This window comes from Leptodactylus fuscus, chromosome 1 (assembly GCF_031893055.1).
Source record: "Leptodactylus fuscus isolate aLepFus1 chromosome 1, aLepFus1.hap2, whole genome shotgun sequence".
In the NCBI taxonomy this organism is placed as follows: Eukaryota; Metazoa; Chordata; class Amphibia; order Anura; family Leptodactylidae; genus Leptodactylus; species Leptodactylus fuscus.
In genome coordinates, this window is record NC_134265.1 from 345494591 (window position 1) to 345618176 (window position 123586).

Here is a 123586-nt window from a genome sequence, read left to right on the forward strand (position 1 = left end):
TCCAAGATGGCGGGAACAACCTCCCTGCCGAGGTCCTTCAAAAACTGCCTTCAAGCACCGAGAAGAATTGATGGAAGGAAAAAGATGGTCACACCAAATAATGATGGGATTTAGATTTCTCTTTTATTCATTCACTTCATTTTGACAAAAATAAATTAGTAACACTTTTATTTTTGAAAGGAGTTTTACTCTGCAAAATCATTTCACACCTGCCTCAAATATTTGCACAGTACTGTGTCCTAATGGGTTGTCTTTCTGAATATGATACACTATGGGATATCAGTGCTGCGGGGTTTCATTTCAGTTTTGTAATATAAATAGCTTTTTATGTAAATGTATATGTACTTAGGTAGCCAGGGGATTTTTTAATCACTACACAGCGTGGGTTCTAATAATTAAAGCTTTCAATTGTTAGATTCCATGCTGTGTAGTGAATAGGATAGTTTTTAAAATCCGATCTCCGATTAGTAAAAAAATCCCATTGACTTGCATTGGGATCGAGATCGGGTTCGAATGAAAAATGATCGGAAATCAGATTTCAAAATCGATCCTGAAAAGTCAAGATCGTCTCAACCCTAATAACAACCAAAGTACAGGTCAATACATTTCTGTGTATGACCCACATGGTCTTGAAGCTGTGTCTGGGTGAGAGAGACATTTGGAGAGCAGATTCCCCTCTACTTACAGTGTGTAGTACATGTTAGCTAGTTTCCTCTGTCAGGAATCTCAGTTCAGCTACTATTGCTTTAGGGTTACCATGCTAACCTGAGAAGCTTCTGCAGTGTCAGAGTTCACTTGGGCTTATCCAGTTAGCAGCTGAGGAGGCATACTTAAACTCCCTTCCTTCTCAGCCAGGTGCCTGCAATTGGTTGTATCTTGTCTGTCTTTCATAGTTACTTGCTTTTGCTACACAACTTCATACTGACCTCTAGGAACCGACAATTGACATGATACCGGAAAACCACTAATCTCCTGATTCTGACATGATCTCTTAAGAACTTACCCTTGGCTTGATAATGTAAAGCCCCTTTCCTCCTGATCTGATGTGATCTCTAGGAACTGGCTCTTAGCAGGAAACCTCTGAACTGACTATTGGCCTGGACATTCGCTTTCCTGGTTTGTCCTTCTGATCTTGATCATCCTTGTAAGTTTATTGGACGTTATGGTTTGATTTCTGGAGTGTTTATTTCTAGTACGGTTTCTGGGGTGAAAATTTGGACCACAAATTTATCAAAGTCCATTTGGCCTTGCGCCTGACGCTCTTACAGGTACAAGACCTATCTCTCAGCACTGTATAGGATTTAAACATATAGTTCTGCTGCTCTGTTATCAGCGAGATTCTTCTATTTTCTGATATTTGCTCCAGGAGCTCTACCATAACATCCATCCAACAGGCAGAACAGAGAGAACTGCTAACTACGGATGAAGCAAGCAGAGGGCTACTAAAAATGCAAAATCTCAGTCATGTAATGGCTGTTACTCTCTAGGTAGCTTATCCTGACAAGTCACCTGGTATAGGTACACTTCAGGAATCATATACACTAAATGAAGTCTTGTTTTTCTACTCTATTACATGTACAGATCTCAACCCTCCCATGTATCTGTATTAGGATCCATCAGGTCCTGGATACCCCTGCCCTGAATAGAACATAACTCTATCATTAGTCTGCTGTGGCATCTTAGTTGCCTTAAAGGGGCTCTATCACTAGGAAAAGTCATTTTTAACTAATCACATCCTTGCACAGCTTTAGAAAGTCTATTCCACACCTACCTATAATATGTAGATTGCCTCAGTGGTTTCTGAATAGGTCCGTTATTATTCATATGCTAATTAGACTGGTGCACGATACATCGTGCACCCCTTTGCTACTGTTTCCTATGCACAGGCTGATGATGATGACTCAGCTTCCTGTTTGCACACACATAGGAGATAATAGCAGGGACGAGTGCTGCTGGGAACTTCCTGTGCTGGCTGGAAGCTCATTAGCATATGAATAAAAACAGACTTATTCACAAACCACTGAGGCAATCTACATACTAAATATAGGCGTGGAATAGACTTTCTAAAGCCTATGCAAGGATGTGATTAGTTAAAAATGACTTTTCCCAGTGATAGAGCCCCTTTAATGTAGAAGTGCATGTCAAGAGACAGACACTTCTCAGGAATCCGAAAATTACGTGAACTAGTGATCTTAATAGGCCAATTACCGTGCAGGGCAGGTCTACCTGTTATTAACACAGGATGTGTCATGCTAAAACCTGCTTTATAGGGGAAAGTAAAGGAAACATTCAGACTTTTACTCAGAAGTACAATCTTAACATGCACTAAATTATTGCAATGCTTGATTCACAATATTTGGATTATAAGTATATACATAGTCTACTGACATCTACCTCTCCAGAATTTTCGTTGCGTGATACTTCTGTATTTGGAGTAGTATAATGTATGTGATATTATATAATCCAATGAATGGGTGCTCATGAGTGGAAAAATACTACAAAGTAAGAATGCTTTCAGACATAAAAGTGTTAATAAGATGAAGAGAATGAAGAAGAAGAGAAATCTAAATCCTACTAATAATCATGTCCTCACTCTATCTGAAACTAAATCTCTCCAAGACTGAACTACTACTGTTTCCACCATCTAATAGATCTGTCCCTGATGTATTCATTGCAGTCTCAGGCCTTACTATAACTCCTAGGCAGTATGCCCGCTGCCTCAGGGTCATATTTGACACAGACCTTTCCTTCACCCCTCATATTGAATCACTCGCACATTCATGTCACCTCCACCTCAAAAACATCTCCAGAATACGTCCTTTCCTCACCAGAGATACACTAAAGACACTTATTGTCTCTCTGATTCATTCTCGCCTTGACTACTGTAACTCCTTACTAATCGGTCTTCCCTTCACTAAACTCTCCCCTCTACAATCTATTCTGAATACAGCGGCCAGGCTCATCTATCAGGCTAGACGCTACAGCGATGCCTCTGGTCTGTGCCAGTCGTTACATTGGCTGCCTATTCAATATAGAATAAAATATAAAGTTATCACTCTCATCCACAAGGCTCTCCATAATGCCGCACCTCCCTACATTTCCTCCCTCATCTCTGTCTACCGCCCAACCCGTGCTCTCCGCTCACTCAATGACCTAACACTTACATCCTCTATTATCAGAACCTCCCACGCTCGTATACAAGACTTCTCCCGAGCTGCACCACTTCTCTGGAATGCTCTACCCCGGACAATCAGATTAACTCCCAATTTCTACAGTTTCAAACGCAAACTAAAGACACATCTTTTCAGACTGGCCAATCCCAATGTCTAATGTAAACCCTTAACCCTCCTCTGTCCCCGCTCCCACATTTCCCCACATGATATGATGTCATCTCAGGATAACTTTATAGGTCCAAGCTCCATCCACATGTTACAGGACACGACTGGTGACGGCTCATAAAGTCTTATGTTTGTGTAATGACAGTAACCTCTATTACAAAAGCGTCTGACCTCTGCATAAGCAATGCCGCCCCTGCTACCTCTTGTGTCACCCCCTCTACCTCATAGATTGTAAGCTCTTGCGAGCAGGGCCCTCAGTCCCATTGTGTGAAATGACTTTCTTTGTAATGTATCTTTCTGTCTGTATTTGAACCCTACAAATTGTACAGCGCTGCGGAATATGTTGGCGCTATATAAATAAAATGTATTATATTATTATTATTAATAATAATAATTGGTGTAGCCGCCCTTTGGAGGAGAAGTCCTGGAAGTGATGATATGTCCCTCACAGACCCCTTGTCTCAACGTCATCCAGTCTGTCTGGGAAACTGTAGAAACTAGAAGGATTGAAGCAAGCTGACAAAAATGAACTCTGAACACTCCTATTTTTGAAAGCATTCTTACTTTGCAGCATTTTTCCACATCTGCCTAAAATATTTGCACAGTACTGTGTCCTAATAGGGAATATGGAGATTGGTTGCATTTTTGAATATGATAGACTATGGGATATCAGTGCTGCTTCCATACCACATGGCTGAGTTTTGTAATATAAATAGCTTTTTATGTAAATGTATATGTACTTTATCAATTATTCGTATATATAAATGTACCACGACGCTTTGGAAAAGTCTATGTTCTTCATTGCAGCGCTCTGTTCAGCGTATCTGCTGCTTAAATGTCAGAATATTTAACTCTGCATTTAAATTACCTGTTCAACAAATGGAAATCCTAGTGCAGATCCAGCTCTTAACCCTGCCCGAGCCCAGGGCCGAGTAATAAATCATTAGAATAGGAGCAGCACTACCCCCCGCTGGTCACAGCAAGCATCACTAGCCGTCATTGACACTTTCAGGGCACTGGACAGCGATTAAAGGCTATGGCCACTTACATTGCAAGTTTTTCTCCACAGTGTGCAGAAGGGATTCAGTTCACTGCAATTGGAACTCACAGCAGGTTAGCTGCCGGCAATATCGCACAAGTTGCACAGAGGCTAATATGCTGCAAACTTGCCACATGTCCCTAGCTTTATACAGAGTCCAGAACCTGGTTTATAATTCTTATTCTAAATCTTATTCCGATGCAACGGACTTTCTATGATATTTGCATTGAAATCAAGGTGCAGGTCCTGCAGTGTCTGAAGCAGGGACCCGGGTGTGCACTCACTAATGCCAGGGATTTAAAAATGGGAATCCGGGAAAGTTAACCTTTTAGATGCTGCAGTCAAAAGTAACCATAGCATTTATGGTTAACCTGTAAGAACGATTTTGCCACTCACTACATCTGTCACCAGCATTTAACAGGGCATCTCACCTGCTCCATCTTTAGAAAAAAAAACACTTTAATGTGTAAATTAGGGTTTTAAAGGCATGGGGCGGAGAGCTAGCAATCTCTTCATGGTCCATAACCTCCCGTACCCTGTGACTGCTGAAATCCTGTGCCTGTTACATGGAAGTGAAGCTCAGCACTGGAGCTGGGTGTACGTCCCGCAGCTCATCACTGTTCAGGGACATACAGTAAGTATGAATTCGGGCCATTCCGTTCCCCTCTCCGCATGAAATATGCGGAGTGAAAAGAACCTGCAAGGAGCACTTTTCTCTCCGTATTTTTCATGTGGAAACCCATACCTCCCAACCGTCCCGATTTCCGCGGGACTTTCACGATTTCGGAGAACGCAGATCTGAGTTGAATACATACGCGAGTCGAATACATCCACTAGCCGCTGTGCTCCGGTGTGATGACCTCACGCCTACAACTCTGTTACTGAAACTGCGGAGAGAGTGGCGAGGGAGCAAGGAAATGGTGAGTATAAGTGGGTTTTTTTGTGTTAAATATTGAGGTGGATCATAATGAAGGGGGCCCATGAAACTGGTGGCAGATGAGGGGGGGGGGGGGACGGCATGAAACTGTGCAGAGATGGGGGGGCATGAAACTGAGGGCAGAGATGGGGGGACATGAATCTGGGGCAGAGATGGGACATGAATCTGGGGGCAGAGATGTGGGGACATGAATCTGGGGGCAGAGATGGGGGGACATGAATCTGGGGGCAGAGATGGAGGGACATGAATCTGGGGGCAGAGATGGAGGGACATGAATCTGGGGGCAGAGATGGGGGACATGATTCTGGGGGCAGAGATGGAGGGACATGAATATGGGGGTAGAGATGGGGGGGCATGAATCTGGGGGCAGAGATGGAGGGACATGAATCTGGGGCAGAGATGGGACATGAATCTGGGGGCAGAGATGTGGGGACATGAATCTGGGGGCAGAGATGGAGGGGACATGAATCTGGGGGCAGAGATGGAGAGGACATGAATCTGGGGGCAGAGATGGAGGGACATGAATCTGGGGGCAGAAATGGAGGGACATGAATCTGGGGGCAGAGATGGAAGGGACATGAATCTGGGGGCAGAGATGGAGGGACATGAATCTGGGGGCAGATGGAGGGGACATGAATCTGGGGGCAGAGATGGAGAGGACATGAATCTGGGGGCAGAGATGGAGGGGACATGAATCTGGGGGCAGAGATGGGGGTACATGAATCTGGGGGCAGAGATGGAGGGGACATGAATCTGGGGGCAGAGAAGGTTGGACATGAATCTGGGGGCAGAGATGGAGAGGACATGATTCTGGGGACAGAGATGGGGGACATGAATCTGGGGGAAGAGATGGGGGACATGATTCTGGGGACAGTGGTGGGGGACATGAATCTGGGGGCAGAGATGGGGGCACATGAAACTGTGCAGAGATAGGGGGACATGAATCTGGGGCAGAGATGGGGGGACATGAAACTGGGGGCAGAGATGGAGGAGGCACTTGAATCTGGGGGCAGAGATGGAGGAGGGACATGAATCTGGGGGAGAGATGGAGGGGGGACATGAAACTGGGGGCAGATGAAGAGTGTATATGAAACTGGGGGAGAGATGGAGGGGGGGCATATCATTTACGGATGACTGTAGGAGGATTATACTGTGTGGAAGCTCATGAAAAATTAATGGGAATGTGCAGAGTCAACATAAAAGTGGGTGGAGCTAAATTTGCTGCAGCGATTTTGTCCCTCTTTCGGTTCTTCAAAAGTTGGGAGGTATGCGGAAACCACATGGACCCCATTACAGTCTATGGGGGCTGCAGATTTCCTTAGGTAACCGCTTTTCTATGCAGATTAAGTTTCTGCTCAGGCTGTCTCCAAGCAGACTCCCCGAATGGAAACCCATGCATGGATGTTAACCGAGCCTCAGTGTTGAACTTCACTTCCATGGAACAGGTTTCATTGGGTGGCATCAGTGATGTCACAGGGTTAGGGGATAATAATATTTTACTACATAGGTGTGGAGTGTTATGCAAGTGATCAGAAGTCAAATCCCCTAGGGTGACTAAATAGTAGTGTCAAAAAAGTTATTTAAGTTTTGGGTTTTTTTGTTTGTTTTTTTAAAGTTCAAAAATAATAAAACATTAACTCACATCCCAAAATATTCTCTAAATAAAAAAGTATAAACATGCACATATTAGGTTTTATTGCATCTGTAATGTCCCAACCATTACAACTGGAATGTTATTTTCCCCACACAGTGTACGGAGAAAAAAAACAATCTGTGAAAATTGTCAGAATTATTATTATTTTGTCTCCCTGGCACCAATAGAAGTTCCAAAAAAAAAAGATCACAAAGTGTAATGTACCTCAAAAATGTCAGGTTAGCTCCATCGGTAATGCTGGATACAATATGGTGTTGGCCCACCCTTAGCCTTGATAACGCTTCCACTCTCGCAGGCAGACGGTCAATCAGGTGCTGGAAGGTTTCTTGGGGAATGGCAGCCCATTCTTCACGGAGTGCTGCACTGAGGAGAGGTATCGCTGTAGGTCGGTGAGTCCTGGCACCAAGTCGGCATTCCAAAACATCCCAAAGGTGTTCTATAGGATACAAGTCAGGACTGTGTGCAGGCCAGTCCATTACAGAGATGTTATTGTGGTGTAACCACTCCGCCACAGGCCGTGCAGTATGTACAGGTGCTCCATCGTGGTGTAAGATGCAATCGCCATCCCCGAATTGCTCTTCAACAGTGGGAAGCAAGAAGGTGTTTAATACATCAATGTAGGCCTGTGCTGTGATAGTGCCACGCAAAACAACAAGGGGTGCAAGAAGCCCCCTCCATGAGAAACACCAACACACCATAACACCACCGCCTCCGAATTTTCCTGTTGTCACTACACACACTGGCAGATGACGTTCACCGGGCATTCGCCATACCCACACCCTGCCATCGGATCGCCACATTGTGTACCGTGATTCGTCACTCCACACAACGTTTTTCCACTGTACAATCGTCCAATGTTTACGCTCCTTACACCAAGCGAGGCGTCGTATGGCATTGACCTGTGTGATGTGTGGCACCCAATCACCTGACCACGATCTAAGTCTGTGAGTTCTGCGGAGCGCCCCCTTCTGCTCTCTCACCATGTCTAATGTCTACTGAGGTCGCTGATATGGAGGACCTGGCAGTAGGGGGCAGCACAATACGTATGTTTTTGGGGGTGTCTGGATACATTAGATCATATAGTGTATGATAATATTGCTGTCTTACAGCTTGGAGTCACTTTATACTCATACTATGGATCGGTAAGCTTGTTTTGATGAGATTTAGTTTGTTTGATATGTCATTGCTTTTGTCATTATTGAAAATTTACCTAAAGATGTGAAATTGTCCATCTATAATCCCTTGTAAGACCGTCCTTATCCTGGTAGTTTAGCTTTGTTTGGGTGGGGATAGACGATTACTTGACAGCCAGCTCAATGGGTGGAGTGGGTCAAGTCATACATTCTATCCGGACTTGTACTGTGTGTCATTTCTACGGATACATGCGGATACCATGTACATATTCATTATAAAGCTGTCAACTATACATGAAAATATACAGTCTAAACAAGGTATAGCAGGAAACGACGGAGCTTCAACATGACTTTCTGCCATTGTCAGTGATGTAACGTGGGCATGGTGCGGTGCTGACACGCCGAATACTACGTCATTCTGATTCCATGGAAAACTTGTTTGGATTTCGAACTAGTAACCATAGCAAGAGTGGAATGACTTCAGACTTCAGTGCATTGACTCAATTGTAGATGGCCCAACTTTATGCTGGTGACGTGTACGTGGTTATCAGCTTTTTAGAATCTTGTCACAAGGAATGTATCAAGAAATGAACACTGGTATTAAATAAACATGTTCTAGAATGGTAATTATTAGAGATGAGCGAACAATATTCGAAACAGCCATTTCGAATAGCACGCTCCCATAGAAATGAATGGAAGCGGCCGACACGCAGACTTTGCCGGCAGCTTAATCCCCCGCATGCTGGCAACTTTTTGTTTTGCCAGAACATCTTGTAACTAGCGGTATGGAGAATTTACTCAATCGGCCCTTCCTCTTTGTAATCCTGGCTCTGCTGGGTCATGTGATCAACATACTGCGGTGCCAATTTGCAGTCCACTGGGTGGACAAGAAGTCTTAATTTGAGTATAATAGACTTTAATTGAAAAAAAATGACATCCGCTCCACATAGCAGACACTGTATCAGTCACCTATGTCAGTCTGCTCATCACATGACCCCGTGGAGGACCCAAATGTAGCATCATGCCCAACTACCACTCCATTCAATACAGGGGACTAAAGTATCCTGTATTCCTGATCAGTGCTTCGAGTTGCTTAGATGTGCGGACTCCTCTTATCTCTGCAGTATATGCCCAACATGCATGGTACATATAAGGACATACAATATGTGTCAGCCTTTGTGTCTTAACGTGGCACTGCTTTTGCCAGACAAGTGGTATACCTTGTCCAGAACTATGGTGTCCTGTCAACGAGTTGACCATGACTGTCATTTCCATAGGTTCAAGCCCTAGAGCAGTATGTGTTATCCGATCTCCAGTAATTCAGTTTTGGCGAGTTTCCTAGTGTTTTACCTTGTTTCTTCTATAGATTTTCTGTCCTTGATCGACTTTCTTGTTGTTTCTTTGATCTGAATACTCATGCACCGACCCTAACCTGACCTTCTTAATCTGTGTTCTGCTATTGGTTTTGGACCTCAGGCTTTCTTCTACTTACTGATGCACATTCATTTTGGCCCCATCTCTGTTCCAGCCCCACTACTTGTCCTTTTTGAGACCATCCTGGGAATAGCAAACTAGCCATTCCCCTAGTGGTTAGGGGTCCACACTGGGAGGATATATTTAAAGGGGTTGTCCCATCACAAGGATCCTATCTATACTGCTTGTTAATGTGGATGTAAGACTTTTCCTAAATACATTGCTTCAGCAAAACTGCTTTGTTTGTCCACTATCTTACTTTATTCAATTCTTTGTGGCCACAGCCCTGACTTATCTGCTCAAAAGTCAAGTGATGTATCTGCCTGCTCTCAGGGGGAGGGAGGAGGGGCTAAGTGCACGGGAGCGAGCCTGTGTATCTAGCTATTCCTGTGTCTGCACCACGTGACCTAGCTTCCTGCTCTCAGATAGGGGAGAGGAGCTGCTTTCATTTCTGAACTCGTCTTCTGTTCTCCCAGTTATCAGGCTAGCTAATTCAATTGTGTTCATTATGGCAGAGACAGGCAGTCTCTGTATGTAACACAGAATGGAGTTGTCCTGCCTGTTCTTCATAGTCCAATATTGAGGACCTTTGATGACATCACAGGCCCTTCAGCCACCCCATAGGATCACGCTATGTGGTGGGGCGGAGCTACATGCTAATTTGGGGGGCAGAGCTAAACGGCAGGTTGCATGTGAAACCCCGCCCACCAAATGATGCAAGAAACCAGAAAGAAAGAAGATTTTACAGCAGTGAAGACTGGTGAGTATGCAACGTGGGAATACCCCTTTAATAATACTCTGAACCACGGATTAGCCAACAAGACTCTATATTGATGCTTCTTCTATACTTGCACATCCAACTTCTTTGCATTTCTATCAACTGGTTTGGAGGCTTTTAGACGAGGTTTGATAAAAGTTGTTATAACACGGGGGCACTTTGCTAAAAAAAAATAATGAACAACATAAAATATTGTGCGATTTATTCAAGCACCAGGGACTGTCACCCATGTCAGCAGCTAACTCGATGACACCTTATAGGATCAGTCAAAGATCTCTGTATCGCCTTGTAGCACCTGCACTAATCCAAGTGAATGGGGTTACATCTGTGGGTACATGGCGGGAGTCTTGACCAAAATGATGATGTCGCCTCAGCCTTAATTCTTTAATGTGTGTTCTCCAGGGTTAGGTGACATTTTCAATGCATTAATAAAATGTAAGTGATTTTATGAGAATGACTTACCACTCCTTCCCACATTGCTAAATACAAATCTCCTAGGAAATAGAATGATTTTTACATGATTGACTTTATGACTCCAACACACAGTTACATATTGTGAGATGCTGTAATATCAGCTATTAGCAAAATTACAATGTTGAACTTTAAAGCAAGACTTTAATAGCGCCCTTTGTAATATTAGGCTTACAGATTTAGGATCCATTAGCCCTGCATTATACAGCATGTGTGTAACCTACCTTTAGTAAATCTCAAAATCTCATGATTATTTTGGTACCCGCTCAGGGCCATGTGTATCTTTCTACTGCACAGGGATAATGTATTCAGTGATAGTAATGCAATGCTCAAGTCACATAGTAACGCACAGTAGTGGGATAGTGAAATAATGCATACAGGGATACACGCAGCATATGGGATACATACTGTATATATATATATATATATATATATATATATATATATATATATAAGAATATCCACTAAAGACTCCATTGCAGATGTAAACCCAACCTGATGTACAGTACAGTGTTAATACAAACAGTGACGTCACAGTACAAGAATAAAGTACACAGTGATGTCACAGTTCAGGGAAAACACGCAAAGGTATGTCACAGTATAGGAAGAAAGGTACACAGTGATGTCACAGTACAGGGATAATACACACAAGTGATGTCACAGTACAGGGATAATACACACAGTGATGTCACAGTACAGGATAATACACACAGTGATGTCACAGTACAGAGATAATACACACAGTGATGTCACAGTACAGGATAATACACACAGTGATGTCACAGTACAGGATAATACACACAGTGATGTCACAGTACAGAGATAATACACACAGTGATGTCACAGTACAGAGATAATACACACAGTGATGTCACAGTACAGGATAATACAGACAGTGATGTCACAGTACAGGATAATACACACAGTGATGTCACAGTACAGAGATAATACACACAGTGATGTCACAGTACAGGATAATACACACAGTGATGTCACAGTACAGGATAATACACACAGTGATGTCACAGTACAGGATAATACACACAGTGATGTCACAGTACAGGGATAATACACATAGTGATGATGAAGGCCGAATAGGCCGAAAACGTTTATAATTTCAGTTTTTCACCAAGCATTGCAGAATTCTTTGAAAATAAATAAGCATTCAAACGAAAGAATCTTTGTTTCGTGGTGGGATCCTTTACAATATATGACAAGGATTGGGACCCTATCTCACCATCCACCCAGCTACATCCATCACACTACTCCATATATATTCTTCCCTTTGTGATGGAAGGCGGAGGCGCATCACGTTTCACGTTATCGTACAACCCAGAGGAAACGGCTAACATCTTGGCTCAGGTGACGATATCCAGGGACTTCTTGGCATCCGCCCCTGCAGAACTTCGACAGCGAGACCTGGAAAAGGACTCAAAAAAGCTCATAAATTTAGAGTTACATTGTGCCACCTTGGCGGAATATGTCAAGGTCCAAAGAATACCACGAGGACTACGAATGTCCACTTTCCCTACAATTTTTAGGGATGATAGCTCATATACACAACAGTTTGAGATGATACTCAACAAATGCTCTTATGATTTAATGCTTCTAACAATATCTTTTCTCCAAAAGGCGATTACTTCCCTTAGGACCCAGATCGAAGCGACTGAACAACAACTGAGGAGCACATGCTCACAGACGGAGTTTGAGTCCACGAAGGAAGCACTACGTACTACTTTATCCGAACACCGTAAGGATATAGAGGCCCAAAAGAGGAAAAAATTTCAACGTGACTTGGATGATTACAACAACAATAGAGTATACAAATGGCAGGATGGATTTCGTAGGGATGGTCCTCCTAACCATCCCAGATCTACGTCTCCAACAACGTACGATTCAGATTCAACCACATCCTTTTCCCGAGATCGGGGTCCAGTGTCCACTAATCCAACAAGGAGGGGCAACTCGAGACAGCGTGGCACGAACAGAGGCAGAGCCCCCATCCCTACTCAATCACAGGTAGGTCAAGAGTCATTAGTAATTAACATCAGTTCTAAAACCCTTGACCCAGGGCTCATTGATCTACTACAGAAAGGCCTTTTGTTTTGCCCCTCCTATAAATTTAATTTATTTCAGACTGACATGGACCTTCAAAGGTTCTTCAGATCTTTACGTCTGAAGGCCTATTTTTCGACCCAACCGATTAATACTGTGACAAACATCACAGATAACTCGGGGTTAATCACATCTAAGTCACTTGGACTTTGGAACAAAAGCACCTTCCAACCACCTAAGAATAATCCAGCAATAGAGGCCACGATCAATCTAATCCAGAGGGACGTCAACGCATTACGTAGAGAAGTAGAGGGCAATAGACTCTCGTGTGTCTCGAATTTAACCCCAACATAGAGACAAACTCTACGGTCCATTACCGAGGATAAATCCCTCATTATCAAACCGGCCGATAAGGGGGGCGCTACGGTCATTATGGATAGGACAGACTATGTGGAAGAAATCTTAGGCCAATTAAACAACAGGGATGTCTATGAGCCCCTGAGACAAAATCCTCTGAATAGCATCAGGGAAAGAATAAATAACACATTACAGCTGCATAGACAATTAGGAACAATAGATGACGATACAGTACAGTTCCTTGTCAATCCTTCCCCTGTTACACCGGTTTTTTTACACTCTCCCAAAAATTCACAAAAGGCTACAAAAACCCCCGGGCAGGCCGATAGTAGCTTCCACCGACTCAGTGCTTTCACCTCTGGCTATTTTCCTAGAGAAAATATTAACCCCACTCACAAAAACCACAGCTTCATTTCTACTTGACACCTCCAATTTTCTTAACCACATACGTGCAAACAGTCCAGTACCCGTTGACACCATTTTAGTCACGTTCGATGTGGTAAGTCTTTATACCTCAGTTACACATAACAAAGGCATTCAGGTCACCAGGAGGTTGTTGGAGAAATCTACATTGAATCAACAGGTCATATCGTTGGCAGTGGACCTCCTCAAGATCGTACTGGAGGAGAATTATTTTCTCTTCCAGGATACATATTATAAACAGAGACAGGACACCGCCATGGGGTCCAATGTGGCCCCCCCGTATGCTAATGCATACATGGCTGACTTCGAGGAGACCTGGGTATACCCATTCCCTCAATCCAGGCACATTGTCTATTATGGAGACGATTTATAGACGATATTTTTTGTCTATGGACAGGTGGACTAGATTCTCTAATAGTTTTCAGGGACTATATTAACAGCATATACCCTGAACTTCAGTTTACATTAACACACAGCAAAGAATTTATCAGTTTCTTAGATACGCTTGTGAGCAAAGACGAATCAGGACACCTGTCCACAGATCTGTTTGTGAAAGACACAGACAGGAATAGTTTGCTCCATTACTCGAGTTTTCACCCAATGGCAACGAAGAAGTCCCTGCCTAGATCCCAGTACACTAGAGTGAATCGCATAGTTGAGGACCCGTTAAAACGCAATTCCAGATTAGAGGAGATGCGCCTTAAATTCAGTGAGCGTGGCTATCCTCAATCCATCTTGGGGGATTTTCCAACTACCAATACACAAGTGGCCAACAGGGTAAAACCTAAGCGGATACCTTTTATCCATACGTACCACCCCTTCAATTACAAAATCCATCATATCATTCGTAAACACTGGGGCACCCTGAAGAGATCATTTCCCAGCATAGAGGAATTTCAAAACGGGTTCATGCCCTGTTATAAACGCCCTAAAAACTTACGTGACACCGTAGTAAAGGCTGACCTTGGTTCCAATCAGCGATTACCCAGACAAACATTCCTGGACACACCCAGAAAAGGCACTTTTCCTTGCCTAGGTTGCCTTCAATGCTCTAATATACTTAAGGGTGATAAAACTTACCATCCCCTGTCAGGACGGGTTTTCCCGTCACCAGGATACTACACATGTGAGTCAACATATGTGGTCTACTTGATTAAGTGCCTGTGCGGTCTCGCATACGTTGGGGAAACCACCCAGCGTGTGCGAGACCGCATACGCCAACATAAATCTAACATTCGTTGCCAATTGTTACATCTCCCTATACCAGCTCACTTTGTCAGTCAGAACCACAATATCGCTCAATTACGGTTTCAAGTATTGGAACAAGTAGAGGCACCAAGGAGGGGGGGCGACAGAATACGCCTCCTAAAACGCAGAGAGGCGTTTTGGATCTATACACTTCAGACTATGGAACCCCAGGGATTAAATAGGGAATATGACATATCTGCTTTTCTTTAGATTTGGACTCTTGGCATTAATATGTATTTCATGTATTTTTTCAGAATCGCCGCTAGACGACTTTTGTGACGCCGCAGAGTGAGGTATCCTTGGTCCATTGACATTTGGCATTGCTAATTTTAGCAATGCTGGATCTTTCATCTATCATTCACTCTTTATTTTCTGCACCATTCCTTACTTCACTCTAATGTTTATTGCAGACATTTTTCAATCTTTTTCCCTTGCTTATTCACTGTTTAAAGGTATCTCTTCACCTTCATGACCGGGATATCCCTACGTCCCTCAGGACACCAGGATGTTACCCCTGCCCACCCCCCCTCCCCAGATTGAATACCCTGACACTTAACCTAAAATAACTCAGGCGGACACCAAATTCCGATGGATTAGAACGGCCACAACAGCCAATTTATTAATAATTAGTATAACAAATTAAAGTAAACAACTTATTAAATGGAAGATCTGGCAGGGCCCACCAAAAGGACAGCAGTAAATAACTCCCAGCCGCAACACGCCGACTCGAGAGCAGACAATAGTCCAGAATACTGCTTGTGCAAAACAACTCATTAATAATTATTTAACGTACTTTCTCCCATAGTGCATCACTGAACAGTGGGGGGGTACCCTACACCTTGGGCCCCCAATATTCTCCCCAAAATGACCTCAAAGCGTGCCCTGACAGACCTTCCAACCGCCGGCTGTCGTGACAGAGAGGACGGTAACCTGAAAAACAAAAGAGAAAAAACAAAAAGACACAACCAAATATCAAGACAATAAAAAATTAGGGCGGGAGGGAGGGAAAGATCTTGCTTCAGGGCAGGCACAGGGAAGATAGGGAGAGAGAGGGGATATATATATATCCCCAGGGGGGTCATGGCCCGGTCACCACCTGGAGACCAGGCCATGAACTGTAAACAACTAATCAGGAGTTAACCCCTAACATGCTGCAGAGAAGGCTCATGCACAACTCAGGAATCCCAGTCATGACGGCCTGCGCTTATTTCATTCAGCTACGGCCCTCCCTTGACCGGGATATCCCTACGTCCCTCAGGACACCAGGATGTTACCCCTGCCCACCCCCTCTCCAAACCCCACCCCCCCTCCCCAGATTGAATACCCTGACACTTAACCTAAAATAACTCAGGCGGACACCAAATTCCGATGGATTAGAACGGCCACAACAGCCAATTTATTAATAATTAGTATAACAAATTAAAGTAAACAACTTATTAAATGGAAGATCTGGCAGGGCCCACCAAAAGGACAGCAGTAAATAACTCCCAGCCGCAACACGCCGACTCGAGAGCAGACAATAGTCCAGAATACTGCTTGTGCAAAACAACTCATTAATAATTATTTAACGTACTTTCTCCCATAGTGCATCACTGAACAGTGGGGGGGTACCCTACACCTTGGGCCCCCAATATTCTCCCCAAAATGACCTCAAAGCGTGCCCTGACAGACCTTCCAACCGCCGGCTGTCGTGACAGAGAGGACGGTAACCTGAAAAACAAAAGAGAAAAAACAAAAAGACACAACCAAATATCAAGACAATAAAAAATTAGGGCGGGAGGGAGGGAAAGATCTTGCTTCAGGGCAGGCACAGGGAAGATAGGGAGAGAGAGGGGATATATATATATCCCCAGGGGGGTCATGGCCCGGTCACCACCTGGAGACCAGGCCATGAACTGTAAACAACTAATCAGGAGTTAACCCCTAACATGCTGCAGAGAAGGCTCATGCACAACTCAGGAATCCCAGTCATGACGGCCTGCGCTTATTTCATTCAGCTACGGCCCTCCCTTGACCGGGATATCCCTACGTCCCTCAGGACACCAGGATGTTACCCCTGCCCACCCCCTCTCCAAACCCCACCCCCCCTCCCCAGATTGAATACCCTGACACTTAACCTAAAATAACTCAGGCGGACACCAAATTCCGATGGATTAGAACGGCCACAACAGCCAATTTATTAATAATTAGTATAACAAATTAAAGTAAACAACTTATTAAATGGAAGATCTGGCAGGGCCCACCAAAAGGACAGCAGTAATTAACTCCCAGCCGCAACACGCCGACTCGAGAGCAGACAATAGTCCAGAATACTGCTTGTGCAAAACAACTCATTAATAATTATTTAACGTACTTTCTCCCATAGTGCATCACTGAACAGTGGGGGGGTACCCTACACCTTGGGCCCCCAATATTCTCCCCAAAATGACCTCAAAGCGTGCCCTGACAGACCTTCCAACCGCCATAACTCTATTGCATGACCCCTTATGCAATAGAGTCCGCCCACACCCGCAGGGCTCGCTCAATACCATCCTGAAGAGCTAAAGACCATAAATCATACCCAACGTCATTAAGGTGTACCCCATCCTTGCTCATGTGGCCGTTCTGAGGAAGCTCCAGGTCATGATGGCGCACCACCACACCGCCATTACGAGCTACAAAAGCGGAGACAGCCCTATTAACCTTCTTCCTAGCTTTGTTTAATTTATCAACGGAACGGGCACCGCGCCAGGACATCCTGGCCACAATGTCTGACCAAACTATAACTAAACCCGGATACAATGACCACAACCTGAGCATGTCATACTTGATGTCACGAATCAGCTCACGGGAGGTACGCACACCCATGTCATTGCCTCCTGCATGAACTACAAGCACATCTGGTGGACGGTCCAGACGGACATAAAAATGCAAAGTGGGCAACAGACCACCCCAAACAAGACCCTGAACCCCAATCCATCTAACCACAACCTGCTCACGGGGGAAACCCAACTGCCTACCGTCGGGACGGACAGAAGCACGGACGGCACCCCAATGCACATAAGAATGTCCAAGGATCCAGACAAGGCAAAGCGCAGTACCTGCAAGAAAAACAAAGATACAAGGAAAAACAGCTAACCAACCAGACAATCAAAAGAAAATTCAGCAACATTACACCAAGTGAGGGCGAACATAGAGCTGATAACGACGCGAGCCCCAACGACCCACTCTCATAACCACCGGCTCGGGTAAACCGCAGCGAGCGGCCTCCGTTGCCGCCCCTATACGAAAGGAATGAGAGCTGTAAGAATCAGACGTGTAACCCAACACCCCTAAAACCTTACGAAAAACAGCAGTAAATTGATAACGGGACAGAGCCCGTCCAGACTCGTGTATCAAAAAGGCCTTCCCACCGGAAGGACGCACCACAAGAAAATCACGCACTGCAGCAACAGGGCACGAGGCGGCACCCGGAACCGGAAACAAACGAACAGCAACACCCTTTCCATCCGGATCAACCTTACTGCGCCGCAACTGGCAGACCACCGAAGTCTCACAAAACTGCACATGCTGCAGCCACAAACCGTCATGAGCCAGGCCAGAAGAACTAACCAACTCCCCCACCCGGAAAGCCCCATAAAAGGCCAACGAAAAAGCCACCAAGAACAACCTAGTCTCATATGAGCTCCAGCAAACGGACCGCAGCCGGCAACAAATGGATTCTAGCATAGCAAAAGTTGCAGGTCGCCTCCCGTCAGGGGGAGGGGCAGAACGACTAAACCCCCGAAGAGACTGGCGAACCAAAAAATGCTTAGTAAGATCAGTGAGATTGAACAACTTAAACCAAAAGGTTAAAGCGGCTAAGCTCCGTCCAGCTCCGGACTTAGACATACCAGCAGAAAAACAACCCCCCAGCCATGACAGTAGCATAGACACAGAGGCACCTGTATAAGCATCCTGACCATGCTGGTGACAGAACATGGACCATTCTCGCCAAGACCGGATATACGCCTTCCAAGTGGAGTCACACAACGATCTTCCTAATAACATCAAGGCCGTCCGGACGCCAGATTCCAAAGGTGCACAGGACAGGGGGTTCCATGGACTTCCGCCTCTGGAGCCAAGGCCCGAAATTGATCCCACTGAAAGCGAGAGAGGGCGTCAGCAATAGAATTGAGAACCCCAGGGACATGGCGCGCAGAGAGCCACACATTCCAAGACAAACAGGAAAGAACTAAATGTCGGACCAGACGCACAACAGGAGGAGAAGAGGCAGACAAGCTGGTAAGGACATCCACCACAGACAAATTATCACACAAAAAACGGACTCTCTTATTGGCCAACAAAGGACCCCAAACCTCCACAGCTGCAACAATCGGAAACAACTCTAGTAAAGTCATATTGCGTGTCCAACCTAAATCTCGCCATTCAGGCGGCCACTCACCAACCATCCACCTTCCCTGAAAATAGGCACCAAAACCGCAACTACCAGACGCATCTGTGGACAAAGAGAGATCTGAGCTGTCCATCCAAGCATCTTGCCAAACAGACTTGACATTATACTGGGAAAAAAAGGAGGACCAAACCTGCAGATCCGCTCTATGCTCTGCCGTAAGCCGAATAAAGTGAGCAGGGTTAATAACCCCCGCAGTGGCCTGAGCTAGACGGCGGCAAAAAATTCTCCCCATAGGGATGACTCTGCAGGCAAAATTCAATTTGCCCAACACAGACTGCAGTTGGCGCAACCTAACTTTCCGGTAAAGGAGCAAATGACCTATTTCTTTCTCCAAATCCCGCACCTTGTCAATGGGCAAACGGCATTCCATAGCCACGGAATCAATTTCGATTCCCAAAAACTTCAGAGTCGTGGTCGGGCCCTCCGTCTTATCCGCAGCAAGGGGGATACCAAAGCGCTGTGCCACCTGCTGCAAAGTGGACAAAAGGACCGAACAGACCCGTGAACCTGCTGGACCAATACATAAAAAATCGTCTAGATAGTGCAAAATAGTCCTCAATCCAGACTCCTCTCTGACAACACACTCAACAAAAGTAGCAAAACACTCAAAGAACGCACAAGAAATAGCACAACCCATAGGGAGACACCGATCTACGTAATAAGCACCCTCCCAACGAAAACCCAGGAGATACAAACTATTCGGATGGATAGGGAGCAAGCGAAAGGCCGCCTCCACGTCCGCTTTAGCCATAAGGGCTCCAGGACCGCAGAGGCGAACCATGTCCACAGCTCGATCAAAGGACACATAGGACACCGAACATAAATCAACATCAATGCCGTCATTAACAGACAGCCCCCTTGGGAACGAGAGGTGGTGGATAAGACGAAATTTATTAGGCTCCTTTTTGGGCACAACCCCCAAGGGAGACACGTGCAGATTGGGCAACGGGGGAGTAGAAAAAGGACCAGCAATACGGCCTAAAGCCAACTCGTTTGACAACTTATCGGACACCACCTCAGGCCGCAAGCGGGCTGACTTCAAATTCTGGTGACAGGAAGAAGACACTGGAATAACAGAAGGAATCACAAAACCATCCCTGAAACCATTCAACAAAAACTGAGCAGCACGCTGATCTGTATACCTATTTAGGTACGGCAGCATCGGATCTAACAGAACTGGAGTCCTCCCTTTTTGCAGCGGACTCAGCCTGCTTAGCTCGCTGCTTCTTAAAGCAGTGAGAGGCTGCATGAGTGCCCCCACAGTGGGAGCACTCATGCTTGAAGCGACAGGTGCCGGCAAACCGGCACTGTCCCTCATTGTACTGCCAGCAACAACCGGGACGGACCACAGAGGAGGATGCTTGTCCCGAAGAGGCAACCTCAGCACTGGCACGAAAAGGCTGAGGAGGCAGACGAGCTGCCACCATAAGGCGCATCCACAAACTGATGTCCTTATGATCCCACCGGATCGATGGCTGGACTGCCCTCCTCTGGCGAAACTGTTCGTCATAACGAAGCCAGGCAGTCCCTCCATAAACCCTATAGGCCTCACTGATAGAATCAAGATAACAAAACAAACCTGTGGAATGCTGGGGCGCTCTTTCACAAATAGTACATGCCAAAATGTTAAAGGCCTGAAGCCAATTCGCAAAAGTGCGAGGTATCAGGCGATACCTGCGCCTTTCTTCCTCCTCTTTTTTAGACTCAGTGAGTTTAACCCTATCCAAATTAAACTTTTCTAAAGGCAACAATGCAAAAATTTCAACATATTCATCCTTCCAAATTTTCTCACGGACTTCCTGCTTGAGATGAACCCCTAACGGGCCATCAAAACAGACATAAACCTCACCCCGCGCTGCATCATCCAGGCGAACCGGATCAACAGGTGCCTCAGCCAGCGGCGACACACCAGACCCATCCCCAGTAACTGGCAAAGAAGGCAGGGTTGAGAGTGGCGCCGCAGGCGGAGGAACCGTCCCAGGATCAACCCACGCAGCGGCAGGTGAAGGGGAAACAACCCTAGGAGGAAAACGATCTAGCAATTCCTGTACACTGGAAACCAGAGTAGCTATAGGATCAGGGGGATGGGGGATATTAGCTGCATGGCCTGAAGGGTTCAGGGATGGGAGGGTCCCTAACCGCACAGATGAACTAACAGAAGGAAGGGAAAGAGTTAACTCACCAGGCTGGCTCCGGCAAAGCACCGGGGCAGCCGCCGTGGCAGGTCCCTCCGTGACGACTTCATCATCCCCGGAGCTGAAGGCCGTAGCAGGATCAGCAGCAGACAGAGTGGCGACGTCCCTGACCCTGCCACGACAAGCAGGGCGGCCGCAGCGGATAGGTCCTGGAGAAGATCCTGGAGCTTCTTCCTGAAGCAAGGCCGGCTGGAGGGAGGCAGGGGCAGATCTCTTGGAACGCCGTGTCCTGGATACACCCTGGAGACTGGAAGCCTTGGAGGTCGCCATCAGGGGAGGAGCAACACTGCAGGAGGGATGGGGGGCAAGAACAGGCCCCCTAACACTGGAAACAGGGCTCCGGGCGCTGGCAGATGGTTGGGGCCTGGATCTCCGGTGGCGGCGGCCATCTTGGACACCAGATGATGACGTCAGAGATGACACGCCAGAAGTGGGCGGAGCCGGGCCGGAAGTGGGCGGAGCCGAGTCGGAAGGCCTGTTCCCAGGCTGTTCAGCAGAGCGTCCAGCAGATGGAGTGTGCGAGCTCTGCACACCATGCAAGGACAGGGGCACCGCAGCAGAGGTGGATGCAGTACCTGGAGGGTCCCGAGGAGGGCTCCGGCGGCGTCGTCGCTTGGGAGAAGCTGAAGGGCTTAAGCGCTGTGGAGGCCGGGAAGGCCGGGCCCTAACCCTGGGCGCAGCAGGCACAACTCCGGCATCAGAAGGAGCTGCAGGGGACGGAGGAGGCTGCTGAACATCTTGGGGATCTTCATCCAGAGAGGAAAGAGCTGCTAGAAAATTGTCCCGGAGCCATGCAGCACCGTGAATGGAGGCAAGCCGCCGGATAGAGTCCTGAAGAACCGCATCATCAGAGGAGCTGGCCATTTTCAGGTAAGGCAGACAGAGTTTTGTGTGAAAGATCTTGCTTCAGGGCAGGCACAGGGAAGATAGGGAGAGAGAGGGGATATATATATATCCCCAGGGGGGTCATGGCCCGGTCACCACCTGGAGACCAGGCCATGAACTGTAAACAACTAATCAGGAGTTAACCCCTAACATGCTGCAGAGAAGGCTCATGCACGACTCAGGAATCCCAGTCATGACGGCCTGCGCTTATTTCATTCAGCTACGGCCCTCCCTTTCTATGTAATAAGTATTCATTCCTTCCTCCCAGAGACGTACATAACATGACAATCTTCCCCATGGTCAATCAGCAATCATTCATAGTCAACACTATCACCGTCCCCTAGTTGTTACAAAGGTAACAGGTCATGTGGGGACGCTTCCCCACGTGACCGCTCCACATAGTGGCCGGCCGCACTGCCATCTATGTGTATGGTACGTGCGCCGGGCGGGATGTCATAACGCGCATGCGTTGTGACGTCACAGCGGGTCGGTTCAGCGCGCGATAAAGCGCTGAACGCCCGCAGTACCTACCACACCACCAATGAAAGAGGACGGACCTCACGTTTCCTTCTAAGGTAAGGAGGACTATTATATTATATCACACCATGCTGCTAGCCCTCCTTTCCCCATATGGGACAGGTAGTAAGACCCTCATTTGTGTACCCTTCACTCTATAGGGCACACTGCACCACCACTGCTTCAGCCACCGCTAGGAGGAGAGAGAGGTAAACTCTTTGCCAATACTTCTGACTGCAATATTATAGGATGAGGTATTTAATGTCACTTATGTTCTGCTTACAGCTATCTTCATATTGCTATAGCATCTCTGTCTGCTCAATAGAATCAGCCGTACAATCTCGCCATAGGGTAAGCTATTTCTTTTAACCCATTATACTCCATAGTAATTTGAGGTACACCTCTGTCTAATTATTAATATACATATGTACCCACAGTACCATTAGAACGGCATTCTACCGTGCTGGTGACCACTCTTTTACCCCAACTTATTGAGGGTAAGATATCATTTCACTTGACACATGTACTGTCTCTATCAGAACTTGCCATGACAACATACATTTATCTACAGGTCTTTAGAATCATCTTGAGGTTTTCTACCTATCCTCAACTCTACCATTAATCTGACACGGTACGTTCTATTGGTTATTCTTCTTTAATTTGTTTCCTTCTTTCAATAGGGGTGTCTGTACAATCGGGAGATTGTTATACTCTTTCTTGGTGCAACTATCTATAAATCCTAATCTATGTTTTATCTTCGTGTGACCAAGGACCTATACGACAGAAAGGCGATCTAAAAACTTCATGTAAATCTATGTTTACTAACATGCTTAGGCATGACTCCCTGTGATATCGACTTGATCCTTCATTCCTCTTCAAAATGTAGCGTATTAGTGATGTATTTGTATATTTTGTACATTATGTATAATAGTATGTTAGTCACTAGAAATTACTGTACATGTTCACATGTAATGCGATGGTGTAATGCTCACTTTGTTTTTTATTTTTCATTTTAATTTTTGTAGAGTCTGATGAAGGCCGAATAGGCCGAAAACGTTTATAATTTCAGTTTTTCACCAAGCATTGCAGAATTCTTTGAAAATAAATAAGCATTCAAACGAAAGAATCTTTGTTTCGTGGTGGGATCCTTTACAATACAGTGATGTCACAGTACAGAGATAATACACACAGTGATGTCACAGTACAGAGATAATACACACAGTGATGTCACAGTACAGGGATAATACACACAGTGATGTCACAGTACAGGGATAATACACACAGTGATGTCACAGTACAGGGATAATACACACAGTGATGTCACAGTACACAATAATACACACAGTGATGTCACAGTACAGGGATAATACACACAGTGATGTCACAGTACACAATAATACACACAGTGATGTCACAGTACAGAGATAATACACACAGTGATGTCACAGTACAGAGATAATACACACAGTGATGTCACAGTACAGGGATAATACACACAGTGATGTCACAGTACAGGGATAATACACACAGTGATGTCACAGTACAGGATAATACACAGTGATGTCACAGTACAGGATAATACACACAGTGATGTCACAGTACAGGGATAATACACACAGTGATGTCACAGTACAGAGATAATGCACACAGTGATGTCACAGTACAGAGATAATACACACAGTGATGTCACAGTACAGGATAATACACACAGTGACGTCACAGTACAGGGATAATACACACAGTGATGTCACAGTACAGGGATAATACACACAGTGATGTCACAGTACAGAGATAATACACACAGTGATGTCACAGTACAGGGATAATACACACAGTGATGTCACAGTACAGAGATAATACACACAATGATGTCACAGTACAGAGATAATACACACAGTGATGTTACAGTACAGGATAATACACACAGTGATGTCACAGTACAGGGATAATACACACAGTGATGTCACAGTACAGGGATAATACACACAGTGATGTCACAGTACAGAGATAATACACACAGTGATGTCACAGTACAGGGATAATACACACAGTGATGTCACAGTACAGAGATAATACACACAGTGATGTCACAGTACAGGGATAATACACACAGTGATGTCACAGTACAGGGATAATACACACAGTGATGTCACAGTACAGGGATAATACACACAGTGATGTCACAGTACAGAGATAATACACACAGTGATGTCACAGTACAGAGATAATACACACAGTGATGTCACAGTACAGGATAATACACACAGTGATGTCACAGTACAGGGATAATACACACAGTGATGTCACAGTACAGGGATAATACACACAGTGATGTCACAGTACAGAGATAATACACACAGTGATGTCACAGTACAGAGATAATACACACAGTGATGTCACAGTACAGTATAATACACACAGTGATGTCACAGTACAGGGATAATACACACAGTGATGTCACAGTACAGGGATAATACACACAGTGATGTCACAGTACAGAGATAATACACAGTGATGTCACAGTACAAGGACAATACACACAGTGATGTCACAGTACAGGGATAATACACACAGTGATGTCACAGTACAGGGATAATACACTCAGTGATGTCACAGTACAGGATAATACACACAGTGATGTCACAGTACAGGGATAATACACACAGTGATGTCACAGTACAGGATAATACACACAGTGATGTCACAGTACAGAGATAATACACACAGTGATGTCACAGTACAGGGATAATACACACAGTGATGTCACAGTACAGGGATAATACACACAGTGATGTCACAGTACAGGATAATACACACAGTGATGTCACAGTACAGAGATAATACACACAGTGATGTCACAGTACAGGGATAATACACACAGTGATGTCACAGTACAGAGATAATACACACAGTGATGTCACAGTACAGAGATAATACACACAGTGATGTCACAGTACAGGATAATACACACAGTGATGTCACAGTACAGGGATAATACACACAGTGATGTCACAGTACAGGATAATACACACAGTGATGTCACAGTACAGAGATAATACACACAGTGATGTCACAGTACAGAGATAATACACACAGTGATGTCACAGTACAGGATAATACACACAGTGATGTCACAGTACAGGGATAATACACACAGTGATGTCACAGTACAGGATAATACACACAGTGATGTCACAGTACAGAGATAATACACACATTGATGTCACAGTACAGAGATAATACACACAGTGATGTCACAGTACAGAGATAATACACACAGTGATGTCACAGTACAGAGATAATACACACAGTGATGTCACAGTACAGGGATAATACACACAGTGATGTCACAGTACAGAGATAATACACACAGTGATGTCACAGTACAGGATAATACACACAGTGATGTCACAGTACAGGGATAATACACACAGTGATGTCACAGTACAGGGATAATACACACAGTGATGTCACAGTACAGGATAATACACACAGTGATGTCACAGTACAGGGATAATACACACAGTGATGTCACAGTACAGGGATAATACACTCAGTGATGTCACAGTACAGGATAATACACACAGTGATGTCACAGTACAGGATAATACACACAGTGATGTCACAGTACAGAGATAATACACACAGTGATGTCACAGTACAGAGATAATACACACAGTGTTGTCACAGTACAGAGATAATGCACACAGTGATGTCACAGTACAGAGATAATACACACAGTGATGTCACAGTACAGGATAATACACACAGTGATGTCACAGTACAGGATAATACACACAGTGATGTCACAGTACAGAGATAATACACACAGTGATGTCACAGTACAGAGATAATACACACAGTGATGTCACAGTACAGGATAATACACACAGTGATGTCACAGTACAGGGATAATACACACAGTGATGTCACAGTACAGGATAATACACACAGTGATGTCACAGTACAGAGATAATACACACAGTGATGTCACAGTACAGGGATAATACACACAGTGATGTCACAGTACAGAGATAATACACAGTGATGTCACAGTACAAGGACAATACACACAGTGATGTCACAGTACAGGGATAATACACACAGTGATGTCACAGTACAGGGATAATACACTCAGTGATGTCACAGTACAGGATAATACACACAGTGATGTCACAGTACAGGATAATACACACAGTGATGTCACAGTACAGGATAATACACACAGTGATGTCACAGTACAGGGATAATACACACAGTGATGTCACAGTACAGGGATAATACACTCAGTGATGTCACAGTACAGGATAATACACACAGTGATGTCACAGTACAGGATAATACACACAGTGATGTCACAGTACAGAGATAATACACACAGTGATGTCACAGTACAGAGATAATACACACAGTGATGTCACAGTACAGGGATAATACACACAGTGATGTCACAGTACAGGGATAATACACACAGTGATGTCACAGTACAGGGATAATACACACAGTGATGTCACAGTTTAGAGAAAATATACACAGTGATGTCACAGTACAGGGATAATACACACAGTGATGTCACAGTTTAGAGAAAATATACACAGTGATGTCACAGTTTAGAGAAAATATACACAGTGATGTCACAGTACAGGGATAATACACACAGTGATGTCACAGTTTAGAGAAAATACACACAGTGATGTCACAGTACAGGATAATACACACAGTAATGTCACAGTACAGAGATAATACACACAGTGATGTCACAGTACAGGGATAATACACACAGTGATGTCACAGTACAGGGATAATACACACAGTGATGTCACAGTTTAGAGAAAATATAGTTTTCTAATACGAGAGCAAAAAAAATACATGTATACAGTTAACATGTTCATATTGACAGGACCTGACAAGCCATCACTATTGAAGTCATATCCGTATGCACAGTGAAGAATAGTCTTATTCCCCTCTCCCTACTAATATAAACATGTACACCTGCCCAATTTGAAGATATATGTACCAGGGTAGAGGGTTGGATAATGTAAAATGTTCAGTCTTTAAAAGTCTCCCTATATACATAGTAGAAATATATGTTAGATCAAAAGGAAGGTTGCTAAGTGCCAAATACAACATGTCATATCACATAAACAGACATTACCTGAACCTTGTTCTATTTCTAAGAATATGCATGAAAGGGGTTTACCAGGTATACCGGAAATCCTGAGTGAGGTTTGGTGGTGGTTTAATCCTACTAATATTATAGTGGATTTGGATGTTTGGATGTTTGTTCCTCAATCACGGCCACACGCCCGCACGGATTTGCCTGCAATTTTCTACAAACATACATTGGTAGCGGGATTGAAACATAGCCTACTTACTTTTCGCCTACACTCTCAGGCTGCCCGACCGTGACCGGAAAAGTTCCATTCCTGTGAAATACAAGGACCTAAAATGATGTCATTGCCACCCGACTGGCTGCTGTGTGGGCGGAGCCATCGCGCCCGGGTGAAAAATGAAGAACATGGCGGTGCTCGCACGCTTGCGAGAGCCACCGACATGCAACCTTTACTTAGGACATCAGCGGACAAGCAGCCGCGCCAGGACACAATCGGTTGCACATGTTCAGGAAGCTCTGCTGTCCGGCTCACTCTGGCCCGTATATGTTGCTGCCTCCATAGACCGGTGGACACTTCACTGAAGCAGTGTCGCGACATTATGTGGCAGAGCAAGGATTATGTGGGGCCACGGATGAGGAGCACCCGGGGGAGGGGGGGGGGGGGTTTGGTCATGTGGACGAGAGGAGACCGGGGGCCTGCAGGGCGGCAGGCCGTGCGGGGAAGGAAGAAGTGCGCAGGAGGGGGTTCCAGGGGGGTGGAGGGCCGCGGGGGTCAGGGGGGGCACCGCGGGAGGGATGTGTGCAGTGGGGCCGCAGGAGCAGGGGTCAAAGGGGAGATTCCACGTAAAGAGGGGTCCTGGGGAGGGAAGCGGGTGGGGGGCCGAGGTAGAGGGTGCAGGGGGAGCTGCAGGAGTTGGGGATGGGGGCCGTGGTTGCGGCAGGAGAGGATGGCACGGAAAAGAAACACACACGGCGGATCACAACCAACATCAATTGAATAATTGTACGTGTCTCAATGCCAACCCGCGGACGAAGTCGCAGGCAGATGCTAGTACATATATATATATATATATATATATATATATATATATATATATTTATATGTAAAAATTTCTCCAGACCGGCACTGCACCAAATAGAACAGGGGGATCCGATGTCAAAATGGAGGAGAGGGGGTAGCTGAGTACCTCTTCTTTTTTTAATTTCACACCCCTCCAGACGGTTCATGTACTTTAGCTGAGTCTCAAAGCCACAACAAAAAATCTGGCAATAGTGAAGTTTCTTATTTCTTACACCATTGTCTAATAGTCAACAATTAGCGGATTTGCACATGGGAAATCCGCAGCCAGTCAGATGTAGTGACATGGAGTGATAATTTATATATTATATTGTGGAAGCATTACCACGGTAGGCAAGTATATTGGCAAATGGTAGAGGAATAGCGACCTCCTCTGCAATGGGAAAGGCACTTCAACTGCTGTTGTGCAGCATTTCCAGTACAACTTCAATTATGACACTTGTGGGTGGTTTGGGGTATAACAGTCCGTGGAGTCTCATCTTCCTCTTAGTTGGTGACCGCTATATGGGGGGGTGGGGGGGTAATTTGGGGTATAGCAGTCCGTGGGGTCTCATCTTCCTCTTGTTTGGTGACAGCTGGACACGTATTGGGCAGCGATCTCCACGGTGGCCTCTTCTTCTCCCAGTAGGATGTAGAGTTTCCTCTTCTTGTCTGCAGATATGAAGTCTGGGATGTGGGCAGAGAGTCTTTGGTAGTAGACGGCCCTCACAGCTGAGTATTTGGTGCAGTGTAGCAGGAAGTGGGTCTCGTCTTCTAGGGCCCCCTGGTCACAGTGCTGGCACAGTCTGTTCTCCCGTGGCTTGTACGTCTGCCTGTGTCGCCCCGTCTCCATCTCCAGGTTGTGGGCGCTCAGTCTGTACCGGCTCAGGGTCTGTCGGTTTTTGGGGTGGCATATTCTCTCCAGGTAGGTGGACATGATGTAGTCTCTTTGCAATGACTGGTACATGGTGAGTTTGTTGGAGTTATTTATTGCGCTTCTCCATTCCTCGATGTACCGCTCTTTGTCTCTCTCAATGACTCCTTTTATTTGAGCCTTGTTCAGGGCATGTTTGGGGTTTTGGCTTGGCAGATGGCTGATGCTTGGTTGGGGGATATCAGTTTTTCTCTGATCTCTGTGGCTCAGCCAGGCTTGGTGGTGGTAAGAACCAGGACTGCTGTCTTGTATGTGAGTCCAGAATGATAGCGCCCTCTTCTGCATGGTGGGCCATAGGGGGAGTCTGCCTAGCTCTGCCCTGCAGGCCATGTTGGTGGTGTTGCGATGGACATGGAGCAGGTATTTGCAGAACTCCAGGTGCAAGGTCTCTGTTGGGCTGGAATCCCACTTTGACTGGTCTGGGTAGGTGGCTGGGCCCCAAACCTCGCTGCCATAGAGAAGGATCGGGGAGATGACTGCGTCAAATATCTTCAGCCAGACCCTCACCGGTGGTTTGAGGTGGTACAGTTGTCTTCTGATGGCGTAGAAGGTTCTGCAGGCTTTTGCTTTCAGGGTTTCTATTGCTGCTTTGAAGCTTCCTGATTGGCTGAGCTCCAGCCCCAGGTAGGTGTAGCTGTTGGTTTTCTCCAGTGTGGAGCCGTTCAGTGCGAATTGTGGGGTGGAGGCTTTGTTGTGGCCCTTCTTCTGGAATACCATGACTTTGGTCTTCTTCTGGTTGATGGGTAGGGCCCATGTGGTGCTGAATTTTTCCAGCACTGACAGGCTTTCTTGGAGGTCTTTCTCGGTGGGGGCCAGGAGTAGGAGGTCGTCGGCGTATAGCAGGAACTTCACCTCCCGGTCGTTCAGGGTGAGGCTTGGGGTTGGTGAGGTCTCCAGGGCTGTAGCCAGTTCATTGATATAGATGTTGAAGAGCGTTGGGCTCAGGCTACAGCCTTGTCTGACCCCCTCGGGCCTGTTGGAAGTATGCTGTCCTTTTCCCATTCACCTTCACACTGCACTGGTTTCCGGTGTAGGAGCTCTTGATGACGTCGTACGTTCTTCCTCCTATTCCACTCTCTAGGAGTTTTAGAAGTAGGCCTGGGTGCCATACTGAATCAAACGCCTTCTTAAAGTCTACGAAGCAGGCGAATATCTTGCCTCTTCTGGTGTTGTGGACGTGCGTCTTGATGAGGCTGTGCAGGGTGTAGATATGGTCTGTGGTGCGGTGGTTTGGCATGAACCCTGCTTGGCTCTTGCTGAGGACCCCGTGTTGTGTGAGGAAGGTGAGGATTCTGTTATTGATGATGCTGTTGAACAGTTTCCCCAGCGTGCTGCTGACGCAGATCCCTCTGTAGTTGTTGGGGTCATATTGGTCCCCATTCTTGTAGATGGGGGTTATGAGCCCTTTGTTCCAGTCTTCGGGGAAGTGTCCAGCATTGAGCACGAGGGTGAATAGCTTTGCCAGTGCCGCGTGTATTGCTTGAGGGCTGTATTTGATCATCTCTGGTAGGATGCCGTCAGGGCCACTGGCCTTTTTGCCTTTCAGCAGGACAATTCTTTCCTGTATATCTTTTATGGTGATTGGCGAGTCCAGAGGGTTCTGGAAGTCTTTGATGACTTTCTCCATGTCCCTCAGTTTGGTGATTATCTGTTGCTGTTCTGGGGTTAGGTCTTCTTCTGGGATGTTTTTGTAGAGACCTCTGAAGTAGTTGAGCCAGATATTGCCATTTTGGATGTGGAGAGAGTTTTTCTTGGGCTTTGTGCCCATGTGGTGCCAGGTCTCCCAGAATGAGCTGTCCTGGAGGGAGTCCTCTAGTTGCTCTATTTTGTGGGAGAGGTACCTCTGTTTCTTCTCTCTGAGGGTTCCCTTGTATTGCTTGCATAGATTGTTGTAGGCTTCCCTCGACTCTCTGTTGTTGGGGTCTCTGTGTTTCTGGTTGGAGGCTGCCCTTAGAGAATGGCGTAGTGCTCTGCAGTCGCTGTCGAACCATTTGTGAGACTGTTTGTTAGTCGGTCTCTTGGGCTTTGTCTGTTTCAGGCCTGCTAGTTCTGCCGTGGTGTACAGGATGTTACTGAAGTCCTTCACTGCTCGGGTGACCCCTTGTTGGTCTGGCTGGTAGGAACTCATATAGAAGTTTGTGAGCAGTTCCTTGATTTCGGGTCGGTTAGCCGCGTTGGTGTATTCGGTGGCCCGGTGACTGGCCCATTTAAAGAATGGTGGCAGGTTGTAGAGACCAATCTGGTGGGGCTGGTGTGTGAGTGGCTTGTCAGTGGATCTCATGTACAGCAGGATCTGGTTGTGGTCTGACAGGTGTGTCTCAGGGGTGACTATGAGAGCATCTATGTCTGACCGGTCTGCGTCTGTGATGACATAGTCCACCACGCTGTTGCCCACGTGGGAGTTTAGTGTGAAGTGTCCCTGAGAGTCCCCTCTGGTACGCCCGTTCATTATGTACAGTCCCAGACTCCGGCACAGGTTCAGCAGCTGTCTCCCGCTCTTGTTGACGACTATGTCATAGCTATTTCTTCTTCTCTGTGCAGACTCCAGGTGGTGGACCTCACCTACCGGGATGTGCAGGTTTCCATCAGAGGACAGGAAGTCTTTCTCTGTTCCAGTCCTGGCGTTTAGGTCGCCGCAGATCAGCACTCTGCCTTGGGACTGGAACTGTGCAGATTCCCTTTGTAGGACCTCATAGATGTCTGGGTTGTGGTAGGGGGACTCTGATGGGGGGATGTATACTGCACAGAGATAGATGTCCTGTTGGCCATTGAGGATGGAGTTGCTTATTTTTATCCACATGTGCTTGTCACCGCGTTTGATGGCTTTCACATGTTCTTTAAGCTCCTCCTTGAACCATATTAGTATGCCTCCTGAGTGGCGGCCTAGTTTGGTGGTCTTGCTTTTCCGGGCAGCGACAGAGAATTCCTTGTAGCCCATGGGTGTCAGGGATTCATCTTCTGCCCGGGTCCATGTCTCTAGGAGGATTTGGATGTCGATATTTTTTTAGTCTGTCTATAAAGTCTGGATCGTTTGGTTTGGATCCAAAGGCTGAGGCGTTCAGCCCTTGGATATTCCAGCTACTGATAGTCAGTGGTGTCATCTTTGGTGGGTATACCTTGTAATGAGCTGTCCTGCAGAGGACGGGCTGGGTTCCTGATTGGTGGCCATGTTGTGGATCCCAGTCTGGATCAGTGTGTTGCACAGGGAGCTGAACATGGTTCTTATCTCCTCCATGTCTGTGCTCTGCCTTGTTCTGTATGGCACAGGTGGCTTCCGCCCTGGCTTATAGTAGTCCCCATTTCCAGTTTTTTGGGGGAGACGTTGTGTTTGAGATATTTATGGCAAATTCTCCAGCCAGGGGTAACAGTACAGATTACTAGGTATCATTTATTTCCTCCTTTTCTTACCATACAAGTAACAATGTTAGTTAAGGATACATATGTGTGCAAGCAAATCTCCCTCCCCAGAGGTCATGGGTCTTCCAGCAGGACAATGACCCAAAACACACTTCAGGTCAGCACTAGAAAATGGTGGTGAGAGAAAGCCCTGGAGACTTGTAAAGTGGCAGCAATGAGTCCAGACCTGAATCCCATAGAACACCTGTGGGGGAGGGGGAGAGATCTCTTGTGGCAGTTTGGAGAAGACCCCCTTCACATCTCAGGGGGGACCTGGAGCAGTTTGCCGAAGAAGAATGGTCTAAGATTCCAGCAGAGCCTTGTAAGAAACTCATTGCTGGTTACCGGCAGTGGTTGTGCGCAGTTATTGTGTCTAAAGGTTGTGCTACCAAGTATTAGGCTGAGGGGGCAAATACTTCTGTCCGGCCCATTTTTGGAGATTTGTGTAAAATGATCAATGATTTGACTTTTTTTTCATTCTCCTTTGGGTTTTTTCATTGCAAGCAAAATAAATGAAGATATTACCAAAGAGTTTGTGCTTACAATCATTTTCTGGAAGAACATGAGTATTATCTGACAGATTTGCAGGGGGGCCAATACTTTTGGCGAACACTGTAGGCTGCCACAGAAGTTAAATGAAAAATCTCTTGGCTCACTAACATTGCTGGAATATCAATACAATACTACATATCACACCAGTGCTGAGGATTTCAAGAATTGATACCAGTTATCAACAATTTATATCTCATGCCATCTAGTGGACTAACACAATATTGCAACAATATTGTACAGAATGAACCTCCAGCACCCTCTTCTGGTGAAACTATTTAATACAACTTTTTCAAGGCAGAAGCAAAATGATTATTATTGATACTTTTATTACTCCTGCAACAGTGATGTTATACTAGTTCATTAATCACAAATATTATATAAGATATTTTCAACCTTGACACAAATCCTGATGCAATCTGTACATACTATCTTAAATGACAGAAAATGTCCCGTGTCACAAACTGATGTGAGTTATAGACAGAATTAGGAAGAACCGAATATCAATTGTACAAGCAATGTCTTTCCTTTATAGATAAGATGCGCAGGATGTATCTGTATCGCTGTATACAGAAGGGAATCATGATTCTCTGAGGTCAATCTGGGCTGCTGATCCTTATTAACCAAATATTCCTTAAAGTACCTTGGGGGGGCCAAAGCATGGAACAAAGCAGGCAAGGATTCTTATTTCTTTAATAGTGAGTTAGAGGGATTGTCTGGCTTCCACTGGTGTTTTTTATTCTGTTGACATAGACCATTGGTATCTCATCTGTGCGGGTCCAACACCCAGACCATGCACTAGTGAGCCTATTACTCTGCCAGAAGCCAAAGTGATGAACAGAGACTGAAGCGGATCTGCTCCATTTCAAGTAGCAGAAAATCTGCAGCACCCCGTCTATAAGTGGAGGGGCTATTCCCTAGTATTTGCACTGTTTGCAAGCAGCGATATCAGGGTTCTCAGCACATTGAAGAGCTTGAACTGGCCTGTTGGTTAAAAAAAAGTAGAATTTTAGCATTAAAAGCATACCTAGGCTCTCAATAAAACTCAGTAAAATCTACAGTTGTCCCTGGTATAGGAGATTTTCCTCCCTACCTCTCCTTACTCAGCTGCAGCACTATACAGAGCATTATATAGAAGTATGGATGCAAATAAAGTACTTGCAGTAAGATGGAACACTTACTATTAGCTGCAGTGTCATGTCTGCGTGTGCCTCTGTTTCTTTCAAACAGTTTTTTCTTTATGAGTGGATGAAAAGGAGGACTCATTATGAGTGGGAGGAGTAGCAGAACTATGAGAGTGTAAGGGAAGCGGGACTCTTAGAGAAAGCCAGGGTGTCCTGCTTCTCCTTCCCTGTTACTGGAAAAGTGGGCAGGAAAAGCTGGACTCAGGTTTTTTTCTATGAGTGAGTGGAGAAAGTAGGATTCATAGGCTTTCTCTATGGGTGAGTAGGTAAAGCAGCACTCACAGGCTTTCTCTATGAGTGGGCAGGTAAAACAGGGCTCGCAGGTGCTCTCTATGAGTGGGTGGGTATAGCAAAGCTCACAGGCTCTCTATGGGTAGGTGGGTGTAGCAGGGCTCACAGGCTCTCTATGAGTGGGTGGGTGTAGCAGGGCTCACAGGCTCTCTATGAGTGGGTGGGTATAGCAGGGCTCACAGGCTCTCTATGAGTGGGCGGGTGTAGCATTACCCACAGGCTCTCTATGAGTGGGCACATGTAGCATTACCCACAGGCTCTCTATGAGTGGGTGGGTGTAGCAGGGCTCACAGGCTTTCTCTATGAGTGGGCAGGTAAAACAAGGCTCACAGGTGCTCTCTATGAGTTGGTGGGTGTAGCATTGCCCACAGGCTCTCTATGAGTGGGTGGGTGTAGCATTACCCACAGGCTCTCTATGAGTGGGCGCGTGTAGCATTACCCACAGGCTCTCTATGAGTGGGCGTGTGTAGCATTACCCACAGGCTCTCTATGAGTGGGTGGGTGTAGCAGGGCTCACAGGCTCTTTCTATGAGTGAGTATGTAATGTCCCGGTCCTGCTCGTCCAATTCCCTTTAATAGTCCTTGCAGACCGAGATGGTATGGACATTTGCATATAAGGTAAAGAGGTTCCTCCCCCATTCCTTCTATATATTTACCAGTATTTCTATTTCACCATAGCCAGCACACCTGGGGGTCTATTAATGCGCCATCTTGTGGATGTTTTGTGAACTACATCTGCCTATACTTCCCATTGTAATTTATGTTGCCAATGTAAAGGAGTGTCCAGTATGATCAGGTGACCTTCAGGACCAATCAAGCTCCCTTGACTGGCCTGGAGGAGGAGGAGTTACAGCCTCTCTAGAGAGTGTTGGAAACCCTTTGTCTTGGTCTTTTTGTGTGAAGACATCTAGACATGTGGAGCTGAAAATGGCAGCCAAGCATCAGGAGACTTCAAACAGAGATGTCTTTTCCTCTGTACCCAAGATCCTCCTCAGAGAGCGTTTTCCTCTGAAGTTCCAAGTCTACAATTACTAAAGGATATGGACTTGGTTATCCATACATCTGGGACCTCTGCACGTATCTCTCTATTCAAGTAAGTCTTTGGGACAAATCTATATTTAAGAAAACCCATAGCTAGTCTGGCAGAATTTGAGGGTCTCCCACTGTCGACACCCCTATTTCCTCTCCTACATACGTGTACCCAGTTTGTTGAGGACTAACCCGCTGCATACAGGCCATCTTTACAAGTATATACAAGTTTAACTACCCAAGCAACTACTAATTAAACTATCCAAAGCATTCCTGCTCCAAGCGCCATCACTTGCTTGACTGGACACTCCTGCAGGCATTACTGTCTTGTATGTGAAGAATTACTCCATATGTACATTTGTATTACCTTGTCCTGCTAGTAAAAGAGCAACGACTACCCCCGAGACCTGGTTGTCTGTTGTCATTGTCAGGTACCACGTGGGGGTGGGTAGTCGGGGACATCAAAAAGATTTGGTGCACATTTTGGGACCCAGAGACTACCTACAAGCCGGCCATATCTGATATATTACCCGTGATACCAGCCCTGGCCCTCCTGGGTGTTACAAGTAGGTAAAACAGGGCTCAAAGGTGCTCTCTATGAGTGGGCGGGTGTAGCAGGGCTCACAGGCTCTCTATGAGTGGGCGGGTGTAGCAGGGCTCACAGGCTCTCTATGAGTGGGCGGGTGTAGCAGGGCTCACAGGCTCTCTATGAGTGGGCGGGTGTAGCAGGGCTCACAGGCTCTCTATGAGTGGGCGGGTGTAGCAGGGCTCACAGTCTCTCTATGAGTGGGTGGGTGTAGCAGGGCTTACGGGCTCTCTATGAGTGGGTGGGTGTGGCAGCACTCATAGGCTCTCTGTATATGTCCTGGCAGAATTAAACAGCTCTTTACATTAATATACTAAGACAAATAGCAAGCTGTATATTACTGAGCTCAGCACCCTCTGGTATATACTGACTTAAGATAGAAGACTACACAGATCTACATTTCGCATGTATTAACTAGTTGGGAAGATTTACCTGTAATTGTCGATGCAAGAATATTTCAACTTGTGTCCTTCAATATACTGTTTTAATTCCAACGTGGACTTGCTATCGCAGGAATTTCTATAAAAAAAGAGTCACATTTACAATTTGGAAGTAACTGGTGTTGAGAATAGAAATTCACACAGTCAGATGCATGCAAAGGCTCTCTTTTTCTGGTGTGCAAGACATAAAAAGTTGCAGTTTTATGTGAAAAAACCCCCCCCAAAAAACGGAAACTTTATTAAATCTGCGTGGTCCACACCACTTTCCCAAACAGGGTGTGTGACGAAGGCGGGCATGGGAGAGGCCATTGTCCCTGCCAGATTTACTATAATTTACACCAGAAATCTGGTGTATCTAATTGTGGAAATATATAGCATAACTTACCCCTCCCCCAGCTGTGATTGCACCTTATACATAAGGAGGCATGCACCCCATAATAAATGTGGCCCACCTTCTGTTATTTCGAGGGCAATGAAGACTGACATGAGGAACGCCGGTCTTCATCAACATGCCCCTTTGGGCCGACTCAGAGGATATCCTTTTTCTAGGACTTCTGAGGGCCAAATACTGGGGGCCTTGCTCCTTGCCTCGCTCTGCCCATATTCGCACACTGTGGTGAGTGAGGCACAAATGGGGGGTTGTGGTTTCCACACAGGGATTGATTCATTCCCCCCATTATGTCTGTACAGTGTTTAGTATTTACTTGTCCTCTCCTTGTATGTCATCGATTATCCAGACCTTCACTTCAGAGACTCTGGTTGGGTCCATATTGGGAATTTCCACGGTCCTAAAGATGCTGAGAGATAAAACAGGTACCTGATACTGATACACCTCAGCATCTACATGACTGCAGATCATTGTGTGAATATTGACTGACACATCAGGAGACAAGGATGTTTACAAGGTAAGGCCATACTTAGCAGCTAGTATGCTAGGGGTGCGGATTTCAAGGCTCACCTGCAACATTTCCACTGAAGGATAGCCTCATAAAATTACATATTATTAAAGGATTTTATTATTCTGCCATTTTTTTGTAATGGTATGTGACTACTGCATCCTGTAGCTGGCGGTGCCGTATAGACAGAGTCTAAAGAACCATATTATTAGAGGTTGGGAGACCTAATGTTAGCTGGAGTTGTACAGCTGCAGGGCTAGTAAGCTAGGATACCTTATATACATGGTGTCTATATGCTGGTACACTGTCAATTCCTGTCAACCGAGACTCCCATGAATCAGCTGGTTGAAACTCGGAGCACTGCTTCTGCCTCACAGTTCCGTGACACCATATTTATTCATCACGTGGCCTGTTTGCAGTTCAGGCCATTCAAGTGTATTGGGTTGAGCGATCGGGATCGGAAAAGATCGGATTCCGATCGGCGATCGAGTAAATTTCACGATCGCGATCGGAATTCCCATCCCGATCGTTTTAGGCAGGATCAAGGTCGGAGCTTATTTCCCACAATGCTTTGCATTGCTGCGTTCATTCATTCCTATGGCATAGCAGGGAGGAAACAGAAGAGTAGATACCATAGGAATAAATGGATGCAGCCGGCGCACAGGGGATTAAGCGCCGGACGCTGGCACAGGCTGTGTACTGGTGGCATCCATTCATTCCTATACTCATCAACTCTGTATACCAGCTGAGTATACAATAAAGAGTCAATAGACAAGTCCTCTTACCGCTGCCGCTCCCCGTCTGTTCTCTTCTCGCCTCTTCTCAGTCCGTGCACGCCCCTAGTTCCCAGGTTACTGTTACAGACCTAGGAAGAAGGCGGGGCTTCTGGCTTATGAAAGTGTGGGCGGGTACTGTATCTGGCCACACTCTCCTAAGCCACAACAAGCCCCGCCTACTCCCAGCATCAGTAACACTAGCCTGGGAGGTGGGGGCACATACGGTGCTCTGAAGACATGCGCAGTAGAAAGAAGAGGAGCGAGAACAGCGCGGATTGATAGTGGCAGCTGGTAAGTAGACAACAGGGGGGACTTAGGTAGCCGGGGGATTTTTTAATCACTACACAGCATGGATTCTAACAATTAAAGCGTTCAATTGTTAGATTCCATGCTGTATAGTGAATAGGATTGTTTTTAAAATCTGATCTCCGATTAGTAAAAAAATCCCATTGACTTGCATTGGGATCGGAATTGGGATCGAGATCGGGTTCGAATGAAAAATGATCGGAAATCGGATTTCAAAATCGATCCTGAAAAGTCAAAATCAGATCAACACTAGTTGAGCTGCGATACCAAGTACATCCACTAAGCCTTGTACGGCGCTTTGCTTGGCATTCATTGTAGAGGCCAAAGCACATACTTGTGGTCTGTCCAAACAGCTGATTGGTGGGGGTTACAGATGTACGATTCCTACCACATATCCATGTCCATGACATTTATCCCATATCTCCCCATGTGTAATAATGTGGCTTGCTTAAACTTTTATATTGAGATCCTAATTTTATTACTGCAACTTATGCCCTGACTCATTTTATATGACACGCCTTGTAGATAAGATGATACAATACCTTTCTTTCCTGGCAATATCACCATCTGCAGAGCCATTTAGCATCACATTTACAACTCCACATGAGGCTCGAGCAAACTGGGAAAACAAAGCTGATAATGTAAGGTGTGGCACAGATATAGTATGTGTACTCGCCCTGCTAGGGAATACTGTATGCTGGGTAGTTTATGACCACTTTCCTGCTATTAGCCATCATGTACACATAGATATTTGAAAAATTACTGTTCCCATTTACTGCATTAAAGTAAATGACTAGAAAAACGGTTTATAGACCAGGGACTATCAGATATGTAACCTCTCCCAGCTGCTCAGGTACATATAATAACCATAGGTTCATCAATTATTAGACATATAAAGGTCTAAAAGAGTGAAATGGTCATTGTCCTTATACTCGAGTATAAGCCTAATTTTTCAGCACAGTTTTTGTGCTGAAAATGCCCCCCACATTAGGTATCCCTGTGTCTGAAAGTGCCCGGTCTATTGAATATAGGGGATCTGCAGTGCTCCTGTTCCGTCGGGAAGGGGTTAATAGGAGCACTGCAGATCCCCTATATTCAGCCAGACTGAATTCCAAGTGGGGGAAAAAACCCAGTCCTCAAGCTCAGGGAAGGGGCAGACAGACATCCAAAACACCCCCTCCCCTTTCCCAGCACCTACTGCACCCAAAAACTCCGACCATTTTAATTTTTGAAATGTTCCAGTAGCTGCTGCATTTTCCCCCCTCGGCTTATACTCGAGTCAATAAGTTTTCACAGTTTTTTGTGGTAAAATTAGGGGCCTCGGATTATATTCGGGTCGGCTTATATTCGAGTATATACGGTAAGTCTGAAAAGTGGGAAAATGTTAGAGTAGAGTTAGAATATAGCAAGTGTCAAGTGTGGCTGGGTCAAGCTACTTTGGAAAAAAATGTGCAGCATCAAATGGCTTGGTCTGTGAGAGTAGAGTTGGGTTCAACCTGCCAACGACACTACTGCTGCAGATCCTGTAAATCAACACACCTTCAGCTTGACTTGTAACTTGGCTGTGGCCCATAAAGGGATTCTACAGGATCTTAGTAGTCACCTTCTATTACAGCTAGACAAGCATCACCTTCTTAAAGGGGCTTTCCAGGCTAAGGACTCTTTTGATACTGATGGTCTATCTTCAAGAAAGATCATCAGTCTTAGATTGGTGGGGATCTGACCTACTTTCAATGACCGAGAGTAACATTGTCATTTTGAGCTATGCCTTTCAAGTCAATCCCTAGCTTATGGAGATCCCTCTACCGGTGGGGTCTATGGAGTACTGGGGGAGGTTGGAGACCACTTTCTGGAGAGTAAGGAATTTAGGAATTATTGTCATTATCTGAGTAGAGACTGTGGGGTTACACATACAAACTGCCCAAAAATGTTCTGTTACGTGGCCTGTTCAAAGAGCCTGTTAAACCTGTTGCAACCTGTTAGGGAATTGCTAGGAAAGCAATTCCCCAGTAGCTGTTGAACCCTGGAACAGGACACAAGAGACAGTGAGCCCTAAGCTGAAGCCCCCAACTTTCCCTTCCTATTGCCAGGCCCTATCCTACGTAATAGGCGGCAACCACGAAGACAGTCCCTTCCTGTATATGTGATACACAAAACGCAGACAAGACGGACAACAACAAAGAGGTCAGCTAGCCAAGGGTCAGTAACAGTCGAACGATGCAGTGCCTAATCAGAGTCCAAAGAATAGTCAGTAAGGAAAGCCAAAGGTCAAGGATAAGAATGCAAGCAAAAATAGTGATAGCAAGGAGCAAGTACACACAAGGCAATAGCAAGCACTAGTGTGAATGAGAGCCAAGGCTAAATAGGGAAGAAGAACCCGCCCATGGAGTTCACAGGAAGGCAGGCTGTCAATCACACAAATTAACACTTAATGAACAGAGGCAAACAAGGGCAGAAGACGGGTGTGGTGGAAATTCAATGGCTAGGTTCCTCCATAGATTGTGGCTGATCAGTGAGGATCTAGTTGGACACGCTGGGATTGATTTAGCCTCATGAAACCTTACTTACAAAAAGGATTGTACAAAGCTGAGAAATCCATTGAAATCTCCAAAATAATTGCTATATGGTGACACTACAGACAGTGTCGTTAGAAGAGTCCTACTATAGGCACTGACTATAACAGAGCCTTGGTTGTCACTTACTGCGGCAGATGACATTTTCCAGAATGAGGAAATTGAGTTGTGGTCGCATTCATTCCAGGCAGGACAAGACTTGAAGTTGAATCCTAAAAGAAAGAACAAAACATATCTGCAATTTATTGTATAAAATTGTACCACAAAGTGCCTTGGATGCCAAAAATATAATTATATAGGCTCCAGAGTAGGGGAAATGAGTTGTCCAAAACCCTTGCATCATCATCATAATAATAATAATAATAATAAAAAAATATATAATAAATTTTATTTATATAGCGCCAACATATTCCGCAGCGCTGTACAATTTGTAGGGTTCAAATACAGACAGACAGATACATTACAAAGAAAGTCATTTCACACAATGGGACTGAGGGCCCTGCTCACAAGAGCTTACAATCTATGAGGTAGAGGGGGTGACACAAGAGGTAGCAGGGGCGGCATTGCTTATACAGAGGTCAGATACTTTGTAATAGAGGTGACTGTCATTACACAAACTTAAATTTTTATGAGCCGTCACTAGTGGTGTCCTGTAACATGTGGATGGAGCTTGGACCTATAACATTAGCCTGAAATGGCATCATATCATGTGGGGAAATGTGGGAGCGGGGACAGAGGAGGGTTAAATTTTGGGGATACTAATGACGGTACGGAAGGGTTTACATTAGGAATTGTGATAGGCCTGTCTGATAAGATGTGTCTTTAGTTTGCGTTTGAAACTGTAGAAATTGGGAGTTAATCTGATTGTTCGGGGTAGAGCATTCCAGAGAAGTGGTGCAGCTCGGGAGAAGTCTTGTATACAAGCGGGGGAGGTTCTGATAATAGAAGATGTAAGTGTTAGGTCATTGAGTGAGTGGAGAGCACGGGTTGGGCGGTAGACAGAGATGAGGGAGGAAATGTATGGAGGTGCGGCATTATGGAGAGCCTTGTGGATGAGGGGGATAACTTTATATTTTATTCTATAATGAATAGGCAGCCGATGTAGCGACTGGCACAGACCAGAGGTATCGCTGTAGCGTCTAGCCTGATAGATGAGCCTGGCCGCTGCATTCAGAATAGATTGTAGAGGGGAGAGTTTAGTGAGGGGAAGACCGATTAGTAAGGAGTTACAGTAGTCAAGGCGAGAATGAATCAGAGAGACAATAAGTGTCTTTAGTGTATCTCTGGTGAGGAAAGGGCGTATTCTGGAGATGTTTTTGAGGTGGAGGTGACATGAACGTGCGAGTGATTCAATATGAGAGGTGAAGGAAAGGTCTGCATCAAACATGACCCCAAGGCAGCGGGCATACTGCCTAGGAGTTATAAGCCTGAGACTGTAATGGATATATCTTATCATCCTAGTCTATTCATAAGTCATTACCTGGCCTCAAGCTCTTCCCACACCACATAAGACCATTGAGCAGGAAGCCCAGGAAAGTGTCTTCTAGTGTGACAAAATTTTCGGTGGCTCTTGTGTAACGGTGAACAAGATCATTGGTCCGACTCCATAACAGGGTCTGAGTAGACACAAAATATGGGAGTTGCAATAGCAGCCATAATGGGACATACCAAGCTTTCTTTGGAACAGTAATAAATAAAGGAATTTTCCGAACTTACCTAGGGGTCTGTATCACTACAACTCGCTATCGCTTACTGGTCATGGGAGTCTAAGTACAAGTACCACCAATCAATTTCGGAACAAAGAGATAGAGACCAGTTTTGTTTCCATTAAAGTTTGTTTATGATCTTATAGATGCCCTTACATATAATCTGCTAAACATTTTTGACATTTCATAGTGACACGAAGTTTTGATCAATGAGGGTCCGGGTGCCGATATTGTCACGAATTGCTGAAACTAAAAGGCAGAAGTTGTGCTGTGTCTCTTCAGCTCTGCTCAACTTTTATCAGGAAGGCAGGTGTATAGAGTTGAGCCGATCTTGACTTTTCAGGATCGATTTTAAAATCCAATTTCCGATCATTTTTCATTCGAACCCAATCTCGATCCCAATTCCGATCCCAATGCAAGTCAATGGGATTTTTTTATTAATCGGAGATCAGATTTTAAAAGCAATCCTATTCACTATACAGCATGGAATCTAACAATCGAACGCTTTAATTGTTAGAATCCACGCTGTGTAATGAATCACTAAGTAGCCAGAGGATTTTTTTTTAATCCTCTGGCTACTTAGTCCCCCCTGGTGTGCACTTACCTCCAGAGATGGCTGGTCCGGTGCCCGGTGTTCTCCTTCTTCTTCAACTCGCTGCCGCTCCACGCTGCTCTTCTCTCCTCGCTGCCACCTGCTTCCCAGATTAGGAGAGTGGGGGCGGGTTAGGAGAGTGTGGGCGGGTACTGGGAGGGGAGATGTCACATCTCCCTGCCCTGTACCCGCCCACACTCTCCTAAGCCACAAGCCCCGCATTCCTAGCTCTTTAAACACTAACCTGGGAGGCAGTGGCAGCGAGGCGAGGAAGAGCAGCGTGGAGCGGCAGCAAGGCGAAGAAGAAGGAGAACACCGGGCACTGGATCAGCCATCTCTGGAGGTAAGTAGCTACTAGAGATGTTAGTTTAGTCTCCCATTAGAACGAATGGAGGCAGCCGGCGCGCAGGGGGTTAAGGCTGTGTGCCGGCTGCTTCCATTCATTCCTATGGAACCACAGCGAAGCCTTCACACTGAGTATACACTCCACTCAGAATGAGCGGAGCGTATACTCAGTGTGAAGGCTAAGCAAAGCATTGTGGGAAATAGTACCAATCTCGATCCCACCTAAAAAGATTGTGTTCGGAATTCTGATCGCGATCATGAAATTTTCTTGATCACCGATCGGAAATCCGATCTTTTCCGAACACGATCGCTCAACCCTACAGGTGTAGTAATGTGTAGTTCTATAGAAAGTACATGAGTCCCCTACACTACATATCCAGCTATCCAAGACAAGCTGAGCAGGGTAGGAAGGTCGCAATGGCTAGTAAGATGCTTCCGCCTCTTCATTGCAAAAATGCCAGCAACGAGACCCACACCGATCAAAACTTCTGACATTTCACTATCATATGTTGAGCGTTTTATAAAGTGACAGGTACACCATTAAGGGATTCTACAGGATCTTAATATTCACCTTCGATTACAACTAGACAAGCATCACCTTCTTAAAGGGGCTTTCCAGGCTAAGGACTCTTTTGATACTGATGGTCCATCTTCAAGTTAGATCATCAGTCTTAGATTGGTGGGGATCTGACCTACTTTCAATGACCAAGAGTAACATTGTCATTTTGAGCTATGCCTTTCAAGTCAATCCCAAAAGATCTGGAATCGTCAAAATACAAAACTTTTGGAAAATTTGGAATAAATTAAATTTGTGGCAAATCAGTTTGCTCATCTCTGTAAATGAATTATATTCATTACCTAGTAAGGCTAGGTTCACAACTGCACTAGGCTGCAAAATCAGCAGTTACCTAAAGACCACAACGGGTCCTCCGTGCAGCGGTTTCTTCAACCAAGTCTCCAATAGAGACTCCATCGTAGATGTGAACCTAGTCTAATAGTAACAAGTCACCACTATAAAGATAATTGATGGAAACACTTTTTATGACACATCTGCAGATCTATTGGCTTAAATATGAATGAAGAGCAAAAAACATCCCGTATTTAACCCCTCTGTGACCACCAATACACCTTTTAAAGGCAGTCACTAAGGGGCCTTATGTATTGGAGCCCGACACCGTAATGCTCTGGTGCTTTGTACTCACAGCTTGGTATCTGATCTTAAAACCCCAGATTGTAAAAGCTCCAGTTCTGAGTATTTACCCCTGGAGATCCCATGGTCAAAATGACTGTGGCATGTAAATCGTTTCAGAGGGAGGGAGATCCCTCTGTCAGGCATCAGCACCCCATAACGGGTGCAATAAAAATAAAAATCCCTCATACAATTCCATTGACAGGAAAATAAAAAGGTTATGGTCTTGGAGAAAACAGTGGTGTTAAGCAAATGTATACATAGATCTAGCCTGTTACACACTACTAGCTCCCTGGATGAGGAGCTTCTATGCTGTATCACTCCTTCTTCTTATCCACTATTCCCACTTGCTATAGTTCCTATGAACTAAATAAGTTAGTTCATTATGTTAGTTCATTTTGAATGAACAGTTCATGAACTACCCACTACTTTTATGAAAACAGGGGTACAGTATAGCCTTTTAGAACAGATTGGTGGTTGTACGTGCCTGCTGAGGAGCTCTGTACTTGGCTATCTTCAGTACCCCCATAGAGTTGAATGGAGTGATGCTGCATACTGTCAACCAGCATTAAATGGGGGGACACTGGACCCAAGTCCAGTTATTAGTGGGCATCTGAGTAGTTAGTAGGGGTTACGTTATATTCTTGATTAGGGTTGAGCAGATCTTGACTTTTCAGGATCGATTTTGAAATCCGATTTCAGATCATTTTTCATTCGAACCCGATCTCGATCCCAATTCCGATCCCAATGCAAGTCAATGGGATTTTTTTTACTAATTGGAGATCGGATTTTAAAAACAATATTCACTATACAGCATGGAATCTAACAATTGAACGCTTTAATTGTTAGAATCCACGCTGTATAGTGATTTTTTTTTTTAATCCTCTGGCTACTTAGTCCCCCTGGTGTCTACTTACCTGCAGAGATGGCTGGTCCGGTGCCCGGTGTTCTCGTTCTTCACCTCGCTGCCCCTGCCTCCCAGGTTAGGAGAGTGTGGGCGGGTACTTGGAGGGGAGACGTCACATCTCCCCGCCCTGTACCCGCCCACACTCTCCTAAGCCACAAGCCCCGCCTTCTTCCTAGCTCTTTAAACACTAACCTGGGGGCAGCGAGGCAAAGAAGAGTGAGAACACCGGGCACCGGACCAGCCATCTCTGCAGGTAAGTAGGTACTAGAGATGTTAACTAGTCTCCCATTAGAATGAATGGACGCAGCCGGCGCACAGGGGGTTAAGGCTGTGTGCCGTCTCCTTCCATTCTTTCTTATGGAACCGCAGCGGAGCCTTCACACTGAGTATACACTCTGCTCAGAATGAGTGGATCGTATACTCAGTGTGAAGGCTAACATTCTTAGCTATTCCCACAATGCTTGGCCAGTAGCAAAGCATTGTGGGAAATAATCACCGATCTCGATCCCACCTAAAAAGATCGTGTTCGGAATTCCGATGGTGATCATGAAATTTTCTCGATCGCCTATCGGAATCCGATCTTTTCCGAACACGATCGCTCAACCCTATTCTTGATACAACCCATTTAAAGGGGTTGTCCAGTTTCAGCAAATAAATGTTATTCTTTGTTTAAGGAAATTTGTACAATTTTCCAATGTTCTTTCTGTATTAGTTCCTCACAGTCTTCTAGATCTCTGTTTGCTTTCATTCTTTGTTTACTTCCAGTGGCTATATATCAGTCCATGGTCATGTGATACACAGTCCATGGTCATGTGATGGATACACAAGTGCACAGCTCGTTACCAGTCTGATTACTGTCCTATGACAAGCCATGCACCTGTATATCCCTCACATGACCATGAGCTGATATTTATCCACTAGCAGTAGATAAAGAGTGACAGCAAGCAGAGATCTAGTGAGGGATTGATACAGAAAGTATATTGGAAAGTTATAGAACTTTTCATTATACAAACAATAACATTTACTTTCTAATACAGGGTCACCCCTTTAAGACAATGGCGTGGAACTCTAATAAGAACAATGATTTTGTCACCTTGTCACACGGTATGGTCTGTGCTGCCACAAGTGTTAGGCGCTTGTAATCTTCTTGGGTGATCTTACAGGGATCTTTTCTTTGTACTGCATCAAGTAGCTCTTGCCATACTCCAGTGCAGTTCTTATCCCTTCAGGGGTAAAAATAAGAAGATGAATGAGTACACAGGGGAAATGTCAGTGTATATATACAAATATACATCCTGTACTGTATGTCATAACCCTCTGACAACTGTACGAGATTCCTTGGCTCCTGATTCTTTCACAAATAAAGCTGGACAATGCCAGATCCCCTTGAGTATTGCTATTAATGAGGGCAGTTTTAAGGGGTGACAAAATGTGATATTGCCAGGGGACCCCATAGACTGGAACTAAGTGTATCAATGGAGAGGAGAATGTAAATGTTTACTGTCCTAAATTACAAGGACGTGTACCATGTACCAATGCCCTGGATCACCAGAGACTTCAATGGCAGCATGGTGTGCTGTGAATAAGGTAGTGCTATGTGGACACTATGTAGTAAAGCTTTTTGGGTACTGCATAGAGGTATTGTTTAGGCACTGAACTGTATTATATGAGTATTGTTTGAAGGTATGCTTTGACATTATATGGTAATATCATGGTATAGTCATTTTCTATAAAACCAGTCCTACAGTGTATATATTCTAACTCTGGAAAGTATAAATGTAGTATATCTTTAATGTACAGTATGTAGTTTTATTTCTAGTTTTATTGTTATTATGTCGCTCTAAGGAGCTGTAGTATGTACTAGCTTGTAGTTCTAAACATATTTGTGGACATCTTTGGATAGTCCATGAGTCTTCTGAAATAAGTCTCTTCATATTAGCATCATGACATACCATAAACACACACAAAATACTATATGTAGATATTGCACAATATAGAGCATAGGCGTAGTCACATAAGTGTTAGGGTAAGTTCATACGGAGTAAAATGGAGTGTATTTTGGAGTGTAATTTTACACGTGTAAAAAAATTTACACGCGTATTTTGGAGCGTTTTTTTACATGTGGCGTTTACGGAGCAGATTTTATCAGTTCTTATAGAAAATATCACAACAAACTATTTTTTAATAATTTTCATAGTGATAAAATTCATTTGGTCAAAGTTGTTGCAGAAATATTGGCATCATGTACAGACCTACTTCTGTGAAGCGTAGGTTGTCTGAAAACACGAGACTTACCCACAATATACTGTAAAATCACAGAATTACTAAGAAAAAAGGGGGAGGAAAAATTCTCTCCTTATTGAAAAATCAGGTATTATACAAATTTTGCAAGGTCAAGGTAAATTTCATCCACAGATTAAAGGGATTCTACCATTAAAACCTTTTCGTGTGGATAAGACGTCGGAGTAGCCTTTAGAAAGACTATTCGTCTCTTACCTTTAGACGTGGTCTCCGCTGCGCCTTTCCTTAGAAATACCGTTTTTTACCGGTATGCAAATGAGTTCTCTCGCAGCGATGGGGGCGGGCCCCAGCACTCAAACAGCGATAAGGGCATCCCCACCGCTGCCAGAGAAGTGTTTCCAAGTGCCACCTCCTTCTTCGTCCGCAGCGTCATGTTCAATGTCTTCTTCCGGCACAGGCTCGTAACTTCTAGGCCTCGGGCAGAGCAGACTGTGCAGGCGCTCAGGTCACGGGAAAATGGCCGCTTGCACTGTATTGTTAGCGGCCATTAACCCGTGGCCTGTGTGCCTGCACAGTCTGCTCTGCCCTGCTAGAAGTTACGAGCCTGCACCAGAAGAAGACATTGAACATGACGCTGCGGACGAAGAAGTAGGCAGCGCTGGAGACACTTCTCTGGTAGCGGTGGGGACGGCCCCATCGTTGTTTAAGCACTGGGGCCCGCCCCCATTGCTGCGGGAGAACTCATTTGCATACTGTTAAAAACCGGTATTTCTAAGGAACGGCGCGGCGGAGACCACGTCTAAAGGTAAGAGAAGAATAACCCTTCTAAAGGCTATTCCAACGTCTTATCCCCAAAAAATGGTTTTAATGGTAGAATCCCTTTAAATCTGTATATACCTTGAAGCTCTCAGTAAAGAAAGTATCTGCAGCGAATTGTGGTTGTCAGCTAATTTTTTGTGATTATCTGACAACTTAGAGGGATTATATAGAATTTAATACTTTTTTTTCCGTTCACAATGTGGATATTTTCTGAAAGCACAGTAGTGTGAGGGGCTTATACACAGACGTCTTGTCCTGTCAAGACTAAGACTATCAAATGTGAGCATTATGAAACTGAGGAACCTCTCTCGCTGGTTTCACACATAATGTCCTAAATTTATATTGTGGTTACGACTGAACATTGGTATAAACATGGCACATCTTTGCCACATCTCTGGCACAATGTGGCATATCTAGGTTAGGCAAGAATTTTCCAGCATGCTCGATATGTGGACGTAGAATCTTATAAACTAAAGGGCGATATAAATGAAGCTTAGTCAGTCTAACAATACGGCAGATATATCATCCAGCATCAGTCACTGTGATAAATCTGGCGTATTTTCAGACTGACTGTCTAAATTTATACCAACTAGGGTTGAGCGATTGTGTTCGGAAAAGATCGGATTCCGATTGGCGATCGAGAAAATTTCACGATTGCCATCGGAATTCCGAACATGATCTTTTTAGGTGGGATTGAGATCGGTGATTGTTTCCCACAATGCTTTGCTACTGGCTAGCCTCCACACTGAGTATACATTCCGCTCATTCTGCGGTTCCATAGGAATGAATGGAAGCAGCCGGCACACAGCCTTAACCCCCTGCGCGCCGGCTGTGTCCATTCATTCTAATGGGAGACTAGCTAACATCTCTAGTAGCTACTTACCTGCAGAGATGGCTGTTCTGGTGCCCGGTGTTCTCGGTCTTCTTCACCTCGCTGCCGCCGCCTCCTGGGTTAGTGTTAAAGAGCTAGGAAGAAGGCGGGGCTTGTGGCTTAGGAGTGTGTGGGCGGGTACAGGGCGGGGACGTGACGTGACGTCTCCCCTCCCAGTACCCGCCCACACTCTCCTAACCTGGGAGGCAGGGGGCAGCGAGGCGAAGAAGGAGAACACCGGGCACCGGACCAGCCATCTCTGCAGGTAAGTGGACACCAGGGGGGACTAAGTAGCCAGAGGATTAAAAAAAAAAATCCTCTGGCTACATAGTGATTAAAAAAAAATCCCTAAACAGCGTGGATTCTAACAATTAAAGCGTTCAATTGTTAGATTCCATGCTGTATAGTGAATAGGATTGTTTTTAAAATCCGATCTCCGATTAGTAAAAAAATCCCATTGACTTGCATTGGGATCGAAATTGGGATCAAGATCGGGTTCGAATGAAAAATTATTGGAAATCAGATTTCAAAAACGATCCTGAAAAGTCAAGATCGGCTCAACCCTAGTGCCAACTAATTAGTAAATCTGGACCAGCGTTTTGTTGTTTTTTGTTAAACGGCACTAGAGTTTTTGGAGCCGTTCTTTGAGCCAAATCCATAAGAGAATCCATCAAGAAGCAGGAGGTCTTCCTTTGTGGTTCCCATTCCTTTTGAATGCTTCTGGCTTTTGCTAAAAAAAAAACTGCATTGATAACTATATTGGCATTTTTCCAGAAAGCACTGCATAAGAAATCGCCTTCAAATGGGTTTTCTAGTTGTATAGAAATAAAACCGAATCACAGCCCAAGTAAAAACTTCTACAGGTTTCTGAAATACATCAACATTTTCACGAAGTGTCTTTGTGGTCAGTGAATGAGAAGAGTGTTGGTTACATTCGGAGGCAGTAACCTTGTATACAGCTAGTCATGAAAGTTATATTTGGTCTAGAGTAGAGACCTATAGAATATAATTTAGTTTATATTCATTTTAGGCAACGCTCTGTGAGCTTAATAGCCTGGACTTCATACTGATACATTGTTGCAAACTTAGATTTCTGCAGTTTACATATTTAGCTCATAGAGTATTGAATACACTGGATAAACCTGTATCTCGGTGAATGTACATCCAATATATATATATATATATATATATATATATATATATATATATATATATCTCGAGTGACGTTGCCAGAGCATAAACAGGTCATATGTAGACGTGCAAATAGTATATTACAAAGTTATAGAACTTTTTGTGACAAGCCACATTTCACAAGGATATTTTAATGCAATACTTTGGTCACTTCAACACATATTCTCACTACTCACCCAATGCTGGGATTCAGAGACATGTAGTGATAGCACCGTCCAATGACAATGTTTCTTAGGTTGGACGTTGTCCCTGTTCCTTTATATTTTTTGGCTTGGTCTTTCTGTTGACCTATTGCGCTGGATACGAACACCATCAGTACTAGAGCCAGCATAGTCCCCATCCTCAGGTCTTTAGTCACAGGTCTAGATGCACCGTGCCAAGACATTGCCTCCTCTCCTGCAGGACGAGACTGCTTAGTAAGAGCTCCAGCGCTGGCCTTTGGATGTGCTACCCACGCCTATAGTCCACACAGCCAGATGAGACAGGAACAGTCAGCAGCTCTCTTTATATTCTCTCTGCTCCCTCCCACTCTTGTTTTTCCCAGTTTACACAGACATGTAGGGCTTTGTCAAGTTGTGAAAAGCCTCTTCATCCTGGGATGGTGAGGAATTTTATAAGCAAATGATTAACTGATCGAGACGGAGCTGATTTGCACTTTGTGTCCCATATAAGTGATATTAACAGATCAACTGTGATAATTATTTTACACCAAGGCTTTGTTTGGTGTATACATCCTGCCTATGCACCCCGACTTTCCTGACGTATATGACAAATGTATGGATTCCTATGCCACCGACTTCCATTGTTGCATGCTGCAGTATATACATTTTCAGTGAGTTGCCCCTGTTTTGGAATGTGCAGTTGACCATGATTTCCAAGACAGTCGTAAAAAACGTTTGGTAGAAATTTTTGCTATGTCAAATGCACAACAGGCTATGGATGCGTTTGCCATATATACTAGGAGCATTTTCTGGTATATACGCTGTCTACTAGAGATGAGCGAACACTGTTCGGATCAGCCGATCCGAACAGCACGCTCCCATAGAAATGAATGGAAGCACCTGGCACGCAGATTTTGCCGGCGGCCGGCCGCTTAACCCTCCATGTGCTGGCCGCTTCCATTCATTTCTATGGGAGCGTGCTGTTCGGATCGGCTGATCCGAACAGTGTTCGCTCATCTCTAGTGTCTACCAATAAGTATTTGGCCACCTGCGGTAGAATAGAAAAACAGCATTTATTCCTATTCAATAGTTGATAGAGCCTCCACGAACGGCAATTACAGCCTCATCCGTCCGGGGCTTTCCACAAGTCCTTGTATGACGGCTAGTGGTATTTTATTCCATTTGGCTTGGAGAAGACAGGTAAGTTCTTTCACCGATTTTGGACGGCTAGTGCACCCCTTAGTTTGGCGATCCACTTCAATAGGGTCTGGGTCTGGTCAGTCCAGTTGGTTAACCTGATTGTCACTGTACCAAGCCATGGTAGACCTCGCTACATGAGAGCTGGCGTTGTCATCCTGGAAGTAACATTGGTCCGACCCATAGAACGTAGGAAGCACACTGTTATCTAAAATAGTGCAATAGGCGTCGGCGTTGAATTTACCATGCACTGGTCCCAAGGTATGACGTACATCACGACCGCAGATATCTTCATTTGCATGGGTGTCCAAATACTTATTGGTAGATAATGTATATTACATGCATATTGCTCACGTCACTCATATATTACATACATGCAGCATACATCTCTCCCATATTATATAGAGAAATTATTTCTATGCCAGATCTGTTATTAAACAAAGGCCCAGTGACCTATAATAGGATCTGTCCGTTTCTGATAGGTTTTCAGCATTTTTGTGGCCCTATACTGTAGACTGCACTAGAGATGAGCGAGTAGTATTCGATCGAGTAGGTATTTGATCGAATACTACGGTATTCGAAATACTTGTACTCGATCGAGTACCACTCGCTATTTAAATGTAAAAGTTCGATGCAGAACCAGCATTAATTGGCTGAATGCTATACAGTCGGCCAATCAACGCTGGTTCTTCTCCTACCTTTAGAAGTCTTCTCCGTGCAGCTTCCCCGCGGCGTCTTCCGGCTCTGAATTCACTCTGCCACTCTGACTGTAAACGGCCATTTTCTTGTAGTGCGAGCATGCGCAGTCGGCTCTGCCCAGGCCCGATGCCTGGCAGAGTGAATTCAGAGCCAGAAGACGCCGCGGGGACGCTGCAAGGAGAAGACTTCTCGGAGGATCCAGCCCGACCCTCACTCATGGACTTGGTAAGTATAATTTGATCGAATGTTTCCTACCCCTGAAATGAGCATTTTCCCCCCATAGACTATAATAGGGTTCGATATTCGATTCGAGTAGTCAAATATTGAGGGGCTACTCAAAACAAATATCGAACCTCGAACATTTTACTGTTCGCTCATCTCTAGACTGCACTCTTATTAGTATACTGGAAAGCCCAAACAGACTGGCAATAAGGTCAATGTGAACTAGGCTTAATACTAATATATCTGATGAAAGAATAATAATAATAATATCAATCATAACATACCATACACACATAACATATTGTGTATATTTGTATATATTCCAAACTATATAAAGCATGGATGTAGTCACACATATACATGTATGAATAGATTTGCTAAAGTATATGTTCAGTCTCATTTACTGGCACTTGCATATTTGCATACTGATTTATAAATATGCAAGTAATATTTATTACATATTTTATCAGTTCTTATACAGGAACCACAACAAGCTATATTCAATCATTTTCTTAGCAATATAATTAATTTAGTTAAATTTGTTGCAGAATTATTGGCACCATCCACAGACCTACTTCTGTAAAGCTAGGCTTATACGAGCGCACAGGCTTACCCACAATTTACTGTAAAATCACATTATTACTAGGGGGGAAAGTGTAAAAAATCCTTCCTGTAGTGAAAAATCCATTCACGTCCGATTTTATGCAATTTTATGCAAGATCATTTCTTTCTCATAGGGAAGCACAGATTACCAGGCCTCAGTAAAGAAAGTATCTGCAGGGAATTGTGGTTGTCAGCTCATTTCTTGTGGTTATCTGACAACCTAAAGGGATTATATAGAATTTTATGCAATTTATTTAAATAAGTGCACACTGTGGATATTTGCTGAATGCGCAGCAGTGTGAGGGGCTCATACATAGAAGTCTGGTCCTGTCAGTGCATTAACAAATGCAAGAACTTATGTTCTCTAAAAAGCTTAGCAACCTCTCTGGCCGGTTTCACACACAATAGTTTTTTTTGTCGTTGGAAAGCAAATATAGTATTATATGGCTGCCATGCTGAGGGATTGATGTCCATGTAATCCAAGGATGGATTGAGTATGCCAGAACTGGAGTGACTTCCCATTCTGGCTCTTATACAGTGTTGGCCAAAAGTATTGGCACCCCTGCAATTCTGTCAGATAATACTCATCTTCTTCCAGAAAATGATTGCAAGCACAGATTCTTTGGTATTATTATCTTCATTTAATTTGTCTTCAATGTAAAACCACAAAAAGAATTGTCAAAAAGCCAAATTTATATAATTTCACACCAAACATAACAAAGGGGGTGGACAAAAGTATTGCCACTGTTTGAAAAATCATGTGATGCTTCTCTAATTTGTGTAATTAACAGCACCTGTTACTTACCTGAGACACCTAACAGGTGGTGGCAATAACTAAATTGCACTTGCAGCCAGTTGAAATGGATTAAAGTTGACTCAACCTCTGTCCTGTGTCCTTGTGTGACCACATTGAGCATGGAGAAAAGAAAAAGAACAAAGAACTGTCTGAGGACTTGAGAAGCAAAATTGTGAAGAAGCATGAGCAATCTCAAGGCTACAAGTCCATCTCCAAAGACCTGAATGTTCCTGTGTCTACCGTGCGCAGTGTCATCAAGAAGTTTAAAGCCCATGGCACTGTGGCTAACCTCCCTAGATGTGGACGGAAAAGAAAAATTGACGAGAGATTTCAACACAAGATTGTGCAGATGGTGGATAAAGAACCTCGACTAACATCCAAACAATTCCAAGCTGCCCTGCAGTCCGAGGGTACAACAGCGTCACCCCGTACTATCCATCAGCATCTGAATGAGAAGGGACTGTATGGTAGGAGACCCAGGAAGACCCCACTTCTTACCCAGAGACATAAAAAAGCCAGGCTGGAGTTTGCCAAAACTTACGTGAGAAAGCCAAAAACGTTTTGGAAGAATGTTCTCTGGTCAGATGAGACAAAAGTAGGAAAAGGCCTCAACATAGAGTTTACAGGGAAAAAAAAGAGGCCTTCAAAGAAAAGAACACGGTCCCTACAGTCAGACATGGTGGAGGGTCCCTGATGTTTTGGGGTTGCTTTGCTGCCTCTGGCACTGGACTGCTTGACCATGTGCATGGCATTATGAAGTCTGAAGACGACCAACACATTGTGCAGCATAATGTAGGGCCCAGTGTGAGAAAGCTGGGTCTCCCTCAGAGGTCAGGGCTCTTCCAGCAGGACAATGACCCAAAACACACTTCAGGTCAGCACTAGAAAATGGTGGTGAGAGAAAGCCCTGGAGACTTGTAAAGTGGCAGCAATGAGTCCAGCCCTGAATCCCATAGAACACCTGTGGGGGAGGAGGAGAGATCTCTTGGTGGCAGTTTGGAGAAGGCCTCCTTCACATCTCAGGGGGGACCTGGAGCAGTTTGCCAAAGAAGAATGGTCTAAGATTCCAGCAGAGCCTTGTAAGAAACTCATTGCTGGTTACCGGAAGTGGTTGTGCACAGTTATTGTGTCTAAAGGTTGTGCTACTAAGTATTAGGCTTAGGGGGCCAATACTTCTGTCCGGCCCATTTTTGGAGTTTTGTGTAAAATGATCAATGATGTGACTTTTTTTTCATTCTCTTTTGTGTTTTTTCATTGCAAGCAAAATAAATGAAGATATTACCAAAGAGTTTGTGCTTGTAATCATTTTCTGGAAGAGACTGAGTATTATCTGACAGAATTGCAGGGGGGCCAATACTTTTGGCCAACACTGTAGTAGAGACTACAGATGTTGTTTGTCCAAATAAGGAATATGGCCTAGACTTGTCCTCTTGAGACAATCCCTTTAAAACATATTCTGACTACTATTTTGACCTTTTAAAGGGAGTCTACCACCTCTTCCAAGAATGTTCATGTTGGGGCTCCGGGCAGAAACCTCCACTGCACTGCACAGAGGTTGTCGGCCTGCTCTGTCTGTAGCGCAGGATCTGGTCCTATGTGAAGGAGGGCCGACCCCCTCCGCAATAGTCTGCGGGGATTCTGGTCTCCTCCTGGGATTGCAGCGTGGCTTCTGGGGTCAGCAGCGGGCCAAAGGCTATTTAGGCCTTGTTTTGGCTCCGGTCCGATGCTGGTTATTCTGTTTCCTGGTGACAGCTCCCCCTGCATTTCTGTTCTGCTCCTGACCCTGAACTTCCTGTACCTCCTTCAGTGTTCCCATTTTTGACCTTGGCTTGCCTTCCAAACTACCTCTCCTTGATTTCTTGATTTGGATACCTTCTGACCTCCTGTGGATGACCTCAGCTTGTTTCCAGACTACTCCTGCTTGACCTCTGCTTGATTACTCCGTGATATCTTGTGTATGACCTGGCTCTCCTGACTATGTATCGTATATACTCGAGTATAAGCCAAATTTTTCAGCCCAGTTTTTGTGCTGATTTTTTTTTTTTTTCTTTAGGAGGGGGGAGGGGGGGTGTCTATGACCAGCCACAATATCAATGTATAGAATCTCCCATAAAATAGTGCAAAAAACCCCACGAAGATTTAAAAAAAAATTAAAAAATAAAAGTTGTAAATCCCTCCTTTCCCTAGAATACATACAAAAGTAGAAAATTATTGTGACACACAAACACGTTAGGTATCCCTGTGTCTGACAGTGCCCGGTCTACTGAATATAGGGGATCTGCAGTGTATTCTAGGGAAAGGAGTGATTTAGAATGTTTATTTTTTTACTTTTTTAAATCTTTTTTTTTTTTGTACTATTTTATGGGAGATTCTATACATTGATATTGTGGCTGGTCTTAGACCCCCCCCCCCCCTCCTAAAAAAAAAATAATATATTTTTTTTTTATTATTTTGCTGACTCGAGTATAAGCTGAGGGGGGCTTTTTCAGCATAAAGACTGTGCTGAAAAATTCGGCTTATACTCGAGTATATAAGGGGTTGGGGTTGGGTTTATCACTGCAATGTGCTCTGTATCATGGTGGTGGCAGTGCTTGGGGAGGGGGTATATTTACTCCCTTTAAATCTGTGCAGTGAAGCTTGTATGATGACGGTATGGCTCCTTTACACTGTGTGCAGAATTATTAAGCAAGTTGTATTTGAGAGGATTCTTTTTATTATTGTTCAACAACTATGTTCTCAAACAACCCAAAAGACTCATAAATATCAAAGCTTAACATTTTTGGAAGTTGGGGTGTTTTTTTTGTTAGATTTGGCTATCTTAGGAGGTTATCTGTTTCTGCAGGTAACTATTACTGTGCAGAATTATTAGGCAACTTAATAAAAAACAAATCTCTCCCCATCTCACTTGTTTATTTTCACCAGGTAAACCAATAGAACAACACAAAATTTAGAAATAAATTTCTGACATTCAAAAAAATAAAAAATCAGTGACCAAAATAGCCACCTTTCTTTACGATGACACTCAAAAGCCTTCCATCCATAGATTCTGTCAGTTACTTGATCTGTTTACTATCAACGTTGCGTGCAGCAGCCATCACAGCCTCCCAGACACTGTTCTGAGAGGTGGACTGTTTGCCCTCCCTGTAGATCTCACATTTTATGAGGGACCACTGGTTCTCTATAACTGTTCTCTTGTAACGTCTAAGGCCTCGGGCCTTGGGCGGAGCAGTCTGCGCATGCCCACAGGCCACGAGAAAATGGCTGCTTGCACAGTATTGGAAGGGGCCATTTTCTCGTGGCCTGTGGGCATGCGCAGACTCCTCCGCCCGAGGCCTTAGAAGTTACAACCCAGCTTCGGAAGAATAGGAGGAAGATGACGCTGCTGAAGAAGAGGAGGCGGCGCTGGAGAGAGCTCTCTCACAGCATTGGGAACGCCCCCAGTGCTGTCTGAGCGCTGGGGCCCGCCCCCAATGCTGCGAGAGAGCTCATTAGCATACCGACAACAACCGGGATTGTAGGCGAACGGTGGCGCGGAGAAGAAGGTAGGAGACGAATAGCCTTTCTTAAAGCTATTCCGACATGGTACTTAGAAAAAATCATGCCTGAGTGATAGGACCCCTTTAATCAGTATGTTATTAATAAATGTCCCAAAATGGTAGTGGTATTAAAATTCCAACTCATCCCGCAAAAAACAAGTCCTCATATGGCTATGCTGATAGAAAAATTGATGGGGGTTTCAGAAAGTGGTGATGCAAAAATTCTTGTAGTGATGGGCGTAGCTATAGGGGGTGCAGATATAGGAGTTGGTACTGGGCCCTGCAGGGTGAGGGGGCCCAAAGACCTCCATACAGCATAACAACACACCATGGTAAGTGAGGAGTTGTTACATATTTCATGTCAGGGCCTAAGTTATGTCTCAACTTGTTGTCTTTATGGACAAATTAGGCCTGGCCCTATAGGGAGACGTTATCTGATATGTGAAAAATGTTAAATGTTAATGAAAAGTACTGATATAACAGCCACCATATTCTGCTCCCTATGGCTTGTTGGAGCTCCAGCAGTGTACAGTCATCTACAGTTAGCACACTGACTTGCGCCTTCTTTCCATAGGGATGTAGTAAACTTTCACCACACCTCTGATGTCCCAGTAATGTAGAGCGTCACTCATCTCATTCTCCGCCATGTAGAGGATTAGTATTCTGTGTGCACATAGGAGCAGACGTTACTTTCACAGTACATGCCCAGAATACCAAATATCTTGCCATTCTTTAGGTAAGGCGAGAGAACTATGCAGCCCCGTCACAATGAATTCCCTATACTGAAGGAGATAAAGTCTTACAATTTAGGTTTTTACTCCATGTATCCTAATTAATTCTTCTCAATATGTAAATGTTAGAACAGTAATTTCTACCCCAAGAATTATTCTCAGGAATAGGAGCTTCTGAGTTTTCTTTGTACAGGCCCTGCCCTCAGCTCAGAATTTCCCTGAATAAAGAAACAATACAAATCTATGGTGAAGCAATGTCATGCTGACGTATAGTATACTACTACTACCGTACTACAGTGTGGTATAGTGTGTATATATATATATATATATATATATATATATATATATATATATATATATATATATATATATATAGTATATCTCTCACAGGCCTGATGTCTTGCGGTAACCCTGGACTCCGACCTATCCTTCAAGTCACACGTTCAAACCCTCAACACCTCCTGCCGCCTCCAGCTCAAGAACATCCATCGAATCTGCTCCTTCCTCACCCCTGAAACTACCAAGACGCTCGTCCAGGCCCTCATAATCTCCCGCTTAGATTAACAGCAACACCCTTCTCCATGGACTCCCAGCAAACACCCTCGCCCCCCTCCAATCCACCCTAAACTGCGCTGCTCACTTAATCCACCTCTCCCCCCGATCTCCATCGGCTGCTCCCCTCTGCCAGTCCCTCCACTGGCTACCTATAGCCCAGCGAATTGAGTTCAAGCTACTAACGCTAACATACAAAGCCATCCACAACCTGTCCCCTCCATATATCTCTGACCTAATCTCCCGCTACCTGCCCACACGTAACCTCAGATCCTCCAAGGACCTCCTACTCCGCTCTGCTCTCATCTGCTCCTCACACAACCGTCTCCAAGACTTCTCCCGTGCACCCCCATACTCTGGAACTCCTTACCAAGACACATAAGACTGACCCCCACAATCACAGGCTTCAAGAAGGCCCTGAAGACTCCCCTATTCAGGAAGGCCTACAACCTCCAATAACACTATCACCGCACTGCCATCTCTACAGTCTCCCCCTCTCCCCCTCTCCCCCCCCCCCCCTCAGTCTCGGTCGTTGTTAGTATTATATCTACCTGTATATTCTGTGTATTGTATGTAACCCCCAAATGTAAAGCACCAGGGAATTAATATAATAATGTACAGCACCATGGAATTAATATAATAATGTCCAGCACCATGGAATTAATATAATAATGTAAAGCACCATGGAATTTAATGTACAGCACCATGGAATTAATATAATAATGTACAGCACCATGGAATTTAATGTACAGCACCATGGAATTAATATAATAATGTACAGCACCATGGAATTAATATAATAATTAGAGATGAGCGAACACTAAAATGTTCGAGGTTCGAAATTCGATTCGAACAGCCGCTCACTGTTCGAGTGTTCGAATGGGTTTCGAACCCCATTATAGTCTATGGGGAACATATACTCGTTAAGGGGGAAACCCAAATTCGTATCTGGAGGGTCACCAAGTCCACTATGACACCCCAGGAAATGATACCAACACCCTGGAATGACACTGGGACAGCAGGGGAAGCATGTCTGGGGGCATAAAAGTCACTTTATTTCATGGAAATCCCTGTCAGTTTGCGATTTTCGCAAGCTAACTTTTCCCCATAGAAATGCATTGGCCAGTGCTGATTGGCCAGAGTACGGAACTCGACCAATCAGCGCTGGCTCTGCTGGAGGAGGCGGAGTCTAAGATCGCTCCACACCAGTCTCCATTCAGGTCTGACCTTAGACTCCGCCTCCTCCAGCAGAGCCAGCGCTGATTGGCCGAATTCCGTACTCTGGCCAATCAGCACTGGCTATTGCATTGTATTGGCGTGATGAAGCAGTGCTGAATGTGTGTGTTTAGCTCAACTACACCGGTGGAGTAGTTGAGCTAAGCACACAGATTCAGCTCTGCTTCAATCAGCGCTGGCCAATGCATTGTATTAGCTTGATGAAGCAGAGTGTGCACAAGGGTTCAAGCGCACCCTCGGCTCTGATGTAGCAGAGCCGAGGCTGCACAAGGGTTCAAGCGCACCCTCGGCTCTGATGTAGCAGAGCCGAGGCTGCACAAGGGTTCAAGCGCACCCTCAGCTCTGATGTAGCAGAGCAGAGGATGCACAAGGGTTCAAGCGCACCCTCGGCTCTGATGTAGCAGAGCCGAGGGTGCACAAGGGTTCAAGCGCACCCTCGGCTCTGATGTAGCAGAGCCGAGGCTGCACAAGAGTTCAAGCGCACCCTCAGCTCTGATGTAGCAGAGCCGAGGGTGCACTTGAACCCTTGTGCACCCTCGGCTCTGCTACATCAGAGCCGAGGGTACGCTTGAACCCTTGTGCAGCCTCGGCTCTGCTACATCAGAGCCGAGGGTGCGCTTGAACCCTTGTGCACACTCTGCTTCATCAAGCTAATAGAATGCATTGGCCAGCGCTGATTGAAGCAGAGCTGAATCTGTGTGCTTAGCTCAACTACTCCACCGGTGTAGTTGAGCTAAACACACACATTCAGCACTGCTTCATCACGCCAATACAATGCAATAGCCAGTGCTGATTGGCCAGAGTACGGAATTCGGCCAATCAGCGCTGGCCAATGCATCCCTATGGGAAAAAGTTTATCTCACAAAAATCACAATTACACACCCGATAGAGCCCCAAAAAGTTATTTTTAATAACATTCCCCCCTAAATAAAGGTTATCCCTAGCTATCCCTGCCTGTACAGCTATCCCTGTCCATAGCCACAAAGTTCACATTCTCATATGACCCGGATTTGAAATCCACTATTCGTCTAAAATGGAGGTCACCTGATTTCGGCAGCCAATGACTTTTTCCAATTTTTTTCAATGCCCCCGGTGTCGTAGTTCCTGTCCCACCTCCCCTGCGCTGTTATTGGTGCAAAAAAGGCGCCATGGAAGGTGGGAGGGGAATCGAATTTTGGCGCACTTTACCACGCGGTGTTCGATTCGATTTGAACATGGCGAACAGCGTGATATCCGATCGAACATGTGTTCGATAGAACACTGTTCGCTCATCTCTAATAATAATGTACAGCACCATGGAATTAATAGATTGCACAGCGCCATTGAATTAATATAATAAAGTACGGAACCATGGAATTAATATAATAATGTAAAGCACCATGGAATTAATATAATAATGTACAGCACCATGGAATTAATATAATAATGTACAACACCATGGAATTAATATAATAATGTACAACACCATAGAATTCATATAATAATGTACAGCACCATGGACTTAATGGTGCTATATAAATAAACAATAATAATAATATATATATATATATATATATATATATATATATATATATATATATATATATATATATATATATAACCATTTCAGGACCGGCCTTTTTCCCTAGTTCAGCATTGGACACATTTTCGGGGGGTTTTCCGTACATGCATGTAACATTTTTTTTTCCTTTGGGTTATTCAAATAATTTTTGCTTTTTTTATTTTATTTTTACATGTTTTTTCCTTATTTTAATATTTGAAAAATGTGAACAAAATAGGGGAAATGTGTCTGTTTTTCATAATTTTTCATGATTTTTTTTTTTTTTTACAGTAAAAGTTTTAAATTGTTTTGTGCCCTCTTAGAGATCTCGTTTGTTCTTGGCCTCCTACTGATGTACATAGAGTGTTTGTTCTGACTATATTTGAGCATAACATGCAGTCACCACTGGGAAAACACCCATGGTTTGGTGCTCGAGAACTAGAGAAATTGGGTCTGTTTGCAACGGAATGATTTTTAACCAATATATCTTTCGTATTTCTCCTTGTCCTAGCTGTCAACATGGGTCTGTGTGATAAATGTGCTGCTAAGGATGGTTCAGTTTGCAATATAACTCAATGTTTATGGTAGGTTCACACTAGCCCCGGGCTCTCTGTAAATAAAATTTAGTAATATGCTTTACATTATTGTCATGGCCATAGGCTATAGTAGACTGGAGCTGACTCACTGAAGTCTATGTATTCAACATACTCTGTGCAAGGACGGAGAGTAGTACTATTGTCTGTAGTGAATGTAATGGTGGGTTATTGGTGTTCTATAGAGGTGTTATCTTCTATTGTAATACTATTTGTCTTGTCTGTGGTGTAAATGAGGTGACTGCTACAAAGAAGCATCTATTGTGCAGAAGTCTCTCCGCTTCCTCCCATTCCCCTCTCCATAGACTTACGTTTACACAGTAAGATGGGGTAAGTGGCCACGAGAAAATCTCAGCTCTGCCCGAGGCCTGAAGGCAGAGCCGACCGCATGCCTAGAAGTTTTAAGCCCCCTGTCACGGAGCAAAGGTATACGTCTTCCTCCGGATGGTCTTTTGAATCAACACGGACGCAAGAGGTCAGGAGACAACAGCAATTTATTGTAATCCACAAAGTTAGTAGCCGGCGGCGGTCACATCAACCGTAACAACAATAAGTCCACAGAAGTCACAATCCAATGATAGCTTTGGCTCCTTGGTCCTGTAACTAAATTCTGGCTCTCTACAGAGCTGTGCACAGGCCGGCTAACACATACTAACTCCAGCTACAACTATATACTAAACTGTTACTTCCTCTATCTGTGGGTGGGAAGGGCTGAGTCACAGATCCTTCCCCCCTCACCTATACCAAGGAGAGCAGACTCCCTGTCTACTATGGACAATGCACCGTCCAACATCTTCTTGGAGACACTGATCAGATTATCTCCACCCATTGTCCTCACTAGTTAGAGGTATTTGCATACAATGTGCTAACACACTAGACCCGAATCAGCCAACTACACACTGATGTTTACAACAGGTTAGAGAATACATTCCACATGAAATATATATTACACATTGCCTATTGCCGGACTCTAACCATCCCGTGACAACCCCTCCCCCTCTCAAAACATGTGCATGACACAATTGGCCTACACAGGTAAATTGGGGAATGCACATCAGTCTCTATAGCTCATATGTCCTCCTGCCGGGATAACCCATCTGCGTTCTGGTGTTGGTTCCCTCGGCGGTACTGAATGGTAAAGTTGTAGGTTTGAAGGGCTGGCATCTGGCAGAAAATCCGGTCGATCCATGTTGGCGTCTCTCTGAGCTTGGCTTCGGGTCACTGCTCCCACAAAGTGGCACTGTAGATTTCCAACATCGTTGCCTAACAGAACATCGGCCGGCAGCCCGCTCATCACACCAATTGTGCATCGTTTTGGTCCATAACCATAGTCGAGTTCCACGGTAGCTTTAGGAATACGTCTCCGAGTACCCCCTGCCAACTTGATAGAAATGCCAGGGCCCTCCTCTAGGGCCTCGGGTCGCACAACTCGGGGGTCCGCTACCGTTAGGAAAGCTCCCGAGTCCCGGAATCCAACAACTGTTCGGCCATCCAGTAGGACCTCCTGCAAGTGCTTCCTCTGAAGGTTTGCGGGATGTGTGGCGGAAGGCTGAATCCCATAGACCCCTGGAGGTGGAACCGATGGGTCATTCATGGAGTCATCTGGAAATGGGGCCAAACTTTCTGTCCTAGGGGTGGTTCCCAGGTAGTGAATAGGCCGGGATGCCACGGTGGCCCGTGCCCCCATGTTAGCAGGGCAACTAGCTTGCAAATGTCCAGGCCGCCCGCACCCAAAACATCTGCGCTCTAGCATTCTTCCAGTGGGTCGTTGTCTAGGGACAGGGTTGTTCATAGCTGGAGGCCGATGGGCTGGGGCAGGGGTAGAGGGGGAATTGTAATCCTGAGGCCGGACACGAAAGGTGGGTGGCTGGCTGAAGGGTGTCTGGCGGACTGTGGTAGTTTTCCGCTCCTCTGCAAACAACCTCTTCCACTGTGGCTTGATGGTCAGGCCCTCATCTGCAAGAGAAGCAGCTTGCTCCACTGTGGCTGGGTTCCGTTCCAGCACCCACTCACGGATCTCAGCGGGGCACTGGGAAAAGAACTGTTCCTTAAGTATGACTTGGAGGATCTTATCGACTGTGACAGCCTCCTCTCCTTCTAGCCAGCGCTTGCATGCTTGCTTCAACTTGTGGGCGAACATGTGGAAGGAGCTTCCCCCATTGTAAGACAAAGAGCGGAACTGAACTCGGTAGGTCTCTGGAGTGACTGCATAATACTTCTGCACCGCTCTTTTAATGGCCTCATAGTCCCGCTGATCACTAGGGTCCATAGCTCTGAGAGCTTCCGCAGCCCCATCTCGTAGGTGCCCCACCAGATACCGGACCCAATCCTTCTCTGGGACTTCCATCAGGTGGCACTGGTGTTCGAAGTCCTGAAAATATCCATCAACATCCCCAGCCGCTTCATCAAAGGTCTTGAAGTGTTTATGGGAGACATATGGTGGTTCTCTCACTGTTGGGCTGGGGGTCGACGTTTGATTATAATTCCTCTTAGTTATCTCAGCCATTCGCCTTTCATGCGCCATTCTTTCCTTTTCATGCGCCATTCTCTGTTCCTCCTTCTCCGTTTCCTGAGCCCTCTGTAACGCTCTACTCCTTTGCTCTGCAGTTGCTTCTAGCCCCAGCACTGCCAATTCCTCCTCATACAAAACAACCCATCTGCTCTTTTGGGTCTGTACCTGCCACTCCCGTATCTCTCCAGTCTCCTGGGGGCAGCCCTCCTCATGGTCGCTTTGCAGGGTCATCTCCTCCAGTGCCTCGATCAGTTGCTCTTTCGTTCTTCCCTGGTAACTCAGGTTTAGTTCCTGGGCCCTTACTTGTAGACTTGCCATAGTCCAGTTCCTGTATTCTGAGGTTGTGGCTCCATTAATCGCTGGGCTGCTGTAGTCCATCTCGCTGTCCGCTGTTGATCCCACCGCTGCCAACCAGTTGTCACGGAGCAAAGGTATACGTCTTCCTCCGGATGGTCTTTTGAATCAACACGGACGCAAGAGGTCAGGAGACAACAGCAATTTATTGTAATCCACAAAGTTAGTAGCCGGCGGCGGTCACATCAACCGTAACAACAATAAGTCCACAGAAGTCACAATCCAATGATAGCTTTGGCTCCTTGGTCCTGTAACTAAATTCTGGCTCTCTACAGAGCTGTGCACAGGCCGGCTAACACATACTAACTCCAGCTACAACTATATACTAAACTGTTACTTCCTCTATCTGTGGGTGGGAAGGGCTGAGTCACAGATCCTTCCCCCCTCACCTATACCAAGGAGAGCAGACTCCCTGTCTACTATGGACAATGCACCGTCCAACATCTTCTTGGAGACACTGATCAGATTATCTCCACCCATTGTCCTCACTAGTTAGAGGTATTTGCATACAATGTGCTAACACACTAGACCCGAATCAGCCAACTACACACTGATGTTTACAACAGGTTAGAGAATACATTCCACATGAAATATATATTACACATTGCCTATTGCCGGACTCTAACCATCCCGTGACACCCCCAGTGCTGTTTGAGCGCTGGGGACCGCCCCCAGTGCTGCATACAGAAGAAAACCAGGATTTCTACTGAATGGCGACTCGGAGAAGACATCTAAAGGTAGAAGAAGAATAGCCTTTCTTAAAGCTATTCCTATGTGTTAGGGACAAAAAATAGCATTATCCCTTTAAAGGTCATTAAATTGCAATTTCTTTGGTTCTAAGAGATTATACCGGGGATGTTTTCCCTGTGAGGTCTGTATATCATCTGCAAATGTAGTGAGAACAAACCTTTTAATTAGAAGGTGGGTCAAGGAAATTTAAGATCTGAGATTACATATCTCGCAGTGCTATACATGTGGCATATTATGCTACCTGTGGATGCAAAATAATAGATGTTGGTCTCACCTCAAAAGAGCTTAGAATCAAGAGAATGTGCGAGGAATATTGAAAGAAGAACAGGATATTACAAAATGTAAACCAATATCCCGACATTTTAAATAATATTGTCTTTGTACCCTTAAAACGCTTACTGCGCGTGCTAAAGACATGGGACCAATCTATAATCAGAAACAGGGACGTAAAGAAAATCTTGGCATAATGAGGTGGGTTGTGCGACATTGGAAACAATTATAATGTTAAGCAGTAGAGATGAGCGAGTAGTGTTCGATCGAGTAGATGTTCGATCGAATACTACGGTATTCGAAATACTCGTACTCGATCGAACACTACTAGCTGTTCGAAGTTTAAGGTTCGATGCAGAACCAGCATTGATTGGCAGAATGCTATACATTCTGCCAATCAACGCTGGTTCTTCTCTTACCTTTCCGAAGTCTTCTCTGCGCTGCGTCCCCGCGTTTTCTTCCGGGTGGAATTCACTCTGCCTAGCATCCGGCCTAGGCAGAGCCGACTGCACATGCGCGGGCATGCACGCGCATGCGCAGTCGGCTCTGCTCAGGCGTCGGGCCTGGGCTGAATTCCACCCGGAAGAGGACGCGGGGGCGCTGCGCCGGGAGAAGACTTCAAGGAGAATCCAGCCCGACCGTCACTTGTGGACTTGGTAAGTATGATTTTATCGAATGTTGCCTACCCATGAAACGAGCATTTCCCCCCATAGACTATAATGGGGTTCGAAATCCGTTCGATCGGTCGAACAGTGTGCGGCTGTTCGAATCGGATTTCGAACCTCGGACACTTAAGTGTTCGCTCATCTCTATTAAGCAGGAATATAAAAAGTTTAACAGTGTATACCCTGCACTGAGTGAGCCTGCTTACTAATATATATATGTAGTTCCCCCAATGCCAGAGGCTTGTTATGTGACTCGAATCCTATTTTGCTTGCCCTGACTTATTGTCTGAGAAACTATCTTGCAAGAACTCTGCCAGCCCTGACCTCAGCCTGGTTAATGACTACATTCCTCACTCATACTTTGGTATTGTGTGTTGGTATCTGGTGAACTGTCAGGTCAGTAATACTGAACAGAAACCACTCCAAGAGGTAGTGACCTGTGGGTTCCCCTAAATATATAAAAAAAAAAATCCAGAACTCTGTATGTGAGTTAAATGGTGAAAACAAAATTCCCAGGGAATGATAAATATATGTAAACTTGTTCAGCAGCTGGGTCTTAACATCAAAAATGCCACTCACCCCCAATGATTCCAAAGCTGGATGGGACCCCAATGTTCTCTACTTGGGTGACATACAATAAGTACCTGTCCAGGCTATCACCTCATTGCAGTATTTTCTGGCTTTTCCTTTCTTTTGAAAGACACCAATAGGGACCTAGACAGGGTTGAGAACAAACAAGCACCGGGAGTGACAACCTTTTTGCAATTTTAGGAAACCCTTCTAAGTGGGTTTCAATAAATTTTTAATTCCCTGGTACGCCCCCTATAGGAATGTCTTCTTGTAGTTTTTTACATGGAAATAATGAATATCTATTGAGTGTTGTAATATTCTTCTATGGTTGGTGTTACATTGTACATAGTAGACAAGGATTTATAGCGACTGTTTGTGCTTACTCTAAGACCTATTTGCTAACTGTGGAACAGGATGTTTATTAGGGAGGTTTAATCTATGTGTTTAGTCTGTAAAGTAATAGTCTTCCTGTTTACATTATATAATAAAGTTTCTCCTTTTATATGAAGATGAATGCTGGATTTCACAATCTTCTCCATATTCATACTGTAGCCTTTGGTAGATAAGGAGTCTGTGGTGTGAACTGCTAAGAGCAATTCATGTTACTGAGCTGATACAATCTCTATATTTGCTGGCTGGCACAGTCTCTATATTGGATGGCTGGCACGGTCTATATTTGTGGGCTGGCACAGTCTCTATATTGCATGGCTGGCATAGTCTCTATATTTGCTGGCTGGCACAGTTTCTAGAGTTTTCTCCGATGTGGTTTAATAATATTGACTTGCTTCTACTACAGTCAATAAAGCTTCAACTTGCCTATATTATTCAGTTTTAAGAAAAGTACTTGTCCAGGATTTATTATATATATATATATATATATATATATATATATATATATATATATATATATATAGCCTATAGGTGGTCCCTCCACTGATCAGCTGTTTGGAGGTATATCCAGTCAGGTTTAGAGATATGTCCAGTAAACTAGCTAGAATCAGTTGGCTCAGAGCCATTTAGAGTATTTAGAGTAAAATCAGCGTCTGCCTCCTATCAATGGGGGCTGATTTCAGACAGAATCTGCCTCAAATTCTGCCGTGTGAATATAGCCTTATTCTTCTGAGGGCATTGCGTGTAATGTTCAGGTGGTTTTTGAAGCTAAAACCAGGAGAAGATAAAAGAAAGAAAATTTGAAGCAATAGGTAAAGGTAGGAAAGAGTAGTAAGAAGTCTTCTCCAATGATCTGTATGTGGGTCACAGTGGTTCTCTGAATAGGGCATCACAGTTGTGCGGACTGACATCAGAATATAATTGTCTAGCCAGGGGCTCCAGATTTCCAGGAAGCTGTACACTTAGGACCCCTTCACACGGCGTAAGCGCTCGGCTCATTCCGAGCCGTACACGCGAGCGCTTCTAAACACTTCCCATTCACTTCAATGGGAGCGCGCGTAAAGTCGGCTTTACAAGCACTCCCATTGAAGTGAATGGGAAGTGTTTAGAAGCGCTCGCGTGTATGGCTCGGAATGAGCCGAGCTCTTACGCCGGGTGAAGGGGCCCTCAAGGACAGACACGGACAGTAAAGGACACTGTATGATGTATCATTTAAAATGATGCAAAATGTAACGGACTACCAAAATATTGAGCAAGATGAAGGGATTAAGGAGATAGATGCCGGAACCAGCTACACAACAGTCTCTGTACACAGCGGGGGGCAGGAAATAATAGAAATAGCATGCCTGTAACCTAAGCCGAAGTGACAGAAGAAAGAGAAAGCATCAGCATCTCATAGCCCACCCTGAGATCCTGTTTGCTGATTACACTTCAAAAGTACTAATTAAGAAAATGACCAATCTAATAATGTACACAGAACAGACACAAACCTGGCACAAAGCTATATGTGACTGCTACATACGCTACACGACGGAAGATACCGATAAAAGCAGTACAATAATCAAAATAAAAATACAAAAGAGTTGGGCGAAGTGTCACTTACCGTAACACTTTATGATAACGGGACATTTTTGATCAAAGGGAAGCAAACCAAGCTCCTGAAATTTATAGATATTTTCTCTAAGATCAAAAAACTAGCTCAGACAAACAAAAGAGAAACAAACACAGAACAATCCCTCCACCCTGGAGAATCTCCTACAACCTCCCCCAATTGAAAGACATTTACCTGCACACAGACACAAACCAACAATCTCAACAACCAACAATCTCAGAACTGTCCAACACCCCAGAAGCAGAGACAGGGCAAACCCAAACAATGAAAACCTCAAACCCAGATATAGTCCTGATCATAGACTCCAATGGCAAATACATTAACACAAGAAAGCTATTTCCATGGCAAAGAGTCAAGAAAATTCACCGCCCAAGAATTGAGAAAGCAACTGCCATCATCAACAAACCTTTCTTCACCAACCCCAAGCACATTGTCATACACACAGGTACAAAAGATTTTTTTAGTCTACTGGGAGCAATTAGACTTTTCAATGTCCTAGCTCTACGAAACGTAAATTTAGGAACAATGGGAATGGACATCTTTAAATGAGGATCGTTCAAGAGGATGTGCCAATGTTTCCTAATGGCTGCCCTGATGGAATTATGAGCACCATTATAGGTGGTCAAAAAGTTATGCTTATATTCGACCTTGATGTCTTTGGATCGGGGTAACAAGCAATCTTGCTGACTTAGCTTGCTGGCCTTTGATTCGGCTGCTGCAATTATGCTCTTTGGGTAACTTTTTTCTTTGAATCTTTGTGTCAAAACCGAACTTTGTAACTGAAAGTCATGTAGGTCCGTGCAGTTCCGGCGAAAACGCTTAAATTGCCCGAAGGACACATTTTCCTTCCATTTCCAATAGTGGCAGTGTAAGGGCCGGAGTCAGGGTCAGGCAGTGCAAAGTGACACAGCTGGGAAAGCAACACTGTGCAACTAATGACAAAAGGGGTCGTAGGCCCTGCAGCTATAACTATGCTGTAATATCTGAGATGAGGCAGACCAATGCACTTCCTAATTGAAGTGCGCCTGCCACGACTCATACGCTACTGTCCAGGCGGCTAGGGTGGAGGAAGAGGAGGCCCTGAAAGTGCTAGGGACTGGAGTCACGAGGGTCACACCTAAGCAGAAAGCACAGTGTAACTGCAATGCAAAACAAAAGACAAAACAGCATGGAACAAGGGAGGACCACAAGTCCCAGCAAAACACAATAGAGAAAGCGAGGTCAGACGAGCCAGAGGTCAAGCCAGGAGATAAGAGTAAAGTACCGAATCAGAAGACAAGGAATAGTCAAAATACAAGCTAAGTATACAATAACCAAAACACAGACTGAAAGACTCTCAGACAGGAAAACTGACAGAGCAGGAGACCAGGAAAACACAAAGTGAATGGCTGGCAAGGATCCATGCCTGGGTGGGGTTTAAATAGCAGCAGAGAAAACCACCCACAACACCTGTGATGGCTAATGGCATGGAGAACTGAGAGCAAGGAAAAGATTATCCTTTAATCACCTAAGCACAACCAATAGAACTCTTAATACGTCTCCCGGGGAGGCGCCGCACAGCAAGGAGACCGCGGCGAATCCGTATTCTGACAGGCAGTTATTGTAATCTAATAGGGCATTGCAATCAACCTCTTTAAAGTGTATTTTCATCCGGATACGATTGCCATCACCTATTAACACCAAATCAAGATATTCCGCGCTAGTCTGACTGACTCTTCCGGAAAAAGAAAGGCCCCAATCATTGACATTAAGGGATTGTGTAAAATCATGAAACTCATTCTCAGGTCCATCCCAAATGAACAGCAGGTCGTCAATGTAACGTTTATAGTAGATGATGTTCTATTCTATTCAGTTCTTTTTAACTGAGTCATGCATGATGCTAAGGATGCTGCCCTCTAGAGGGCGGCATACAAAGTGCACTGTTCTCCTAATTACATCCTGGAGAATAGATTTGCATATTTTTTACCGAATTATATGAAAATTAAAAGATACTTCGATATAATGCAAAGATACTTGGTTCTCACTAGAGAGGGAGCTAAAGAACTAGTCTGAGCCTGGTCATCAACAATTGCCATATACAACCACTGATAAAAGCCATTCAATCCTTGAAATTGTAACGCATGTTAACCCTCGTTTTAAGAAAAATGCTGAACTTTTGTTAAGTAGGATGAAGCAGAGCGGAGGAGTTAGAGCATGGAATGATAAAGGTGAATTTATTTACAAGGGTGATGTTGTTCCTGGTTCTAACATGCTGGACCTTGTGCGCGACGTGACGCAAAGCGTCAACGTCTACTGTTGTGGTTATTTTATCTACGAGAGAGATTCTGGACGGTTTAGAAATGAATCTGATTGAGTCCTCTGTAAATGCGTCTTCTAAGTGCCATCTCCTGGGCAAATCCTCCGCCACTATTGGTGTGACAAAGGCCAGTTTTTTTTCCTTGTGCCCATTGTAAATGCTGATCATGTGTATTGTATAATGTAACTATAACTTTATTTTTTTGAATGTTCATGCGCTGTAACACTTTATCTGCTGAATAAAGTTTTTAAAACTGTGCATCTTTGTCTGTGCTTAATTTGTATGCCTGGTATCTACATGGTATCACTCAAATTGTCTATGTATATTGTATATTCATTCAGTCCTGACATACTGCCGACTGTGTAATGTGTGACGTCACATGTAGTGCGATCATCTGCAGGACGGTTAGCACTAAGGATTGTGACCTCGCAGTACAACAACACTAAAGTCAATATTACCGCCCCCGCCTCCCTCCATATGTATCACTGCAGCAGCATCTTCAGGGGTATAGGGGCAAAGCTTTATAATAGAATATAATACAGAGATATTCTGTCTAGCACAATGTATATTAGTGATGAGGGGGAGGGGGCATTATGTTACCACATGGCACATTACACATCATTAGAGATGAGCGAGTAGTATTCGATTGAGTAGGTATTCGATTGAATACTACGGTATTCGAAATACTCGTACTCAATCGAGTACCACTCACTATTCGAATGGAAAAGTTCGATGCAGAACCATCATTGATTGGCCGAATGCTATACAGTCGGCCAATCAACGCTGGTTCTTCTCCTACCTTTAGAAGTCTTCTCTGCGCAGCGTCCCGGCGGCGTCTTCCGGCTCTGAATTCACTCTGCCAGGCATCGGGCCTGGGCAGAGCCGACTGCGCATGCCCGTGCTACAAGAAAATGGCCACTTTGACTGTAAGCGGCCATTTTCTTGTAGTGCGGGCATGCACAGTCGGCTCTGCCCAGGCCCGATGCCTGGCAGAGTGAATTCAGAGCTGGAAGACGCTGCGGGGACGCTGCATGGAGAAGACTTCTCGGAGAATCCAGCCCGACCCTCACTCGTGGACATGATAAGTTCAATTTGATCGAATATTGGAATGTTACCTACCCCTGAAACGAGCATTTTCCCCCATAGAGTATAATAGGATTCGATATTCGATTCGAGTAGTCGAATATTGAGCGGCTATTCGAAACGAATATCGAGTATTTAACTACTCATTCATCTCTACACATCATTTATTAGAATTATTACATATTTCCTTTCTTCTTCCCAGCAGATCCGTTTTTCTGTTCATTTCAGATCTAAATAAAATAATAAAACATTTTGGGAAAAACACACAAGCTAAAAGTCCAGCACTGGAAGCCATTACTGCAAATATCTCCACGGCCACCATGTATTTCCCTCTGGTGCTCAGATAAGCCGGGATCATGGCCATCCAGACACTACAGAACAGCAGCATGCTGAAGGTGATGTACTTGGCCTCATTAAAACTGTCCGGTAATGTCCTCACCATGAAAGCCAGAAGAAAGCTGACAGCGGCCAGGAGCCCCATATAACCCAACATGGAGTAGAACCAGAGATCGGAGCCCTCATTACACTGAATGATGATCTTCTCAGGATAAGACTGAGTGTCCAGGTCCTGGAATGGGGGAGAAATAGACAACCACAGAACACAGATGACAACCTGGAAGGATGAACACAACAACACTATGGTATAGGGCAGCTTCACACTCAGCCATTTTCTCCAGGGGCTTCCAGGCTTGGTGGACTTAAAAGCAACACAAACCATAACAGTCTTGGCCAGAAGTGAAGAGACGGCCACTGAGAAGAAGACTCCAAAACTGGTTTCACGTAATCTACAAGTGACATCACTGGGACGGCCAAGAAACAAGAAGACAGAGAGGAAGCTGAGGATGATGGAGACCAGGAGGAGATAACTCAGGTTCCGGTTATTAGCTTTAACAATAGGAGTGTCCCGGTAGGAAATAAATATTCTAAATATGGAGCCGGTCACAAGACATCCGAAGAGCGAGATGGAGGAAGATACAGAAGCAATGGTGTCATTATGGTAAGAGATGAATTCCATTACTTTGGGCAGACATCGGTCTCTCTTCTCATTTGGCCATTCCTCACTTTGGCATTTACTGCAGCTGTCGGCATCTGTAGGAAGATTTCATAACATATTAAGTATTATAAACGACCTATCTGCTGGGACGGATTGGGAACTCAAAGTGGCCCTGGAAAAATCTAGAAATGACCCCATGTTAAAGGTGGGGTAAATCTGCAGAAGTCGGGGGCAGCACATGTGGGTATGTAAAACACATTCTCCTATAAACCACACGGATACTGCTGTAAGACTATCAGAGCCCATAACCATCTGGCTATATTCCTGCACTCATATACTGGAGCCTTGTACTGGGACCATAAGACTTTGCTGAAGTTATGTTACATCTTCGTGTCTGGTCACTGTCCAGGTCTGTAAGAGGACAAAATAAGGAGTGATCTTGTGAGTGTGACGTCACTCCTGTACTATACAGCCTTTATACTATGATATACATTTTGTAAATTATGTCCCTTTTTAGTAATATGTTTGTTGAGCTCATCCCGAAATATATCAAAATACATCAGTATTATTCGATGCAAAAAAATATATACAGTCCTATGAAAAAGTTTGGGCACCCCTATTAATCTTAATATTATCGGATTTTGAAATCTCAAGATCGGCTCAAGAAATGGCTGTTGCAAACACAAAAATATTTAGAACTAAAAATGATTAAGATTAATAGGGGGGCCCAAACTTTTTCATAGGACTGTATGTGTATCATGAGATGATCAGCTTTTCAATACAACATGAGTATTCTATATTATTTAACAACATGTTGTAATATTGTATTGAATTGGTTCATATTATTGTAGTCCTTAATAAAGTTGAGCTGAGGATGGAAACATCTGCATTATGGATCTCAATTTGACTCTTTATCATATTTCATAAGCAGAAAACATAAAATATAGCTCTAGAACATCATTGCCATCAAATACACTGATAAGACAGTACTACTACTCCTACTATCCTATACCGGTCACATTGGAGATCTCTCCTTCTGAACATGGCGCGCAGTCATAGCAGCAGATGTGAATTGTTGGTCTTGTTTTCTTCCTGCTTCCAGGTAAACATGGCTCTGAGCAGCGGGATACTGGGAACTGAAGGAGAAGACAAGAACCTTTACTGGAGTGACACAGAATGTCCATGTATGATAGAAGTAATAAAGTAACCTTGGAGGGTGCAGTACGGAAGGTGAAGTGTCCATGAGGTGTCCCCTGGTCAGTAAATCAAATAGGGAGTCTGTTGTTCTTCTTTCATCCCTTGTTACATCAATGTGAGTGTTTATACTCCAATATACCCTGCCTGATGTTAACTCTATCCTCACAAAATGGCAGCATTCATGGTTGGACTTTTTACATAATATCCATGACTATGACATCATCAGTGACCTCACACTCCTATAGTCCCTCATGACTTGCTTAGGTAGAACATTGCTAGGGAGAACTTTAGAGCCTTTTTGTTTCTACTCAAAATAAGTAGAACAGGTTATTAAACTATATAACAAAAATGTTCCCCAAACTCTCCCCTACACAATAGTAAATCTGTATTATTAATAATGATGTATAAATGAGATCTACGGCAATTTCTGGGGGGCGCTATGCAACAAAATAAGATTTTTTTTTTTCTTAATGTAGATTGTGAGCCCCACATAGAGCTCACAATGTACATTTTTCCCTATTAGTCTTTGGAATATGGGATGGAAATCCATGCAAACACAGTGAGAACATACAAACTCTTTGCAGATGGTTTTTTGCCCTTGGTGGGATTTGAACACCAGGACTCCAGCGCTGCAAGGCTACAGTGCTAACCAATGAGATTTATGTGTCATTAATTGTCACTTCACTTGGATACAATCTGATAGAATGTGAGAAATGTGATAGTGGTGCGGCAGCTCTGAAGGTAATGGCTGCGGTCTGACTGTCCTCGTCTAACATGGTGACACTACTGACCGCTATCTCTCTCTCTCTCTCACACAGGAATTTTGGAATTAATTTGGTTGGTGTCATGCTGAATCGCTTTTCTCCACCGGCAGATTGTTTTTCCTCTTTTGTACAGTACAGAACAAAAGTTTGGACACACCTTTTCAATCAAAGAGTTTTCTGTATTTTCATGACTATGACAATTGTAGATTCACACTGAAGGCATCAAAACTATGAAGTAACACATGTGGAATTATATACTTAACAAAAAAGTGTCTTATATTCTCGGTTCTTCAAAGTAGCCACCTTTTGCTTTGATTACTGCTTTCACAATCTTGGCATTCTCTTGATGAGCTTCAAGAGGTAGTCACCTGAAATGGTCTTCCAACAGTCTTGAAGGATTTCCCAGAGATGCTTAGCACTTGTGGGCCCTTTTGCCTTCACTCTGCGGTCCAGCTCACACCAAACCATCTTGATTGGGTTCAGGTCTGGTGACTGTGGAGGCCAGGTCATCTAGCGTAGCACCCCATCACTCTCCTTCTTGGTCAAATAGCCCTTACACAGCCTGGAGGTGTTTGGGGTCATTGTCCTGTTGAAAAATAAATGATGGTCCAACTAAACGCAAATCGGATGCCACTGCAAGATGCTGTGGTAGCCATGCTGGGTCAGTATAAATCCCCAACAGTGTCACCAGCAAAGCACCCCCACACCATCACACCTCCTCCTCCATGCTTCACGGTGGGAACCAGGCATGTAGAGTCCATCCGTTCACCTTTTCTGCATCGCACAAAGACACGGTGGTTGGAACCAAAGGTCTCCAATTTGGACTCATCAGACCAAAGCACAGATTTCCACTGGTCTAATGTCCATTCCTTGTGTTCTTTTATCCCACACAAGTCTCTTCTGCTTGTTGCCTGCCCTTAGCAGTGGTTTTCTAGCAGCTATTTTACCATGAAGGCCGACTGCTGCACAAAGTCTCCTCTTACCAGTTGTTGTAGAGATGCGTCTGCTGTTAGAACTCTGTGTGGCATTGACCTGGTCTCTAATCTGAGCTGCTGTTAACCTGCGATTTCTGAGGCTGGTGACTCGGATGAACTTATCCTCTGCAGCAGAGGTGACTCTTGGTCTTCCTTTCCTGGGGTGGTCCTCATGTGAGACAGTTTCTTTGTAGCACTTGATGGTTTTTGCAACAGCACTTGGGGACACTTTCAAAGTTTTCCCAATTTTTCTGACTGACTGACCTTCATTTCTTAAAGTAATGATGGCCACTCATTTATCTTTACTTAGCTGCTTTCTTATTGTCATAATACAAATTCTAACAGTCTATTCAGTAGGACTATCAGCTGTGCATCCACCTGACTTCTGCACAACACAACTGATGGTCCCAACCCCATTTATAAGGAAAGAAATCCCACTGATTAAACCTGACAGGGCACACCTGTGAAGTGAAAACCATTTCCGGTGACTACCTCCTGAAGCTCATCAAGAGAATGCCAAGAGTGTGCAAAGCAGGAATCAAAGCAAAAGGAACCGACAATATAAGACAGATTTTCAGTTGTGGTCACACCATTTTGTTAAGTATATAATTCCACATGTGTTACTTCTTTTTTAATGCCTTCAGTGTGAATTTACAATTGTCATAGTCATGAAAATACAGAAAACTCTTTGAATGAGAAGGTGTGTCCAAACATTTGGTCTGTACTGTATATACAGAACTAAAGATGCTGTTTTGGGGATTTATATACTTATAGTTCTTCTATTTTTGTAGTTTAATCAGTTTTTTACTGTTATGACTTTAATAGACTGTAATTCACAAAAATACTGCAAAATGTAACTAATGTCCAATAATGTAAGCGCAAAGTAACAGAAGAGCTGATGTAGAGGAATCCTATATGTAACCTATATAATGATGTATAAGGGCAGACGGAAGCGTTACATAGTCACATGTATAATGGAAGGCTTCTTACCTCCTGTGTGTGTCTCCAGGTTATAGACGAGGTATTTATATAAAGCTTCTGACCACTGACAGCCCATGGGGTAACATTTCCTACTATGTCCTCACGTATGTCCGTATATGTGGTCTCATCGATATATACCCTGTATATTATCTTATATCCATGTACGGCTTCTCCCCACTCATTAAAGTAATAGGAAGGTCTCATTGGATCCAGTGGACTCTTCATCCTCTGTAGGTGGCGCTGTAACTTCTGTGTGTATTGTGTAAGTCCGGTTATTGGATTTTCTGGATATTTGTCTTTTATATATAAGAACATTTCATGGAGAGCTTTTGCCAGGACTTCTACAGCCTCGTACAGTCTTGGAGAGACGCCTGATGAGAGTAGATATCCTATACTTGGTAGAGTCAACTGAACAGTAGAATTATCTTCTTCATCTCTGAAACTGGCTAAAATGAAGGAATCTTTCTCTTTGTCTTTTGCCATTAAATCCATTTTTTTCAAAAAGATCTTGTCTTTGAATAGATCAGGGAGAGTCTTGTAATTTTTCACAAAATCTTCCATTCTTTGAAAAGACTGTGATGAAAAGTCCACGACTAGACTTCTATTAAAATCTGAGAACAAGTAAGGAGAACCGACAGAACTAAAGGTAAAGGTTGGTGGAAGGATGAAAGTGTTATCAGGAAATAGGAATGCAGGATCCCATATCATAGTATATAATCTGTAACTGAAGGTCCCGCACAGTATAATGACTCTGACTTGTGGATTGTGTAATACCTGTAATATCTGATCATTATAGTCTATATTCTTATATATATCATCTGTATATTTTACGGTATAGGCCACACAGATCCCGTGCTCTTTCATGTACTTTCTGAGTATTTGCAGTTCTATCTCTCCATTATCATCATCTGATACTAAAATCCCAACCCAGGTCCAGCCAAAGTGCTCCAACAGTTCGGTGATCACCATATTGTGGATGTGACTATTTTGGACTGTCCGGAAAACATGTGGATAGAGGAGTCTATCAGATAATAAGGGGTCGGTGGCTCCATAGCTGATCTGTACAAGACAGAAGAGAACAGAAAGCATTGAGGCAGATTTACTAATCCTATGTAATATTCACACAATGTGACCTTAGACCAAGCAGTCTATAATATTGTCACAGTAGATCAGGCTGGAGGATAAATCTGGTGAATCTCCAGACACTTTTCTACTACTTCCTATTGGTTGTCTTATCTTGTGTCACTACTTGTAGTACATCTTAAACCTCGCCCATTTGTAGGAATCCACACTCCTTCCCCTCTAAAATAATCCTATAAAACCCTTGAGCCCCCCACTAGTAGGCGTTACTGGAGAACGTATTCTCAATGTATTTGTACTTAATGTAGATGAAAGGGAACTCTACGATAGTGCAGCAATCTGTTCCTTATACACACACATTTCTGGTTTATGAGGGGAGGGTCACCAGAATTGAGCCCCCAGAATCCCCCCCCCCAATCCTAGTAGTTAGGTATAAGATTGTGTGGGATTTGGTGCTGGATTAGGTTATACGGCACTGTGCACATATAAGTACAAGATAGATTGTAAGCCCTCGCGGGCAGGGCCCTCTACCCCACTGTGCCAGTCAGTCATTGTTAGTATTATATCTACCTGTATATTTTGTGTATTGTATGTAACCCCCAAATGTAAAGCACCATGGAATTAATGGTGCCATATAAATAAACAATAATAATGAATGTGATATAGATGAGACAAGACAGACTTCATCCTAGCCTACAATAAATACATGGAGTTGATCTTTCAGATCAGGTACAGTTAGTGCTGCTCAGCAGCTCAGCATGTCCAAACAAACAAATGAAAATAAAGACCTACGCCTCTCCGGTGGCTTACTAAACGAGTTATTCCTTAACTAGCCAGGAGGTCAACCTACTGCTGACCTCCTAACCAACAAGGTTCATAAGTAAACAAGGGGTACACATACCCAACCCTTTAGCAGCGTCCTTTTTGTCAGAGCTTTCCCAGACTGGTTGAGTGTGTGTTTCAGTCTCTCTCCTCTCTCTCTCTCTCTCTTCCTAACCAGCCCACCTGTGCTACTTACAAAGCCATATATATATATATATATATATATATATATATATATATATTTATTCATGCAAGAGATGAAGGTATGATACAAAATCCTGGCTATGCACATTGTACAGATGGCGATGTATAACTCTTACGTGCTATTCCAATGTGCAGACAGGACAAGAAGATTCCTTCATTTTCAAGTGTTAGGCCCTAATTTTTTTGCATGCCAAGAAGGGGGAAGGACCTAGTACTTCTGGAAGTGAGGGTCTCTGTATTGTTCCAGGACAACGCCTACCGGCGGATCGGGGGGGGGGGGGGGGGGGGGAACCAGCGCAAGGAGAGCAAGGAGGTCTTTTCAGATCCTGAGTATAATAATTGGAGCCCCAGGGGAGGTGAGGGAACATAATAAACAATGTTACTTACCTCTCTGGGATCCGATGTTAATCCAAGCAGGAATCGGGCCTATATGGTAATGTGTCAGACGTCATGTGGTCTGGGATATTACCATATAGGCCCAAAGCCTGTGCTAGCAGTACTATATAGGCCCGAAGCCTGTGCTAGAAGTAATAGCCTGTTACTGCTACCACAGGCTTTGGGCCTATACGGTACTGCTAGCACAGGCTTTGGGCCTATATGGTAATATCCCAGACCATGTGACGTCTGACACATTACCATATAGGCCCGAAGCCTGTTAGGAGAAACATCAGATCCCAGAGAGGTGAGTAACATTATGACCCTTATCTCCCCTGGGGCTCTGATTAATATACTCGGAGGTCTGAAAAGACCCCTGAGTATAATAATAGTTTGTGGGGCATAATAGAGCTTGAAGGGTCCACTGTGGCCCCTGTAACCTCTATCATGCCCCACAGCGGCCCCCCTGCAACCTCTATTAAGCCCCACAGTCTATTGTGCCACTGTGGGGCATAATATAGGCTGCAGGGGCTGATGTGATATATATATATATATATATATATATATATATATATATATATACAGTCCTATGAAAAAGTTTGGGCACCCCTATTAATCTTAATCATTTTTTGTTCTAAATATTTTGGTGTTTGCAGCAACCATTTCAGTTTGATATATCTAATAACTGATGGACACAGTAATATTTCAGGATTGAAATGAGGTTTATTGTACTAACAGAAAATGTGCAATATGCATTAAACCAAAATTTGACCGGTGCAAAAGTATGGGCACCCTTATCATTTTATTGATTTGAATTCCCCTAACTACTTTTTACTGACTTACTGAAGCACAAAATTGGTTTTGTAACCTCAGTGAGCTTTGAACTTCATAGCCAGATGTATCCAATCATGAGAAAAGGTATTTAAGGTGGCCAATTGCAAGTTGTTCTCCTATTTGAATCTCCTCTGAAGAGTGGCATCATGGGCTACTCAAAACAACTCTCAAATGATCTGAAAACAAAGATTGTTCAACATAGTTGTTCAGGGGAAGGATACAAAACGTTGTCTCAGAGATTTAACCTGTCAGTTTCCACTGTGAGGAACATAGTAAGGAAATGGAAGACCACAGGGACAGTTCTTGTTAAGCCCAGAAGTGGCAGGCCAAGAAAAATATCAGAAATGCAGAGAAGAAGAATGGTGAGAACAGTCAAGGACAATCCATAGACCACCTCCAAAGAGCTGCAGCATCATCTTGCTGCAGATGGTGTCACTGTGCATCGGTCAACTATACAGCGCACTTTGCACAAATAGAAGCTGTATGGGAGAGTGATGAGAAAGAAGCCGTTTCTGCACGTACGCCACAAATAGAGTTGCCTGAGGTATGAAAAAGCACATTTGGACAAGGCAGCTTCATTTTGGAAACAAAAATTGAGTTGTTTGGTTATAAAAAAAAAGGCGTTATGCATGGCGTCCAAAAAGAAACAGCATTCCAAGAAAAACACATGCTACCCACTGTAAAATTTGGTGGAGGTTCCATCATGCTTTGGGGCTGTGTGGCCAATGCCGGCATCGGGAATCTTGTTAAAGTTGAGGGTCGCATGGATTCCACTCAGTATCAGCAGATTCTTGAGAATAATGTTCAAGAATCAGTGACGAAGTTGAAGTTACGCCGGGGATGGATATTTCAGCAAGACAATGATCCAAAACACCGCTCCAAATCCTCAGGCATTCATGCAGAGGAACAATTACAATGTTCTGGAATGGCCATCCCAGTCCCCAGACCTGAATATCATTGAACATCTGTGGGATGATTTGAAGCGGGCTGTCCATGCTCGGCGACCATCTAACTTAACTGAACTTGAATTGTTTGTCCAAAATACCTTTATCCAGGATCCAGGAACTGATTAAAAGCTACAGGAAGCGACTAGAGGCTGTTATCTTTGCAAAAGGAGGATGTACTAAATATTAATGTCACTTTTCTGTTGAGGTGCCCATACTTTTGCACCGGTCAAATTTTGGTTTAATGCATATTGCGCATTTTCTGTTAGTACAATAAACCTCATTTCAATCCTGAAATATTACTGTGTCCATCAGTTATTAGATATATCAAACTGAAATGGCTGCTGCAAACACCAAAATATTTAGAACTAAAAATGATTAAGATTAATAGGGGTGCCCAAACTTTTTCATAGGACTGTATATGTATATATATATATATATATATATATATATATATATATATATATATATATATATATATATATCTATAGGGGTTGGATGTGTGGAGAAGTGAGGAGTCTGTGTTTCAAACTTTACAGAGTCAAGTCACAGCTGGAAGAAGTGGTCATGGTGGTCCAAAGGGAAGAGACGGGAAATGTGGGAAGACGTCTCCTGTGAGTATTACTGCACATTGCATTGTATTTATTGTAATGTTGTAATTTATTGTAATGGTACTGCTAGCACCCCCAATCCCCCCGCTGTCTGAGGCGGATGATGAAAAGATGACACCCCCCCCCCCCCCCCGGACTCAATACAGAGAGGGGGGGGGGCGTCTTTTGATCATCCACCTCAGGCAGCAGAGAGGCTAGGTTCACCACTGTTCAGGACACTATTTTCCTGATGAAGTCCCTTAATCTGTTATGAGGGGAAGAACCCAAACAATATACAGAGTCTGCTCCAAAAGGAAATAATTTACCAAAGTGAGTCCTGCCCCCCAAAACCCTGTCCTCTGTATGAAGGAAAGCATCGCATTGTACCCCACATCCATGGATTATTAATTTCTTATATTACACTTCTTTAGGGGTGTGGTTTCCAAGAAGGGTCACATTTGGGGTGTTTTCCCTGTTTTGGGCACCTCAGGGTTTCTGAAAATGCCACAAGGCTCCTGAAAACAGCAAATCTTCCCTCCAAATATCATTCTGTCTCTTCTGAGTTCTCTGACACCAGCATACAACTATACATAACAAATTCAGGGTTCTTGTTTTTTTAATACCTTATGGACATTTGCCAAAATAGTGTGGATGCGGATGTCGGGTATTTAAATTTTGGGGGCTGCATATCCGCCGGGTCTTTGCTGTATTTAGATTTTTTTAAAAACCACGATCAGTGCTCAAGGCGCCTAAGTGTAAGCTGAACGAGGCATCATTTTTCGGGCAGAGCATGGCGCCCTCATTTTGGGGAGGATCATCAGCACTCGGAACGAAATCTCGGGTCAGCAATCATTGCCAACACAGACGGGAGCCTATTGAAGAGCAGGCTTGTCTAGCATATACTCCTATTACAAACTGCTTTCTGGGGTTCAAGATTCACACAGGGGTCTAATAAATACAGTATTAAAAAAAAATCCATAAGTTTGTTGAATCGACAATTTTTTACGCTGTTTCACCTCTGATAAAAATTTGAATGAAAAGTTATCAAAGCAAAAGACGTTCCCCAATTGTTTTTGAAATTTTCTTTAGGGATTAAAATGTCAATTAAACTACAAAAATTTGGTGTCCCCAGAATCCAGGTGAATTGACGTTTTGGCTTTACATCAAACACCCTAAAAACAAAGCACGTAACGTAAGAAAGTCGCAGAAATGCACTTTTTCTCCAATTCCACCCATTGCTGAATTTATAGGATGAGATAATAAAATTTACAACAAAAGAAATAAATGGCTCACCATACTGTATATATTAGTGCAAATTAACGGTAGGTCTCAGAATTATGGACTCCAATTGTAGTATCCTACTAATATTAGAAATGTGAAGGTTTGTGTGTTTGGATGTTTGTTCCTCAATCACGCAAAAACGGCTAAACGGATTTGAATGACATTTGGCACATAGATAGTTTGTAACCTCGATTAAAACATAGGCTACTTTTTATGCCGGTAAATGATATGGCTTCACGACTGTTATGAATTTATGTTCACATACTATATTACACTGCTCCTGCAGTAGCTTATCTCAGGTCCAAGGCTGATACCTCTCTGTGTAAACACTCAGCTAACCCTCAGTGAATTTGGTACACACATTTGCATATTATCTCATCTGCTCCAGGCAGTGCTGACACACTGGATGGGAGAACACCTTTAATCTACATTGGCAGTTTGCTAATATTAAAGGGACTTTACCAGCAAAATGTTGCTGTATGAGCCCCACATATGAGTGAATAGCCTTTAAAAAGACTATTCAAGCCCCTCCCCCCTGTTTTAAAATAAAACCATAAAAACATATTTGTAAATCATACCTTATCGTGCACGGTAGGCGGTCCTCCACGGTCCGACGTCACCTTCGGTCCCGCCTGCCTCTTCTTTCTTCTTCCAGCGACGCCCTCCTGTCCTTGCTCTTCCCTGCCTTCATCTTCTTTTCTTCCGGAATAAAGAAGTTCACAAGTATACTGCGCATGCACAGTACACTCATGTAGTTCTAAGGGGTACTTAGAACTACAACAAAAATGGTGCCGACGCATGCGCAGTAGCTGAACACAACCCGCCGGAAGAACAGAAGATGAAGGCGGGAAAGAGCCAGGACAGGAGGACGTCGCTGGAAAAAGAAAGAAGAGGAAGGAGTGAAGGCAAGATGACGTCAGACCTTGGAGGACCGCCCACCGTGCATGATAAGGTATGATTTACAAATACGTTTTTATGCTTTTATTTTAAAACAGGGGGGAGGTTTAAAATCACATTTGCGGCGCCTGAATAGCCTTTTTAAAGGCTATTCACGCATACAGTCCTATGAAAAAGTTTGGGCACCCCTATTAATCTTAATCATTTTTAGTTCTAAATATTTTGGTGTTTGCAACAGCCATTTCAGTTTGATATATCTAATAACTGATGGACACAGTAATATTTCAGGATTGAAATGAGGTTTTTTGTACTAACAGAAAATGCGCAATATGCATTAAACCAAAATTTGACCGGTGCAAAAATATGGGCACCTCAACAGAAAAGTGACATTAATATTTAGTACATCCTCCTTTTGCAGAGATAACAGCCTCTAGTCGCTTCCTGTAGCTTTTAATCAGTTCCTGGATCTTGGATAAAGGTATTTTGGACCATTTCTTTCTACAAAACAATTCAAGTTCAGTTAAGTTTGATGGTCGCCGAACATGGACAGCCCGCTCTCAAATGATCTGAAAACAAAGATTGTTCAACATAGTTGTTCAGGGGAAGGATACAAAACGTTGTCTCAGAGATTTAACCTGTCAGTTTCCACTGTGAGGAACATAGTAAGGAAATGGAAGACCACAGGGACAGTTCTTGTTAAGCCCAGAAGTGGCAGGCCAAGAAAAATATCAGAAAGGCAGAGAAGAAGAATGGTGAGAACAGTCAAGGACAATCCACAGACCACCTCCAAAGAGCTGCAGCATCATCTTGCTGCAGATGGTGTCACTGTGCATCAGTCAGCAATACAGCGCACTTTGCACAAGGAGAAGCTGTATGGGAGAGTGATGAGAAAGAAGCCGTTTCTGTACGTACGCCACAAATAGAGTTGCGTGAGGTATGCAAAAGCACATTTGGAGAAGCCAACTTCATTTTGGAAACAAAGATTGAGTTGTTTGGTTATAAAAAAAGGCGTTATGCATGGCGTCCAAAAAGAAACAGCATTCCAAGAAAAACACTTGCTACCCACTGTAAAATTTGGTGGAGGTTCCATCATGCTTTGGGGCTGTGTGGCCAATGCCGGCACCGGGAATCTTGTTAAAGTTGAGGGTCGCATGGATTCCACTCAGTATCAGCAGATTCTTGAGAATAATGTTCAAGAATCAGTGACGAAGTTGAAGTTACGCCGAGGATGGATATTTCAGCAAGACAATGATCCAAAACACCGCTCCAAATCCTCAGGCATTCATGCAGAGGAACAATTACAATGTTCTGGAATGGCCATCCCAGTCCCCAGACCTGAATATCATTGAACATCTGTGGGATGATTTGAAGCGGGCTGTCCATGCTCGGCGACCATCTAACTTAACTGAACTTGAATTGTTTGTCCAAAATACCTTTATCCAGGATCCAGGAACTGATTAAAAGCTACAGGAAGCGACTAGAGGCTGTTATCTTTGCAAAAGGAGGATCTACTAAATATTAATGTCACTTTTCTGTTGAGGTGCCCATACTTTTGCACCGGTCAAATTTTGGTTTAATGCATATTGCGCATTTTCTGTTAGTACAATAAACCTCATTTCAATCCTGAAATATTACTGTGTCCATCAGTTATTAGATATATCAAACTGAAATGGCTGTTGCAAATACCAAAATATTTAGAACTAAAAATGATTAAGATTAATAGGGGTGCCCAAACTTTTTCATAGGACTGTATGTGGGGCTCATACAGCATAATTTTGTTATTTTGCGGCCGTGATTTTGCGGCCACAAAATCACGGGCTCAAAATAATGCGGCGTATGCGATCCTAATTTCTATTGAAATCAATGGGAGCTTTTACGGCGCGCAAACTCTGACATGCCGTATACGTGCCAGATCACACTGCACGTTACATCATGTGAATTTACCCTTAAGCTAGCCTGCCAGTGAACTCATTTCTTTTGCTGTGCTCGTGATTGTTCCGGCATCTCAGCAGCTTGCTGGGACACCATATAACGAGCGCGTTGTTGGCGTTGATGATCCCCATGATACCCTTACAGCTGCCGAAACGACGGAGCAGGCGGATCATCGACTCCAACAACACGCTCATTATATGGCTTCCCAGCGAGCTGCTGAGATTCCGGAACAATCACAGGCACGGTGCGAGGAATGAGTTCAGTGACAGGCCAGCTTGACACCTGCCAAAACGCCAGAGCAGGCGGATCATCAACGCCAGCAACACGCTCATTATATGGCGTGCTAGTGAGCTGCTGAGATGCGGCAACAATCACAGGTACGGCGTGAGGAACAATTTCAGCAGCAGGACAGCTTAAGAGCTGCCAAAATACCAGAGCAGACAAACCATCAACGACAGCAATTTGCTGAATATAGGTGGATCATCGACGCCAACAACATGCAGATAAAGTCGTGGGCAGAGACACACACACAAACGACATACAAAATACACAAGTGCAAAACTGGGCAATTCTTATGGGGCCAGTACACAAACAAAAAATGAAATATACCCGTGTGAAGCCGCGTCCTCTTGCTAGTGTCCTATAAATAAAAAAACCCATCACTGACTCAGGTAGAATTTTCATAAAATATAACTTTTAACCCCTTCCCTCCGTGGGAATTTTTTCAATTTTCGTTTTTTAATTTTTGACTCCTCCCTTCCAAACCCCATAACTTTTTTATTTCTGCGCATGCGGAGCCGTATGAAGTCTTAATATTTGCGAGACAAATTGTTCTTCCTTATGCTACCAATAGCTTTTCGTACAATGTACTTTAAAGCTGCAAACAAAATTTGGAATGGGCTGGATTTGAAGAAAAAGTGCATTTGTGTGATTTTCTTCCGGGATTCGTTTTTACTGTGCAGCCAAAATGACCTGTCCCCTGTATTCTATGTTTCGGTACAATTCCGGGGATACCAAATTTATATGGTTTTATTAACAATTTAACCACTTAACAAAAATCCAAAACTGTGCCAAAATTGTTTTTCAAAAATTCACCATATTCTGACACCCGTAACTTTTTTATACTTCCGTGTACAGGGATGTCTAGGGTGTCTTTTTTTGCACGGCCGGGTGTATTTTTTAGTTCTACCATTTTGGAAAATTGCAATTGCTTTGATCACTTTTTAAAAAAATTTTTTTAGCAGAGGCAAAACAGTGAAAAAAATGAGAGTGCTTACCGTACGGGAAAATATTTTTATAGATTTGTAAAGGGGGCATTATAAACACAAGGATACCTAATGTGTAGGTGTTTCACTGTATGTAAGTACTTTTTATGTGTTCTAGGATAAAGGAAGTGATTTTAATTTTTCTGTTCACACGGTGCAGTGCTGCGTGGTGTGTGCCGCTCCTGTTGTGCTGTGCCCGTGGGGTGGCGCGGCCAAGAGCCTGGGGGCTTGGTCTGGTGGCAGGGGTGTTGCCGGACCACTGGGTCGTTCGCCCAGTGGGTGCTGTGTTGCAGTTGTGGCGGTCGCTGTGCAGCGCCGCGCCCAGTAAAGTAGGGACCCACTATAAAGAGGTCATATCTTTTAAGATATCTTAAGACACATAAGATAAAACACTGCTTGTACAAGGCTCAACTCACCCAAAGGGCCTATCATTCTGTTGGTTAAAGGCTCAACTCATCATAAGGGTCAAAAAATAAGCTGGTTAGAGAGTCAACTCACCCAAATGGCCTAACATTCTGCTGGTGCAATGCTCAACTCAATTAAAGGTGCAACGTTTAGATGGCTTCTTTCCAAACCAAGGGTGATTCCTTTCGGTAAGGTCTGATGGCTGGTTTCCAGCCCTGATTATCCTGGTTGATCGTATTCAGTAATGAGGCCAGCTCAGCATGAGGATCTTGTACGTTACGTTGTCCATGCCCACTAATGTGCATGAAGACTCGATCACAGTAAATGTCCTTATTTTTTCTCCAGTTCAATCTCTGAATGAACTGCTCTGACAGATGGCCTAGGCACTGCTGCAATGGCAATCATTGGGTTTTCCTGTTCTGGTTCCAAAAATCTTGTGTCTTACTTGAAGAAGAGACAATCTTAGTCTGACTGCTGGTTGCTTGTGCTGCCGCATGTGGAGTTGGGTCTGTCATCCTTGTGATGAACTCCTCATTCTGGATCCCATTACTTTCAACAGTCTCTAAAGTCTTTTGACACTTTGAATTTTGTTCGGTTCCAAAGGACTCTGTGTTTAGATTTGGCTCAGTCGCAGCTCCAGGACATGCCTTGGAAGGCAAGGTTTCCTTTAGTGGCTCCATCTCAGCAGGATGATAATGATGATGATGATGATGATGATGATGATGATGATGAAGCTTGGTTAAATTGGTGTCGGAAGGGAAAGTGGTTTCTGATCTACAGCTAAAGTACTGGAGCGTGTTGTTTGATCAGAACCCTGTAGAGGTAATGTAGAGTCCCATGTTAGAGGACCATTACCGCTAGTAGTGGTTGCAGCCAATTCTCCACCTTTGCGGTCCTCTAAACAAAAGTTATCCCAGGACTTGATGCCAAAATTGTATCAATTTCACAATCAAAAATCAAGGTCAATGTCTGGGTCCTCAGTCCAATCCACTGCATCAAACCAACACAATGAGAGTGTTGGTTTTGGAACCACTGGATTAGGGGCTAACAATTTTAAAGGGGCTAATACTCTGCTGGTGCAAGGCTCTACTCACCCAAAGTGCAAAAAACTCTGCTGGTGCAAGGCTGAACTAACTTAAAGTGCCTAAAACTCTGCAGGTAGAGGCTGAAGTCACCTCAAGGGCTTCAATCTTTGCTGGTAGCTCAGCTTAAGGGACTCTTAATTTGGAAGGGCTCGCGTGAAGGGCCAGAAAATGAATTTTTGGAGGTCTCACCACTTCACACACACACACACACACACACACACACACACACACACACACACACATATACACATACACAATGATAGTTAAGGGTGGGGGCTGTTGGATTTCCCATTACCTATGCCATCTGTGGTTGTCATGGGCAATGTGATTCAAAGGGGTGCATGCTAATGTTTCTTTAGCTTTAAATTTGTGTTTCTGTCCATACTAATGTGGAGGAAAGAAGGTTTCCAAGTATTTTTCAACTTTGATAGAGGTTCTATTGAGTGTGGGAAAGTGTGCAGTTAATAGGCTGTGATAGTGGGGTAGTCCTGGGACTTGGGCATGTTAGATGCCCCCAGACATGCTTCTCCTGCTCTCCCAGTTGCATTCTAGAGGTGTTGACATCATCTGCTGGGGTGTCATTGTGGACTTGGTGACTCTCCTTAGTCGAATTGTGGTTTCCCCTGAAACGAGCATTTTTCCCCCATAGACTATAATGAGATTTGATATTTGGTTGAATAGTCGAATATTGAGGGAATACTTGAAACGTATATCGAATATTTCACTACTCGCTCATCTCTAACTCACATATATCCCATCTCACTCATATTACACTTGTACTAATAGACAATGTCTAGAGTGTCCAATACCTGAGGGTATCCATATAGTCCAAGGATTTGTGCTGCTGAAATAGTGGTAGATGAGTGGTGGTCTCCAATGATACCGGCCAGATGGCCAAGGCCCCTACAGGAGTAATTAGGTATTACATTATCCGGGCCAGATAGAAGATGTAATACATGGTGTACCGCCAAACGCTCATCTATACATGTGTCATAAATATCATATCCCAGTGTAATATTGGGTAAAATGTCAGGATTCTGGTTAATATTATCAATGGCAAAGAGAAAAATCAGAGAATGTACAAATCCCTCAAAATGCAACCTGTAAATAGACAAATATATCAAGATGAGGAACTGACCAGAGATCTGGTCTCCATTTATTGTACACTATACACTATTATTTACACTACATGACCTCAGTAATATGAGAGAGTCCTGTTAATTTTTTAATCCATTAAAAAAATTATAGAGTATAACACTGTCAGGGCTCCTAGGACTATATATCTATAATACATAGTGTATGACACTGTCAGGGCTCCTAGGACTATATATCTATAATACATAGTGTATGACACCGTCAGGGCTCCTAGGACTATATATCTATAATACATAGTGTATGACACTGTCAGGGCTCCTAGGACTATATATATATCTATCTATAATACATAGTGTATGACACTGTGAGGGCTCCTAGGACTATATATCTATAATACATAGTGTATGACACTGTCAGGGCTCCTAGGACTATATATATCTATAATACATAGTGTATGACACTGTGAGGGCTCCTAGGACTATATATCTATAATACATAGTGTATGACACTGTCAGGACTCCTAGGACTATATATATCTATAATACATAGTGTATGACACTGTCAGGGCTCCTAGGACTATATATATCTATAATACATAATGTATGACACTGTCAGGACCCCTAGGACTATATATCTATAATACATAGTGTATGACACTGTCAGGGCTCCTAGGACTCTATCTATAATACATAGTGTATGACACCCAGCAGATTCAATAGTTTTGTTTTCTTTCTAGGCTTTTTACATTAAAAAAATCAAAGAAATATCCATCTTACTTGATCTTCCCACATAGCAGTTTTATTGTAACAACTAATAATTCAATCATTCATTTTGGGGACTGATAAGGGCAACAGGTTTGGTTGAAAGTGAAGAAGAAGATTTTAAATTAAAAAGGAGCGGAATGCCTCAACAACATGGCGCTGATATTGGAAGAAGCAGTGGTTATTTTTCTGTTTTTATTTTCTTGTTATTACAGTAACATTGTGGCAGGTATAGAATTTGTAGAGAAATTGTGGCAAACTCTTAATCTGCTGTTAGTTATAAATTAAGTAGAAATTTTTCTAAGGAATTTTTCATAAAAAAAATCACGAACAAAAAACATTTTTAGTGAGAAGTTATTAACCCACAGTGAGTGTAAAGATTGTAAGTGAGCTTTGTGTATAGCTGAGGATACTGGTAGGAATACATGAGCAGCATTTACTAGGAGCTGGAATATGAGGAGAATCACAAGAACCTGCACAAGATCCTCCGGCTACAGAAATATCAGAGACACTTCCATGTGGTTTATCAAGTCCTTATCTTCAGAGAATTGTCTACAGACCTCACACAACTCGCTCTATTTTTCCGATGGCAAATTGTACATGAAATAAGGACTTACTCAGTACACCAAAAACCTGTGTGATTTCGGACTCGGAGTTGACGATAACCTGCAGATTTATACAGTGTCAATAACCCACCGATGATGAGATCTCCATCCTGGGAACATTTCAGCACATCGTTATCAACTTCTCTAATCCTGAGATCACAAAGTAATTGTGTAAGAGGAAACCAAAGAAGAAGTAACATAATAATGAGACTGTGCATCTCCTTGTAGGAGTAGGATAATGATGATGATGATGAGATGACGTATATCCAGTCCTCAGTAAGACATGATGGGTAGAAGCAGTGAGCCCAGCAGTGACACAGAGAGCACGGCCCCCAGGATCAGGACATGCTATATGGTGACTGCTCTCATCTCCCCTCCTTTTATACAGTATGATGGGATAGATTTTCTATTCTCTGCTCTCATTGCACATTATTCTGGATCTGCTCTCCGAGGATTGTGCTCTGAACCGTCCTTACTATAGAGAATTGTAGAAGAAATAACCAGTCTCTGCCGTCCTTGTCTTATACTGATTTATTTCCTTTTGTAACACAAACATATTCCATAGCCCTGTACAAAGATTGTCATCACTCACATTAACCCCTGACACTACTGAGGCCACAATCTAATGTTCTGACCGATAAACCCACAAACAATGAGGGGAAATGTCACCATAGGCTAAAAAGTCACATCTATTTGGCTTATTATTTTTTTCTTAATACCATAAATCATTATTAAGTTTTACAATAAGTAATAGATAGGGAGGAACAGATATAATAAAGGCCAGCAGTAAAGACCATGCTTTATAGATATAGTCCTAAGAGCCCTGACAGTGCCATACACTATGATATATATATAGAAACCAGTGCAGTGTGAAGGTGAATGGGCAAAGGACAGCATACTTCCAACAGGCCCGAGGGGTCTTAACATCGCTCTTAACATCTATATCAATGAACTGGCTACAGCCCTAGAGGCCTCACCAACCCCAGGCCTCACCCTGAACGACTGGGAGGTGAAGTTCCTGCTATACGCCGACGATCTCCTACTCCTGGCCCCCACCGAGAAAGGCCTCCAAAAAAGCCTGTCAGTGCTGGAAAAATTCAGTACCACATGGGCCCTACTCATCAACCAGAAGAAGACCAAAGTCATGATATTTCAGAAGAAGGGCCACAAAAAAGCCTCCACCCCACAATTCACACTGAACGGCTCCACAATGGAGAAAAACAACAGCTACACCTGCCTGGGGCTGGAGCTCAGCCAATCAGGAAGCTTCAAAGCAGCAATAGAAACCCTGAAAGGAAAAGCCTGCAGAACCTTCTACGCCATCAGAAGACAACTGTACCACCTCAAACCACCGGTGAGGGTCTGGCTGAAGATATTTGACGCAGTCATCTCCCCGATCCTTCTCTATGTCAGTGAGGTTTGGGGCCCAGCCACCTACCCAGACCAGTCAAAGTGGGATTCCAGCCCAACAGAGAACTTCTACCTGGAGTTCTGCAAATACCTGCTCCATGTCCATCGCAACACCTCCAACATGGCCTGCAGAGCAGAGCTAGGCAGACTCCCTCTATGGCTCACCATACAGAAGAGGGCGTTAGCTTTCCAGGCGCACATCCAGGGGAGCAAGACCGACTCCTACCACCACCAAGCATGGCTAAGCCACCTGAGCAAACCAGACACCCCCCAACCAAACAACAGCCAACAACCAAACCAAAAACACCATCAGATGATAACCAAGGCCAAAATAAAGGCGACCACAAAGGCAAATAGAGAGCGGTACATTGAAGAATGGAGAAATGAAATAAATAACTCCAAGAAACTCACCATGTACCAATCCCTACAAAGGGACTACACCATGGCCACCTACCTGGAGAGAATACGCCACCCCAAGCACAGACAGACCCTGAGCCGGTACAGACTGAGCACCCACAACCTGGAGATGGAGACGGGGCGACACAGGCAGACGTACAAGCCACGGGAGAACAGACTGTGCCAGCACTGTGACCAGGGGGCCCTAGAAGACGAGACCCACTTCCTGATACACTGCACCAAATACTCAGCAATGAGGGCCGTCTACTACCAAAGACTCTCTGCCCACATCCCAGATTTCATATCTGCAGGCGAGAAGAGGAAACTCTACATCCTACTGGGAGAAGAAGAGGCCACTGTGGAGATCGCTGCCCAATATGTGTTCAGCTGTCACCAAACAAGAGGAAGATGAGACTCCACGGACTGCTATACCCAAAACCACCCACCCCACCTCCCCATATAGCGGTCACCAACTAAGAGGAAGATGAGACTCCATGGACTGTTATACCCCAAACCCCCCCCCCCCATATCCACCACTCACCCACCCGAATCCAACTCCCCCCCCCCACACACACTTTACTAGCTTTGGCAATGCCAAATATCTATTCGGACGTGCCAATAAAGCTTGTTTGATTTGATTTGATATATTGTCAGGGTCTGGGTTTGCTAGGTGGGGTGGCATAAACACACAAGTCCAGTTTCTTTTAGTCCAAAACAAAGGTAGAGTTTATTTTCACTCAAAAAGGTAGTGCAGTAACAAGAGGACACAATACAAAAATAAATCCCTGCCCGGCTAGGCTCTAACTAAACCTAGAATAGGTTACCTCACCTAGAATAACAGAAATCCAAAAGCCAGTAGAATCACTCAGGACACAGCTCCCAAAAATATGACCTCTCTGTCAGCTCTCCAGCCAAGCTCTGCCCAAGTGTTGCTGCTGGAACTGACTTCTTAAGCCTCCTTGACGAGGAGACTCTCTGCAGCTGAGTCGCTGCTGGAACATCCCCAAAGTGTGGACTGGAGGGGGGTGGAATGACAGGTCCCACTATCATCCTACCTGTCATTCCTAAAAATCCAGCCCAGTACTGAGCATTTACTAAAATGCTCAGCAGACAAAAAGTTGTCTGCTGAGAACAAACATTCCTGGAGTTTTCTCATCTCACCCACCTGAGTAGTCTGGGTGAGATGTATACCCCCTCCATTACCTGACCAGCCATAAGCTTTCATACCCCCCCTCTTCTCCAGACCGGAGGGCTGGGCATTTGTGACCATCATACAATGCACCCTTGACAGGGCATCAGCGTTTCTCAATAATTTCCCTGGCCTGTGTTCTACATCGAACACCAAATTTTGCAGAGACAGGAACCATCGGGTAACCCTAGCATTTCTGTCCTTATTGATTTTCATGGTCATGGTCAGTGATCAATTTAAACTTTCTCCCCAGGAGGTAATACCTCATAGCATCCAGCGCCCACTTAATTGCCAAACATTCCCTCTCTACAATGGCGTAATTTTTCTCAGCGGAGGACAGCTTCCTGCTCAGGTACATCACTGGATGCTCCTCACCATTTACCACCTGGGACAGCACTGCTACTAGACCTGCATTTGAGGCATCTGTCTGCACCAGGTACTCCTTCCTAAATTCAGGGGCTATCAGCACTGGATGCTGACATAGAGCTTGCTTTAACCTCTGGAACGTCTCCTCTGCCTCTGGTGTCCAGTGGATCATCACTGACTTCCCACTTTTCGTCAGGTCAGTGAGAGGAGCTGAAATAGAGGCAAGGTTTGGCACAAACCTCCGATAGTAGCCCACAATGCCAAGAAATGCCCTGACTTGCTTCTTGGTTAGCGGCCAGTTCTGTATTGCCTCCACTTTATTGATTTGGGGCTTTATTACCCCTTTTCCAATGACATAGCCCAGGTACTTGGCTTCCTCCAGCCCTAAAGCACATTTCTCAGGGTTGATAGTAAGGCCTGCCTCACTTATGGAGTCTAGTACTGCCTGCACCTTACAGAGATGACTTCCCCATTCTGGGCTATGAATGACCACATCATCCAGGTAAGCCGCTGCGTAGTCACGATGTGGCCGCAAGATCTGGTCCATCAACCTCTGAAAGGTAGCAGGAGCTCAATGCAAACCAAATGACATAACCCTGTACTGGAACAGACCTTCTGGAACAACAAAGGCAGTTTTCTCCTTGGCTTCTTTAGACAACGGTATTTGCCAGTAACCTTTTGTCAGGTCCAGTGTGGTTATGTACCTGGCATTACCCAACTTCTCAATCAGCTCATCAACCCTGGGCATGGGATAAGCATCAAACTTGGAAATCTCATTCAATTTTCTAAAACCAACTTTAAAGTACCATTGGGCTTTGGTATCAATACAATTGGGTTAGACCACTCACTTTTGGATTCCTCAATTACACCTAACTACAGCATACGTTTAACCTCAGCTGACACTACCTCCCTACGTGCCTCTGGTATTCTGTAGGGTTTGAGGTTTACTTTCCTCCCAGGTTCTGTCTCTACATGGTGCTCTATCAGGTGTGTACGCCCTGGTAGATCAGAGAACTTGCGTCTATTCTTCTGCAGGAACTCTATTGCCTCTTGTTGTTTACAGGAAAAAAAAAAGAGGCCTTCAAAGAAAAGAAGACGCCCCTACAGTCAGACATGGCGGAGGTTCCCTGATGTTTTGGGGTTGCTTTGCTGCCTCTGGCACTGGACTGCTTGACCATGTGCATGGCATTATGAAGTCAGAAGACGACCAACACATTGTGCAGCATCATGTAGGGCCCAGTGTGAGAAAGCTGGGTCTCCCTCAGAGGTTATGGGTCTTCCAGCAGGACAATGACCCAAAACACACTTCAGGTCAGCACTAGAAAATGGTGGTGAGAGAAAGCCCTGGAGACTTGTAAAGTGGCAGCAATGAGTCCAGACCTGAATCCCATAGAACACCTGTGGGGGAGGGGGAGAGATCTCCTGATGGCAGTTTGGAGAAGGCCCCCTTCACATCTCAGGGGGGACCTGGAGCAGTTTGCCAAAGAAGAATGGTCTAAGATTCCAGCAGAGCCTTGTAAGAAACTCATTGCTGGTTACCGGAAGCGGTTGTGCGCAGTTACTGTGTCTAAAGGTTGTGCTACCAAGTATTAGGCTGAGGGGGCCAATACTTCTGTCTGGCCCATTTTTAGAGTTTTGTGTAAAATGATCAATGATTTGACTTTTTTTTTCCATTCTCTTTCGTGTTTTTTCACTGCAAGCAAAATAAATGAAGATATTACCAAAGAGTTTGTGCTTACAATCATTTTCTGGAAGAGACTGAGTATTATCTGACAGAATTGCAGGGGGGCCAATACTTTTGGCCAACACTGTATACTGTTCTCCAAACTAGTCCTCCTATAATTCTATATACTGTTCTCCAGACTATCCTATCCTATAATTCTATTGTTGGGGAACACCCCTGGTAGATGTTGCCAGTTTTCAAATCTGGGGAAGAAAGATATTTTTGCGAGCTCTCGGAGAACACAATATTCACAGATAGTTATGATCAGCAGGAGATACTTAAAAACATCCTGTTGAAACTGGTTTTCAGGACTATGTACATTTTGAGATTGCTATAGGATTAGTTTTAGCTTCAGTAAATGAGATAGAGAAACTGCAGACAGGAGGCATGTCTTATCTCAAGGTTAGTGAACTTTGTGCAGAATAACATGTTACACTGAAATGGAGTATATAGAACAAAATGGAGTATAACAGATACATGACTATACTTGCCTCTCACATTCCCCTATTTTGAGCATAGTTCTGCAATCACTAGTACTTCAGTTATTTCACCTGCCCTTTGTTCGGGATTCCCAATGTTGCAGCAGTTGTGCTTAATATACAACATATCTAATTTTCATTAGTACGCCCTCCTGTCATGTGATATGTTGACCTCAACTTTCAGCCATGTTCTTCTTCACAAATCATTTGTTAGCATCTGTTAGCATCTGTTAGTATACATTTATATTCATGTTAGTTCAGACATTTTCAAACAAAGTATTAATTTGAACAAGCAAAAGAAATACAATATTATCATCACAATTTAATTCACGAATTTTCAAATTTCATCAGGGTCATTGTAATGGCAACACAATTTTCCCCACTGTCTGACACAACCCTCTTTGGCCGCAGTGATATAGTCCAATTAATCCAACAATCCAATCGTCCTTTAGATTTCCTTCTCAGGATCCATATCCTTTAATAGTTTATTGTCCAATTTGTTTTTAAGAACATCATCAGGTGGGGACAACACCATAACATTGAGGTTTTTCTTATAATTACACAGATGTACTGGCTATCAACAGGAACTGGAGGGGACCATCGATCTGAGGCCCTTCTCACATGTGTCTTTATCATCTTCGGGTTATAACATAGAAGTTCTTTCCACTGACTTAGACTCTGGAGGGTGGGAGAGAACTCAAAAATACACATTGATCTCATGTTTTTGACAATTCATCACATAGTCATTCAGCACACCAGACTACATCTGGAACAATTATGAAAAATACAATCCAAATCTAGAGACTGAGGCCAATTATTTCATCAGACATGTACCTTATAGAGAAGACAAATACAAGAGAAAAGTGATAAATACATTCCAATACCTTGGGACTAGTATGTGGGTAAGATACACTTGTTATATCCTCATGCTCTCCACTATTTCTCATCACCTGTCCTGTTTGTGACAGTTTCCTGCACCAGATATGCCTCAGGCCATCCTGAATAGAAATCAACACACACAAGCACGTACTCATACCTTTCCACCTTACTACGGTATTCGAAATACTCGTACTCGATCGAGTACCACTCGCTATTCGAATGGAAAAATTTGATGCAGAACCAGCGTTGATAGGCCGAATGCTATACAGTCGGCCAATCAACTCTGGATCTTCTCCTACCTTTAGAAGTCTTGTCCCCGCGGCGTCTTCTGGCTCTGAATTCACTCTGCCAAGCATCTGAGCATGCCCGCACTACAAGAAAATGGCCACTTTGACTGTAAGCGGCCATTTTCTTGTAGTGCGGGCATGCGCAGCCGGCTCTGCCCAGGCCCGATGCCTGGCAGAGTGAATTCAGAGCCGGAAGACACCATGGGGACGCTGCACGGAGAAGACTTCTCGGAGAATCCAGCCCGACCCTCACTCATGGACTTATTAAGTTCAATTTGATCGAATGTTGCCTACTCCTGAAATGAGCATTTTGCCCTTATAGAGTATAATAGGATTCGATATTCGATTCGAGTAGTAGAATATCGAGGGGCTACTTGAAACGAATATTGAATATCGAGTATTTAACTACTCGCTCATCTCTAATCAGGACTTGTACATCCTCTTGATCCTTGCTGTCTCTGGCTTATTTCCTCCTGGACCATTTTGGTACTGCAATGATTTAAAACCTGAAAAGAAAGCTGAGAGGTTTGGTCTATTATGGTGACCATGTGTGGTGAGGCATGTCCCCCAGGTCTGTGCAGCTGGGTTAGTGGCAGTGTCTGCCCGCATGCTACTTCTACTTTCTTTTGTATCAGCCTTGATGTGTGCCTTGACTTTTGACTATACCCACCTGTGTGGGGAGCAGCAGCAGGGTCTCCATCACCACCTGAATAGCCTGGAAATTCATTTAGGCTTAACATTAAACATACAGAAAGTTCTTACTCTCCAGATCGGACCATAGTTCTACTATATCAAACACCTACCCTCAGGCATTGTACCTTAGTTCAGTGATGGCTTCTAGTTCAGCTTCATGAGCTGAGACCCGTAGGGTTCCATAATGGTTCTAGTAGGGCTTGGTTTACCGTTGGTTTACCTCGTATTCAGTGACCATGTCATATCTGATGTAGAATCCGTCATCATTCCCAAATTTAGAAACATCAGATCTGCAATGAACTCAAAATCAAAGTTATCAATAGATTCATATCATTTTCATGATCAAATCAGCAAAAAATTCTAATTTTTAGTTGTCTGATTCTCCTTATTACAGATTAGAAGGTATTTTGCCATTGAAATGTATTTTGGCTGAACCTGGGATGTCGCCAGAATGAACTTTGGTTACAATTCAATATTTACAAAACTCAAACATGAACAATGGTATGTAGTCTTCTTTCTTAAGTCCTGTTACAAACAATCTTCATGGACCAAATTACACCAAATAGCCAGGCTGATCTCAATGGCAAATCTAGACAATTCAAAAGTGTGTATTCTCTTATCACATTCTCAACATAAACTTCGGCAACATACTTGAACCTCCTGTTTCATGCTTATAGCCTACTTTCTGGCACTGCTTCATTACATCAACATCTTTCAACTATTCATTCCATGTTTCACGTAATCCAACACATAGTGACCACTCATTGACCAAAATACAATAGAGAGTCCACTGGAATGTCAACAATTGTATTTACAACCTCTTTCTTTTTAAAGAGGGACATGTTTGACACAATTCCACACTATATTCCGGATTAGTGGATGGAGGTCTCAAAATTCCAGATTATAGGAATTTTGCTAAAATTTGACTTTTAACCACTTCAGTACCGGGCCAATTTGTGGTCCAGGACCAGACACATTTTAGGTTTATTTTGTATGTGCGGTTTTGAGGTCTGTAACATTTTTCTCGTATGTCTCAATCAACTAATTTTTGCATCTTTTTAACACAACATGATTAGGTATAAAATTACAATATAAGTTTTAACACATAACTATTGGGTAAGACGCGGAAGAAGTCCCATCCTATTATAGATAACAGGTTTCAGTAAAAGGGGGGGGGGTGAACTCTGGGCAGCGCCTGTGAATGAAATGTAAAATGGAGACAGACACAAGGGGGCATCCCTTACACTTTCCCCCTTTTTGCAAATGATATAACTAGAGATGAGCGAACACCGTTCGATCGAAGACATATTCGATCGAATATCAGGCCGTTCGAGGTATTCGGTTACAATCAAATACCACGAGGCAAACACAGAATAAATTTGTATCCCCTCCCACCTTCCCTGGCGCATTTTTTGCACCAATAACTGCGCAGGGGAGGTGGGACAGGAACTACAACACTGGAGGCAAAAAATCGGAAAAAGGAATTAGCTGGCTAAATCAGGTGACCTCCAATTTAGACGAATGGTGGATTTAACATTCGACTAATTTGGGACTGTCGAAAACATGGACAATAGAATCACCATATGTAAAAGAATGATTTATTTGAAAATATTAAAAAACATTGATACAACACAGTACAAAAGATATAAACATATACATATAAGGGGACCAATGCTACCTGTCAAAGAACATACGTGGTAGTTGAAAAAATGTGTAAATATATAACAAAAATGTAGTCCAGCAAAAAAATATGGTGAGAAACAATAGCCTTTAGCAGAGAAATCAGCATAAGTGAGTGTTCATATGTAGTGAAGTCATAGTGACAGCTTTCATATTGGAGTGGATATAGTTAGCTCTGCATAAGGACAAGTGTAAAAAATACTGTGGATGCTGGAAAACAGTGAAGTAATGAAGTCAGATCATAAAGCATAGTACATACCACGATAAGAACACGCGTTGGTATGTACTATGCTTTATCACGCCTACACACGCAAGCCGGGCCGCAGCTAAGCAGGAGCTGAGGTCACAGCTCCTGCTTTAATCGCGTATGTGACTGGAGAGAGGAGCGTCGGGGGATCGATGGAAGGTGAGTGATGGAAGGTGAGTGTAAGTGTTTGTTTTGTATTAAATATAAAGGTGGAACATAATGAAGGGGGCAAATGAAGGGGAGGGGGGAACGGCATGACACTGGAGAACATGAAGGTGGTGGGGAGAGAACGGCATGAAACTGGGGACAAAGATGGAGGGGGCCCAATGAAACTAGGGGGCAAATGAAGGGGAGGGGGAACGGCATGACACTGGGGCAGATGAAGGGGGTGGGGAGACAACAGCATGACACTGGGGCAGAGACGGGGGACATGAAACTGTGGGCAGATGAAGGGGGAGAACGTGATGAAACTGGGGACAGAGATGGAGGGGGGACATGAAACTGGGGGCAAAGGAAGGGTGTATATGAAACTGGGGGAGAGATGGAGGGGGGCATATAATTTACGGGTGACTGTAGGAGGATTATACTGTGTGGGAGCACATGATAAATGAATGAGAATGGGTGGAATCAACAAAAGTGGGTGGAGCCAAATTTGCTGCGGCGCGCAGAGCACGCCGCACATTTTGCTCCTCTTTCTTCTCTTTAAAAATTGGGAGGTATGGCGTTGGTGACGCCACACTCCTGCATGACGTCACTTGCTTCATCTGCGACGCACAGTGTCTCGACTCCCCCGCCTCCTTTACAAGGGGGCCCACTGAGGCTCTGTCGCCCAAGGGCCCATAAAAACCTGGAGCCGGCCCTGCTGTGTTGTATCAATGTTTTTTAATATTTTCAAATAAATCATTCATTTACATATGGTGATTCCATTGTCCATGTTTTTGATTATATTTTTTTGGATTATCATCTAAAATTTGTTTGCCTTTAGTTGTTTTTTTCGTATTTTTCCTAATTTGGGACTGTGAGACAGGGATAGATGTACAGGCAGGGTTAGCTAGGGATTACCTTTATTTAGGGGGGAATGTTACTCACCCAGCTCTTTGGGGCTCTATCTGGTCGGGATCCCTGTCAGCTTGCGATATGCGGGAGCTGACTTTTTCCCATAGGGATGCATTGACCAGCGTTGATTGGCTGAATGCCATACAGAAGTACGTCATTCGGCCAATCAACGCTGATCAATGCATTCCTATGCCGAGATGAAGCAGAGCTGAACCCGCTACACACTCAGCTCTACCGATGTAGCAGTGTCCGATGTAGCAGTCCGATGCAGCAGAGCTGAGTGTGTAGCAGGTCCAGCTCTGCTGCATCGAACTGCTACATCGGACATTGCTACATTGGCCAACACTGCTACATCGGTCCGTGCGCTCAGCTCAACTACTCCAGAGATGCAGCCAACCTGCTTGGCTGCATCTCCGGAGTAGTTGAGCTGAGCGCATGGCCCGATGTAGCAGTGCTGGCCGATGTAGCAGTGTCCGTTGTAGCAGTCTGATGCAGCAGAGCTGAGTGTGTAGCAAGTCCAGCTCTGCTGCATCGGACTGCTACATTGGACACTGCTACATTGGACAGCACTTAGGGTTGAGCCGATCTTGACATTTCAGGATCGTTTTTAAAATCCAATTTCCGATCATTTGAAGATTGGATTTAAAAACAATCCTATTTACTACACAGCATGTAGTTCCAAATTTTTTTCAATTTTTGGACCCCACGCTGTTTAGTGATTAACCCCCACCACCACCACCACCCACCGTTGTCCACTTACCTGCATAACTGCAGCTCCCAGCTCCTCTTCTTGGTCCAGTCCTCTGTCCACATGTCTTCAGAGCGCCCTGCCTCCGCCTCCCAAGACTAGTATTATGGAGGAGGCGTGGCTTAGGAGAGTGTGGGCGGGTACTGGGAGGGGAGACGTGAGTGATGCATTCGCGTCTCCCCTCCCACACTCTCCAGCCGCACTAAGCCCCGCCTACTCCCTGCATCTCTACAATACTAGTCTAGGGAGGCGGGGCGCTCTGAAGAGGACAGAGGACCCCGCCTCCCTAGTTTTCCAAAAACCTCTCTTAATTTTTGGACTCCACGCTGTGTAGTGATTAAAAATTCTGCCGGCTACTTAATCCCCCCTGCTGTCCAATTACCTGCAGAGAACCACTGCCGCTCCCCTGAGTTATGGGCCGTTGTTCTCGGTCCTCTCCTCTCTCATTCAGACACTGGCAGAGCGCCGTGCACGCCCCCGCCTCCCTAGGCTAGTGTTACTGATGCTGAGAGTAGGCGGGGCTTGTTGTGGCTTAGGAGAGTGTGGGCGGATACAGGACGAGGAGATGTCACACCTTTTTCTGCACATCCATAGAGAGGAGCATTTGGTGCAGTGATTTAATAGTTCCTGTATTGCCCAAATATGATCAGTAGTCACTTGTTGCAGTGACAGGAACAGCCTTGTCATCTACTGATGGCGATCTATAGATACTGCTACATTGATTGGCATAAGCATTATGTAGATTGATACCTGTATGGTGACACTCCTGAATAGGATGTTACACTGTGAACATGAACCAGTTTGAAGTTAAGGACAGCGGGTTGAAACTTGCATAGTTCATTTTATACTCTGATTGGGAAGTCTAGAAGGGATGTAAGATATACAGAGATCCCCGTTGTTTTATATATAGACTAGCAGTTACCCGCGACTTCGTCTGCAGTTTGGCGGTGGCGCCGAGCCACTTATATTTCTTGTCACCCTATCTGTGCCCCCAGTATCTTGTCCCCCCATCTGTGCCTCCAGCTTCATGTCCCCTCCATCTCTGCTCCCAGTTTGATCTCCCCCACCTCTGCCCCCAGCTCCATGTCTCCCCTTCTCTGCCCCCAGTCCACTTCATCTGGCCCCAGTTTCTTCCCCCCCATCTCTGCACCCAGTCTCATGTGCCCCCCTCTCCGGCCCCCAGTTTCTTCCCCCCCATCTCTGCCCCCATTATTTTGTCCCCCCCATCTCTGCCCCCAGTTTCTTCTCCCTCCATTTCTGCCCCCAGCTTCATATCTCCCCTTCTCTGCTCCTAGTTCACTGCATCTGCCCCTAGTTTCTTTCACCCCCATCTCTGCTCCCAGTTTCTTCCCCCCCATCTCTGCCCCCCAGTCTCATGTCCCCCCATCTCTGCCCCCAGCTTCATGCCCCCCACCCCCCACCCCTACATCGGCCCCCTGTGTAGTACGACTCACCTTTGTCTTTGTCCTCCGCTGCTGTCTGTGCTGGCTGAGTGCACACACTTCTCGTGCTGCTGCCTGTGGCGCATATGTAGCAGAGCAGGCCCGGCATCATAGCAACCTGACGCCGGAGCTCACTGTGCTTCATATAGGACACAGGCAGCAGCAGACCTGTGTGCACTCAGCCAGCACAGACAGCAGCGGAGGACAAAGACAAAGGTGAGTCGTACTACACAGGGGGCCGATGTAGGGGGGAACTGAAGCTGGGGAGACCGACCGGGGGACACCCCCCTTCCCCCCGGACACCCCCTCCCCCCAGGACACCCCCTCTCCCCGCTGCACTGACCTGTATGTGTTGAGTGGGGTGCAGCAGCCTCCTCCTTAGCCTCCGCAATGTGTGTAGGCAGCCTGATATAGCTGCGGCTCCGGGACCCTGTGGGCGGCTGCCATGTTTTTCAGTGTGTCCCTGCTGAATTGGCACGCCCACATTCAGCCCCCAACCTATGGTGCCGCAGCCCTGGCTTTATAGCCCGCCCACAGCCTGCGGGAGGAGGAGCGTGGACAGACCAGCGCTGGCAAAATGCCAGCTTCTATAGCCGAGCCAGGAGGGGTGTTTGGAGGGTGACGGTGGAGATTTGGGGTGAGTGACCCACATTTAAAGTAGCCTATTGCACCTTCCTGGGAAATATGTAGGTGTGTGTGAAATTTCACCCAAATCCGTTCAGCCGTTTGGCTGTGATTGAGGAACAAACATCCAAACACACAAACCCACAAACATTCACCTTTATAATATTAATAGGATTGGCATTGAAGTATAATTCACCCGGCATTTTTAGTACTGGGGAGAAGTAAACTATCGGATATATTCTGAAAGACAAGGGGATATGTTAACTCTCAAACAGGCTTCCACCAAGTTTTCATACACCGATCGCAAGGTATATCAATGGAGGATGCTATAATCCCCAGATACCAAGATCATGAAGAGCAATATGGCATATATCGGTTTACGGAACACTGATGCAGCAGTAAGAGATCCAGATGAGTGATATGTACCATTCTGTAGGATAACACGGAGGTCCAGAGCCAGGAACCAATGAGGCAATGCTCCGCCTCCTGACCCCACCCCCCACTCCGGCGGAACTAGGGAGTGCTGGTGATTGAGTGACGGGCTCTCTGGAGGGGAGAGGCGTGGAGTAGGCCCAGGCAGATATATATTCGCCTGAGCCTCAGTCACTGGCACAAGTCTTGCTGAGTACCACAAACCACCACTAGGTTCCCGGGAAATGCGGTTTTTACCGCATTCATCATATTAGGGCTAGAATATCTGTCTCCTGATGAACTTATTTGTAAGCGAAATGCGTTGAGACGTTCTATAGGCTCTGGGATTTTGACTATACGTATCCATAAGCATCGAGCTTTGTTTTTCAGCCTGTGATCAAACCCATCTTTGAATATGTATGGCTGCAAGCGCAGTCTTGTATAGATGTAACGGCTGCACTGTCCTCCCCTAACACAGTTAGGAAGGTTGGGGAAGTTTTACACTACTTATTACTCCCCCCTGGCACCATGTCAGCGAATAGGAGAGACATATTCATGTAATTAATGGGAAAGTTCACAGACTATGAGCCCTATCTAGCAGCAATGCCTATAGTGTATGGGTGTTCAAAGACAAAATATCAGTCTATGTATGTGAGGATGGACTAGTGATACACCCTTCACCATTTTAGTTCATTGCCTTGTTGTACTATAATTAGACATATAATAGTGATTAGGAGTGGATCAAAAATCACTACACTCTATTTTTAGGGATTTTGGTGTCTTTAGTTTAGGTACAATTCACTAAAAGTTACATTTTAAATTTATTGAGGATTCCTTTTGTGTAATAATTAGAGATGAGCGAACAGTAAAATATTCGATGTTTGTTATTCGTTTGGAATAGCATCTCAATATTCGACTATTCAAATGAATATCGAACCCCATTATAGTCTATGGGAGAAAATGCTTCATTTCAGGGGATCCCACCATTCGACTCAGGAGGGTCACCAAATCCACTAAGACACCCTAGGAAATGATGCCAACACCTCTGCAATGCAACTGGGACAGCAGGGGAAGCATGCCTGGGGGCATCTAACACATCAAAGACCCTCTATTACCCCACTATCACATCCTAACAACTACACACTTCCCACACTCAAAAAAAAAAAAAAAAACTATGAAAGTGGGAAAATACCTGGAAACCTTCTTTCCTCTCCAATTGGATGGACACAAACCCCAATTTAAGCTCAACAAACATTAGCATGCACCCCTTTAAATCACGTTGTCTATGACAACCACAGATGGAATAGGCAATGGGAAATCCAACAGTACTCACCCTGACCTGTCATTGTGTGTGTGTGTGTGTGTGTGTGTGTGTGTGTGTGTGTGTGTGTGTGTGTGTGTGTGTGTGTGTGTGTGTGTGTGTGTGTGTGTGTGTGTGTGTGTGTGTGTGTGTGTGTGTGTGTGTGTGTGTGTGTGTGTGTGTGTGTGTGTGTGTGTGTGTGTGTGTGTGTGTGTGTGTGTGTGTGTGTGTGTGTGTGTGTGTGTGTGTGTGTGTGTGATGTGGTGAGACCTTCCAACATTCACTTTTAAGGCCCTTAACATGAGCCCTTCCAAACAAAGTTACAGGCCCTTAAGCTGAGCTACCAGCAGAGATTGAGGCCCTTCAGGTGACTTCAGCCTCTACCTGCAGAGTTTTAGCCCCTTTAACTTAGTTCAGCCTTGCACCAGCAGAGATTTGTTGGCCCTTAGAGTGAGTAGAGCCTTTAGAAAGCAGTGTTTTATGCCCTTTTGGTGACTAGAGCCATGCGGCAGCAGTGTTTCATTTTTTGGCCCTTGGGGTGACCCTTAAAAAATTAGATTTCAACCCCTTGGGGGTGAGCCCTAAAAAAATATTTTGCAGGCCCTTGGGCTGGAGCCCTAAAAAATTGAGTTGCAACCCCCTGGGGGTGGGGGGGGGAGATAATGGAGGAGGAGGAGGAGTATGAGGAAGAAGAGTAAATTGTTTGCTGACTGAATCTCTCCAGTACCTGGGCTTTGGTGTGGATACCCAGCTGGTTATCCACATCCTCACCCATGTCCCCTGCTGCAGCTGGCAGCCCTTCTCCAGTACCTGGACTGTGGAGTGGATATACAGATGGGTATCCACATCCTAGCCCACGTCCCCTGCTCATAATGACGAAGGACATTGGTGGCATCCCCTCTACAGTACCTGGACTGTGGACTAGACACCCAGCTGGGTATGCACGTCCACGTTCTCTGTTGCTACTGACGAGAGGCAATGCTGGCAGCCCCTCTCCAGTACCTGGACTGTGGACTACACACCAGCTGGGTATGCACGTCCACGTCCTCGCCCCCTGCTGCTACTGACGAGGGACACTGCTGGCAGCCCCTCTCCAGTAGCTGGACTATGGGGTGGATATACAGCTGGGTATGCACGTCCACGTCCTCGCCCACGTCCCCTGCTGCTACGCTGCATGATTTGCTAGCTAGCTATTATTGAGCTCTGAAAAGAGCTGTTATTATTCACAATTCCTGCCTAACCAAAGCACTGTATCGCACTAACAGTATCACACCACAGTCTCTCTATCACTCCAAAACTGAAATGACACGAATAGGGTGGCTGCCGTTCTTATGAATGGGAGGTCACATGTTTTCGGCAGCCGATGGTTTTTTTCAATTTTTTTCACTGCCTCCGTTGTCGTAGTTCCTGTCCCACCTGACCTGCGCAGTTATTGGTGCAAAAAACGCTCCAGGGAAGGTGGGAGGGGACACTAATTTTTACTGCGTATGCGGCCTTGTATTCGATTGTGAACGAATACATTGAACGCCATGATATTCGATCGAATACCTATTCGTTCAAATGGCGTTCGCTCATCTCTAGTAATAATCTAGAGGAAGAGGGCGTGGTGAGGAGGTGGTGTGAGAGTGTGAGACGCTGAGTGTGCGGTTGGTGAGGTATGAGGAGATCCAGGGCAAGGCAAGGTCTATGATGCCAAGGGATGAGAGAGTTTCTATTAGGAAGCAATGGTTGACTGTGTCAAAATAATATTCAACATGTGATATAAAAAGTGAAGGCTTCACATCGCAGTTGGGTGTCAGACCCCCACTGATCTCCTGCTGAAGTCCTAAGAATAAGTCACTAATATCACGGTACCGGATTAACCCTTTAAATTAATTAACCACAAAATTGATGGCCACTCAATAAGATAAGCTTTCCATTTTGAATCAGCGGGGGTCTAATTATTGGTTACCCAGCTCTCAGCATTGTCTTACTCCCGGTATTCTCGATAAAGTCGGCTGTAGTACTATAGCTGTCTGAAAAGACCTCAGATTATAATAATTCATAATGATAATCATTCACATTTTGCAAAGCCCAAAAATTTGGGGTTCAATTGAACTAGAATTTTTTGCAAAATTTGTAACAAACATCAATTTTTTTAAATGAAAATAAAAGGAAACCCTGTAAGTCATCCAGTCTAAGTATCTCTCGACAAATCATGAGGGCTAATACTAGAAGGCAGTGCTATACACAATCACATATATATTCCCAGCCATTGCCCAGCTCAGAAGCTCCATAACCATTGCCAGCACCTTTCACATAGGTCCTTCCATTCCTTTGGTACCTTTCCCTTCTGAATGGACATGTCCACATATGTGGGATTAGTTTTTCCAAGACAGTAAATGTATTCCAAAGTGATACAAATTGGTTTTATAAGAAATTGGAATATAAACAGAATAGTTTGACATCATTTAGGGAGACCACTCTATGTCCAGGTGGCCCCTGCCTGCTCCCAGTCCCCTTCACTTAGCCAGCGCTCCACCTCCAGTCCCAGTGCCACAAGTGACAAGGAGTAAAAGCAGCAGCAGTAGCCAACATGATAAATGCGAAAAAAAAAAAAAAAAAAATTACCTAGCCACGCTACTAGCACCCCAACAGGTACACCAGCAGGTACAGATGTATTTATGGAATTCTCGGCCAATAGGTTAGATCAATGGAAAGAGCTGGCCCAGCTTTCCATGGGAGTTTCATCTCCTCCAACCTAAACTGGCTGAGAAGGTCTTCAGAGCTGCCCGTGGTGTTGTAACAACTAGAAGGATGAAACTTATCGCAGTTAGAGGGGGAATAAATTAGGATTGGGACAATCAATCAGGTATGGATCCATGAAGATTGTCCCACAACTGCAGCTGATACCTCCGAGTAGTGATGTCGTTGTCTACCTGTAATATCATCTTCCATTTACTGTACTGCTGATTCTTCTACACCTAAACAGCTCTTGTGCCCTGATCCATCACATTATTTCATGCTGTACCACCACTCATGTTGTCACAGCTACCACCATTCAACCAGATATGACCTGTGGCCTGGCCCACCATGTTATTCCATGCTGTACTACTACTAATGTTGTCACAGCTACCACCATTAAACCAGATATGACCTGTGGCCTGGCCCACCATGTTATTCCATGCTTTATTACCATTCATGTTGTCACAGCTACCACCATTCAACCAGATATGACCTGTGGCCTGGCCCACCATGTTATTCCATGCTGTACTACTACTAATGTTGTCACAGCTACCACCATTCAACCAGATATGACCTGCGGCCTGGCCCACCATGTTATTCCATGCTTTATTACCATTCATGTTGTCACAGCTACCACCATTCAAACATTTCATACCACCAAGTCCGGCATGTCCAGCGGCCTGGTCCATCACATTCATTGTACCCTTCAACACCATTGCTATTTTGGTTTTGTATCTGCTCCCATGAAGGGACAATTTTGGCAAATGGCGAGACTGAAAAATAATCTGCCCAGGGGCCACACGGTGGCTAAGCATTGGACTATTTTGGACCTTGAAGTTCTAGTCATTCTTTCTATTTTCTTTCCTGATAGCACAGACACATGTAGCTGGTTTCTGTAAGACGATCTGGACTTCTCATTAGCACCATTTCACTTTTGGGACATTGGGGTAGTAGAAAAGACTAGAAATGAGCGAGTACTGTTCGGATCAGCCGATCCGAACAGCACGCTCCATAGAAATTAATGGATGCACCTGGTACTTCCGCTTTGACGGCGGCCGGCCGCTTAACCCCCCGTGTGCCGGCTACGTCCATTCATTTCTATGCGAGCGTGCTGTTCGGATCGGCTGATCCGAACAGTACTCGCTCATCTCTAGAAAAGACATAATTTATTAATTTTCATTTTTTTATTTCATTGTATTTTGTTATGTGCTGTTTAATCTTTATTATAATTAGAGATGAGCGAACACTAAAATGTTCGAGGTTCGAAATTCGATTCGAACAGCCGCTCAATGTTCGTGTGTTCGAACGGGTTTCGAACCCCATTATAGTCTATGGGGAACAGATACTCGTTAAGGGGGAAACCCAAATCCGTGTCTGGAGGGTCACCAAGTCCACTAAGACAACCCAGGAAATGATGCCAACACCTCTGGAATGACACTGGGACAGCAGGGGAAGCATGTCTGGGGGCATCTAACACACCAAAGACCCTCTATTACCCCAACATCACAGCCTAACAACTACACACTTTACACACTCAATACCACCTCTCTGACAGTAGGAAAACACCTTGAAACATGTGTATTTGGCACTTGCAGTGAGGAGAGCTTGTCACCAGCAGTGAATTTGGCCCTTGTAGTAAGTTGAGGTTGGCACCAACATTTGTTTTGAAAATCAGGGTGGATTGAGCCTCTAACCAGCAGAGTTTGGGCAAATTCATGGTGGAGGGAGCCTCTAAAAACCCCAGTTTGGACCAATTCATGGTGGAGGGAGCCTCTAAAAACCCCAGTTTGGACCAATTCATGGTGGAGGGAGCCTCTAAACAGCCCAGTTTGGGCAAATTCATGGTGGAGGGAGCCTCTAAAAACCCCCAGTTTGGACCAATTCATGGTGGAGGGAGCCTCTAAAAACCCCAGTTTGGACCAATTCATGGTGGAGGGAGCCTCTAAAAACCCCAGTTTGGACCAATTCATGGTGGAGGGAGCCTCTAAAAACCCCAGTTTGGACCAATTCATGGTGGAGGGAGCCTCTAAACAGCCCAGTTTGGGCAAATTCATGGTGGAGGGAGCCTCTAAAACCCCCCAGTTTGGACCAATTCATGGTGGAGGGAGCCTCTAAAAACCCCAGTTTGGACCAATTCATGGTGGAGGGAGCCTCTAAACAGCCCAGTTTGGGCAAATTCATGGTGGAGGGAGCCTCTAAACAGCCCAGTTTGGGCAAATTCATGGTGGAGGGAGCCTCTAAAAACCCCAGTTTGGACCAATTCATGGTGGAGGGAGCCTCTAAAAACCCCAGTTTGGACCAATTCATGGTGGAGGGAGCCTCTAAAAACCCCAGTTTGGACCAATTCATGATGGAGGGAGCCTCTAAACAGCCCAGTTTGGACCAATTCATGGTGGAGAGAGCCTCTAAAAACCCCAGTTTGGACCAATTCATGGTGGAGGGAGCCTCTAAACAGGCCAGTTTGGGCAAATTCATGGTGGAGGGAGCCTCTAAACAGCCCAGTTTGGGCAAATTCATGGTGGAGGGAGCCTCTAACCAGCCCAGTTTGGACCAATTCATGGTGGAGGGAGCCTCTAAAAACCCCAGTTTGGACCAATTCATGGTGGAGGGAGCCTCTAAACAGCCCAGTTTGGACCAATTCATGGTGGAGGGAGCCTCTAAACAGCCCAGTTTGGACCAATTCATGGTGGAGGGAGCCTCTAAAAACCCCAGTTTGGACCAATTCATGGTGGAGGGAGCCTCTAAAAACCCCAGTTTGGACCAATTCATGATGGAGGGAGCCTCTAAACAGCCCAGTTTGGGCAAATTCATGGTGGAGGGAGCCTAAAAAAACCCCCAGTTTGGACCAATTCATGGTGAAGGGAGCCTCTAAAAACCCCAGTTCGGACCAATTCATGGTGGAGGGAGCCTCTAAACAGCTCAGTTTGGGCAAATTCATGGTGGAGGGAGCCTCTAAAAACCCCAGTTTGGACCAATTCATGGTGGAGGGAGCCTCTAAAAACCCCAGTTTGGACCAATTCATGATGGAGGGAGCCTCTAAACAGCCCAGTTTGGGCAAATTCATGGTGGAGGGAGCCTCTAAACAGCCCAGTTTGGACCAATTCATGGTGGAGGGAGCCTCTAAAAACCCCAGTTTGGACCAATTCATGGTGGAGGGAGCCTCTAAACAGCCCAGTTTGGGCAAATTCATGGTGGAGGGAGCCTCTAAACAGCCCAGTTTGGGCAAATTCATGGTGGAGGGAGCCTCTAAAATCCCCAGTTTGGACCAATTCATGGTGGAGGGAGCCTCTAAAAACCCCAGTTTGGACCAATTCATGGTGGAGGGAGCCTCTAAAAACCCCAGTTTGGACCAATTCATGATGGAGGGAGCCTCTAAACAGCCCAGTTTGGACCAATTCATGGTGGAGAGAGCCTCTAAAAACCCCAGTTTGGACCAATTCATGGTGGAGGGAGCCTCTAAACAGGCCAGTTTGGGCAAATTCATGGTGGAGGGAGCCTCTAAACAGCCCAGTTTGGGCAAATTCATGGTGGAGGGAGCCTCTAACCAGCCCAGTTTGGACCAATTCAAGGTGGAGGGAGCCTCTAAAAACCCCAGTTTGGAACAATTCATGGTGGAGGGAGCCTCTAAACAGCCCAGTTTGGACCAATTCATGGTGGAGGGAGCCTCTAAAAACCCCAGTTTGGACCAATTCATGGTGGAGGGAGCCTCTAAAAACCCCAGTTTGGACCAATTCATGATGGAGGGAGCCTCTAAACAGCCCAGTTTGGGCAAATTCATGGTGGAGCGAGCCTCTAAAAACCCCCAGTTTGGACCAATTCATGGTGGAGGGAGCCTCTAAAAACCCCAGTTTGGACCAATTCATGGTGGAGGGAGCCTCTAAACAGCTCAGTTTGGGCAAATTCATGGTGGAGGGAGCCTCTAAAAACCCCAGTTTGGACCAATTCATGGTGGAGGGAGCCTCTAAAAACCCCAGTTTGGACCAATTCATGGTGGAGGGAGCCTCTAAACAGCCCAGTTTGGGCAAATTCATGGTGGAGGGAGCCTCTAAAACCCCCCAGTTTGGACCAATTCATGGTGGAGGGAGCCTCTAAAAACCCCAGTTTGGACCAATTCATGGTGGAGGGAGCCTCTAAACAGCCCAGTTTGGGCAAATTCATGGTGGAGGGAGCCTCTAAACAGCCCAGTTTGGGCAAATTCATGGTGGAGGGAGCCTCTAAAAACCCCAGTTTGGACCAATTCATGGTGGAGGGAGCCTCTAAAAACCCCAGTTTGGACCAATTCATGGTGGAGGGAGCCTCTAAAAACCCCAGTTTGGACCAATTCATGATGGAGGGAGCCTCTAAACAGCCCAGTTTGGACCAATTCATGGTGGAGAGAGCCTCTAAAAACCCCAGTTTGGACCAATTCATGGTGGAGGGAGCCTCTAAACAGGCCAGTTTGGGCAAATTCATGGTGGAGGGAGCCTCTAAACAGCCCAGTTTGGGCAAATTCATGGTGGAGGGAGCCTCTAACCAGCCCAGTTTGGACCAATTCATGGTGGAGGGAGCCTCTAAAAACCCCAGTTTGGACCAATTCATGGTGGAGGGAGCCTCTAAACAGCCCAGTTTGGACCAATTCATGGTGGAGGGAGCCTCTAAACAGCCCAGTTTGGACCAATTCATGGTGGAGGGAGCCTCTAAAAACCCCAGTTTGGACCAATTCATGGTGGAGGGAGCCTCTAAAAACCCCAGTTTGGACCAATTCATGATGGAGGGAGCCTCTAAACAGCCCAGTTTGGGCAAATTCATGGTGGAGGGAGCCTAAAAAAAACCCCAGTTTGGACCAATTCATGGTGAAGGGAGCCTCTAAAAACCCCAGTTCGGACCAATTCATGGTGGAGGGAGCCTCTAAACAGCTCAGTTTGGGCAAATTCATGGTGGAGGGAGCCTCTAAAAACCCCAGTTTGGACCAATTCATGGTGGAGGGAGCCTCTAAAAACCCCAGTTTGGACCAATTCATGATGGAGGGAGCCTCTAAACAGCCCAGTTTGGGCAAATTCATGGTGGAGGGAGCCTCTAAACAGCCCAGTTTGGACCAATTCATGGTGGAGGGAGCCTCTAAAAACCCCAGTTTGGACCAATTCATGGTGGAGGGAGCCTCTAAACAGCCCAGTTTGGGCAAATTCATGGTGGAGGGAGCCTCTAAACAGCCCAGTTTGGGCAAATTCATGGTGGAGGGAGCCTCTAAAATCCCCAGTTTGGACCAATTCATGGTGGAGGGAGCCTCTAAAAACCCCAGTTTGGACCAATTCATGGTGGAGGGAGCCTCTAAAAACCCCAGTTTGGACCAATTCATGATGGAGGGAGCCTCTAAACAGCCCAGTTTGGACCAATTCATGGTGGAGAGAGCCTCTAAAAACCCCAGTTTGGACCAATTCATGGTGGAGGGAGCCTCTAAACAGGCCAGTTTGGGCAAATTCATGGTGGAGGGAGCCTCTAAACAGCCCAGTTTGGGCAAATTCATGGTGGAGGGAGCCTCTAACCAGCCCAGTTTGGACCAATTCAAGGTGGAGGGAGCCTCTAAAAACCCCAGTTTGGACCAATTCATGGTGGAGGGAGCCTCTAAACAGCCCAGTTTGGACCAATTCATGGTGGAGGGAGCCTCTAAAAACCCCAGTTTGGACCAATTCATGGTGGAGGGAGCCTCTAAAAACCCCAGTTTGGACCAATTCATGATGGAGGGAGCCTCTAAACAGCCCAGTTTGGGCAAATTCATGGTGGAGCGAGCCTCTAAAAACCCCCAGTTTGGACCAATTCATGGTGGAGGGAGCCTCTAAAAACCCCAGTTTGGACCAATTCATGGTGGAGGGAGCCTCTAAACAGCTCAGTTTGGGCAAATTCATGGTGGAGGGAGCCTCTAAAAACCCCAGTTTGGACCAATTCATGGTGGAGGGAGCCTCTAAAAACCCCAGTTTGGACCAATTCATGGTGGAGGGAGCCTCTAAAAACCCCAGTTTGGACCAATTCATGATGGAGGGAGCCTCTAAACAGCCCAGTTTGGGCAAATTCATGGTGGAGGGAGCCTCTAAACAGCCCAGTTTGGACCAATTCATGGTGGAGGGAGCCTCTAAAAACCCCAGTTTGGACCAATTCATGGTGGAGGGAGCCTCTAAAAACCCCAGTTTGGACCAATTCATGGTGGAGGGAGCCTCTAAAAACCCCAGTTTGGACCAATTCATGGTGGAGGGAGCCTCTAAAAACCCCAGTTTGGACCAATTCATGATGGAGGGAGCCTCTAAACAGCCCAGTTTGGGCAAATTCATGGTGGAGGGAGCCTCTAAACAGCCCAGTTTGGACCAATTCATGGTGGAGGGAGCCTCTAAAAACCCCAGTTTGGACCAATTCATGGTGGAGGGAGCCTCTAAAAACCCCAGTTTGGACCAATTCATGGTGGAGGGAGCCTCTAAACAGCCCAGTTTGGGCAAATTCATGGTGGAGGGAGCCTCTAAAAACCCCCAGTTTGGACCAATTCATGGTGGAGGGAGCCTCTAAAAACCCCAGTTTGGACCAATTCATGGTGGAGGGAGCCTCTAAACAGCCCAGTTTGGGCAAATTCATGGTGGAGGGAGCCTCTAAAAACCCCAGTTTGGACCAATTCATGGTGGAGGGAGCCTCTAAAAACCCCAGTTTGGACCAATTCATGGTGGAGGGAGCCTCTAAAAACCCCAGTTTGGACCAATTCATGATGGAGGGAGCCTCTAAACAGCCCAGTTTGGACCAATTCATGGTGGAGAGAGCCTCTAAAAACCCCAGTTTGGACCAATTCATGGTGGAGGGAGCCTCTAAACAGGCCAGTTTGGGCAAATTCATGGTGGAGGGAGCCTCTAAACAGCCCAGTTTGGACCAATTCATGGTGGAGGGAGCCTCTAAAAACCCCAGTTTGGACCAATTCATGGTGGAGGGAGCCTCTAAAAATCCCAGCTTGGACCAATTCATGGTGGAGGGAGCCTCTAAACAGCCCAGTTTGGGCAAATTCATGGTGGAGGGAGCCTCTAAAAACCCCCAGTTTGGACCAATTCATGGTGGAGGGAGCCTCTAAAAACCCCAGTTTGGACCAATTCATGGTGGAGGGAGCCTCTAAACAGCCCAGTTTGGGCAAATTCATGGTGGAGGGAGCCTCTAAACAGCCCAGTTTGGGCAAATTCATGGTGGAGGGAGCCTCTAAAAACCCCAGTTTGGACCAATTCATGGTGGAGGGAGCCTCTAAAAACCCCAGTTTGGACCAATTCATGGTGGAGGGAGCCTCTAAAAACCCCAGTTTGGACCAATTCATGATGGAGGGAGCCTCTAAACAGCCCAGTTTGGACCAATTCATGGTGGAGAGAGCCTCTAAAAACCCCAGTTTGGACCAATTTATGGTGGAGGGAGCCTCTAAACAGGCCAGTTTGGGCAAATTCATGGTGGAGGGAGCATCTAAACAGCACAGTTTGGGCAAATTCATGGTGGAGGGAGCCTCTAACCAGCCCAGTTTGGACCAATTCATGGTGGAGGGAGCCTCTAAAAACCCCAGTTTGGACCAATTCATGGTGGAGGGAGCCTCTAAACAGCCCAGTTTGGACCAATTCATGGTGGAGGGAGCCTCTAAAAACCCCAGTTTGGACCAATTCATGGTGGAGGGAGCCTCTAAACAGCCCAGTTTGGGCAAATTCATGGTGGAGGGAGCCTCTAAACAGCCCAGTTTGGGCAAATTCATGGTGGAGGGAGCCTCTAAAAACCCCAGTTTGGACCAATTCGTGGTGGAGGGAGCCTCTAAAAACCCCAGTTTGGACCAATTCATGGTGGAGGGAGCCTCTAAAAACCCCAGTTTGGACCAATTCATGATGGAGGGAGCCTCTAAACAGCCCAGTTTGGACCAATTCATGGTGGAGAGAGCCTCTAAAAACCCCAGTTTGGACCAATTCATGGTGGAGGGAGCCTCTAAACAGGCCAGTTTGGGCAAATTCATGGTGGAGGGAGCCTCTAAACAGGCCAGTTTGGGCAAATTCATGGTGGAGGGAGCCTCTAAACAGGCCAGTTTGGCCAAATTCATGGTGGAGGGAGCCTCTAACCAGCCCAGTTTGGACCAATTCATGGTGGAGGGAGCCTCTAAAAACCCCAGTTTGGACCAATTCATGGTGGAGGGAGCCTCTAAAAACCCAGTTTGGACCAATTCATGATGGAGGGAGCCTCTAAACAGCCCAGTTTGGACCAATTCATGGTGGAGAGAGCCTCTAAAAACCCCAGTTTGGACCAATTCATGGTGGAGGGAGCCTCTAAACAGGCCAGTTTGGGCAAATTCATGGTGGAGGGAGCCTCTAAACAGGCCAGTTTGGGCAAATTCATGGTGGAGGGAGCCTCTAACCAGCCCAGTTTGGACCAATTCATGGTGGAGGGAGCCTCTAAAAACCCCAGTTTGGACCAATTCATGGTGGAGGGAGCCTCTAAACAGCCCAGTTTGGACCAATTCATGGTGGAGGGAGCCTCTAAAAACCCCAGTTTGGACCAATTCATGGTGGAGGGAGCCGCTAAACAGCCCAGTTTGGACCAATTCATGGTGGAGGGAGCCTCTAACCAGCAGAGTTGGTGGAAATCAGGGTGGAGGGAGCCTCTAACCAGCAGAGTTGTGGGAAAGCAGGGTGGAGGGAGCCTCTAACCAGCAGAGTTGGTGGAAATCAGGGTGGAGGGAGCCTCTAACCAGCAGAGTTGTGGGAAAGCAGGGTGGAGGGAGCCTCTAACCAGCAGAGTTGTGGGAAAGCAGGGTGGAGGGAGCCTCTAACCAGCAGAGTTGTGGGAAAGCAGGGTGGAGGGAGCCTCTAACCAGCAGAGTTGTGGGAAAGCAGGGTGGAGGGAGCCTCTAACCAGCAGAGTTGGTGGAAATCAGGGTGGAGGGAGCCTCTAACCAGCAGAGTTGGGGGAAATCAGGGTGGAGGGAGCCTAGTATTAGCAGAATTGTGCAACGCTTATGGTGGATGAGTATGAGGATGCGGAGGAATTGGAGAGGTTGAGTACAGACATGGAGTTTCATGTTGGGGTGCTTTACACAGGTGGGCCCAAAAATGAAGGCTCTATCCAGTGGTGGTTCATTTTTATCAAAGTGAGCCGGTAGGCACTCTCAGCTGACAGACGGGTGCGCTTGTCAGTGATGATGCCACCGGCTGCACTGAACACCCTCTCAGATAGGACGCTGGCGGCAGGACAGGACAGCACCTCCAAGGCATATAGGGCAAGTTCAAGCCACAGGTCCAACTTCGACACCCAATACGTGTAGGGCGCAGAGGGGTCGGAGAGGACAGGGCTGTGGTCGGAAAGGTATTCCCGCAAAATGCGCCTATACTTCTCACGCCTGGTGACACTAGGACCCTCCGTGGCGGCACTTTGGCGAGGGGGTGCCATCAAGGTGTCCCAGACCTTAGACAGTGTGCCCCTCGTTTGTGTGGACCGGTGAGAACTTGGTTGCCTACTGGAGGAACTGCCCTCCCTGCCGCCAACGTCACATGCTGGAAACATCTCCATCATATTCTGCACCAATTGCCTGTGGCAAGCATTGATGCGATTGGCCCTCCCCTCTACCGGAATAAAAGACGAGATGTTGTTTTTATACCGGGGGTCAAGGATAGCAAAGATCCAGTACTGGTTGTCCTCCATGATTTTGACAATACGCTTGTCGGTTGTAAAGCACCCCAACATGAACTCAGCCATGTCTGCCACAGTGTTAGTTGGCATGACTCCTCTGGCCCCACCGGAAAGTTCAATCTCCATTTCCTCCTCATCCTCCATGTCTACCCATCCGCGCTGCAACAATGGGACGATTCGAAGTTGCCCGGAAGCCTCCTGTATCACCATCACATCATCGGACAACTCTTCTTCCTCCTCCTCCTCCTCCTCCTCCATTAAACGCAGTGAAGCGGACAGATGTGTGGACCTACTCTCCAGCTGTGACGGATCGGATGCTATCCCTAACTCCTCTGTGTGATCTGAGTTATCCCTGATGTCAATCAGGGATTCTCTCAGAACACACAAGAGCGGGATTGTAAGGCTCACCATCGCATCCTCAGAGCTCACCCTCCTTGTGGACTCCTCAAACACCCGTAGGATGTCACAAAGGTCTCTCATCCATGGCCACTCATGGATGAGAAACTGAGGCAGCTGACTTTGTGGCACCCTAGGGTTTTGTAGCTGGTATTCCATCAAAGGTCTCTGCTGCTCAACCACTCTATTCAACATCTGAAACGTTGAGTTCCAGCGTGTGGGGACGTCGCACAAAAGCCGGTGTTGTGGCACATGCAGGCGTTGCTGGAGAGATTTTAAGCTAGCAGCGGCTACTGTCGACTTGCGAAAGTGGGCGCACATGCGCCGCACTTTCACCAGTAGCTCTGGAACATTGGGGTAGCTCTTTAGGAAACGTTGCACCACTAGGTTGAAGACGTGGGCCAGGCATGGAACATGTTGGAGTCCGGCAAGCTCCAGAGCTGCTACCAGGTTCCGGCCGTTATCACAAACGACCATGCCTGGGCCCAGGTGCAGCGGCTCAAACCATATTGCCGTCTCATCGAGGAGGGCATCCCTCACCTCGGAGGCAGTGTGCTGTCTGTCCCCCAAGCTGATCAGCTTCAGCACAGCCTGCTGACGTCTACCAACGCCAGTGCTGCAACGTTTCCAACTCGTAGCTGGGGTCAATCTAACAGCGGAGGAGGAGGCGGTGGCGGAGGAGGAGGCGGTGGCGGAGGAGGAGGCGGTAGAGGAGGAGGAGGAGGGGGGTGTTCTTCTCGTGTCCCTGCCAGGAATGTTAGGCGGGGAGACGAGGTACACCGGGCCAGTTTGGGAAGCAGTCCCAGCCTCAACTACATTCACCCAGTGTGCCGTCAGTGAAATGTAGCGTCCCTGTCCGCATGCACTTGTCCACGCGTCGGTGGTCAAGTGGACCTTTGTGCAAAGCGCGGAACTAAGGGCCCGCCTGATGTTGAGTGACACGTGCTGGTGCAAGGCGGGGACGGCACACCGGGAGAAGTAGTGACGGCTAGGGACGGCATAGCGAGGTGCCGCAGTTGCCATCAGGTCCAGGAAGGCGGGAGTTTCAACAAGCCGGAACGCCAACATCTCCTGGGCCAGCAGTTTAGCGATGTTGGCGTTCAAGGCTTGCGCGTGTGGGTGGTTAGCAGTGTATCTCTGCCGCCGCTCCAATGTCTGAGAGATGGTGGGTTGTTGTAAAGAAGCGCCTGATGGTGCCTTTGATGGTGCAGGAGAAGGCGATAAGACAGGAACAGGGGAGGATGAGGGAGAAGTCAACAAAGTGGCGGAGGCAGATGAAGTGGTGTCCTGGCTCGTCCTCTGGAGTGCATCGCCAGCACAGTCAGCAGTGGCAGTGGCAGAGGCAGAGGCAGTGGCAGAGGCAGTGGCAGTGGCGTGAACGGCAGGCGGCCTTTGTCCTGCCGTTGCTGCCTGCCACTGATTCCAGTGCTTGGATTCCAAATGACGGCGCATTGAAGTGGTGGACAGGTTGCTCTTCTCAGAGCCCCTAATCAATTTCGAGAGGCAAATTGTGCAGACAACACTATATCTGTCCTCGGCGCATTCCTTGAAAAAACTCCACACCTTCGAGAAACGTGCCCTCGAGGTGGGAGTTTTTCGGGGCTGGGTACGAACTGGAACATCTTGGGAGATTCCGGGTGTGGCCTGGCTTCGCCTAAGCTGCTGACCTCTGCCTCTGCCTCTAGCTACCCTTTTTGGTGCTGCACTTGCCTCAACATCCACACTACTTTCCCCGCTTGACATCCCCCCTGTCCAGGTCGGGTCAGTGTTCTCATCATCCACCACTTCCTCTTCCAACTCCTGTCTCATCTCCTCCTCCCGCACAATGCGCCGGTCAACTGGATGCCCTGACGGCAACTGCGTCACATCATCGTCGATGAGGGTGGGTTGCTGGTCATCCACCACCAAATCGAACGGAGATGGAGGAGACTCTAGTGTTTGAGCATCTGGACACAGATGCTCCTCTGTTAGGTTCGTGGAATCGTGACGTGGAGAGGCAGGTTGAGGGACAATGAAAGGAGCGGAGAACAGCTCTGGGGAGCAGGGACAGTTGGGGTTATTGTTCTGTGAAGCTTGGGAATTTTGGGAGGAAGGAGGACAAGACTGTTGGGTAATAGGAGGAGAGGAGGCAGAGTCTGACTGGCTGCTGGACAATGTGCTGTAAGCGTTCTCTGACAGCCATTGCAAGACCTGTTCCTGGTTCTCGGGCCTACTAAGGTTTGTACCCTGCAGTTTAGTTAATGTGGCAAGCAACCCTGGCACTGTGGAGTGGCGCAATGCTTGCTGCCCCACAGGAGTAGGCACGGGACGCCCTGTGGCTTCACTGCTACCTTGCTCCCCAGAACCATTCCCCTGACCTCGCCCACGGCCTCGTCCACGTCCCTTTCCGGGAGCCTTGCGCATTTTGAATTCCCAGTTAGAAATTGGCACTATATACCAGTAGCAAAAATTGTGGGTGCACGTAACCCCAATATATTCTTTGAATTCCCAGTCAGACAATGGCA

The 123586-nt window shown here is 45.1% G+C and overlaps 2 protein-coding genes across 2 annotated transcripts; both read right to left on the reverse strand.

The window, feature by feature from the left end:
• Nucleotides 1-34383: 34383 nt before the first annotated feature.
• Nucleotides 34384-52388, reverse strand: LOC142196558 (ADP-ribosyl cyclase/cyclic ADP-ribose hydrolase 1-like). The gene is made up of 8 exons (XM_075266531.1): nucleotides 52105-52388; nucleotides 47900-48029; nucleotides 43548-43683; nucleotides 42197-42279; nucleotides 40037-40113; nucleotides 38221-38313; nucleotides 37509-37595; nucleotides 34384-34970 (listed from the first exon to the last, which is right to left on the reverse strand). Exons 1-8 carry the CDS (start codon nucleotides 52311-52313, stop codon nucleotides 34904-34906), a joined length of 882 nt encoding a protein of 293 aa, XP_075122632.1. The 5' UTR covers nucleotides 52314-52388; the 3' UTR covers nucleotides 34384-34903.
• Nucleotides 52389-74456: 22068 nt separating this feature from the next.
• LOC142197600 (vomeronasal type-2 receptor 116-like) lies at nucleotides 74457-101645 on the reverse strand. The gene is made up of 8 exons (XM_075268468.1): nucleotides 101581-101645; nucleotides 101024-101093; nucleotides 99829-99942; nucleotides 99506-99622; nucleotides 80075-80265; nucleotides 79216-79846; nucleotides 76303-76426; nucleotides 74457-75385 (listed from the first exon to the last, which is right to left on the reverse strand). The coding sequence occupies exons 1-8, from the start codon at nucleotides 101643-101645 to the stop codon at nucleotides 74457-74459; spliced, it is 2241 nt and encodes a 746-aa protein (XP_075124569.1).
• Between the last annotated feature and the right edge of the window lie 21941 nt (nucleotides 101646-123586).

Bases quoted from the DNA above. Each gene is read 5' to 3' on its own strand.
- LOC142196558 (XM_075266531.1), bottom strand. From the start codon at position 52,313: ATGTCTTGGCACGGTGCATCTAGACCTGTGACTAAAGACCTGAGGATG. The intron at 38,314-40,036 runs GTATTGTATCAT...TTTATCTCTCAG, and splicing joins GATATTGCCAGGAAAGAAAG to CATCTTTAGGACCGTGGAAA. The intron at 34,971-37,508 runs GTAAATCTTCCC...TTTAACCAACAG, and splicing joins TCTTGCATCGACAATTACAG to GCCAGTTCAAGCTCTTCAAT.
- LOC142197600 (XM_075268468.1), bottom strand. From the start codon at position 101,645: ATGTCCCTCTTTAAAAAGAAAGAGGTTGTAAATACAATTGTTGACATT. The intron at 101,094-101,580 runs GTATTTTGGTCA...AGTTCATTGCAG, and splicing joins ATTCCAGTGGACTCTCTATT to ATCTGATGTTTCTAAATTTG. The intron at 76,427-79,215 runs GTAAGAAGCCTT...CTTCTCCTTCAG, and splicing joins CCTGGAGACACACACAGGAG to TTCCCAGTATCCCGCTGCTC.